Raw genomic sequence first — 144,179 nt, 5'->3', positions numbered from 1 at the left:
ATTAATATAAATATTGACATCATTTAAATTTCTGAACATTTTCTGGAGATTCCAACCACCTGCACTATCCCCAAATAAGACCATTAGACACCACCCAGCTGAGAATATGGCCACAGAAGGTAGACGCTTTGCAGAAGGTTAGGAGTCAGGCAGCCATCTTGTCATCTGTCCATTTCTCGGTGCACTTTATCAAGATTTCCTTTCAGCTACAGTAATATGTTAGCTTCCTCTGGTGAGCATGATGGGTCTAATATTAGCTATAGTTTTTACCTCCATTAGCTCCGAAGTACCTGTGAGGAACCACCCTAGCCGTACAAAAGGAAGTCTGTTAAAGCTAACTTCATAATGACCTCTTCAGGAAATCCACTATTTTATTAGCCTTATATTTATATACCCGGGTTTTAATTGCAGCTGTACTGATCTTAGTGGAAATTGTTTGCCATTGAGAGCTAGGGATTGTCTTAGTAAGATGCCAATGAGCCTGCTTTTAAATGGGGTCTTTGGTTGACAGTCAGGTTACCCCCTGTCCAAGCAAGGACCCTCACTCTATTCAGGGTAAAGGAAAACACACCTGGTTACTCCCGCTCACCCCCTTGGTAGCTCAGCATGAGCAGAAAGGCTTAACTCAGAAGCAATGTGTAAAGATTTTTTACCAACACACACAGTAATACAGTGAAAATACTACAAAATAGACGCAACACCAGTTTAGAAAAATAGGTAATATTTATCTAAATCAAACAAGACCAAAATGACAAAAATCCAACATACACAAGTCAAGATATGAGTTTTAAAAAGAATAAGAGTCTGGTTTGCGTCAAAAATAAAGCTGCACGGGTGAGCGTGTGTCCGAAAAGGCAGCGTTTCGCCGATTCCTTTCTCACAAGTGAGGCCGTGCCTAATTTCTTCTCTGGTTTGGTCGGCAATGTGTCATTTCTCTCCCTCACAAGAGAGTGAAACGTCGATGTCTGGACAGGGCACCTCGGATCCGCACAAGTTCATGATGATTTTGATGCCCAGAGACAATGCATGAGAAATCTGGTCGCACTGTATTAGAAAACCGTACTGCTTAGGGTTTGCGTTGTTATCAGCAGCCACAAGCGGGTGTTGCACTGTTTCTCCAACTGCGATGCAGGTGGAGCATTGATTTCAACCGGGTGGTGCGTCGTTTATCAGCTGCGTTGGAGATGGTGTGTCGAACGTTTCCCCACACAGTGTTCTGTGCGTAGATTTCAGCTCTTGTTCAGCCAACTTCACCTTTCAAGGGCCCAGGAACTGGATAGGGCACCACTTGGCAAGGCAGGAGTCTCAGCAGAGAACTCAGGTGCTGGCAGAGGAAGTCTTTGATGGCCCTGAGACTTCAAAATAGGAGGCGAGCTCAGTTCAAGCCCTTGGAGATTCTTCTCAAGCTGGAATGCACAACAAAGTCCAGTCTTTGTCCGCTTTCACAGGCAGAAACAGCAACTGCAGATTAGCCCAACAAAGCACAGTCACAGGCAGGGGCAACACTTCTCCTCAGCTTTTCTCCTTGGCAGAGGCTCCTCTTGATTCCAGAAGTGATCTAAAGTCTGGGGTTTTGGGTCCACTACATATAGCCCTTTCTGCCTTTGAAGTAGGCAAACTTCAAAGGAAAATCTCTGTTGTTCACAAGATTCTGCCTTGCCCAGGCCAGGCTACAGACACACACCAGATGGTTGGAGACTGCATTGTGTGAGGGCAGGCACAGCCCATTCAGGTGTAAGTGACCACTCCTCCTTCCACTCTAGCCCAGATGGCTCATTGGGATATGCTGGCTACGCCCCAGCTCCCTTTGTGTTACTGTCTAGAGGAAATTCAAAATAGCCCAACTGTCAGTCTGACCCAGACGTGGAATACACAAGCAGGCCGAGGCACAGAATGGTTTAAGCAATAGACTGCTCACTTTCTCCAGGGTCTCTACTGGGGCCCACAACCCCTTCTCAACCCTCTGCCTGGACTTCTGCATCCCCAGGAGTGACCTTGGTGATACCGTTTCTAGGCTCAGGGGATTTAGGCTCTGCCAGGTGGGCAGAGGTCAGTGGACCGGGGGCCAGCCAGACTTTCATGTAGCCCTTAGGAAAGGTGTTTCCCTTATGGGGGGTAAGGGTGCTCCCCAGGAAGTCCTGGATTGCCAGGCAGTGGTCCAGCCTGAGGGGACAGACCCTAGGCTAGAGGGTCAGGTGAAGGGGTAAACTCTGACATGATGGGGGTGGTTTGCCCAATCACCCTCCCCGGGTTGACTTCTAGGTGTAATCTCCATGGGGGTGCAGAACCCTGGGAGTAGGAGCAGGGGAGGGAGAGACTCACCCCTGACCCCAGTTCAATCCAAGGGTACTGACCCTGGATTGAAGGGCCAGGTTCAGGGTGTCCCCCTTAACCTGGAGGAAGGGGTTACAGCAACAGTGCCCTTACCATGTTGGATCTCGGGGGGCACTCCTAGTGGGGTGTGCAGGACCCCAGAAGGAAGGGGGAGGGTAGCCTTACCCCTGGCACTAATCCAACTTGAAGGTACAGACCCCCGGACAGGGGGAGAATGTGCATGACTGCTTCCACAAGCAGCCTGACAATTCTGGACTCTGGGGGTGCCGTTCTTAGAGGGAGGGTACAGAGCCCCAGACAGGAGAACCAGTGTAAGGCTGTCATCCCTGATCTGGTGAAAGGGAGAGTGGTCAAAGGGTGCCAGGCACTTGGAGCTAACGCCACTCACTCTCCCCAGTCACAGTGGTTGGAGAGCCTTGAAAGGCCTGTGACCTGGCTCTCATACCTAACAGCTGTGAGTGGCCACTGTGGGTTGCTGTCCTGGTGGAAAGATTTGCCCTGGGGGGGAGTGAGGCAGGAGTCACAACCCGGGGGCAGAGTGGGCCATACCACTGTGTTCGCCATGATGGTACTGTCTGCCCCTGGGATACATCTGCGAGAAAGATGGTATCTGCAGATGTGGTCCCTCATGGGTTAGCTTACTGGGCCCTGAGAATATGGACAGAGGAATCCAACTGCAGTCAGGAAGGCGTAGAACTGGAACATGATCCTGCTGTTGCAGGCCAAGGTCCATGCTCTATCGCCCCAATCGGGGAAGTCCATCAAGGTATTGATTGGTCTCCCCTGGATTTAAGCTTGTGGGGGGTTGTGTTGGACCTGGCCCTTTTTACAGGGTCATCCCCAATCTTTTTGCCTCCTTCCTCCTACTTTTTCTGACCTGTATTTGTTGGCTTTAGGACTCTGGGCACTTTAGCACTGCTAATCAGTGCTAAAGTGCATATGCTCTCTGTGTAAATTGTATTGGTGATTGGTTTATCCGTGATTGGCATATTTGATTTACTAGTAAGTCCCTAGTAAAGTACACTAGAGGTGCACAGGGCCTATAAGTCAAATGCTACTAGTGGGCCTGCAGCACTGGTTGTGCCACCCACATTAGTAGACCTGTAAACATGGCTCAGACCTGTCACTGCAGTGTCTGTGCGTGCAGTCTTGTACTTCCAATTCAATTTGGCAAGTGTACCCACTTGCCAGGCCCAAACCTTACCTTTTTATACATGTAAGGCACCACTAAGGTAAGCCTCAGGTAGCCCCGTGGGCAGGGTGCAGTGCATGTTAAAGGTGGGACATGTGCTGATGTGTTTTACATGTCGCAACAGTGAAATACTGCCAAATTCAGTTTTCACTGTGCAAAGCCTATCCCTCTCATAGGTTAACATGGGTGTTGCCTTTATATTTCTCTTTGGGAGCAGATCGAAATGTGGATTTTAGGGACTCTGAACTCACAATTTAAATATACATCTTTTGGTAAAGTTGTTTTTTAGATTGTCTGTTTGAAAATGCCACTTATAGAAAGTAGGCATTTTCTTGCTTAAACCATTCTGTGACTCTGCTGGTTTGTGTATTGCCTGTCTGGGTCAGACTGACAGTTGGGCTGTTTGTGAATCTCCTCTAGACAGCGACACAAAGGGAGCTGGGGGTGTAGACTGCATTTCCTGTTGAGCCATCTGGGCTAGAGTAGAGGGAGGAGTGGTCACTTAAACCTGAGTGGGCTTTACCTGCTTCAAAGGGAGAAAGGGGTATAAGTGTTGGACCAAAAACCCCAGACTTGTGATTTCTTAAAGATTACTTCCGGAACCAAGAGAAACCTCTGTCAAGGAGAAGAGCTGAAGAGCTGGAAGAGGAGTACTGCCTCTTTGCCTGTGACTTTGCCTTGCTGGGTTGGCTTTCAGTAGCTGCTTCTGCCTGAGAGAGGACAAAGACTGACTTTTGTGGGACTTCCCACAGATGAAGAATCTCCAAGGACTTGAACTGAGCTTGCCTCCTGTTATTGAAGTCTCAGGACCATCACAGACTTCTCACTGCCAGCACCTGGACTCTCTGCTGAGACTCCAGTCCTGCCAAGTAGTGCCCTAACCTTTCTCTGAGACCTTGAAAGGTGAAGTTGGAGGAAAAGAACAGAAATCCATGCACATAACGCTGTGCGGGGAAAGTTATGACACACAATCTGCAATGCGGCTGATAATTGATGCACCACTTGCTTCGTGGCTGAAATCCACGGTCCCCCCAGCATCACGGCTGGGAGATTGACACATCGTGGCTGAAGAAATTATGCAATACCCGTTTGCGGCTGCTGATACTGACGCAAGTCCCACACAGCGCGGACTCCTGATACCGTGCGACCGGATTTTGAACACAACATCACTGGGCATGAAAAAGCAGTGCAAAGCCTGCCCGGACCCAAGGTGCCCATCTGGAAATCGACGCATTGCTCTCTTGCGAGGGAGAAGAATGACGCATCGCCAACCCGGCCAGAGAGGGAAACGACGCACATCCTCACTTGAGAGTAAGAAATTGATGCATCACTGACTTTTCGGACGCACGCTCGCCTGTGCGGCTTTATTTTTAACACAGTCCTGGTACTTTGTGTAAGAACGATGTTTCCATTGATTTCTATGGAATAAGACTCTCATTTTGAAAATTCATATTTTAACTTGTGTATGTTGGATTTTTGTCATTTAAGTCTTGTTTGATTTGGATAATTATTATCTGTTTTTCTAATCTGGTGTGGTGTATATTTTGTAGTGTTTTGTAGAGTGAGGGTCCTTACTTGGACAGGGGGTAACCAAACAAAAGCCCCAATTTCTAACACTATGTACATACCTGTGTCTCCTCTCCTTATATCACCCTCATTAACCGTTCTTCCACGGATGAGTGAACATTGATGTGTGTATTGTACTGCCTGGTGACTGACATTGCAAAGAACTGTTTTATTATCAATGACAATGAATATATGCATAAAAACAATGCGGTGAAGGAGACCCTAAAGGTTGCAGTTCTAGCTATGCAACAGTTTTCTCACCCAAAGGCCTTCCCTAGCACACAGTGAAGAGCCTGATAGAGCTTAAGGAGCACTCACCTTGCTCAAAGAGCCCTAACGTTCCCCACATACATCACTGACCAGGTCTGGCTGTGGCAAAAGTCACAAGGTTCAATAGGCAACCCTGTTAGACAGCGATAACTTATAACTCTTGCAACAGAACCTTTACCAAGGTGGCCAGATATTATCTGTGGAAAGGGAAACATAGTCTGGATCAGGTTAACAGATACTCCACGTCATTGTGGAAAATTAATTTTCATGTGTTTTAGGCAAAGAAGGTTCAGTTGAAATGAACTGACTACAATTACCAGAGTGCATTAGGTTATTAAAGAGAGTCATGGTCTTACAAACGGTGATCCTGATGACATTGAGCCAACTTGTAACTTTAAAATTAGACCTGTCCAGATAAAAGGGTGTCGGTTGTATGGCCACTTCTGTTTCCCTGAAAATTCAATTGATTCTGTTTTATTCATTGTACAATTTTCGAAACAAAAGTGCAACATTTGCAAACTAAATCCAAAACTGCAGTAATTGTTGTTATAGCAAATTGATTCCAAATATCATACAGCTTTGCACATGTGTTATACCAGTGGGGCATGCTTGGTAGGACCAGATGAAGGGGGTTATTTTCAGTATTGCAAAATGACAATAACATAAGTCACTTTAAATGATGTCATGTTTTTTTTTACAAAGTTACCCTTTCTATAAGACAAGAATTGCAAAGTAGTCAATGTTTTCAATCGGCAACCGTTTGCTTTATTTTATAGCATACCAAATACATATGGTATCTTTTGATGAATAGTATTGCATCATGGGCACTGCACAAACGTGCTTCTTCTAGAGCCTGTGAACAGGAAAATAGTAATGGACTACTGTCAGACTCTTTCTAAATAACAGCATGAGGATACTTTTACCCAAAACCGTGTAGTAGTTACATGGTTGGACGATCCTATGCCATCTAACGCCCATTCCCTTTTAAATCGGAATTTCTTTTCCAATCGCCCACTAACTTGAGCATACCAGCACAATTGGTGTTTGGCTTACCATCTTACACTGGTAAGATTTATCCTTGACAACAGACAAATGGCCTTGTTCAGGGACATCTGGTGGCTCCCAGTGCAAGGATGTTTTTGGGTGTCCCCAACAACGCCCAATGACGACCTTCTCTACAGGTTCCTTCAATGCCACACGGCAATAGTGTCCCTCATCTCTCCATAGCCCCTCTTTCACATGCATTTCATTTGTTTTATAACGCTTCTCATACCAGTGTAGCGTCAGAGCACTTCACATCAGGCACACATTATTATACATACACAATGAATCATACGTGTATAAATCAGCCCACAGGAATTGTTACATAAGACGATGTGGTTACAAGGTGCAGGAGTCACATGTCATCCATACTAGCAGGCAGTATAATTTAAGAGTGCTTGGTCTGGCGAAGCAACAAACTCAGGATTCAAAACATATCACAGTGGCTAGGATTGGCGTTAGTAATAATAATGTATTTCTATCCCAAATTGCGTTTTTTATCAACATTAGGATCATGAAAGACTGGAAAAAAACTTTTGTGTTCTGACCTCTACCACGCAGTTGACATGCAGCTCTTTGATGGAAGCCCTTAGGTCACTGTGCTATATCAGAATTGTAACTTATGAACTGAAAATGACAAAAGGATGGGTTAACAGTAACAAAATACAGTTGTTTGAGCTGCAAGTTACACGTTGCTAGAAACAGGCATATCAACCCTCTGGCTATCTTATGATAATGCAAAATTGCCACTAGACTAAACTCCGATCTCTCCAACAGGAACACCAATTATCAGAGTTATTTTGACATTTACTGTTGACTCAAAACTGCTGGACAAACAAGGAACTCTGCAGCAAGTGCTTTTAAATGCATCAATTATTTATACACACACAGCGCCTCTCGCCTCTAACCTTTCGCACCACACTAAAGCCAGCCCTGGCCTTGCTTAGAGTTTGGAATGGTCAGTCCAAACATGGAGGACATCCCATCCTCCATGCCTTAAGTGCTATAGCGTATAACACTCTTACAACACAACAGGCTGGAAATCTACTAAGTTTGTTACAGAGTGTCCCGTCCTCAAAAATCTAAGTCCCTAAATCTGAAACGAAAATCAATGCGGAATTATAAAAGTGCACACTTTTAACTAAGGCTTTTGTGGAGTTCCACTTTTACATTCCTAAATAAGCTATACATTCCTTTGTCTAAAATCTCTACTCTCTCAGATCAAGGCACTGAGGGACTTCCCTAATTCCAGACCTCCTGTCCTCAAAGCGGTCCCTACATACAGAAGCTCAGTTTGCGTCAGGGCCAAAAACTGTGACCATATCACAACACTTCGATGGCTTTTTGTAGAAGCCGGAGCCCTGTGTAAATCTGCCTGCATTACACACGAGAACCTTGACACATCCCACCCCAATATCGTACCTCTAAATTATACCGCACTGTAAAGCTGTACCTGGATACCATTGAAACGTAAACAGGAACATAAGCAAACATCAGTGAAAGTGTAATCAACATAATTAGTGTATGGTACGCATCCATAGATACAATGCGCACAGGTGAAATGACAATAAAAAGCAGACATTTCACTTATTTAAAATAAAAGGTGTGCAAGAGGTTGAGTTAAAAAAAAAACAATATCTCTCAGTTGTGCCCATTAAGTGAATGCAGGTCTAAGTGCTACATGCCCAGCGGCCATAAAATACAGAACCAAAAGTAATTTGCTGATTCAGTTTGCCTACGTATGTAAAGCGCGACAGGCAACTAAGTCTCCTGGACGCACGCGGGATATGAGGCACACACCACCGGAAACGCATTTCCTGTCCTGGGCGGGTCAAGTCTCACTGTCAACATCGGGCTTGGCTCGGCTCTCCATGTTGGGTTCTTGGCCTACCCACCCCTGCCTCACGCTATTCTCTGGCGTTTTCCCGGTTGTCATCACTGCCAGAGAGAAGTACTACCTCACCAACAGATCTTTTTCCGAATGCTCCTCTCACTCTCTACCATCTGTCCTAACATGCAGTAAAAAAACATATTTTGGCCCGACTGCCTGGGAAGGGCTGTACCTGTGTGGGTGGACAGCGGCTCTGGATTAATCTTGTACATCATGTTCTAGTGAAGACAGTAGCCTAATATATAGTAAAAATGACCCTTTGGGATTTACTCCCTTTGTGCCACTCACATCAGTTTCTCTAAGATTACTAATGAGGTAGTTTACAAAGTACAGAATAACCACTTATCTAAACTGATCAATGCAAAATACATTTTGCATTTCGAAACCCATGCGGTCTTAACCTTGAGTGGCAATGACAGGGTCCATGAATTATCACCAGAAATCTTGTCTTCAGAGGTAGCTACATTAAGCCCTGGGTACAGTATCACTTTGTTCCGGGTTTGCATTACTTTTGTAACACAAACCTGCTGTAAAGTGTTACGCTGGGATTCACTAGCCATTGCATCAGGATTTGCGTTGGAAAGTTTCCCAAAGTTACACTGTGTGCACTTTCACATTATTTTTCATCAAGCTGAGTTCCGTGGGTGGCACATGGGCGTTCCCATGCAGCCACCTATGGCTTTTTAAGCACTTCCCTAACTACAAACATTCATATACATCACACACCTCTCATGAACTTAAAAATTATAGAAGCCAAACTTGTTTCCTCCTCAGTACAAATTACATTAAGGATAGCCCCATATCTGCTCTAAGTGCTGGTCCTTGCATTCACAAAATCACAGTGTTAGATCTGTTTCTGTGCGATGTAATCTCATCAGCAGGTGTGTATTTTCCACATAGTTCAATAAGATTGGAAGACTTGTCCCAAAAACATAGATGGTCTGGCACAGCATTATTCCCCTGATCCCAATTTCATTTGCAATCTACGTAGATGTTTCCACTCTTAATGAATGTATATATGTATGTCCTTTTGTATATTTGTATGCATGTAGTGAAACCAAATTAGGAGGCACTCAAATTGTAGTCATTTACGTTAATTCTCAAATAGATGAAAATAATGCATTGATTTTCTGAATCTTCTTTATTGAACACATCTTAAACTAAATATAGTCAACGTGTTAGAAATGGGGTCTTTCATTGGCAGTCAGGTTACCCACTGTACAAGCAAGGACCCTCTCTCTAGTCAGGGTATGTCACACACAATCCAAACTATCCTGTGCCCACACTCTGGTAGCTTGGCACTGACCAGTCAGGCTTAACTTAGAAGTCAATGTGTAATGTAGTTGTGCAATAAATCATGCAAGACCACAGTTTAACACCACAAAAATACACCATACAGTGTTTAGAAAAATATTTAATATGTATCTGGTTAAATGCAGGTCAAAACAATCAAGATTTGATTGTACACGTTGAAATATCACTTTAGAAAATTATAAAAAGAGTCTTTAGTCTTTAAAAAGCAACAAGTGTCTCTTGCAAGCACAAAGTACCTGGTTTGCAGTCAAATTCCCCGCAAGGGACCGCAGAGGAGGAGATGCGTGGAAAACTGGGAGGTGTGCGTCAGTTTCTCCGGGCGCACACAGACAATGCGTCAATAATTTTCCACGCGGGAAGGCTTTGCGTTGATTTCCGGCGTGCTGACTTGGATCTTCTTTGGGTTGCGGGGTATTCGGACGCCCGAGGATGATGCAGAGAAATCCTGGACATGCAGGACGAAGTCACAGGAGCTGCGTAGATCGGGTGGGCGATGCAGGGAAATTTCTGTTGCACAGCAAGCGCTGTGTTGATTCTTCTTGCAGGAAGTCGGGCTGCGTCGTTCAGGCTCAGCTATGCATCGATCCAGTGGGCCGTGCATCAAAGTTCCGGTCCCAACACTGGTGCTGCGTCGATCTCCTCTCAGGCAGCCAGGCTGCGTTGTTCCAGTTCAGTGTGTGATTATTTTCTCACCGCGATTCAGGCTGTGCATCGTTTCTGGCAGGCTGTGCGTCGAATTTTCGTCACACAAGGAGTTCTTTGTAGGAGGAAGTCTGTTTGGCCCTAAGACTTCAAGGAACAGGAGGCAAGCTCTATCCAAGCCCTTGGAGAGCATTTCTCAGCAAAGCCAGAGGACAGCAAGGCAGCAGGGCAACAGCAGGGCAGCAGTCCTTTGCAAAAAAGCAGTCATGGGAGTCCTTTGGGCAGCCAGGCAGTTCCTCTTGGCAGGTTGCAGGTTCTTGTTCAGAGTTCCTTCACCAGTGGTATCTTGTCCAGAAGTGGCAGAGTTGGTAGGGTCAGAGTCCCTGTTTAAATGCCCACATGTGCCTTTGAAGTGGGGGAGACTTCAAAGAGTGGCTTAGTAGTGCACAAGGTCCCCTGGCTACAAGTCCCAGACTCCTTGGAGGCAGTAGAGCCGCAGGATGCCATTTCGCGCTCAGAGGCGCTGTGATAAGGACTCTACAAATCCGCCCCGCGGGACGAACTTCCTCATGACTGGGGGGGGAGCCTGAACTACAAGCCCCAGACTCCATAGTGGCATTAGAGCCACCGGTTGCCATTTCGCACCCGGAGGCTCTGCGATAAGGACACTGCAAACCTGCTCCATGGGACAAACTTCCTCATGACTGAGGGGGAGCCTGAACTACAAGCCCCAGACTTCTTAGCGGCACTAGAGCCGCCAGTTGCCATTTCGCGCCTGGAGGCGCTGTGATAAGGACGCTGAAAACCCGCTCCGCGGGACACGGTCAGGATGCGCCCAGGCGAAGACCTGGCCAAGAGCGGGCCTGTCTACGCCCATCAGAGCCCAGAGGAGGCTGGGCTGGGCATACTCTGTTAAGTTTTTGCTTAGAGACCTGTATTAACCTTGTTCAGATTAGTAAAGAGTATCTAATATAGTAACCCTATATTTACAATGGGGAAAATAAAGCAAAACAAAATGGGGAATGGTATTAACGCAAAAACTCCAAGAACCACTAATATGATAACTAATTATCTTACAGATGCAATGGGGAAAATTAATGAAGAAATTATTAATGTTGAAGCACGTTTAGTGGCAACAAAAAATGTTATACCTGAGGACATTATTGAAGTGAGTACTGAGGCTGTAGGTTCAATTATTGAACTAGAATATCCAAAAGAAAGTCTCATTGGGGTGGACCCTAGGTTTTCCCTAGGCCCACCATTACCCATAGACACAATGCAAGAAACTGAACCATTGAACAGTATAGATGACCCAATTCCTCCACCACCAAAGAAAAAAAGAAGTAGACAGATAACCAAACCTAACTTTGTGTCACCACCATCCCAGTCCCGTAAGGGCAGCAAAATAACTACTGAAATGCATGGAGGCCACCCAGTAGCTTTCTCACCGGGCCATGATGTTGCCCTACTAAAAAGCATGGAAACTCTTTTTAAGAAACTTCACAGTAAACTAGATCTTATAGGGTCAAAAGTACTGATAGAAATTAAGGATAGTAAAGAACGCATAAGTAAGATAGAAGCAAGTGTGAATTTAGTGACCAATGCGAAAAACCTGCCCCTTGGCTGTAATATCACACTAAATGAGAACCAAGTGGTTATAGATACAAGGAATAGCATAATGATAGGGAAGGAAGATCTTAACAAAAGAAGTATGGAATACCGGCACCCCATACAGAAAGAAACATCCCAGCCAAAGGCACCTATTATCAATCAAGAGAGACAACCAGATGGTACTTAAAAATGGCAGCGTTTGAATAGAGATAGATCTGTGAAAGAAGTTTTACAACTACCACCGGATGCTAACCATACACAATCATTCTAAACATTTTTCCCAAATTGGGACCAAACATCGTTGAGACCTGGCCAGATCTACGTAATAAAGTAGTACACTGGATGTCGAAGAATATATGCGCATCAGACATATTATTTTGTGAAATCCTTTATGCAAGGCGAGTTGACTGGGTGGGATATTTGGAGGAAGAAGAGGGAGACTGTATTGTCAATTTCCGTGATCCCTGTTTTGTGGGCAATTTATTATTGGATTTAGATAAAAAACATTGAACCTGTAAAAACATGAGAAGGGAGATCATGGCTGTCCCCCTCGGATATTTTTATAGAATGTTGAACGCTCCAGGCACAAGATACACAGGGGCCATAAAGAGAACATCTAGCAATTTGGATAGGCATGACAAATTAGAGTGTTCTAATCAATTTACTCCCCTGAGTAATATGGAGGACCTGGATTGACTACAGGAGGACATGACTAGAATATGGACTCTGTTACCCGATAAAACACAAATTACTACTATAGTGTCTAAACCGAATATTTTAAGCTGTAACAGTGACGTTGAGCCTGATAAGATCAGGAGACTCAATCACACTAATGTCGTGGAACATAGCTGGAGTAAGAACTAAAATGGCTGATAAAGAATGCAATACCATAATAAGTTTGTCACATAAAATATGTCTACAAAAGACATGGCATACAGGATCTTTCTATATTGAAGGATATGCTATATTCTTTACACCAGCTTCCGCTTCAGCCAGCGGTAGGGCCAATGAGAGGGCTAGCAATATTGATCTCAACACTGATACCGTTTACATTGGTGAAATCCTTCCTTGACTCCCCTTATTATCAGTTTCTACATTTTCGGATAGATGGTATCATAGGTTTTGTATTAATAAATTATTACAACAATAAATTTGACGATACCAATAAAGTAGTGGCATCAAACCTCCAGGATGATTTACAGATCTTTAGAAACAATATAACATCTAGTTAAACATTAGTATGGGCTGGAGACTTTAACATCGGGATGTGCCAGAACACTTTAGAAAAGATATGTGGATTTACAGATGATGGGGGAAATGCACAATCGCACTTTATACATGACAATTATGGAGCCGTACTGAATGAAATAATATTCAGACATGACTTAGAATTGGTGGAACAAGATGGGGATAAGGGAACGAAGCTCCCAACGTTTATAGGAAGAGGGCATTTCTCAACAATTGACCATATACTAATTTTCAAGAGTAATACAGACATGATTGAATCTCTGAAGATTGAGCCAACTATCTATTGTGACCACTACCCTTTGTCACTTACTATGAGATAAGCTAAATCCTTTAACATAGGAGAAAGATTAGCAATGAATATAGGGATAAAAAGGGAGAATGGAATTGCCATTAAATGGACTGGGGTAAATGAAGCAGATTTGATGACAAAAATCGTGACATGATATAGACAAGATATTTTAACATGTACAGAATATAATCAAAGTCCATTCGAGATTTCAGTATCCTTTAACCAGCTTAGTAATGCCATTGCAGAGAGCTTAGTGGCAACATCAGGGAACAAAAGGAGAGTAAAGGTGGGGTGGTTTGATCCTAGTTGTTCACTAGCAAGACATAAACTTAAACGAGCCCTGCAGACTCGACCAAGAAATAGGGAAGAAGTAATCATTAGATGCTCTAGCTACAAACATGCATTGAAGATTAGGAAGGCATAATTGAGAGCTAGGGCATGGGATAATCTTGAGCAAGTAGCGGCACTGAGAGATAGTACCCCGTTTTGGAAAACAATTAATCAACCATTCCTAAAAAATAGCGATGCCTATCTGACATATATTGATCTACTGTCCTCTTTTTTACCCAAGTTTTTTTGAGTGCGTCAAAGGGATACATCTTAACATCATGGACTGAAAGCATAATTGTTCCTGTTTTTAAAAAGGGGGACAGAGGTGACCCTAAATGTTACCAACCTATTTCCCGTTTAGATACTTCTGGCAAATGATTAGGGAGCGTACTCCTAGAAAGATTAGAGGTATGGGCAACTGACGATCATATACTTACAGAGGCCCAACTGGGATTTAGACCTGGGGTTGGCACCTTGGAACAATGTATAAATCTTAACTTAATAATAAGTAAATATACAATAGCAAAAAAGGGTCATGTGTTCCTCTGTTTTGCCTATCTTAGCAGCGCTTTTCATTTGGTGAACCATGCAAAGCTTTGGAAAGTCTTAGTAGACCTGGGTGCGCCCCTAGATATAATTAACTTCTTGGTACAATTGTATAACCATTTAGTAGCACGGGTGAGATATGGAAGAAATGGTGAGTGTACTCCAGGTTTTAGGATAGGGAGAGGGATAGGTCAAGGCTGTGTCTTGACGCCCCTTCTATTTTCCCTTTATATAAACGGAGTAGATGCCCACCTAAAAAATATGGAAATCGATACCCCTAAAATAGGGGACTGTCCTATCCCAGTCCTTTTTTTATGCAGACGACGCTGTATTGCTGTCACGAACTGCCAATGGACTGCTGCGGTTGATGGAGGGCTTTGTAGATTTTATGGAGGCAAGAGATATGTCGCTGAATATAAACAAAACTGTTGTAATGACTGGTGGACAGGGAAAGGCCAGAAAGAAAACTTATTTTGTCAAGGGCCATAAATGTGAAGAGGTGAATAGATTTACATATCTGTGGGTCCAGTTTTCTAATATGGGCCATTGGAAACAACATTTAGAAATTATTAAGATGAAGTATATTAGGACAATGGAAGCTGTCTTTAGATTTTCAAATAAAAATGGTAATAAACCCCATAGGGAAATGCTGCAAATTTACAAAAGCAAATCAATTAGCAGTATTACATATGGTTCGGCACTTTGGGGTTTAACGCCCAAGATCCATTCAGTATTAGAGAACAAATTCCTCTGTAGACTACTTACAGTTCCAAATACTACTTCCACACTAATGGTACATAGGGAACTGGGCTGCTCTTATGTGGAAGACCTAATATATATAAATGCCTTATTGGCTTGGCACGGCATCTGGTCTAAAGAAGGGACTCGATTTACCCAAAAGATTATCAAAGACTGCCTCACATTAGAATACTGGGATAGAATCCCATGGTTCACACACCTAAAAGTTTTGCTGACAGCCATAATTTAGCACCAAATTTAGATGATCCAGGTATTATACTCCAATTTAGTAAAAAACAATTGAAAAATCAATTAACAGCATGGAGGGATAGTGACAGAATAAACAGAGAATGTAGGAAACCTATCAAACCTGTGCATTTTTAAAAACTAGAAACCTAGCGGAATCCGAGATGGGGTGACTTGTGGGGCTCTGACCAGGTTCTGTTACCCAGAATCCTTTGCAAACCTCAAAATGTGGCTTAAAAAACAAGTTTTCCTCACATTTTGGTGACAGAAAGTTCTGGAATCTGAGAGGAGCCACAAATTTCCTTCCACCTAGCATTCCCCCAAGTCTCCCGATAAAAACGATACCTCACTTGTGTGGGTAGGCCTAGCGCCCGTGACAGGAAATGCCCCAAAACACAACGTGGACACATCACATTTTTTGAAAGAAAACAGAGGTGTTTTTTGCAAAGTGCCTACCTGTAGATTTTGGCCTCTAGCTCAGCCGGCTCCTAGGGAAACCTACCAAACCTGTGCATTTTTGAAAACTAGAGACCTAGGGGAATCTAAGATGGGGTGACTTATGGGGCTCTGACCAGGTTCTGTTACCCAGAATCCTTTGCAAACCTCAGAATTTGGCTAAAAAAACACATTTTCCTCACATTTCGGTGACAGAAAGTTCTGGAATCTGAGAGGAGCCACAAATTTCCTTCCACCCAGCGTTCCCATAAGTCTCCCGATAAAAATGATACCTCACTTGTGTGGGTAGGCCTAGCGCCCGCGACAGGAAATGGCCCAAAACACAACGTGGACACATCACATTTTCTCATAGACAACAGTGCCTACCTGTGGATTTTGGCCTCTAGCTCAGCCGGCACCTGGGGAAACCTAGCAAACCAGCGCATTTTTAAAAAACTAGAAACCCAGGGGAATCTAAGATGGGGTGACTTGTGGGGCTCTGACCAGGTCCTGCTACCCAGAATCCTTTGCAAACCTCAAAATTTGGCTAAAAAAACACGTGTTCCTCAAATTTCGGTGACAGAAAGTTCTGGAATCTGAGAGGAGACACAAATTTCCTTCGACCCAGCGTTCCCCCAAGTCTCCCGATAAAAATGATACCTCACTTGTGTGGGTAGGCCTAGCGCCCGCGACAGGAAATGGCCCAAAACACAACGTGGACACATCACATTTTTTCATAGAAAACAGTGCCTACCTGTGGATTTTGGCCTCTAGCTCAGCCGGCCCCAGGGGGGGCAGAAATGGCTTAAAATAAATTTGCCCCCCAACCCCCCTCCAGGAGCGACCCTTGCGTACGGGGTCGCTCTCCCTGCGTGACATTGGTGCCAAAAAAAAAATCCCCGGTGCCTAGTGGTTTCTGCCCCCTTTGGGGCAGATTGACCTAAAATCGGCCAGTCTGCCCCAAGGGGGGCAGAAATGGTCTAAATACAATTTGCCCCCCAGGGGAGCATCCCTTGCCTAATGGGTCGCTCCCCATCTCTAAAAAAACAAACAAAAAAAAAAAAACACAAAAAACAATTTGCCTTGGCTCCTAGAGGTTTCTGCCCCCCCTGGGGGCAGATCGGCATAATAACAATAGGCCGATCTTCCCCCGGGGGGGGCAGAAATGGCCTAAAATTAATTTGCCCCTCCAACCCCCCCCGGGAGCGACCCTTGCCTACGGGGTCGCTCACCCTGCGTGACATTGGCGCCAAAAAACAAAATCCCCTGTGCCTAGTGGTTTCTGCCCCCTTGGGGGAAGATTGACCTAAAATCGGCCAATCTGCCCCCAAGGGGGCCAGAAATGGTCTAAATACAATTTGCCCCGCAGGGGAGCGACCCTTGCCTAATGGGTCGCTCCCCATCTCTACAAAAACAAACAAACAAACAAAAAAAACACAAAAAAATAATTTGTCCTGGCGCCTAAAGTTTTCTGCCCCCCCTGGGGGTAGGTCGGCCTAATAACAATAGGCCGATCTTCCCCCGGGGGGGCAGAAATGGCCTAAAATAAATTTGACCCCCCCCAACCCCCGAAATCCCCCCTGGGAGCGACCCTTGCCTACGGGGTCGCTCCCCCTGCGTGACATTGGCGCCCAAAAAAAAATCCACAGTGCCTAGTGGGGCAGATTGACATAAAATCGGCCAATCTGCCCCCAAAGGGGGCAGAAATGGTCTAAATACAATTTGCCCCCCAGGGGAGCGACCCTTGCCTAATGGGTCGCTCCCCATCGCTAAAAAACCAAACAAACAAACAAAAAAAAACACAAAAAATAAAATTGCCCTGGCACCTACAGGTTTCTGCCCCCCCTGGGGGCAGATCGGCCTAATAACAATAGGCCGATCTGCTCCCGGGGGTGCAGAAATGGGCTAAAATAAATTTGCCCCCCCACCCCTCAAACCCCCCGGGAGCGACCCTTGCCCACAGGGTCGCTCCCCCTGCGTGACATTGGTGCCAAAAAAAAAATCCCCGGTGACTAGTGGTTTCTGCCACCTTGGGGGCAGATTGACCTAAAATCGGCCAATCTGCCCCCAAGGGGGGCAGAAATGGTCTAAATACAATTTGCCCCCCAGGGGAGCGACCCTTGCCTAATGGGTCGCTCCCCATCTCCAAAAAACAAAGCAAAAAAACACAAAAAAAAATTGACCTGGCGCCTAGAGGTTTCTGCCCCCCCTGGGGGCAGATCGGCTAATACCAATAGGCCGATCTGCCCCCAGGGGTGGCAGAAATGCCATAAAATAAATTTAAACCCCCCCCAGGGAGCGACCCTTGCCTACGGGGTCGCTCCCCCTGCGTGACATTGGCGCCAACAAAAAAAATCCCCAGTGCCTAGTGGTTTCTTCCCCCCTTGGGGGCAGATTGGCGTACCAAAATCGGCCGATCTGTCCCCAAATGGGGCAGAAATGGCCTAAATACAATTTTCCCCTCCAGGGGAGCAACCTTGTCTAAGGGGTCGCTCTCCATCTGTAAAACAAAAAACAAAATCCCCTGTGCCTAGTGGTTTCTGCCCCCTTGGGGGCAGATTGACCTAAAATCGGCCAATCTGCCCCCAACGGGGGCAGAAATGGTCTAAATACAATTTGCTCCGCAGGGGAGCGACCCTTGCCTAATGGGTCGCTCCCCATCTCTACAAAAACAAACAAACAAACAAAAAAAACACAAAAAAATAATTTGTCCTGGCGCCTAAAGGTTTCTGCCCCCCCTGGGGGAAGATTGGCCTAATAACAATAGGCCGATCTTCCCCCGGGGGGGGGCAGAAATGGCCTAAAATAAATTTGACCCCCCCAACCCCCGAAACCCCCCCTGGGAGCGACCCTTGCCTACGGGGTCGCTCCCCCTGCGTGACATTGGCGCCCAAAAAAAAATCCACGGTGCCTAATGGTTTCTGCCCCCTTGGGGGCAGATTGACCTAAAATCGGCCAATCTGCCCCCAAGGGGGGCAGAAATGGTCTAAATACAATTTGCCCCCCAGGGGAGCGACCCTTGCCTAATGGGTCGCTCCCCATCGCTAAAAAAACAAACAGACAAAAAAAACAAAACACAAAAAATCAAATTGCCCTGGCACCTACAGGTTTCTGCCCCCCCTGGGGGCAGATCGGCCTAATAACAATAAGCCGATCTGCTCCCGGGGGTGCAGAAATGGGCTAAATACAATTTTCCCCCCAGGGGAGCGACCCTTGCCTAATGGGTCGCTCCCCATCTCCAAAAAACAAAGCAAAAAAACACAAAAAAAAAATTGACCTGGCGCCTACAGGTTTCTGCCCCCCCTGGGGGCAGATCGGACTAATAACAATAGGCCGATCTGCTCCCGGGGGTGCGGAAATGGGCTAAAATAAATTTGCCCCCCCACCCCCCAAACCCCCCGGGAGCGACCCTTGCCCACGGGGTCGCTCCCCCTGCGTGACATTGGCGCCCAAAAAAAAATCCACAGTGCCTAGTGGTTTCTGCCCCCTTGGGGGCAGATTGACCTAAAATCGGCCAATCTGCCCCCAAGGGGGGCAGAAATGGTCTAAATACAATGTGCCCCCCAGGGGAGCGACCCTTGCCTAATGGGTCGCTCCCCATCGCTAAAAAACCAAACAAACAAAAAAAAAAAAAACACAAAAAAAAAATTGCCCTGGCACCTACAGGTTTCTGCCCCCCCTGGGGGCAGATCGGCTAATACCAATAGGCCGATCTGCCCCCAGGGGTGGCAGAAATGCCATAAAATAAATTTAAACCCCCCCAGGGAGCGACCCTTGCCTACAGGGTCGCTCCCCCTGCGTGACATTGGCGGCAACAAAAAAAATCCCCAGTGCCTAGTGGTTTCTGCCCCCCTTGGGGGCAGATTGGCGTACCAAAATCGGCCGATCTGTCCCCAAAGGGGGCAGAAATGGCCAAAATACAATTTTCCCCTCCAGGGGAGCAACCTTGTCTAAGGGGTCGCTCCCCATCTGTAAAACAAAAAAAAATCCCTGGTGCCTAGTGGTTTCTGCCCCCCTTGGGGGCAAATCAGCCTAATCAAAATTGGCTGATCTACCCCCCAGGGGGGCAGAAATGGCCTAAAATAATTCCCCCCCCCCCCAGGGGAGCGACCCTTGCCTAAGGGGTCACTCCCTTTGCATGAAATTCACGTTAAAAAAAAAACTCCCTGGTGTCTAGTGGTTTCTGTCCCCCTTGGGGGCAGATTGGCCTCATCAAAATAGGCCAATCTGCCCCCAAGGTGGGCAGAAGTGGCCTAAATATAATTTGCCCCCTAGGGGAGTGACCCTTGCCTAAGGGGTCGCTCCCCACACCTAAAACAAAAACATAAACAAAAACAAAAGAAAAAAAAAATATCCCTGGTGCCCCCCTTTCTGCGCCCCCTTGGGGCAGATCGGCCTAATAGTAGGCCGATCTGCCCCCGGGGGGGGGCAGAAAAGGCCTTCCTAAAAAATGCCCCCTCCCCCGGTCGCTCCCTTATGTCCATTTGCACAAAAAAAAGACATCCCTGATGTCTAGTGGGCGTTTCAAAAGCCGGATTGCAAGCAATCCGGCTTTTGAAACGCTTGGAGAGACTTCAAAGGGAAGGAAATACATTTCTTTTTCAATCGCATGGGGGAGGCTCTGTGACAAACAGCTCGCGTGCTGATGTCACAGGTGGGGTGGGGGGTCGGGGTGGAAGGGCTTTCCCTTCCATCCCTGCCTTTGGGGTGGTGAGGGGAAGCACACAGAGGGAGCAAGAGCGCTCCCTCTGGGCTGTGTGCCGAGGACGTAATGGTTACGTCCTCAGCACAGCAGCACTGTGCCGAAGGACGTAACCACTACGTCCTCGGCACAGAACAGGTTAAGATGCCACCTTAGAATAAACTCTGCAGTAAGAAGACTCCCTCGCTTTATCTATTCAGGTAAGAGAAGAACTATGAAATGAAAGGAACTTGCTTAGCTAGTAATTAACTCCTACTGAATGAAGATGTTGTCTATGTGCGTCTATGTTTTTGTAGACAAAATAGGCAATGACAATCATCCCCTAGTGGTCAATATAGTTGCAAAGGACAATGGAGCAAGGGTATAAGTAAATGATATTCACTTTTTTAGCAGGTTTAAAACAAAGGCTACACTCAAAGACAGCAGTGCAAACTAAAACACGAAATAACACATTTGTGACATAAATCAAGTAACAAAAGTTATCTCCTTTTTATTTTTACAAAATACAAAAACCCACTCTTTCCACCCAGAACAGGCCCTCTTTTCTCCCCAAACAAATAGCCCTGTCCCATAAAAGTCCAGCAAAAAGTCCAATATGAATTTTAAAACACCCCCAACTCCCTCCCCACCCCAAAGCCTAAAGGGAAAAATCGGAACAGGCATAAAATAAATCTGTTATGGGAAACCATGAAATATATTTTGGAAATACTTCACATAGCCGTAAACATATGGCACATGCCAAGAATGGATTTTTCAGTTTGTTTGGTAGGCTGTGATGGAAGAACTTAGGAAAGAATAAAGAAGTGAAGTACTATGAGATGTAACCATAAAACATAAAGTAAGCGAAGTAGGTGAGCAAAATGCCTCTCAACAGAAGAGCTCCCTTGTTTATTCATCCAAGCAATTATTCAAACATCTTTTCATTTTTCCTACTATATTCACCCGTAGCCACCATGATTTAAGCTTTACTTTCTCTCATCCAGTCTTTCACCAAAATTCACAATCCATTATCCATCCATTCAGTATCCACTATCCACCCTTTCTTTCAATCATCCTTTCACCCATCCATCCACTTACCAAGTACTCACCCATGCATCCTTTCACCCACCCATGCATCCTTTCCTGTCACTCATTTAATCCACCTTTTCTTTTAACCTTCTTTTCTTCCCAGTTTCCATCAAGCCATCATTTTTAGTGTACACTATGGGGGGTCATTACGACTTCGGACGACGGAAAAGGCCGTCTGCCGAACTCCCGAGGGTCAGCTTGCTGCCAGTGGGGCCGTCTTCCCACGGGCCCCATTGAGAGTTTGCCACTGGGTCTCCACCAGCAGTTCCATAGCAGCGCTGCCTTGGCGGATTAGGACCACCAGCACCGCCAGACCGACATAAAGCGGTAATCTGGTGCTGGCGGACCGACTGTGGCGCGACCGCCTCAGTCGTAATGTGGCTGTCAGACTGCCACTTTGGCAGTGGTCCAACCACCACCCTGACCCTAGCGACCTCTAAACAGCCAGAGTCAAAATGAGGTCCTATGTTTGCTTTTGCTGGGTTGCACATTATAAGAGGCCATAAGTAACTTAGCCATCCCTGTAGGTGTAATACGGGGTTCACTATCACCCCGCTGCCCTTGTAGCTAGTGAGTAATAGTAATTGTCAATAAGCAAGCATTGTGACTTACCACTGCATGTCCCTGCCATTGCTTATCCCCCTGCTCCATCTGCTCCTGCAGCAGAACTTGAGCCGTCTCCACTGGTGGTCAGCGTGGCTATAAGAAAACATTATACTGTTTTTAGATGCCAGGTATAACTCGCCTTAATTTTTTTAATTAAAAAAAAATGCAACCACAATATATTGTTACGGTTCAGTTAGCACTGCAGTATCTTCTATCAAAAATATCACTCTGGGCATTTTGTTGGTTCACAATGTTAAAAAAGCCAAGTAGTTGAGCCAATCAAAAACTTTGAGTAATGAAGAGGCAGAGCTATATCCTACAATGATGATGACTCAGAATCATTGAAATAAAATGAAGAGGTGGAATAAAAATGGTCAATAAAAGTCAGACAAAAAACTTAATGCAGGGATAACAGTATTTAAACAAAAATTACGTAAGGAGACAGTATGAAAAAGTAAACAAGGCAAAATTAAAAGTAGTATAGGAGTGGGAAGAGGTAAAAGTTAGGGAAATATTAATAATATTAAATAATAGGACTTACTAGGATGAGCAGAGAGCACAGCATTGGTGCTAGTGGTCAGCGCCTCCCCAACTCCTGCTGGACCCAACTCTGTGGTGCCCCTCTTCTTGCCCTTGGGTGCTAATGTAAGAATAAAGAAGATAAAAAAATAGATTAGAGGTACAGTTAATCGCCACAAAATATTTATATAACAATCAAAAGCAGTAACATTGTACTTAAATCAGATGGCCTATGGTATTAGTGTGATCGACTGTTGTTGAGCAGGTCTAAACCTTCCCTTTTTATACATGTAAGGCACCACTAAGGGAGGCCCTAGGTAGCCCCATGGGCAGGGTGCAGTGTATGTTAAAGGTAGGACATGTATTGATGTGTTTTACATGTCCTAACAGTGAAATATGCCAAATGTGGTTTTTCACTGTGGAAGGCCTATCTCTCTCAAAGGTTAACATGAGGGATGCCATTAATTATTTTTAAAGTTCAGATTCCTTCCCTTTGAGAGCAGATTGAAGCTGGAGTTTGGTGTCTCTGAACTCACAATTTAAAAATACATCTTTTGGTAAAGTTGGTTTTTAAATTGTTTGTTTGAAAATGGCACTTTTAGGAAGTGGGCATTTTCTTACTTTAATCATTCTGTGACTCTGCCTGTTTGTAGATTCCCTATCTGTGTCAGACTGACAGTTGTTCTGTTTGTGAATCTCTTCTAGATAGTGACACAAAGGAAGCTGGGGTGTAGCCTGCATATCCTAATTAGCCATCCAAGTTAGAATGGAGGGAGGAGTGGTCACTTACACCTGAATGGGCTGTGCCTGCCCTCTCACAATGCAGCCTGAACCCCCTGGTGTGTGTCTGTGGCCTGGCCTTGTCAAGGCAGGATCTTGTGAAAAACAGAGACTTTCCTTTGAAGTTTGCCTATTTGAAAGGTAGAAAGGGGTATAAGTAATGGACCCAAAACCCTAGACTAGAGATCACTTCTGGCACCAAGAGTAACCTCTGCCAAGAAGAGCTGAGGAGAAGTGCTGCCCCTGCCTCTAACTGTGCTTTGTTGGGCTATCCTGCAGTTGCTGCTTCTGTCTATGAAAGGGGACAAAGACTGGACTTTGCTGTGCATTCCTGCTTGTGAAGAATCTCCAAGGGCTTGAACTGAGCTTGTCTTCTGTTTTGAAGTCTCAGGGTCATCAAAGACTTCTTCTGCCAGCATCTGTACCTCTGCTGAGACTCTGGTCCTGCCAAGTGGTGTGCTATCCAGTCTCTGGGCCCTTGAAAGGTGAAGTTGGCCAATCAAGAGCTGAAATCCACGCACAGCATGTTCGAAGCACCATCTACAATGCAGCTGATAAACAATGCGCCACCCACTTCGCACCAAGAATCGACGCTCCACCTGCATTGCGGCTGGGAGATTGAGACATTGTGGCTAGAGAATTGATGCCACCCCCGTTTGAGGCTGCTGATAACAACGCAAACCCCACGCAGCATGGTTTTCTAACACCGTGCAACCGGATTTCTCATGCATCATCCCTGGGTGTCAAAGCCATTGTGTAGCGGCATGGATCCGAGGTGTGCCGTCCCAAAATCGACTCATCCCTCAATCGATGCATCGCTGACCTGTCCGGAGAAGAAACGATGCACGACCTCACTTGTGGGCAAGAAATTCATGCATGGCTGACTATTCCGATGCATGCTCACCCGTGCAGCTTCATTTTCGAAGAAAACCCTATTCTTTGTTTCCATTTTTTTCTATTGAGTAAGAATCCTATTCTTTTTAAAATTCATATTGTGACTTGTTTACGTTGGATTTTTGTTGTTTTGGTCTTGTTTGATTCAGATAAATATTACTTATTTCTCTGAACTGGTGTGGTGTTCATTTTGCAGTTTTTCACTGCATTATTGTGTGTTTTGGTACAAATACTTTACACATTGCTTCTGGGATAAGCCTTTCTGCTCATGCCAAGCTACCAAGGGGTGAGCAGGGGTTAACCAGGTGGAATTCTTTTTTGCCCTGACTACAGCAAGGGTCCTTTCTTGGGCAGGAGATAACCTGACTGCCAACCAAAGACCCCATTTCTAACATCTGTCCTATTGGTCTTGTTTTATTTATTAAGTTCAGTTTTTCAGACCTGGTCTGGCATCCTTTTTGTGTGGTGTTTTCATTGTTCTACTGGTTGAAGTGTTGCACAAATACTTTACATATTGCCTTCAGGTTAAGCCTGACCGCTCTGTACCAAGCTACCAGAGGTTCATAACAAGTTAATTTGGGGCTTGCTTGTGCCTAAGCCTGCCAAGAATGGTGGTGGCTGCTTGACCAGGGCTTACACCCCAGTCAACCAACAACCCAATTTCTCACATTTACTTTTATGTAAAGTTGTACCTTAGTTAAATGTAGAAAACTAGCACTAGTGGAAAGGAAAGGTAGAATAGAATGCAGTTCTTTGTTGTACAAGTGGGACAACAAGAGGAAAGATTTTTTTGTAGCATGGATGGCACTGATGTACTCTTTGGACGAGATAATGTAATTTTGCAGCCTTGTATTACAAGTCAAGCCATAGCTTAGGGTCTCAGCCAAGGCATGTGCCTTTAGGTTTTCGTTCACACCTCTGAGTTCGAACCTTTCAGACACCTTCTTTAGCTGCTCCTTTAGCGCATGTAACAACAGGATAGCTTGGCCCATCGTACTGTCCTCCTTGCTAACTTCCCATGTAAAAACCTCAAAAGGGAGCAGCATTTGTGCCAGGCATTTGACTAGGCCCCATTTGTCCGCATCCATGGTCATAGCTTTCCCAAGTGCTTCCTCTCCTCTTTGAATGACATAGTCATTGATTTGTCTTTACTGCTCAAATTGATATTGCAACATAAATTAGGTTGAGTTCCGACTTATTGGCACCTCCTGTATCAGGGCTTTAACTGGTACTCTGTTACCACACTGAACAATCCACAACTGTGTCCGGGCTTGAAAAGAATGGCTGGAATGAGTGCAGATTTGTCTGCAGGTGGTCAGTATTTTGCTGACTATGGCCCACATTAGGACCCTGGCGGTGGGTGATAAAGTGGTGGTAATACCGCCAACAGGCTGGCGGTAACTACTGCCAAATTATGACCATGGCGGTGATAACTCCCATAGACAGCCAATGTACCAAACCAACCGCCACGGTGGAAACAACAGCCACTACGGTGGTAGCCAACAACAGCCAGGTGGGAGACAAAGTACCGCCCACCAAATTAAGACACCGGAACCCGCCAACGGTTCCGGGGCAGTACCAACGCCATCAAAAGCCTGGTGGAAACAGAGCTCAGAAGTGAAAGGACTCACCATTGGAGACACAGGGAAGAACCACGCCGCCATGGAACCCAAACTGCAACTCTTCCCGATGATCTTCTATGTTATGCTCCACCGGGAACACCAACAACGACGGTGAGTATAGCTAAAAAGCACACAACGGAGGGAGGGAAGAAAACGAGAGTGACACACAAACGCATCACACACACCCAACATACACACATCCAGCTGCACACGAAAAACAATTTGTCCCTGAAGAATGGCAGAATAATGCAAGGACAACAGGAATTGACTAAAGTGATTGTAATCAGATCAACATCAAAATGAATAAATTGATTTGGCAATGAAACAGAAATGTACACAGGTACAAAAAAGGGACACTGCCCAGTTTAAAGTTCAAAGGGCCCACATGGCCACAGGGCACAGTCTAAGGCCCAACTCTAATCCTGAGCACATCCGGATAGAACACTGCAGGGGCATCAGTTTGCAAATAGGCAGGCACCTCGGGGGGGGCACCTCAGACGGATGCGGGGGCAACATGTCCATTCCTTTGTCCTGGGGAGTGCAAGGCCACATTCTCTCAGGTGGGTGACTTGCCCACTGCTTCAGGAGGGGGCAGCCCGCACAGTACCTGCTGGAAGGTGGACTACATGGCATCTGCCGGCGGTAACGGCTGCATGGTGGTGGTGGTTGAGGGAGGCTCCTGGGCAGCTCCTGCACTCACCGATGGCTGCACATCCACAGCTGGTGGTGGTGGCCTGGTAACAGCTGGTGCTGGTGGCGGTGTTATCCTGATAGATTCCACTGGCGTAGAGTGCCTCATCTCCTCCTGTTCATGGGTGGGGGAATCCCTTACCCTTTCTGGAAGGGGTGGATGGTCTCTTCAGCACAGCTGGTGTAGGCTCCTTCCTCTTCCTCACAGCTGGTGCAGGCCCCTTCCCCTTCCTCACAGCTGGTGCAGGACTTTTTCCTTTCATCCCTGGAGGTGCTGGCTCCTTCCCCTTCAGTGTCGTAGCTCTTGTATCCTTACCACCACAAGTAGGTGGTGCTACCACTGTCCCGGTGGACTGTTTGGCTGAGGTGCTGGGCTGTGTCCTTGGTACCCTGCCCATATGTGCAGGACGGGGGTGGAGGGGTAAGGAAGAGGTTAAGTTGGGTGAGGAAAAGCCTTTTAAGGATGTTGGGGCAGGTGAGGGAGGAGTAATGGGAGTGGAGGATAACGGAGTGGTTGTTGGAGGTGTATGTTTGCTGGATTTGGGAGCATAGGCTGTATGCTGATGTGAAGTGGATGGCTGTTGGGTGTCTGAGTGCTTGCGTTTGTGTCCTTGAGGAGTGGCGGGACAGACACAGTTGGAGAGGACACAGGGGACGCGTGCCTGGATGTTGTGGAGGTGTCTGCCAGTGAGGTGTCTGTTCTGCTTGGTGTGGTGATGCCGGTGGTGGATGTAGATGTAGTGCATGCAGGTGTGAGTGTGGACGAGACTGGAAGGAAGGTGGAGGAGGAGAAGGGGAGGCAGTGGAGGCTCTGGATGTTGTTGTGTCTGCAACTGTATGGTGTTTGTGTGAGTGCCTGTTTGATGGAGTGTGGTGCTTGTGTTTGCCTTTACCACTCTGGGGTGTTGCCTTGTGTGCATGCTCATCTGTTTGTGTGCTTGGGCTGGGTAATTGTTGAGGAGAATGGGACTGGGAAGTGGTAGTTGGAGGGGGGACGTAGAAACAGGGACAATGGCTGCCATCAGAGAGGAGGCCAGAGCCTGAATCGATCTCTGTTGGGCAGCCAATCCACTGTGTATGCCATCCAGGAATGCATTGCATGCATTGCATTGCTGCATCTGGGATGCCAGCCCCTGGATGGCAGTCACAGTGGTTGACTGCCCTACAGAGATGGATCTCAGGAGATCAATAGCCTCCTCACTCAGGGCAGCAGAGCTCACTGGGGCAGGGCCTGAGGTGCATGGGGAGAAGGAGATGCCCACCCTCCTGGGTTTGCGGGCACAGGCAACTCCTTGAGGGGCTGCTGGGAGGGCGGTGCTGGTATGGGGGTGGCGGCTGTACCTGTAGCTGGCGTGGTCACAGAAGTGTCCACCACCACCAGGGGGGTCCCATCAGAGGAGGTATCAGAGTCTGTGTTGTCCCCTCCAGTCTTTGCCGTGGTGCTCCCTGTGCCCTTCATCCCACTGGTTCCCTCGGCGTCAGTGGACTATGCCTCCAGGGTCCTGTGGGATGCAGCTCCCTCTGTCGCCGGTGCCTCTGCTCCTCTGCCAGATGATGCTAATGCACACAAGGACAGGATGACAAAAACAAGAAAGAGGGGAGAGAGACAAAGGATACACTGGGTCAATGATGGCACCAACACCACCGTTGGCGTATACAGCACCCTCACACACGGGGAACAGGCCTACGCACTATGCATTGCACTACAGTGATATGGCTAGTCACCAAGGCATGAGGAGGGGCACACACCGCCACCTGCAGCACACCTGGGACCCACACAGCCCTGCCTAGTAGTGAATACTAACAAGCTGGGTTACCTGTATTTGCCATGCAACCCTTACCCTTCAGAGGACCTACGCTGCTATGTCTGACCTGGCCTTAGGGGCACCCACTAACACACAACCACCAACAGGAAACCACAACATCAGCCATAATTTGTAACTATACCCACTGTACTCACCCCCTGGTGGCTGCTGCGATGCCCTCAAGCACCCATCCAGCTCTGGGTAGGCCACCACCAGTATGCAGGCCATCAGGGGGGTCAGGGTTCGATGGGCACCCCTTCCTTGTTGGGAGGCCATCCCCAACTGGGCCTCCGCGGTCTTCCGTGCCCAGCTTCTCAGGTCCTCCCAACGTTTGTGACAGTGGGTGCTCCGCCTGCCATAGACCCCCAGGGTCTACATGTCCTTGCCAATGGCACACCATAATAGCTTCTTTTGATGGGTGCTGGCCTGCAGAGGTAATACAGACAGGAGAACTCCATTAGACGAACAGTCCAGCCTATCACACACATGGCCCACCATACCTGATTCCCTCAACATTGCAAAACACATAGGCCAGCTCACAACATGTACACTGCCAAGAGTGAATCACCCCACCTACCCTCACATGATGTCTACACACACATCTCCATGCATTCAGGCCACATACATTGTGCCCACAGTGTACTCACCTGTTGGTCTGGAGGCCCATACAGCAGTCCATACTAGGGTAGGACCCCATCTACCAGTCACTCCAATGCCTCTGAAGTGAAGACTGGGGCCCTTTCCCCGGTCACACGGGCCATGGTAGGTTCCAGACACAGGTCACAGCAGCACATGAAGCTTATCCTGTGGAAGCTCAGGAAATAAGTGAAGACTGAGTAATAAAATTACAGTCACGTCCATGGAGGTGTATACCGTCACTGCCGGCGCACATCCCAATTGTACATCCCCGTAGCCGTTGTACCCCATAGGGCCCAATATTATCCAATGAAGATTTACACAGCGGTTCATGACCGCCTACTTCTACAGAATAGTGTGTGGCTAAATGTTGTCCCTCAATATTTGCAGGTGACCCTGGTTACCCCAACCTATTGTGGCTGTTGACCCCTGTGAGGAATGCCAGAACAAGGGCAGAAGAGCAATATAATGAGGCACCTGGGCGAATCAGAAGGATCATAGAAAGGACCTTTGGCCTCCTGAAGACCATTTTCAGGTGCCTCCATCTGACAGGTGGATCCCTGTGCTACTCATCTGAGAAGGTCTGCCAGATAGTAGTGGCATGCTGCATTTTGCACAACCTGGCCCTCAGACGCCATGTACCTTTTCTGCAGGGGGAGGAGACTGGAGATGCCCCTATGGCAGCAGTGGAACCTGAGGACAGTGAGGATGAGGAGGCATAGGATGAGGATGTGGACAACAGAACATTAGTGATCCGTCAGTACTTCCAATGACACACAGGTGAGACAGTGCAACTTCACATTTCTATAACTGTTGTATTCTGTGTGGCATTGGCATGCTGGCAATACCCACTTGTTTCCTCTACTTACTGTCACCTATGGATTATCATTTTACAGATGTTGGTGATATGACAACAATGTTGTGATGTGATCACAACAGCCTGCAACAGGTCATTCATTCTGTGCAGTTCACTTGCAATGGATGTAGCTGTTTCAATCATTACAAATATTCAAAACATGAAATATTAGTAGTCCAGTTTTACCCAAAGGTGTTTATTGTGGTGCTAATAAATTGAGAAGAAAGTGCAATGGAATGGGGTGATGATGGAGGAAAGTCCAGGGTATTGTTCCAGTTTGTTTGTAGCAAAGGTGCATTGTCCAAGGGGCCATAGGAAGGGGAGCAAAGGCAGTTCAAGTGTATGACATCTGTACTTCCGTAGCTTCCCTTCTATGGTTGGTGTTGGCCTGTGGTGCCTTGCTGCTATGGAACGTACCTTCCCCCGTCGTTCCACCTCTTCCTGATGTCGTCCCTTGTTCGTGGGTGCTGTCCAACGTCATTGACCCTGTCCACGATTGTTCACTATAGATCCATCTCCTTGAAATGTAAATCTACTGCACCTGTGCTCCGAAGAGCTGTGGCTCTACCCTGACAATTTCCTCCACCATGACCTTTAACTCCTTCTCAGTGAAACAGGTGTGTCTTTGAGGTGCCATGGGTGTTGTGTGATGGGTGTTGGTGAGGGTGTGTAGGGTAATGTGGTGGGGTGTGTGATGTGGAGTGCATGAGGGGAGTATGGGTGTATGTGGTGTGTGTGTCTAGTTGTCTCTGTGCTTTTCTTCTCAGTCTCCTGGCAGTAACTGGTATCCTTAAGGGGTTGTGGGTAATGTGGGTGTGTGTTTTATAGAGCTATGGGTGTGTGAGTGTGGTGTGTGTAGAGGTGCCAGGTGTTTTGGTATTGTGAATGTAGTGTTGTTTTGCATGTGGGTGTCCATTCTGAGCGCAGCGGTATGTACCGCCAATGGTTTACCACCATTGAGTGTCCGCTGTGGTGATTCGTGGGTCATAATGTGGTGGGCGTTGTTTTGTTGGCATAACTTTATGGGTTTTGGTACCACCACTTTAGCACTGACCTTTGGACTTGCGGATTTGTGTATGTGGCTGTATTCTGTCAGATTGGTGTATGTGTGTGTCATAATATGGGGAACGGATATCTGCCACCGCGGCAGTGAGTTGGCGGCCGTCAGCATGGCGGTAAGCGGGATTTACCACTAATGTCATAATGAGGGCCTATGTCTTCTATTTTGAGAAAGTCTTGCACAACCAGATTGATTCAGCGCACTAAACACAGAACCCTGAAATAGCCACTGTCTGCCACGGCCATTGTCCCTCACAACAAATCTAATCTATTGAGACACCTTTCTACAAATTCATCAAAGATGATTGCAGCTTTGTGTGATTTCTCCATGGTGAACATGGCTACTGGTGCATGCCACCGAATGCTCTTTCAGAGACACGACCAGTAGGTAGCTTTGATTTATCCCCACAAAAGAGATCCAGTGTGTAGTGATGCACATGTAATCAGTCACCTAACAACTGGTCCACATGTCTGTTGTCAGGTTTGTAGTGTGGACAACGCTTTGGTGCAAAGCTTGTCCAACCAATTGCAGCACAACATGATGCAGCACTGGAACAGCAACACTGGCAAAATAAGTCTAACTTTCAACCTTCCATTTCGGGCAGATGGCTGCCACAAACTCTTAGAATCCCACTCCTTCGACAAAAGAAAAAGAGTGGATGTCCATTGCTAACAATTTTTCCAGCTTCCCATTGTACTTTTGGGTGGTTGTGGCTATAGGTTTCCTCCTGCCTAAACATTCCCGTAATTGTAGCTTGGAATTTCTTCTTTTGTGGGGCCACTGACGCAGGTGACTTTTGAGATGTAGGTGGATGTAGGTGGTGGTCGACTCAATGTGCTTTGTGGTGCAGTCACCATATGCCATGATGTCTACATCTGACTCTGAGTCTTCCTGTGCCATTGTGAGGTCACTGAGGCAGGTGATTCTGGCTTACTGCTGTGGACAGGGTTACTTTGTGTGTGAATGTCACCCTCTTCTTCCTAACCTTCCACTGTGATTTGACCACTTGTAGTTGATGTTTCCCAGCTCTCCTCACCTTTGCCACTGCAAGCACGTTCAGCCATTGTTTAAAGGTGATCCTGCGTGATGTTTTTTTCATATGGTCTGGCCTCCAGTACCACAATGTGAGCCAGGCTTATCACTACGAACTCTTGTGTGACAAATGGAGCATATCGCAATGTCCTCATCATGCTTGCTAATTATAAAAAGAAATTACAAACTGGGAAGAACTAGCACTAGAGGAGGTGCCCCCACAAACTCCAGCTCCATTTTCCAGAACTTCATGAGTGCGGGGATGCCATTTTATGCGTGTACTGGACATAGATCACTACCTATGTCCAGCTACATAATAGTAACTCCGAACCTAAGCATGTTTGGTATAAACATGTCAGAATACTACCACAATACTTTTTCAAGTATTGGTTGTATGATTCCATGCACTCTGGGGGCTCCTTAGAGGACCCCCAGCATTGCTACCACCAGTCTTCCAGGGTTTTTTCAGACAGCCCCAGCTGCTGCCCCCTCTCAGACAGGTTTCTGCCCTCCTGCTGCTTGATCTGATCAAGCCAAGGAAAGCAGAACAAAGGATTTCTTTTGGGAGAGGTGTGTTACACCCTCTCCCTTTGGAAATAGGAGTGACTGGCTTGGGAGGGGTAGCCTCCCCAAGCCACTGGTTTTGCTTTGAAGGGCACATTTGGTGCCTTCCATGCATAAACCAGTCCACACTGGTTCAGGGACCCCCAGTCTCTGCTCTGGCATGAAACTGGACAATGAAAAGGAGAATGACCACTCCCCTGTCCATCACCACCCCATGGGTGGTGCCCAGAACTCCTCCAGAGGGTCCCTTGGTTCTGCCATCTTGATTCTAAGATGGGCCGGGAACTCTGGGAGCATCTGAGTGGCCAGTGCCAGCAGGTGATGTCAGAGCCCTCCCATGATAGGTGCTTACCTTGTTAGATAACCAGTCACCCTTTCAGGGCTTTTTAGGGTCTTCCTCTGGGGTGGGTCAACAGATTCGGCTGGCAAGATTCCAGCAGGACTCGTCTGCAATCTTTGCTTCGACTTCTGGTCTCCCTTCACGCTGCAGATCCATGAGGAAAACTCTTCCGCAACATTTTATCTTGAGTGCCTGCCAGCTTTGCAACAATTCCCGAACTGTGCATCCTCAGAAGACTGCAACTCTTCAGCCTGCACAAGAAGAAGAAGGAATCTCCCTCAGGGTGAAGGCATCACTCCCCTGTAACTACAGGTACCTGGCTGCATCCACGACCCGCTGAGTGGATCTCCCCTCTCCAGATGGCATGGGTCATGCATCACGAGTGGTAGTCCGGAGAGTCTCCCTTGGTCCTCTCTACCAGCTGTCGCACTTTGGTAGTGGTAAGTCCTTTCCACCCCATGCAAGACAGTACCACTGTGCACTGCATCCTTTGCAACTGCCAAGGCCTGTTTGCTTCACCTCTAAGGGGGACTTCAGGCAATGTCTAGCTCCATCTCCCAGCACACCCTCCTTCAGCTCCTGGGCCTCTACGTGGTCCTATGGCGACGTGGAAGCAACTTCTGTGGTGCTGCATGGGCTGGTTCTGTGACCTCTGTGTCCCTGTGCTCTGTGATACCTGTGGGTGCTGCCTCTGATCCTGTGGGTCTTCTGTGATGTGGAGGGTCCCCTGTGACTCCCCCTCCTGGGTAGAGCCCTCCTGGACCTCGCTGGTACCCGGCAGCACCTCCAACCAGGAATTTACCTTTGCCAAGGCTGGTTGGTGGAATTCTTGCACCAATACCCATCTGCAATCTTCATTACAGTGTGGGACATCATCTGCATCCAACAGAAACTCCTCTCTGGATTCTGGGGTGCAGTGCTGTCCTGTTCTTCCTGACCATCGACCAACTCCGGCATCTTCAGTGTGGTAGGTCGAGGCTCCTACCCCCACTGGACTCTGTTGTGCCTTCTGGACTTGGTCCACTCTCTTTACAGGTTTTCTTTCTTCAGGAATCCACTGATGGTTTTCTTGAAGGCTCTTTTGGGTGTCTTCTTTTTCTTCTTTTCCTCCTTTTGGGTGGTTTGGGAAAAATCCAGTGATTTACTCCTGTTTTCCGTCTGGGGGGGTGCTTTTCTACTTACCTCTGTGGTGTCCTAATACCCCCCTCTCCCCTCTACCCAGTTTACTTACCTAGGTGGGGGTACCTTGTTCGCATTCCATTTTTTTAGTACATGGTTTGTGCTCCCCCTATAGTCACTATTGCTTATTACTGTTTGCACTGTTTGCTAACCTTTTCCATGCCTGTTTCTGATTACTAGTGTATATATTTAGTGTATTACTTACCTCCTATGGGTGGGTTACCTGTCTAGTATTTTGTGGGAATTTGTGCCAAATATAAAGTACCTTTATTTTTGTATAACTGAGTGTTTTCTTTCATGTGTGTAAGTGCTGTGTGACTACAGTGGTATTGCATGAGCTTTGCATGTCTACTAGACTAAGCCTTGGCTGCTCATCCAGAGCTACCTCTAGAGAGCCTGGCTTCTATAGACTGGCTACACTTCACTAAGAGGGGACCCTGGACCTGGTATAAGGTGTAAGTACCTTGGGTACCCTCCACACACCAGGCCAGCTTCCTACAGGTTGCAGTTGGCAGACACTGGTAGAAAGCTGCTTTTTCTCCCTAACTGCTTTCTTGTGAGCAACTTTCTTTGGGGCCACCTTAAGCTCTAAGTTGGCAGTGGCACTAAGATGCACAAGTGGAAGAGTTTGGAGGACCGAAGTAACTGTGAGGCCTTCTCTTTGACAGTTCTGCAGGTGAGGTCTCTTCTCTTGTGCATATAAAAGCAACCACCAAGCAAGAAAAACATGTAGTTAGTGAAACATTGCTTTATTGCAGGTTGAAATAGTTCAGACAAATGTGATCTTAGTGTGGTTGGCTACTTATGTAATAAATATCATTTTAATCAAACACTGTAAAGTCAAACCACACCACCACACCATAACATTTATTTTCAAACCAGGCAGCACAGCATGCAAATATAGCTCTCTGCATTACCTCCATCTGTTGTAAAGGAGACACCTGGAGTAGTCTGGAGCGGTGCATGGGTAAATGGAATAATCCTTAAAAAAAAAAACACGACAAGGCGCTCCAGAGGAGATTGAATAATTGTTAAAAAAAAATAATTATGCTGATGATTTGTCTGCAATACTCTGCAGCCTGGGTGTCCAGGAAGAAATGGAATAATTATACATCTAAGGAAACCAAATGCTGTAGTACAGAAGTGCACCTTTGTTGGATGGATGGATGAATGGAAGAATGGATATGAATGGATGGCTGGATCAAGACCAAATGCAGACTTTAAAAAAATGAAATAAAAAACTCTAAAACTAAAAAAATCTAACAAAATGTATAAAAAATTAAAATTAAAATAAATTAAAACAAAAAAGTAAAATAAAAAAACAAAAATAGAAAAGATAAATATTAAAATACAAACGAAATAAAGAATTGAACTAAGAATAATAGAATAAAAAAGTAACTTACAAAATTAAAATAAAAAAAATCAATAAAATAGAAACTTAAAATAAACAAATAACTCTTAATTAACAATGTTTGTATGTAAAGCCTATGGCAAAGACAGACTGGCTTGATGCTCAAAATGGCTGCCAGCCACATGGTAAAAACATCAAGAAGCAAGGAGGCATGAAAAGAAAAGATCACATGCCAGCCTTTGGCAAAAGGACACTGGCTGGATAGACTAAATAGTCACCAACCACATGGTCAAACAACAACAAGGAACAAGGAGTCATGGCAAACAAAGAACACATGCAAGCCTATGTCAAAGAGCCACTGGGTCCATGCACAAAATGGCCACCAGCCACATGGTCAAACAACAACAACAAGGAGCAAGGAGGCATGAGGAACAAAGAAAAAAATACATGCAAGCCTTTGGCAAAGAAACACTGACTGCAAGTACAAAATGACTGCAGCGACATTGTAAAAACAACAAGGAGCAAAGGGGCATGGCAAACAAAGAACAAATGCAATCCTATGGCAAAGGGACACTGGCTGGATGGACAAAATGGTTGCCAGCCACATGGTCAAACAAAAACTGCGAACAAGGAGGCATGAGGAAAAAAGAAGACATTCAAGCCTCTGGACAGAAACTACACAAAAAGGCCCCTGGCCACACAACAAAAGAATAAAAAAAATGGTGGATAATGACAAGCACACGAACACACACACACACTGGCCATAAGGAGGCATGGTAATACAACTGAAGAAATAAACCAACATTGCAAAACATGAAAATTAACTGAGCTAGAAAATTTCAGAACAGTACACACATTCTCCTATGCCATCAAATATTACCACACAACATATATACAATTTGCGAGAAAAAAATAGCCAACATTTGTAATTGAATCCAATGCCATTCCTGCCCTAAATGAAGTTTTAAAAACATATACCACTGAAATATTTGTTTCTTGTATTGATGACTACTAGTACTGGGCCTGCTGGCTAGATGGCCATTTGGAAAATCTAGGCCTCATAGTAAAATAATATTGCAAATTTTACAAACATGTAGAAAAGGACAGGCTGTGCAACAATTTTCCTTTACAAAAGATGAAAAATCAATGAAATGCAAAATAAATAATGAGGCCCATACTTAAACTCCTGGCCATCCACAACTATGTATTTTCTAAATCAAGTTAATCAGACTGACCACGATGGAGAGTAGACCAGCTGCAGGGACCCAGTTAGGCCTGCTGAACCAAAGTACCTTAAATCCTAGCTGCAGAAGTTGCATGGATCCAAAACAAAGATGTGTTGTGCAGCCAAAGTGATGTCTTACTTCCAAGATGCAGTACATCAAAGAAGATATCCAGAAGGAAAAAATGAAAACCCAACTATCCAAGCGAAAACATCAATTTCTCACTGAAAATTAATTTCTTTTAATATAGTCAAAATAATTAAATCATAGTGTCAACGAATTACCTGTGCACCTAGAAAGACTAAAACACTGAATGAAATCTAAATATATACAAATCCTATACATAAAGCACCACACCCAACAAATTCATTCAGGCACTGTAATATATAAAGCAAAGGCTGCTTAAACCATCCAGTGGCAAGCAGTAAGAGTAACAGGTAGTGACCGTAGTCCAAAGAAAGTATCTGGCCTCAGTGAGAGAAACCAATCACTGGAAAGAAGTCCGATACAATCCGCAAGTTATAAGTCCGATAATTCAGGAATTCCATTGGTCACTCCTTTGAAATAACAGTTGACGTGTTTCGGCTTTAAAGAATCTGGCCTCTTCAGGACAATGGAAAAGGTGCCTGTATATACAACAACAGCAAATTACTTGAAGCCATTGCGACATACAACCACTAGATACGATGCCAGATGCAGTGAATACCACATCTGTTCACCATAAAACCCCCAAGTGCACGAAAGATAAATAAAAACAAATATTAGTAGGCCAATTCAAAGATCTGAATGGCCAATAGAACCCTATGAGTTAAAAGATGTGGTGGAAATGAACTTAGAACAGGCCCAGCGATGGAACACTAAAAATAATACAAACAAAATAAATAAAAAGCACCCTTAGGGGGCAATACTGACAAGAATATTATTTAAGTGATGCAAGGGTCCAAAGCAAAGAGCTTCCTGTATAGAATGCCGTAGATAGAGCTGTGGGAGTTTATCACCGGAGGGTCTGGACCCAATCCCTCCTTGAGTAAAAATACTGAGCTAAAAAATGGTGAAAGGACCCACACAAAAATGTCAATTAGTCAAGTTCAAAGTTGTGTTTATTTTAAGGAAGAACTGAATATTTAGACTTTCTTTTTCAACACGTAGATAGTTCAATCGGGATACTTGGAAGTAACAGCCAATCGGGATACTTGGAAGTAACAGCCAACACGTGTTTCGCCCCCTAATGGCTGTTGAGCCAGGGCTTTCTCAAGGCTGTGAAAAATGTACAAAGACATATATAATACAAAGTATAATAAAATATAATGAAATGCTAAAGAAAAAAGGGTGCTCCCCGAGAGTGATGATTGATTGCTAACAAGCAAATAGGTCAAGCAACCAAGTCTAAATGTGCTCCCCAGGTGGTGAGAAAAAAGGAAAATGTACTTTGAAGGAACAAAATTCCAGTTAAGACCAAAACATTAACTAATGAGAAAGACAATCAAAAGTGAGATATGAGTTAACCGTTGTAAGAATACAATAAGATTGAATTAAGGGTATACTCAAAAGAATAACTCCATTGGTAAATGGTTTAAAGCAAACAGTGAGTGAAAGCAAGCTGGCACTCTCCTAGTTATTATGTTAGTACATAGAACTGATGATAAAGTGAAGAGGAAAAGTATCCGATATATATATCTCAGAATAAACAGAAAAGATGGAAAAAAAGTGGAAAAAAATGCATACCAGTAGTCAGATGCATAGGAGTACTTCAATGGTATATATAACAATTCATCTAAGCACAGAGAAATTCATTGCTGTCAGAAGGACTAGTACAGTAAATTGAAACAATGGTTAAAAAAGCAAGAAATTAATTGAAAGTTAACAATAGTTTAGCTACCAGAAGAAAAATTATTAAGTATAAATCTATCCATATCATACTCAAAATTAATATATATGTACATGCCAAGAAAATCTATAAGGCAAAAACATATATTTGACACATTAAACAGTACAAACATAGCAAAAGACATTAAAGCGTCATGACAATTCAAAAGGAAAGTAATAATGCACATCGCGAGCCCGTAGGCGTATACTCAAGAAAGGAAAGAAAATAAATCAAGATAATTTGAAAAGGCATCTGAAGGGCAACTCGCCGAAAAACCCCATTAGAACGATGTCACCAATCCATATACGAAATAGTTTACATACTGTCAAAGGAGGGACTCGTGAAGGAGCAAGGTAAGGTAACCTATACCAATGACCGCTAGAAGCGGAGAGGAGGAAACAGAGCAAAACAAAGACTAGAATAGCCAATACGTCTCCGGTGGAAACTCTTACCGATCGTAGATAAGGTAAAGTCTTGTTACGTGTCCCGCGGTGAATCGCGGATGCGCGGTGAAAGTCCCCGCGTTATAAGGCTCCAAAAAGGAGCACCCGCATGTAGTCCTTCCTCTGATCTGAGTCGTGAAAACAGAGGAAGGACTACCGGGATGGGAAATATCGAGATTTAAGTCGCCATCTTTAAACGGGCATACTTAATGAGATAGCATAAACATCAACAGATTAAGATCCAAATGAAAAGAGGGGAAAAGGAACCCAGAAAATTGCTATGGAAGATGTTAAATAATGTTGCTAAAAGAGTAAGAGAATAAGGAGATGGCGACTTAAATCTCGATATTTCCCATCCCGGTAGTCCTTCCTCTGTTTTCACGACTGATTTATTTTCTTTCCTTTCTTGAGTATACGCCTACGGGCTCGCGATGTGCATTATTACTTTCCTTTTGAATTGTCATGACGCTTTAATGTCTTTTGCTATGTTTGTACTGTTTAATGTGTCAAATATATGTTTTTGCCTTATAGATTTTCTTGGCATGTACATATATATTAATTTTGAGTATGATATGGATAGATTTATACTTAATAATTTTTCTTCTGGTAGCTAAACTATTGTTAACTTTCAATTAATTTCTTGCTTTTTTAACCATTGTTTCAATTTACTGTACTAGTCCTTCTGACAGCAATGAATTTCTCTGTGCTTAGATGAATTGTTATATATACCATTGAAGTACTCCTATGCATCTGACTACTGGTATGCATTTTTTTCCACTTTTTTTCCATCTTTTCTGTTTATTCTGAGATATATATATCGGATACTTTTCCTCTTCACTTTATCATCAGTTCTATGTACTAACATAATAACTAGGAGAGTGCCAGCTTGCTTTCACTCACTGTTTGCTTTAAACCATTTACCAATGGAGTTATTCTTTTGAGTATACCCTTAATTCAATCTTATTGTATTCTTACAACGGTTAACTCATATCTCACTTTTGATTGTCTTTCTCATTAGTTAATGTTTTGGTCTTAACTGGAATTTTGTTCCTTCAAAGTACATTTTCCTTTTTTCTCACCACCTGGGGAGCACATTTAGACTTGGTTGCTTGACCTATTTGCTTGTTAGCAATCAATCATCACTCTCGGGGAGCACCCTTTTTTCTTTAGCATTTCATTATATTTTATTATACTTTGTATTATATATGTCTTTGTACATTTTTCACAGCCTTGAGAAAGCCCTGGCTCAACAGCCATTAGGGGGCGAAACACGTGTTGGCTGTTACTTCCAAGTATCCCGATTGGCTGTTACTTCCAAGTATCCCGATTGAACTATCTACGTGTTGAAAAAGAAAGTCTAAATATTCAGTTCTTCCTTAAAATAAACACAACTTTGAACTTGACTAATTGACATTTTTGTGTGGGTCCTTTCACCATTTTTTGACAAGAATATTAGTTCACCATTGTAATTTGATATATCCGAAAATATGCGTAGAACGTAGAGAGAGGAAGACTGACCTTGCGGCAGAAGATGCATGAATGCATCAACTATATACGCGGTAGAAAACAAATATAAACTTGTGTGCTGCTGGAGAAAGCACAGAAATTAAAAAGCTAAGTATTGAGCTGTAACAGTTCCTCCAAGCGTCCCAAGCTAAGAAGCGCTAGCGAACACGAGCGCATTACTTGAATAAACACATACGTCTTAATAGGCGGCAGCCCGGTTCACTAAATTTCCGAGGACCTGCTTATAGGCAAGACGCGCTGACCAAGAGCGCATGTAAATAAAGCAACATGCTGATGTCAGGAACCTCTCGCTACGTGTGCCCGTCATGGAAATAGACAAGGTGACTCAAAAGAATGGCTCCCTGCACAACACGAGTGAGGCGGACATTTTGTAATGTTATAACAGGGTGAGACTATACTTATAAACCAAGAGCAGATGACAATATTTAGTATTAGAAAAATCAATATCACATATTATGGAGCCCCCCAAAGGATAACTTTTTGAGTCAGGCAACCACAACAATATTAATCCATAAGAAGCCATATACACCAATACAAATTACAACAATTAACAAAAATTACATAAAAAGAAAAATACATTGAAACACTAAATACAAATACAAAAACTAAGCAAACCCCACATATATAAATAAAAGATAAAAACAGACTAATCCACCCAATATTGTTCAGATATGGAATCTATATTTTTACAATATAAACAGCTATAATGTATGCCATCAGTCTGGACAGACAGCTGCACATGTAATAAACCCACTACTATACATATGACATAAACAGTGTGAGTCTCAAATATAGCACATGCATTTGTAATGAAAAACTAAACAAATTACTCAACAAAAATAATAATAACACAATAGTAAATGCCATATCTGGGGCTGAAAACCACCCACAACTTCTCCTGGAAAGAAAACAAAGAGAAGGAAGAAGAAAAAGGAAAAAGAAAAAGGATAAAGGAAAAAGGAGCTATACAGGGCGGATCAAGCTAGGCCAATTGCAATTAAATTAAGGCCCACATTTCTGAAACATCTTTTAAACCTCTACGGGCCGTCCCGAATCTTTCTATGAGGCGTGCTTCCATTCTGTCCAGAGTAGAGGATGTCAGACTTCCCGTTTTGGTTTTATCCACTACATACGGGATAGACCTTCTGATGTCTTCCGTGCAATGACCCTGTTCAATGTAGTGATCCACCATAGGGGCACCGTGCACCGCACATCTAATCCTGGACATGTGTTGCAAAATCCGTGTTTTCACAGGTTGTGTCGTCTGACCAATGTAGGTCAGTGAACAAGGGCAAGTGATACAGTATATCACGTAACGGGTGTTACAGTTAGAAAAACAACGTAGGTGATGGGTTTTACCATTCAAGTACACCTGTCTACTCTTCTCGGTATACGGACAGGCCAGACAATTCATACATTGGAAGTGTTCGACAACTGGCGGAAGTGATAACATACTTCTTAGGTCTGCCTTTTGTTTATTCTTAGAAGTAAACGGAGCATGTACTAAAGAGTCATAGATATTTCAACCTCTTTTAAAGGCAAACAAAGGTTTATCTAGCCCTACAAGGAGAAGTAACTTCCAATTTTTTTCAATAATGGAACTAATGCGATTGGCTTTGGGATTATAAGTCAGTACGTATGTAAGAGGACAGGGGCTCTTTTTAGGCTTAGGGACCATCAGGTGTTCACGTGGACTATACCATGCTCGTTTACAGGCCCCTTTTACGGTTTTCTTAGGGTACGCCCTATTGATCAGTCTAGATGTCAAAGATTCTGCATTTTGAAAATAGTCTTCTTTAGTAGTACAATTTCGGCGAATCCGAAGAAATTGGCCATAGGGTAAATTCTCCTTCAGGGACCGAGGATGGTTACTTGAAAAATGTAAAAGAGTGTTTCTATCAGTAGGTTTTTTGTAAAGATTCACCGAAATTTACCCTTCAGTTGATTGGATCCATATATCTAAAAAAATTGATCCGTTTACAGTCAGAAGACAACGTAAGCTTAAGGTCAGGAGTTAAATGATTGATCCAATGATGGAAAGCAGTGAGCATCTCCGAGTCACCTTCCCAAATCATGAAAATGACGTCAATATATTGTAACCACATTTTAATATGGTTATGAAAGGGATTACTTGTGTCAAAAATCCATTTGTCTTCAAAAAATGCCATTACGAGATTAGCTATTTTGGGGGAGACGTTGCACCCCATTGCTACACACTTAACTTGCAAGTACAGTTCATTATCAAATGAGAAAACATTATTTTTCAGACACAACGTTGCCAGAGAAAGCAAAAAGTGAGAGGGAACCTTTTTAGGGTCAGACCTCTGATCTAAATAGATATTCATTATTTGTAATGCCTCATTTTGAGGAATGTTGGTATAGAGTGCCTCTATTTCTAAGGTCACTAACATCTGTGTTTTCTCATTGAAAACATTACCTTCAAGTTTGTTGATCATATGCATGGAATCCCGCACGTACGCTTTAGTATTAAATACTAATGGTTTGAGAAAGAAATCCACATATTGAGCCAAAGGTTCTAGTAAAGAACCACTGGCTGCAATGATAGGTCTTCCCGGGGGGTTAGTGGCGTTTTTATGGATCTTAGGAAGAATATAGATAAATTTAAAAAGTCATATTCTTTCTTACATATCCAACCCTCTCTAAGTGCTTCATCAGTAATGGTCCTAATAGTAGCTTTCAATCTAGGAGTCGGATCTTCTGTTATCAGACGATAATGGTCCCTGTTATTTAGTTGGCAACGTATTTTCATACTGTATTTATCCTTGTCAAGTATCACTATGCCGCCACCTTTATCAGCTGGCTTAATGATGATGTTATCATTAGATGACAAGGAGAGAATAGCATTATTCTCTTCCGTAGAGTAATTGGATTTAAATGACACTTTGATCTTATTAAGCGAATCAATTTCACGGAGAACCACATCCTCAAAAATCTGTACTTCACGTGGCATATGAATAGTATTGGGGCAAAATGTAGATTTGTTGTGTAATCCAGTGGCATTAACTTCATTAGAAGTAATCTCCCTTGTGGTGTCTTGAAAAAAGACCCATAACCTTACTTTGCGTAGAAAACGTAATACTTCGGTTTTGGTATTAACTGGGTCTTGAAGTTTAGTAGGGACAAAACAAAGGCCTTTATTTAGTACCTCTAGTTTTGTAGCGGAAAGAGCGTAATTAGATAGGTTATACAACTGTAACGTGTCTAGACCGTCATTCGTCATCTTCTGTATGTTCTTTTCCTTGTGCGAAATTCTCCTTGTTGGGAATATAGTTCTCTGTTCTGGTCTTGATAATGTGATCTGCTTCGAGGGCCTCCCCCTCTCCCTCTGCATCCACCTCTGCCCAAAATAAGGTTGGGTAGTAGGGTAAGAGGGGCCCGAGAAAGTATCTGCTAGATGGTCAGACTCTGAATCAGAAGAAGTATCAGAAAAAGTAATAAATCTCCTACGTGAGCGAGATTGAAACTGTAAATTCAGATTACTCTGATTATTATATTTATAGAAATCTTCTTTCAAAAACGGGTAGACTTCCTCAAGTTTGAAATTCTTAATATCCCTCACCACCTTCGATGTTTTTTTATTAACAGTGCGGATTTTGAACTCTGCAATGGTTTTATTAGCTGACTCTAGAAGTTGTTTTACATCTTGTATTGTCTGGTCTTGTGTAAGTTCAAGTTCCAGCAGTTCGATTTCTTTCAATTCTGTTTCACTTATCCTTAGCGCAGTCTCAATAGAAAGAGCCATCCAATCATGAGAACACTTCGTACCAACCCCGCTAAATTGCAATAAGTATGGTTTATCTAACACAAAAATAACTGGAATATTCCTCACCTGCAGTCCTGCAGGGATGGTATTATATTTCAGATGTTCAAGCAATACTTGTGCATGCAATTGTGTTCTAATGTTTTTCTTCCTAAGCTGTTTTAGGCGTTCAATTTTGTCAACATTAGTAGGGGTAGGAATTAGTTGGTCCCCGCTTAATAAGGAAGGGTTTCCTAACAATGTGTTGATTTGGGCCTCCGTATAGCTCACTGTGTAGGGTTCAGTCATCCTAAAAAATACTAAGTGGAAAAGAAAAAGAAAATCACCACATAAAAGAAACAGTAATAAGAAGACACTAGAAAATCATTTACAATATATCTGGCAAACAAAGCCAAGGCATAACTAAATATTCCTAAAAAAGGCTAACCCCTGCATCAAAGATGCAAAAGAGAATAACAAACAAAGGGAGGGGACGTCCCAAAACCCCACTGGAACAGGGACAAAAACAGTACCTCAAAGAAGATATCCAGAAGGAAAAAATTAAAACCCAACTTCCCAAGCGAAAACATCAATTTCTCACTGAAAATTAATTTCTTTTAATATAGTCAAAATAATTAAATCATAGTGTCAACGAATTACCTGTGCACCTAGAAAGACTAAAACACTGAATAAAATTGAAATATATACAAATCCTATACATAAAGCACCACACCTAACAAATTCATTCGGGCACCGTAATATGTAAAGCAAAGGCTGCTTAAACCATCCAGTGGCAAGCAGTAACAGTAACAGGTAGTGACCGTAGTCCAAAGAAAGTATCTGGCCTCAGTGAGAGAAACCAATCACTGGAAAGAAGTCTGATACAATCCGCAAGTTATAAGTCCGATAATTCCAAGATGCAACATTTAATTCAAAGGCCTTATGCACACATAGCTAACTTTACTAGGGACTTGTAGGCAAATTAAATACACCAGTTGGAGATTGGCCAATGTTACAAGGTTTTGGGAAAATGGCGCACACATTTTAGCACTAGCCAGCAGTGGTAAAGTGTACAAAATCCTACGACCAGCAAAAATATGTCAGCAAAAACAGGAGGTCTGATGGCAAAAAAGTTATGGGAAACCATGCCAAGGATGCAAGGTCTAACCCGTGTTCCCCCCAGCTGGAATTGGGGAGAACTACCCAACCCCTTGGAAGTTCTCTTCACTAAGGCAGAAGAACCAGGAGAGAAAATTTGCATTGGTGTGGTCTGTTCCAAGACAGTGTTTCACCATAGAGTACATTCCCCGTAAGGAGAAGGACCATCACAACAGTATGGACACTCACCCCTTGTTAAACCTGACGACCTTAAGGTGGTCATCCCCCAACTTTTTGCCTACCTTCCTTCAAATTTCTGACACTGTTTTTGCTGGTTTTAGGACTCTGCACACTTTACCACAGCTATCTTGTCCTAAAGTACATATGCTTTCTCCCTTAAACATGGTAACATTGGTTCATTCCCAATTGGCATATTTGATTTACTTGTAGGTCCCAAGTAAAGTGCACTACATGTGCCCACGACCTGTAAATCAAATGTTACTATTGAGCCTGCAGCACTAATTGTGTCACCCATAAAAGTAGCCCCTTAACAATGTCTCAGGCCTGCCTGCAAGGCCTGTGGGAGCAGTTTCACTTCCACTTCGACTTGGCATTCAGAAGTACTTTCCAAGCCTTAAACTCCCCTTTTTCTACATATAAGTCACCCCTAAGGTAGGCCCTAGGTAACCCATTGGACAGAGTGCTATGTAGGTAAAAGGTAAGATATGTACATGTGAGCTTTATATGTCCTGATAGTAGAAAACTCCTAAACTAATTTTCCACTACTGTGAGGCCTGCTCCTTTCATAGGCTAACATTAGGGCTATCCTCATATACTGTTTGAGTGGTAGATTCTGATCAGAAAGGGGTAAACAGGTCATATTTAGGATGGCCAGAATGGTAATAGAAAATCCTGCGTATTGATGAAGTTGGATTTTATTTTACCATTTTAGAAATGCCACTTTTAGAAAGTGAGCATTTCTCTGCACTTAAAATTCATCTATGCCTTAAAGCCTGTTTCTAATCAACATCTTGGGGTGGTTGACAGCTTCCTTGTGCATTCCACCCAGACAAACACAGGACACTCTGACACATTGCATTCATCCACATACAGAATGGGTCTTCATGGGCTGAGCCTGACACTTACATTTCAAATGCTATTGGCCTGCCCTCACACAATGGACTGCCAAACTTCCTACTGGGACCCTGGCAGGCAGACCTGCACTGAAAGGGGACCTTGTGCACTTCAAAACAACTCTTTGAAGTTTCCCCCACTTCAAAGGCATTTTTGGGTATACAAACTGGGTCCCTGACCCCACCAACTCAGACACTTCTGGACCTGAACCTGCAACCTTTCAAGGGTAGGTGCCGGGATGCCCAAAGGACTCATCTGGACTGCTTTGCTGTGAAGGACTGCTGCCTTATTGTTGCTCTGTCGACTTCCTGGCCTCTTACCTTGCTGAGAAGTGCTCTCCAAGGGCTTGGATTGAGCTTGTCTCCTGTTTCTGAAGTCTCAGGGCCAAAATAAGTTCATCTTTAAGGAAACTCTTGTACGCTGAAAATCGATGCACAACCTGCCAAAATCGACACACAGCCTGCCTTGCGACGAGAAAATCGCCACACAGCTGATCCAAAATGACACAGCCCGACTTCCCTAGTGAAGATCGACGAGGCACCTGCTTTGCGACCCAGAATTCGATGCACGGCCGAGCCGGAATGACGCAGCCCAACTTCCTGAGTGAAGAATTGATGCAGTGCCTGCTGTGCGAAAGAACATTTGATGCATCGCATACAGGATTGACGCGACACCTGTGACTTCTTCCAGCACGGCCAGGATTTTCCTGGCATCATACCTGGGCGTCAAAAGATCCCCACATCACAGTGAGGAACCAAGACTGTGCACTGGAAATCAACCCAAAGCCCCTTGCAGCATGGAAAGAAATACCGCATTGTCTGGGCCGCGTCAGAAAATCCAGCGCACAACTTATTTTTCCACACATTTCCTCCTTGGAGGTCTCAAACCAGGTACTTTGTAAAAACTGTTGATTTCTAAGATTTAAGACTCTTTTTAATCTTGCAAAAGTGATATTTCATCTTGTGCTTATTGAATCTTTATCGTTTTCTAAACTTGTGTGGTGTATTTGTTTTTGTTGTCACTGTGTTATTGCATGATTTATTGCACAAATACTTTACACATTGCCTTCTATGTTAAGCCTGGCTGCTCAGTGCCAATCTACCAGAGGGTAGGCACAGGATAATTTAGATTGTGTGTGACTTACCCTGACTAGGATTGTGGTCCCCACTTGGACAAGGGTGTATACCTCCACACATTTCTAACACCCCTCATTTGCATTAACCATCTGAGAAGCTTGTGATGTATCTGAACCCAGAAGTAAGTACCAAACAGGTATGGTCTCAGGTTTGTCAGTGCCCAGACAACAGCAAAGACTTCCCTCTCTATTGCACTTCACCTTGTCCCTGGAAAGTAACTTCGTACTGATGAAGGCTACAGGTTGATCCAATCCCTTTCCATTTAGCTGTGAGAGCATGGCTCCTCTGAAATGCTCTGAGACACCTGTCTACAGAATTAATTCTTGGCAGACATCTGAGGCCTTAAGCACGGGTGCTGTGCACATGACCTCCATCAGGAGTTCAAAAGCTTTCTGCCACACCTCTGTCTAGATCACCTGAGGTGACTGCTTCCTGGAAGTCTGCTCTGTCAAGGGTGCAACAATGGTGCCATACCCCTTGACAAATCTCCTGTAATACCCAGTGAGGCATAAGCAGGCCCTCTCCTCTGTCTGTGTCTTGAAGGGTTCCCAAGCCAGTATAGTTTCAGTCTTGACCTGGTGGGCTGCACCTCACTTCTTCCCTTTAGGAGATCCAAGTAGACCACTGACTCCTGCCTTATCTGGCACTTACTGGCCTTGATAGTTAGACGTGCCCTCTGCGGAGCCTGAAGCTCTTCCTTGAGGTGGCACAGGTGGTTCTCCCAGCTAAAACTGGAGACTGTAATGTCATCCAAATAGGCAGCACTGAAGTTCTACAACCCAGCCAAGACCTGTTTTTCCAACCTCTGGAAGGTGGCAGAGGTGTTCTTCAAACCACCAATCATTACCAAAAACTGGAAGTGCCCTTCTGTGGTAGAGAACGCTGACCTCTCTTTGGCCCCAATGGTCAAGGCAATCTGCTGGTACCCAGACATTAAGTCAAACATGTTGAGGAACTTGGGAGCTCCTAGAGCAATGTGTGATCTCATCATCTCAGCTGATGGGGTGTGCATCAGTCTTGGTGACCGCATCGAGGCCACAGTAGTCCACACAGAACCTAATTTCAGTTTTGACACCTAGAGGTGCAGCCTTGGGTACCAGCACCATCAGGCTGGACCAAGGGCTGCTGGAGGCCTCAATAAGCCTAAACACCTGCATCTTGGAGACCTCCTTCTTAATGCTGGCTCTCACCTTGTCAGGCAACCAGTAAATTGTATTCTTCACAGGCCGGCTGTCTCCAGTATCATGGGTACACCATGTACTGAGCCCTGGGTTAAGGGAGAATAAAGAGGCAAACTGCCCCAGAAACCTGAGGTAATCTCTCTGTTGATCTAGGGTCAGGGTAGGAGAGAGGCTGATGCCCTCCACCGAAGCATCCTGCTCTACAGAAGAAAGGTCGGGGAGAGGTTCACTCTCCTTTCCATCTCATTATCAGTAGCCAGGAGCATGGTTAACTCAAACCTCTCAAAGTGGGGCTTGAGACAATTGACATGCAGGGCCCTCGGGCTCCATCACCCACACTTTTTGACCAAGCTGAAACTCAGCTAGGGTGGCATTCTGGTCATACTTCTGCTTCATGTTCACCTGATGGCTTCCAGATTCTCCTGGGTGAGTGTCGAGAAGAACACACTGCCTTGTTGTGGAGTTTCAGCATGCAGCTGACCACATCTTGGGGCCTCTCCTGGTAGTTTGCTCCAAGCCTCCCTTCACCATACTGAGTGGTCCTCACACAGGGTGTCCATACAGAACTTCAAAGTGGCTAAAGCGAACCCACTTCTATGGTACCTCCCTGTAGGCAAACAAAAGGCATGACAGGAGGGTGTCTCACTTCTACCTCATGGGTTCAGACAGACCGATTATTATGCTATTAAGGGTCCTCTTGAACCTTTCAAGAAGCCCATGATTTGAGGGTGGTATGGAGTGGAAAAGTTGTAAATTACCCCACACACCTTTCACATGGCCTTTTTGTACCCTGAAATTAAGTCGTAGTCCCTGTCTAAAACAACCTCATGGTGGAACCCCACATGGGTGAAGATTCCCATCAAGGTTGCAGGGGAGTGTTGCACTCCCTTCCTGACTTGCCACTGGCCTGGCAGGTAGGACAGGACCTGCAGAACGCATCTCAGGTCTTCCTCGTTTGAGGCCAGTAAAAGTGGGTAAGAAGACTGTTAAAGTTCTTGTTCTGTTAAAAATGACCTGCCGGGGTAAAACATGAGCCAGTAGGAAGGCCCTGTGGTGCTGGGCGACCACCAACACATCGGTTGTACCAGACTTAGGAACCATAGGCTCACTGTACAGGAGACCATTCTCCTGGTAAATCAGGTGATCACCAGAGGTTTCACCAGCTGCCTGGGCCATGGCCTGATGCCATAGGCTCACAAAAGTAGGACACTCCTTCTGTGTTCTGCAGATCTCCTGTAGGCTCTGAGGCATGCCCCTCATGGTCAGCCTCCTCCCAGACTGTGACAGTTTGAAGAGCAGGTTTCCTGCACCCCTTGCCTTTTCTCTTCTTGGTAGGCTCCTATGCCATTCTTCCAAGCCCTAGGCCCTCCTGACTACCCTTTCGTGGTGCCATGGACTGTGTGGTCAGGCACACCCACTCAGGCAAATTTAACAACTCCAAATGGGACCTGATATCCTTCTCCTGCTAGGCGATATGCTCCAGGTCATTGTGAAGCAGACAATCCAGAGGCAGGGAGAGACTCACAACTACCTTTAAGGAACCTGAGACCCCCTCACGCCCATTCAAAGGCAACCAGAGCCACTGGATAGTGACTCACACAGCTGTCAGCTACAACAACTTGGTGGAATGCATTAAGGAATACCTTCTCTGAGGACTACAGATGGCACCTGATGATTGTCATACTGGCTTCTGTATATCTCAGAGCCTCCACCTTTAGCCCATTGATAGTGGCCCATTACCTATATTTCTTAGTGTTGCTTGCAATGAGAGTCCTCTGCGCCATTTCTCTGTCACTCAGGGGCACTAGGGTACCCTCTACTTTGTCCTCAACACTGGGCCAATCTCTCCTTTTCAAGTGCTACACTAGCCAGCCCCAGTAACCAAGCTTTACACTAGCCAGTCCTAGTGACTGCCCACTTGTTGGGGGCTGTGCCCGCTTGGGACATTTGGCATCCCCCTTGAAGTGCCCTTTCTGCTAACATTCATAACACTCATAAAACATGAGGGGTGCCTTCCTTGAAGACTTACCATTAGGGAACCATCTTTTTTTCTTCTTGGTTGGGGATGGGAGTCCTGATCCAAGGAACTAGTTTGTGGACCTTTAGAGAATAACTTGTTTTTGTTTATCTCCCCCTCCTTTTTCTGATGAGGACCCTGCCCACACGTGTGGTGGTGATCCCCCCAGATACCTTCTTATGGACCCTAGTGATAACCCAGCAGCCCGCCTCCTTAGCAAGCTCCCGGGGGTCAGATACTTAATTACGTTTTGGCTCAGATCTACTAAAGAAAGACTGAACATGTGCTTTTTTGCACTCACATTATATCACCCCTGGCAATCCTTTACTGTCCTTCACCCAACCATCCAGTGCCTACCACAGAGAATCAACACAATCCACCCATGTCTATGGGCCCAGCTTCTGACTGTCCCTAAACATCTGCCCACACTTTTCTGAGGTCAGATCATACTTTCTGACAAGGGCTTCCTTCACGGAGAGATACTTCATTCTGTCTTCCTTTTCTAGGGCTAATAGGGTGTCCCTCCACTCACTGGAGATTTGCCTCCACAGACTAGCCTCCCAATCCTGCTCAGGGATCTTGTGCATCTGTAAAGCAAACTCACAGGCTTTAAACTGCTTGTCAATTTTGTCACCAAAAACAAAGTCAGGCACCAGACCTTTAGGAATATGGACCCTCTTGTCTCCAGACACCCAGCTGATCCTCTCCCTCACCAAGGACCCCACCACCGACAAAACCAACCTCCACGAAGGAATGAAGGCCATCAGCGAATGAAGAACAGCTGCCTGAAACTAGGTCCTCTTCCTCGGCTCCACCCCTCCGTCTGGGGCGACTCCTGGTGGCCTGCCACACTGGAAAACGCACCAACACCCACCGACCACGCACGCAACTGGGGTTCTTCCTGGACTCATCACTATCAGTGACCCAGCAAGTCAACGCCGTCTCTTCCTCCTGCTTCAACACCCTCTGCATGTTTCAGAAGATCTACAAATAGATCCCCACCGGATCCAGAAGTACGGTCACCCAAGCCCTCGTAAGCAGCAGACTGGACTACGGCAATGCCCTCTATGCAGGAACCATGGCTAGGCCCCAGAAAAGACTGCAATGCATACAGTACGCCTCCGCACGCTTCATCCTGGACATCCCCAATTCACAGCCCACCTGAGAGACCTGCACTGGCTCCCTGTCAACAAGAGAATCACGTTCAAGCTCCTCACCCACGCTCACAAAGCACTGCGCAACACCGGACCATAATACCTAAACCGACGACTCTCCTTCTACACCCTGACCCGCCAGCTTCGCTCTGCTGACCTTGCCCTCGCCACCATTCCACGTATCCACAGAACAACTGCTGGTGGCAGATCGTTCTCCCACCTCAGCGCCAAGACATGGAACACTCTTTCTATCCACCTGAGACAGACACAGGACCTGCTAACCTTCAGGAGACACCACAAGACCTGTCTGTTCGAGTAGTTAGCAGCACCCCAACCAAACCCTTAGCGCCTTCAAACCCTCATGGGTGAGTAGTGTGCTTTACAAATGCTATGACTGATTGATTGAGAGGGCATTGAGGAAATGCTGCCACCATCACTGATGGACTCTACCTGACTGGCTTTGAGGCCCAGCTCCTTATGACTCAGCTTGTAAGCCAACATCAATTTCCTCTCCTCTATTGTCAATTTATTTTCCTCCAATGCTCTCAGTCTTATCCTTTGCTGCCTTTACGGCAAGCCTCTTTTCTACTATTTTAAGCTTCCATTTTTAATGTGTAAGCCATCTCCAGCCGTATCCACTACCTCTCCACCAGCTCCTATGGGGACAGGTTGTGGAAGGACACACATGCTCCTTGCAAGTGAAGTGACCTACAATCCTGGGAGGATGTTGCCTCAACAGGTCATAGTTCCAGACCCTCCTGTGGGTCCTGCAGTGATCCTTCTTCACTCACCTCATATTCCTGGTCATCTGTAGTGGCTCACAATTGACTGGTCTCTGCCCACACTCCTAAGACTTTTTGGAGCTCCCCCTTCTTGGTGCTCCTTTAGGAGGGCAGCCCCCTCTTCTGACAAAACTACTTGAGCTGGGCAACAGTATAGCTCTCCAGGTTGTCCAGCTCGAGCTCCATCTTTCGAGGTGAGGTCACAGACACAGTCAGGTTGATGAGTTTGGAAAAACAAAAAGCCAATTAGGGAGAATTTAAAATTTGAATTGGTCCTACAGCGGGTTGGTTGTGTACATCAAATCACAGTATGGCATTGAACAAACACAAGTCCTATTCTAACTGCTGATCACCAATGTGAGAAATTTGGTTGTTGGTTTACTGGGGCGGGAGCCCTGTTCAAGCAGCAACCACACTTCTTCTGAGGGTAAGGTGGTGCAAGCAAACCCCAAATTAACCTGTGCTCACCCTTTTGTAGCTTGCCACAGAACTGTCAGGCTTAACTTGAAGGCAATGTGTAAAGTAGTTTGTGCAACACTTCAAACAGTAAAACAGTGAAAACGCGACACAGAAAGGATCCCACACTAGGTTAGAAAAATATAACTTAATTTAATAAATAAAACATGACCAAAAATGACAAAAATTCAATAAGTAGAACTTGAGGTATGAATTTTTCAAGAATAAACTGTAAAATAACACTTAGAAGTCAGACTGGGACAATGTCAAAAGTTCAGGCCAACCATGATGGAGCATGGACTAGCTACAGAGACCCAGTTAAGCTTGCTGAATCAAAACACCCTAACTCCTGGTTGTGGACCATTTCGTGGATCTGAAGGAAAGATGTGTTGCACAGCCAATTTGATGTGTTGGTTCTGAGATGTGGTGAGACTGCAGTGCAAGGTCCTATTGCATCGCCGTTGAGGATTCCGTCGATGGGGCTTGCGATGTGAAGGCCAGTGCCAGGGATGTGTTATGCAGTTGAGACGATGTGTCGTTACGGAAGAGCACTGAGGCTTTGATGTGAGGTGTAGCATTGTTTTCGAGGCTGCCGTCAGTGAGGGATGCAAGGAGTGTGTGCCTGGAAAAGCATCGCCCAGCGGCAGTTCTGAAGACAATTCATCCGTCCCAAGATGCAGTGATGCACGACGGTTGCGTTGGTTCTGACTCACTCAGTAGCTGTGATGCATTGGTTCTGCTCCAAGCAGCGAGGCGATTGTTCAGTTCTGTTCCAGTTCTGCTCCACCAGCAGAGGCTGCAACTGCACTGACCTCCTGGTCAGTGTCTGCCACCCTTCCTAGCCCCTCTGGCTGCTGCTGCTATTGCCTCTGCCTTTGTTGGGACGAACTGAGAGTCTCCTGACTTAGGACTCATCCTCGACTCCTCCCTATCCATGACACACCAGGTAAACTCTGTTGCCTCTTCCTGCTGGCACACACTTCACAAACTTCAGAAGATCCTCAGATGGATCCCAGCAGACTGTCTCAGGACAGTCACCCACGCCTTAGTCACTAGCAAGCTCGACTATGGCAATGCTCTCTAAGCCGTCACCTCAGCTAGGAACATCAAACGGCCCTCGCGTCCACAAAACCACCACTGGAGGACGATCTTTCACCTACACTGCAGCAAAGAGCTGGCACCTCTGGTGCCATGAGATGGTCACGGGTAAGTAGTTAAGTAGCCGCGCATTACAAAAATTGATTGATTGTTTGGAGCAAACAACTTAGCCCCACTTCCAAGGGTCCAGAACTGGGGAGGTACCACTTGGCAGGGTGGTTAGAAGCCTTTTGTGTCCCTGAGAATTCAGATCAGGAGGCCAGCCAGTTAGCCCTTGCAGACATTTTGGTTCCTCAGTTGGAGCGATGCAGGTCGAGTCCTTCTCACTCCCAGGCAAGAGGGCAGCAGGTCAGCACAGCAAGGAGGAGTACAGTAAAGTAGAAGTCCAGTGGAGTGGCAGTCCTTCTGCAGCACAGCAGTCCTCCGTCCTGGCAAAGCAGAAAAAGGTCCAGAAGTGTACTGACATGGTGGTGCCAGAGGTATAGTCATACCCAGTTGTGCCTTTGAAATGGAGGAGTCTTCAAAAACATGCCTTTGAAGTGCACAGCGTTTCTGCCCTTTCTTCTCTGGATCCAGACTCACTACAGGGGGGTTATCCAGCCCTTTGTGTGTGGAAAGGACACAGCCTATTGAGGTGTGAGACAGTGCCCAGCTCCTACCTCCCACCCTGCCCAGGATGGCCTATCAAGGCCCATTAGGTCACACCTAAAGGAATATACAAAGCCCAGCTATTATCGCACCCCAGACATGTGAGCAGAGACAGGCAGCAGGCACAAAGTGGCTAAAGTAAGGAAATGCCAACTTTATAAAAGTGGCATTTTCAGAATTGCAGTTTAAAATCCAACTTCACCATAAATTGTGATTTCAAATTGTGATTACATAGACACCAAACTTGGAAAATCTATCTCTTCCCAAGTGGAAGTTATTATTATTCAAGTTTATAAGCCAACTCCAATGTTATCCTATTGGAGAGATACTCCTTGCAGTAGTCAATACAAAAAAACCTAACTCACTAAAGACAGGAGAACTGAAAAGTTAGGGATAACCACTCCAAGGATGCCAGGTCTAAAAGTAATATATTATTTTAGATAGAAATAATTGCCATGGGAGACTGAGGGAAGCTTTACATGTAAAATGCACGTTTTGCAGATACTGACAAAAAGGTTTAATTCAAGGCTCTACCTGTCCCAGGATTTGGTGTGGCAGAAGATTGAAGGGGTGGTAGATAGAGGACGGTCCAAGTGACCTGCAAACCCCGGAGCCCCAGGTCCCCAGTGACATGAAAGCTCTAGAAAGCTCATTTCAACTACAGCTGCATTGAACGCAATTTCATTCAAGGGACTACCTGTCCCAGAATTTTGCCTGGCAAAAGGAGGGGGCAGAGTAAGGATGAGGGGGGCACAGCAACGTACAAGCGCCATCCCACTCAGCCCTGCAATTTCATGACTTTTGCATCCGACAAACAGCTAGAAAATTCCTTCTTTACTTCCTATTCACAGGAGTCATTTGAACATTTTCTCAAAGTATTAGAGGAAACCAATTGCTTGGCTTTCAATGGTTAACCTTTGGATCCTTGTGTATTTTTATGTAGCTCATGCCAAATAATGGCCTCTGACCTACTTGGTTTGTATTGGACTTAAATGGGTTAGTCCTCGTATATGATTTTACTTTGTAACATTTAGGCGGTCATTCCAACCCTGGCGGTCGGTGTTAAAGCGGCGGCTAACCCGCCAACAGGCGGGCGGTAAAAAAAATGGAATTCTGACCCTGGCGGAAACCGCCAACAGAGACCGCCACTTTAACACTCCGACCGCAACGGCGGGACAAACAAACAGCACGGCGGTCACTGCCAACAGACAGGCGAGAGTCAATGTACCGCCCACCCTATCACAACCCACCAATCCGCCACCTTTTCCGGGGCGGTAGCCCCGCCGATGAAAACACGGCGGAAACAGACATTTCAAATGGAAAACGCTCACCTCCATACACCCCACGAGGAATCTGGACAGCATGGAACCCGAACTACACATACTGCCAGCTATTGTATTCCTGCTCCTCTACCAGGAGCACGAACGCCGGCGCAGAAGACAACGGTGAGTACTGCACCTATGACACAGGGGAGGGGGGAGGAAAAAAATTATGGGGACACACATACGCCACACACCCACCCCCACCCTCACCCACTACAACACACACATCAATGCATAGCAACAACTCAGAGTGACACCCCCAAACCCCCCGGAAGAATGTAAATACAAAAGAAAATGATTATGAAATTTGGATTATATTGTAAGGCTGAGTAAAAAATATATCAAACATCTATAACTATATATATATATAAAATGTCCTGTCCGAATTGTGTATCAGCCATTGTTCGTGGGCCACTGGGCCAAAACACATGGGCAAAGCCCACACAGGATACCTGACTCCAATGGAGAGAACACTGCAAGGGCATCAGATAGCAAAACTACAGGCACCTCAGGGGGAAGGGAAGGGGGGGCACCTCAGCCACATGAGTACACAACGCCAGATCCACGAGGGGCCTCCATGGCCACTGTTCAATCCTGGGGAGTGCAAAGCCACAGTCTCTCAAGTCTCTACAGTGGGTGGGTGCCCACTGTGCCATCCTGGGGAGTGCAAAGCCACAGTCTCTCAAGTGGATGACAGACTCCACTGGTTCTGGAGGAGGCATGGTGCCCAGAGTGCTTCGTGCAGCCCTGCCCGACACAGATGCGGGCCTGCCCCTTCTGCCAATGGGCCAGCGGTGCTTGAGACGGCGGTGCCCAGCGGGGCGGTGCTTGAGACGGCGGTGCCCAGCGGAGCGGTGCTTGAGATGGCGGTGCCCAGCGGAGCGGTGCTTGAGACGGCGGTGCCCAGCGGGGCGGTGCTTGAGATGAAGGGCCCAGCGGAGCGGTGCTTGAGACGGCGGTGCCCAGCGGAGCGGTGCTTGAGATGAAGGGCCCAGCGGAGCGGTGCTTGAGATGAAGGGCCTAGCGGAGCAGTGCTTGAGATGAAGGGCCCAGCGGAGCGGTGCTTGAGATGAAGGGCCCAGCGGAGAGGTGCTTGAGACGGCGGTGCCCTGTTCAGCGATGCTTGAGACGGCGGTGCCCTGTTCAGCGGTGCTTGAGATGAAGGGCCCAGTTCAGCGGTTCTTGAGATGAAGGGCCCAGTTCAGCGGTGCTTGAGACGGCGGTGCCCTGTTCAGCGGTGCTTGAGACGGCGGAGCACTGTTCAGCGGTGCTTGAGATGAAGGGCCCTGTTCAGCGGTTCTTGACTTGAAGGGCCCTGTTCAGCGGTTCATGACTTGAAGGGCCCTGTTCAGCGGTTCTTGACTTGAAGGGCCCTGTTCAGCGGTTCTTGACTTGAAGGGCCCTGTTCAGCGGTTCTTGATTTGAAGGGCCCTGTTCAGCGGTTCTTGACTTGAAGGGCCCTGTTCAGCGGTTCTTGACTTGAAGGGCCCTGTTCAGCGGTTCTTGACTTGAAGGGCCCTGTTCAGTGGTTCTTGACTTGTTCAGCGGTGCTTGAGACAGCGGTGCCCTGTTCAGCGGTTCATACCTTGAAGGGCCCTGTTCAGCGGTTCTTGACTTGAAGGGCCCTGTTCAGCGGTTCTTGACTTGAAGGGCCCTGTTCAGCGGTGCTTGAGATGGCGGTGCCCTGTTCAGCGGTTCTTGACTTGAAGGGCCCTGTTCAGCGGTTCTTGAGACGGCGGTGCCCTGTTCAGCGGTTCTTAACTTGAAGGGCCCTGTTCAGCGGTGCTTGACTTGAAGGGCCCTGTTCAGCGGTGCTTGAGATGAGTGTCCAGGTCAGCAGATCCGGCCATGCCATGGATGTCACTCGCCACCTGACATGTGGCTGGCGGGGCCTTCCTGCCCATCTGTCTTTTCACTTGCGGGGCCCTCCTGTGCTGCAGTACCGGGCCTGTGGGTGTCCTCCTGCACACCTGGAATGGGGCTGGTGGGGCCCTCCTGGGCAGCTGGCCTGCTGCCGGACTTGTCGGGCGTGCTGCCCTTGCCACCCTTCCCTGCTCGTCTGTGGCCCTTTCCTCCCTTTGGCGGTGTGCCAGGTGGCACCCCACTTCCTGACGGAGCCAGGGTAGGGATTTTGGAGCCTGCTGTCTTTGGCCTCTCGCGCCAGGCACTGGCAATCTTTGCTTGCTTTTCCGGGGGTGGGCTGGCCGTGTCTTGGCTCCTAGCCGAACTAGCTGGCCTTGAGGGTGGGGGACTCCAAAGTCCTTGGACTATTGTCTTTGGAGGTCCGGGTTTTGTGGTGGCTGAGGTGCTGATTGTAGTCTTATGAGATGGACGGGGTGGGGGAGTTGTTGGAAAGAGGTCAAGCTTGGAAAGGAAAAGCATGTTTGAAAGAGAGGGATGGGTAGGTGTAGTGGGTATGGGAGTGGAGGAAGAGGATGTGGTTGTAGGAGAGTGAAGTCTGGTGTCTTTGGGTGCAGGTGCTGGTGCTGGAGGCTGTCGTGAGGTGGATGGCTGTTGGATGGGTGGCTGCCTGCGTTTGTGTGGTTTGGAAGAGGGGGTGACAGACACACTGGGAGAGGACACAGGGGACGTGTAAATGGTAGTGGGGGTGGTGACTGCACGTGTGCGGAGTGTTCTGGTGTGTGTGCTGGTGATGGACGTAGTGGCTGAAGATGTTGTGCATGCAAGTGTGAGTGGAGACGTGACAGGGAGGGAGGAGGTAGACGAGGAGGAAGGGGACACAGAGGAGGCAGTGGCTGTTGGTATGTCTGCATGTGGATGTTGCTTGTGTGAATGCTTGTGTGATGTGTGGTGCTTATGTCTGGATGAGCTTCCCTTGGGTGTTGAGGTGTGTGCAGGCTGGTCTGATGGTGTGTCTGGGATAGGCAGAGGTACAGGGCTTTGGGTCTGGGTGGAGGAAGTTGGAGGGGGGAGGCTAGAGACAGGGACAATGGCTGCCGTCAGTGCTGAGGCCAGAGTGTTGAACGATCGCTCATGGGCAGCCTGACCAGAATGAATGCCCTCCAGGTATGCATTACTCCGGTGCACCTCCCTTTCTACACCCTGGATGGCATTCAAAAGGGTAGACTGCCCAACAATGATGGTCCTCAGGAGGTCAATGACCTCCTCACTGAGGGCAGCAGGGGTGACTGGGGCAGGGCCTGAGGTGCCTGGGGCGAAGGAGATGCCCACCTTCCTGGGTGAGCGGGCACGGGGCGAACGCTGAGGGGCTGCTGGGAGGGCGGTGCTGGTGCGCTGGGTGGCGGCTGTACCTGTTGTTGCGGGGGGCACGGATGTTGCCGCCACCACAAGGGAGCTCCCTTCCGAGTGTCACTGATGTCAGCACGTGTCCCCACTGTGGAGCTCCCCTCGCCCTCCGTCCCACTGGTGTACTCAGAGTCCGTTGCATGGCCCTCCAGGGCCATGTGGGATGCAGCTCCCTCGTGCTCCCATGCCACTTCTCCTCCGCCTGCTGATGCTAATGCACACATTAACAGGAAGAGCACAAAAAAAAGGGTGGGGGGAGAAATAAAGACATGTTGAGTGCATGCATGGGCGACACTGTTGGCGGAGAGGACAGACACATAAGCCCCCTGCACTACGCTGCGCACTTGGGTTACACTACTAAATCAGTGGGACATGGCCTACAAGCCTATGGACGACAACTGCACACATAGGTGACACAGGGCCATGAATAGCTGTACTAGGCACCCGACAGAGGTGGGGGGGCGGGGCCACAGGGCCATGCCTTACGGAGGGGCCTAGCCTACAGAAATCACCCTGGCCTAGGGATACCCACAGCCCTCCTCCCCCACCCAGACACCTCCACTGCGCGCACAGATAGCAGAATGTGCTTGTACTCACCCCCTTGTGTCTGCTGTGATGTCCTCACATGCCCATCCAAATCGGGGTAGGCCACCGTCAGGATCTGGGACATCAGGGGGGTCAAAGTACGACTGGCACCCCTCCTACAATGGGAGGCCATCCCCAGCTGAGCCTCCGCCGTCTTCCTGCGTCAGCGTCGGGTTTCCTCCCACCTCTTCCGGCAGTGGGTGCCCCGTCTGTTGTGGACCCCCAGGGTCCGGACGTCCTTGGCGATGGCACGCCAAATAGCGACTTTCTGGTGGGCGCTGACCTATGTGACATGTACAGGGGGAGAAAAAAAATCATCACCTTCTGCATGCTCGATGTGAGTGGCCCCCCATCCCCACCCTTGCCATGAGGCACATGCTCACATCTGTCGTTTGATGCATGCCTCAATCGCTCCCCTCCCCACCATCTTTCATTCACCCCACTCAACACAGGCATTGGCCACAAAGCATGGTCCCAGTGTACTTACCTGTTGGTCTGGAGGACCGTAGAGTAGCGCATACTGGGGGAGGACCCATCCACGAGTTTCTCCAATTCTTCAGAAGTGAAGGCAGGGGCCCTTTCCCCAGTCGCAGCAGCCATTGTCCCTTCCAGACCGAGGTCACAGCAGCACTTGCAGTATAGGTCCTCTCCTGTGGAAGATCAGGTATCGAGTGATTAAGCAGATAGAAAATGGCGGTCACGCCCGCGGCGGTGCGTACCGCGACCGCCGGCGCACATCGTCATTGGCTCCTGAAACCCATAGGGCTCAATGTTAACCAATGCGGCTTTGCGCCGCGGTCTTCGACCGCCTACCGCCACGGTGTGCCACGCCAGCGCATTGACCTCACATCCCATTGTCGCACTTCACAGGTCAGGCAGCCGCCATTTCAAGGGCCCACATGCCTTAATTTGTACTGCGTCACACATACCTAGGCCTTGCATCAACACTCATACAAGCCATTTAATGCATTGAGAATCGTGTTCTGTGCAAGCTGTGGGAACGTACCTGTGGGTTGATTGACTCTGTGCTCCATGTTGTCCTTCATAGGCACCATCCACTGGGACATGCGAGGAGATGGAGGAATCTTCCCGTGTACAGACCGCTGGTGGACCTGTCGACAATGGAGGAACGACATGTCATGCTGACATACAGGCTTGACCGAGCCACTATACAGGAACTGTGTGCCCAGCTTGAGCCAGACCTGATGTCACCCATCTGCCAACCCAAAGGGATTCCCCCTCTAGTGCAGGTGCTGTCAGTGCTCCATTTCCTAGCAAGTGGGTCATTTCAAACAACAGTGGCCATATCATCAAGGATGTCCCAGCCCATGTTTTCCAAGGTGTTGTCCAGAGTGTTGTCTGCCCTGCTCAAACACATGCGGAGCTACATAGTTTTCCCTGAGGTGGGGGATTTGCCTACCGTGAAGGGTGATTTCTATGCCCTTGGACATATCCCCAACATCATAGGTGCCATTGATGGGACACATGTTGCTTTGGTCCCCCCAGCAGGAGTGAACAGGTGTACAGGAACAGGAAGAGTTATTATTCCATGAATATCCAGGTGGTCTGTTTGGCAGACCAGTACATCCCCCATGTTAATGCCAAGTTCCCTGGGTCAGTGCATGATGCCTACATCCTGCGGAATAGCAGCATCCCGTATGTGATGGGTCAACTCCAGAGGCACCGGGTGTGGCTATTAGGGGACTCTGGTTACCCCAACCTTTCGTGGCTATTGACCCCAGTGAGAAATCCCAGGACCAGGGCAGAGGAATGGTACAATGATGCCCATGGGAGAACTAGGAGGGTGATTGAGCGAACCTTTGGCCTCCTGAAGGCCAGGTTTAGGTGCCTCCATATGACTGGTAGATCCCTAATGTACTCACCAAAGAAGGTGTGCCAGATCATCGTGGCCTGTTGTATGCTTCACAACCTGGCTTTGCGACGCCAGGTGCCTTTTCTGCAGGAGGATGGTCCAGATGGTGGTGTTGTAGCAGTTGTGGAGCCTGTGGAGAGTGAAGAGGAGGAAGGCGAAGAGGACGACATAGAGAACAGGAACACAGTAATAGAGCAGTATTTTCAATGACACACAGGTAAGAGTACACACCGGCATATTACATTTACTTAAAGACTCCTACCTCTGTACTGTCTGACTTTTTCCCCCAGTGTATGGTAACTGTGTTGTGACTTTCCCTTCCGTTTTCAGATATGTGGGCCCCACTGCGTGACATCTTCTTTGTTTCCCCATGGACTACAGCTGTGTGACAGCGGTTTGTTGGCATCACAATGAATTTTGGCACGGTCATGTCTAATACATTTGTTCAAAATCACAGCCAGACTCCAGATTGTTTTGTGCAACAAGTGTGTTTATTAAAGTGCTCTAAATTGGATGGGTGGTTGCAAATCGGTGAGGGGTGATGGTGGAGGATTGTCCATGGCAGAGTCCAGACTATCAGTATCACAGGTGCTTTGTCCAAATGCCTGTGGGAAGTGGAGCAGGGGCAGTTTAAAGTTGGACAGGGTGACAATGTGAGACAGTGGGATGACAATCAGGGCGGTATCCTTTGCTGGCGGGGGTCTTGGCATCTTACTCTGTCTTCTTCCTGGATCTCAGGGCCCGCTTGCGGGGTGGTTCTCCTTCTGCAGGGGGTGGGGTTCTGGTGGCCTGTTGGTCTTGTGTCAGGGCCTCCTGTCCACTAGCACCGGCGAAGGTGGTAGGCAGTTCTTGGTCCATGCTTGTGTCAGGGACCCTTTGTGGTACCACAGTGTCCCGCAATGTGGTGACTACCTGATTCAGGGCCACTACGATGGTACCCATTGCGGAACTGATGTTTCTTAGTTCCTCCTTGAACCCCATATACTGTTGCTCCTGCAGAAGCTGGATCTCCTGAAACCTTGTCAGGACCGTCGCCATCGTCTCCTGGGAGTGGTGGTATGCTCCCATGATGGAGGAGAGGGCCTCGTGGAGAGTGGGTTCCCTGGACCTGTCCCCCCCTGGCACACAGCAGCCCTCCCAGTTCTCCTGTTTCCCTGGGCCTCTGTCCCCTGGACTGTGTGCCCACTACCACTGCCCCCAGGTCCCTGTTGTTGCTGGGGTGGTGGGTTATCCTGGGTTCCCTGTTGTGGTGGACACACAGCTGATTGACGTGTCCTGGGGGCAGAGGTATGGGCCCGCTGGGTGGGTGCTGTGCTGGTGTTCCCAGAGGGGGGAAGGTCTGCTGTGGCCTGTGACTGCCTGAGGGGAACCGACTGTCCCGACGTCCCCGATGGACCGGGCTGGTCATCTAGGTCCAGGGAGACAGAGCTGCTGTCCTCACTGTGGGCCTCTTCTGGGGGTGGAGTGGACATTTGTGGACCCTCCTGCGCGATGACGTGGCGTCCGGGTCCTGCAGGGGTACAAAAGTATGATTATTGCATCTGTGTGTGTCATAGTGTGCAATGGGTGGGTGCCCGTGTACCCCAGGGCTGGCATTCCTTTGTGGGGGCTGTTGTGACGGTGCTTTGGGGGGGGAGGGATGGGTATGTGCAGTGGGCATGCTTTGGTGATGGGTGTCCATGCTTTGTGGTCGGATACAGGGCCAGGTTTTGTGATGGGTGGGTTGTGATGGTGAGACATTTGCAAGGAGTAGGTGGGATGGGGGTGGGGGTGAGGGTGGGGGTATGAGTTGGCATGCTGGTGGGGTGGGGGGGATGAAGTAGTGAAGATTTGACTTACCAGAGTCCATTCCTCCAGATACTCCATCGAGGCCCTCAGGATGCAGGATGTTCAAGACTTGCTCCTCCCATGCTGTAAATTCTGGGGGAGTAGGTGGGGGTCCGCCGCCAGTCTTCTGCACCGCGATGTTGTGCCTGGATACCATGGAACGCACCTTCCCCCGTAGGTCGTTCCACCTCTTCCTGATGTCGTCCCTATTTCTTGGATGCTGTCCGACAGCGTTGACCCTGTCGACTATTCTGCTCCATAGCTCCATCTTCCTGGCAATGGTGGTGTGCTGCACCTGTGTCCCGAACAGCTGTGGCTCTACTCGTACAATTTCCTCCACCATGACCCTGAGTTCATCATCTGAGAACCTGGGGTGTCTCTGAGGTGCCATGGGGTGGTGTGGGTGATGTGTGGGGTGGAGTGTGTGGTGATAAGTGTGGTGATATGTAGTGGTGTGTGGTGTATTGTGCGTGGAAGTTGTGTGGGTGATGGTGTTGTGTGCCTGTGGCTGCTAGTTTGTAGATGGTGGTGTCTCTCTCTGGCCTTCTGTCGCAATTGTGGTTGTAAGGGTTTGTGGGTGATGTGGGTGTGTGTTTTATATTGTATTGGGTGTGTGGGAGTGGTGTGTGTATGTGTATCAGGTGTGTGTATTTCGAATCGTCCAATGTGGCTGTGTTTTGTAAATGTGTGTGTATTTCGAGCGCGGCGGTGTGTACCGCCAATGGAATACCGCGGTTGAAAGACTGCCGCGTGGATTCGTGTGTCGTGATAGTGTGGGCGTATTTCTGTTGGCGTGACGGTGGAGGTTTGGTCATCGCCAGTTTATCGCTGGCCTTTGGTGTGGCGGACTTTTGTAGATGTCGGGATTTTGGCGGTTTGCCTCTTGTGGGTCAGAATGACCGTGGCGGTTTACCGCGACTGCAGCGGTGTTATGGCGGCCTTCTGTCTGGCGGTAAGCGCCTTTTACCGCCGAGGTTGGAATGACCACCTTAGTTCTTTATTTATTTATGTGTCCTAGTTGTAAAAGGGTTCCCAACTGTGATACTTAGATACTTGGTGATGTTTAGTTTTCGTACCTGTGAGTTTTTTTTCTAACCGTCTATCATGGGAAAAAGAAAGAGAGAGGAATGCTCTATGGCTTTCATAAGACAAAATCACCCCTGCAGCACACAGCAGAGAATTTTACTTTTTAAAGACATTGACACCCACGTTGAGGAGGTAGAATCAATTCAGTTTCAAAAAGGGGCCCTGTGGCTGCCTCTAAGATGTTTTCTAGTAAAGCTGATAAACCACCATTAATTGCAGCTAATTTCCCTCCTTCTTCCTCTCTTGACACCAGTTACCTTTGTAACTCACAGGACAGGTCTATCCTTGAATGAGCCACAGGATGTGGATTATTCTTCACCATGCAGTAATCAATTTACACCTTTAGCAAATTCTGATTCTACCCAGAGTGTTAATGTCTCCCTCATTTCTCCCCTTAAGTCCAATATTCATTGCAATGATTCAAGGCTTATGGGTAATGTCTCTCTTACGCTCGAACTGACTAAGGAAGAGATTGGACATCTGAAGCGAATGGTCCCTAAATTCATCCATGTGTCTGAAGAGTTATTGACATTGGGCACATTATGCTATGATCCTAATCCAGCTAGCCTTTTATATAACCAACAAACTGATAGAAGCTCTAGATCACCAATCCACAAGAAAAAAATCTTACCACCACTGGGAACCCAACTATTCATTGCCTATCCCCCAGGATTATTCATGGTAGGACCTGCTTCTAAATTACAGGAGCTCATGGCCAAAAATGCAACCCCTATAAAGCCCTAGAGTGATGAATTTAAGAGTAGTTGGCAAGATTCCAACACCTGTATTAGGGCCCCAAGGCCTACAAATCTGCATGGATCCTTTGGACCACATAGGACTTTCCTTGGGGTAGGGGCTACTCCTCCTGACAAGGCTTCTCTCCAAATGTACCTTCCAGTAGATTCATATGTATACCTTCCTCTCAAAATGATAAAAGAAGAATTGTAACCATGACCAATGTCCTGAAATGTAAGGGAATGGAATGGGTGGACAATGAGTCTTTAAAAACCAAAGTGATTCATTGGATTAGAAATCATAGACATTGTCTCTCTCTCTTATCTTTTCTGATATTCTTTTTGTACTGCATATGTGAATGACTTTAAGGCCATTAGATTGCATTCAACTAGAGCTAAGAGATCAGAATCTCACTGAGAGGCTTGTTGTTTTGGATCCAAAACATCCCCTATCAATGCTTTAAATAATAATTTTCAACATCATTCTAGCATATGGATCTGGAATCTCTAAGCCATCACCGTTATGCTGTACTAATAACGGGCTGGAAAAGACCACCAGGGGCTGCATTTTCACCTTCAGTCTGGTACAAGCTTAAGTGAAGTTGATTTACCATCAATACTGAGGGTCCCCCTTGATGAAAAACATAGCCAATAGAGAGGGTTCATGTTGTGATAATACAGTACCAGTCAATGATTGTGAACATAAAAAATAGGACTTACTATATTATCTCTAATGTCTCAAAGGTAGCTACAATCTACTCTAATTGCTCTACTGGTGGAGTAATTGATGAATGTTCGTTTTATATCCACTTGTCATCATGGAATGAAATGAGTATATGGCAAAAACTGATTGATAATGCTTAGAGTGTAATCACTGCATTAGGAATATACTCTCTGCTCCCGGCGATTTCGCCCCAAGTGCGGACTTAAAGATACTAATTGTAACTTACCTTTGTGAATACTGAAAATTCAGAAACTTTGACTTTTGGTCTAAACTTAGTCCAAAAGTCTAAGTTTACCTTTGTGAGTCAGGCCTCACATCATTTTGGGCCTACGGTTCCCAGCTGCTATCTGAAAAGTTTGTGGGAAAGGGAGAGGCAAACATTTCTGCCACTCTGAGATTTTGGAGCATTGCTAAGAACTCATCAAAGTTTGCCCAAAATTTGGGAATGGATTGGGAAGGTTGGATGTTATGGTGAACCCTGCTCCCCCCTCTTCTGGCTTGGTGTCATGCCGTGATTCACACTCTGTTGAAACTCATGCGTGTGCTGTGAAGATTATATGGTCTTCTCTATCCTAAGCTACGGGAAGCCTGGCTCCCGACACTAAAACGCAGCTTTCTTTGGTACTAAAAGGGGCCCCCATTTGGCGGGGGTTGCTGGGGGCAATATTGCTGCTGGGACTATGCAACAAAGGCGTTTTGGTCCCGGCTGGGTGCCCGAGAATGGGGATCTTTTGATTGGGTCAATGGAACTTGTTCCATTTGACTTACCTGGGTGTTAATCACTGGTCGGTGATTTGCCCTGCCCCCCACTTGTCAGAGTGCCCTCCCCCTGGGGTGTGGCCAACTAACCCCACCCTGGAGGATCAGCAGCAGAGTAGGGCCTAGGCTCCAGCTAGCACCCTCAATGGCAAACTCTGGTAAGGATACCCAGTCAACAGTCGCACAGCAAACCCGAGCTTCCTCAATGCAAGTAAAGGTTTAAATCTCTAATGTTGTCTCAGTTTCCTTTTTTTGAGTTTAACCACAGTGAATTTTAAGGTGTGTGCAAAATGAATGCTTTACTTTTGTGATATTAAGTTTTACTGGGCATTTGGGTTCTGCATCTGTGCAAATGCATTGCTTCCCCAAAATGTTACCCCCCCTTGTAAAAGAAGACGACTTGAGGGCCCCTATCAGTCCATGGCTGTCATGTGTCCTGTCCACACCATTCACTCATTCTGTCTAGAAATTCTTGTATGGTGTCCCCAGGTTTCATGGTTTCTGCCTTCAACCCTCCTAAGATTAGAAGAAAATGAGGCAAACCCAGTAACCCCTGGACTTGGGTACATAAATATGTAACAGAAAACGTTTTGTCCCCAAAGGGGGAGTGTAACTAATAGTGTAACTAATATGAAACTGCTAACTGAATAAAAGGTACAAATAATATAATAACCTCATTGAGACACAAAGGTTTCTAAAATTATTAAATTGTTGCAGTGGAGGTCAAGGGCTACACTTCCTAGTGGGGACAAAACATTTTCTGTTATATATTCAACCCTCCTACATCTGTTCAGTCAAGGAACAGTTCCCTCAGGGCCATCCATATTTGGTGCCTGTATGAAATTAATGTGGAGCCATCATGCTCCGTGTTTGTCAGCGTGATTGCTGGGATGTGGGCTCATGCAAACCCCCTTGTTAGTCTGCTCTCCAATATTGCTACTTAGTAGACTTTTAACATCGCCTATCGCTAGGGTTATTCCCATAATATTCATCTCAAAGCATGAGATCCATTTCCCAGCCCCATTTAACAACAGCAGCAGTTTGGCTTTTAGCCCTTCCCTTATCCATCTGAGCCCATGTCTCATAGATGGCCCCTGACGTGCCCTTCTGCAGTAGCGGACATATTCTCGTTTTGTGCAGCTCCACTGGTTTCTCCTCAACATAGCAATCCCATCTTCTTAGACAATCCTGCAAGTAAGTGAAGTTCCATGTGGGATTTCCCCCTCCCTGTGAGATGCAGACTTCCGCAACAGCTATGTCCTCTAGTTCAAAGGATCCCTCCTCCGGCCAGGGTCTATCAAACTGATCATTTTTTTCAATCGAGCGAGCAAGCAGGTGACAAAATGGCTATGTGAAGATCTCGCCTTCCTTCTGAGCTACTATATCCCTTGGGGGTAATTAATTTGTCCTGCGCATTCAGGGGGAGTAGCAGATGTCTTCATTGTTGCTCCCCTCATGCACACACAAAGGTGCCATCTTCTTCCTCCTGTGTCTAAACTGAGTTTGCACCAGGCTGCCTTAGTCTCTGATCTCCTGGTCAACCTCTCTCCTTTGTCGGTGCTCTGTTGATGCTCAATCCCAGTCAAAAGCCTCCCTTCTGATTTTATCTCAGATTCTTCTACAACTGGGGCCTGTATCTACCCCCACTCTCCTCAGGTGGAGGGCGTGCTGTTCTACTCTCTCGCTAGGCTTCCAGCGCATGAGCTCTCTTGCCCTCCTCAGTTCACACCTGGCAGATTGGTGTAGCCTAATGTGGGGTTAGCAGGCATCAGGGAGAGCGCATCCATACCTACATATGGCAGGGGAGTTGTGAACACCTTGCTTGTTGATGGGGGTCAACCTGGGCTTCCACAAAGATGGTCCATAATTCTTGTACTGCTTCTTTTTGTGACCTTCTTTTGCACTGTGTATTTTGTTTGTATGTCTGTTCAATTATGTTGGCGTTGAAGGCTCCTTCTTTTGTTCAGGGGGACATGTGCCTTTGTGTTGATGTGTGTAACTCATGGCAGAACTTGCTAAGCTTTTTAGTCTGTGTGGGGAACCTGCATTGCATATGCTTTAAAGGTGAGTCCATGATGGGTTTGGCTAGTCTTTTAGGGTATAGTTATTCTTTTTGGCTTCTATGTTTTTAAGGGGATCTTGAATTATACACGTTCTATCGTTTCTGGTGGTAGAGGAATATGTACATGGGGATAATTAGATCTAATCTGGTAGTGGGGAGGATATACACAAGGGGATTACTAGATCTAATTACTTCACCTTTATTCAAAGATACACCAAAAAAACATTTAACAAACTCAAACATCAATGCATTTGAAGAATCACAACCTAAGATAAAGTGTAATTGTTAACTCAAAACAGCATGAAATTTGGCAACAAAATAGCTAGCCTTACTTTGGCATCAAATAACAATTCAAAAGAATCCTCAATGTCTTCATAGCATGTTAAATCATCAACAAAACACACCTCTCAACACTTAAGGCAAACACAGTCACATTAATCTACCAGCATCACAATATCAAAAGAACATGATTTCCACTGACAAGAAAAAATAAAGGGGACAGCCTGTCAGAAATACCTTAGCCCACTCTTAGCGCACATTATTCTGTGACCAAGGGAAGTTCTCTGCACAGCTCAGGACTCTGGACTATGTGAGTTTGATAATCTTGTTGTATCAGCTCTGGGGTGAGGATTACAACAATTTATATGGAGAAAAAAGGAATGACTTAAAGAACAATATGCCTTTCTCAGTCATTCACAAGCTATGCCTAATCTCCTTGATGCCAGTTGTTCTAGCTCCCTAATGTCTGAATTACACCCAATGTCACAACCAGGGGTCCTGCGTACCATCTGTTTCACGCACAGCAGCCCAAGCATACATGCTTTTCACTTCATTCAGATACCAACAGTGTTAAGAAACCAGTGGAACTGAGATAATCGGGTTAGCCTAGTAAGATTGAGGTATGGGTCCCATATCACAACCAGAGTCTATGCATACCATCTGTGTCACACGCAGCCATCCAAATGAAAGACACCTCTTAAAACTGAGATGTCAGCCCTATATCATACTCAGGGCCTATGTGTACCATCTGTCTCATGCCCAGTGGTCCAAGCAATCAGCAACCCAAAACAAAAGAAAAATACTCAAACATTATTGACCTTTCCTAATGTTGACAATTAAAGAAGGTGACTCCAGCGGGTTATGATTTTTCCTGGTTTGCCACACGCCAAATGCCAGGACTAAGGCTCTGATGTAGTCTCTTACCCATCTGACGGCTGCTTCAGGATTGACTTCCACTCCGCAGCTTCAACAGAACTTCCAATCAAATGTGGCATGTGGTCACCATTCTTGTTGCACAAATGTGAATCTGTCTGGACGGAGTCCCCTTTCTTCTGTCACAGTCAGGTCTGAAGTTTGAAGTACCATAAAGCTATAAAGAATGCCTTTCTTGCTTAAAAATACGAACAGTTCTCAACACCATGCTTCAAGATTTGGGTACATTACTCCTGGGCTTGTCAGAGGGAAGATTGAACATTGGAGGGGACTTTAACCTGGCGTTATGCGAAACCTGTGACTGTCTGCCACCTAGACTAATAACAGTGACTACATGCCCTTTATAAGAATTCCTGAGTGCTATAGGGCAAACAGATATATGGTCGGTGCACCACCCACACAAACAGCAGTTCCTTTTCAGGGGGCACATGGAAGTATGTCCAGCGTAGATGACATTTTCACATTAACAGAAGTACAACACTTAGCATGAGGCATAACAGACCATTTCCCTGTAGTAGCGATGATGGGAGCAGGAAGGGACCTACTGCACAGACCTACCTCACTTAATCCCTGGTATCTCAACTTGCCCAAGGTCAGGAAAGAACTGCATGCAATTACATACTATTACTTTTCTGAAAACGACCAGTTGCCCAAACAAAATGGGAGACCTTTAGGGCAGTCATTAGAAGACACGCAATTGCCAGCATAACGGGACACAAAAAGGAAGAAAGAGCATGTCTAGAAAAACTGGTAGAGGAACTTCAAAGAGGACGTGACAGGAGATGCAACTGCAGACTCAACACATAGGGGGTCATTACAACATTGGCGGTATAAGGCGCTTACCGGCCTGCAGAAGACCACCAATACACCGCCGCGGCCGCGGTAGACCGCCACAGCTATTATGACACACATCACGGAATTCGTCAAAATTCAGACATCCTCACAATACCGCCACACCAAAGGTCAGTGATAAACATGCGGAAACAAATCCTCCACCTCCACGCCAACAGAAACACGCCCATGCTATTACGACCCACGAATCCACGCGGCGGTCTTTCAACCGCGGTATACCATTGGCGGTACACACCGCCGCGCTCAAAATACACACACATCTACAAAACACAGCCACATTGGACAATTCCAAATACATACACCTGATACACATACACACACCACTCCCACATACCCAACACAATATAAAACACACACCCACAAACCCCTACAACCAAAAATTCTGAGAGAAGGCCAGAGAGCCAGCACAGAATAGACAACCCCATCACACAGAGGCACACAACACCATCACCCACACAACATCCAAGCACAAAACACCACATACCACTACACTCACCACACTCATCAACACATACACCACCCCACACATCACCTACACCACCCCATGGCATGCCAAAGACACCCCCGCTTCTCCGAGGAGGAGCTCAGGGTCATGGTGGAGGAAATCATCTGGGTAGAGCCACAGCTATTTGGCTCACAGGTACAGCACATATCCATAGCCAGGAAGATGGAGCTATGGCAAAGAATAGTGGACAGGGTCAACGCAGTGGGACAGCACCCAAGAAATAGGCAGGACATCAGGAAGAGGTGGAACGACCTACGGGGGAAGGTGCGTTCAACGGTATCCAGGCACCACATCGCGGTACAGCGGACTGGCGGCGGACCCCCACCTCCTCCCCCTCAACTAACAACATGGGAGGAGCAAGTCTTGACCATCTTGCATCCTGAGGGCCTCGGAGCAGTCGTTGGAGGAACAGACACTGGTAAGTCAAATCTTAACTATCATATCCCCCACCCTACCTGCATGCAATCACACACCCCCACCCTCACACCCTCCCCTATCACCCCAAATCCTCACCAATCTACCCATGACACCAACCACCCATCCCAACCCCAAGACCTGCATGACACAACTAAGCATGGACACCCATCACTAAAGCATGCCCACTGCACAGACCCAGAACACCCCCCAACCATCAGCACACAAGCCCTGACACAGGAATGCCTGCACTGGGGTTCACGCACACCCACTCATTGCACACCATGAAACACACACATGCAATAATCATGTACTTATACCCCCGCAGGAACCCGAAGGAACGTCACCACACCAGAGGATCCAGACAACACCACTCCACCCCCAGAAGAGGCCCACAGTGACGAGAGCAGCTCTGCCCTACTGGATCTTGATGACCAGCCTGGACCATCGTGGGCCTCAGGACAGTCGGTTCCCCTTGCCCAGCCACAGCCCAACACCGAGCTGCCACCCTCTGGTAGCACAGCACCCACCCAGCGGGCCCAAACCTCCCTAACCAGGACAGGTCAATCAGCAGTGTGTCCACCACTACAGGGCACCCAGGGTAGCCCACCACCCCAACAACAGGGACCTGGGGGCAGTGGTAGTGGGCACACGGTCCAGGGGACGGAGGCACAGGAACACAGGGGAACTTGGAGGTCTCTTGTGTGACAGAGGGAGGACAGGCCAAGGGAACCAACTCTCCACGAGGCCCTCTCCTCCATCATGGGAGCATTCCACCACTCCCAGGAGACGATGGCCACGGTCCTGGACAAGTTGCAGGAGACCCTGCGTCTGCAGGAGGAACAATATTTGGGTTTCAGAGAGGAGCTCAGGACCATCGGCTCCGCCCTAGGCACCATCGTAGGGGTGCTGACGGACATTCAAAAGACCTTGAGGGACACCGTGGCACTCCAAGGGGCCCCTGACACTAGCCACGATGATGAACTGCCCACCACCTCCGCCGGCGCTACTGGACAGGACGCCCTGCCACAGGACCAACACACCAGAACCCCATCCCCTGCAGACGGACAAGCACCACGCAAGTGGGCCCTGAGATCCAGGAACAGGACAGAGCAAGATGACAAGACCCCCGCCAGGAAATAAGACCACCCTGATTGTCCCCCCACTGTGCCACTTTGTTACCCTGTCCAAATCGGAACTGCCCCAGCTCCACTTCCAATGGGCAGATGTGCAATGTACCTGTGAGACTAATAGACTGGACTCTGCCATGGACATTCCTCCACTATCACCCATCACCATTTTACAACCCCCCTTCATTTTGTAGCACTTAAATAAACACCCTTGAAACACTAAAAGAAACTGGAGTCAGTCTATGATTTGTAATTCTGTATTATCAATTACAGTTTCATAATTGGTTACCCATTGGAAGGCTAACATACCTATGTCACACATCACAAGCCCATCAAGGATGCAAACAGTTGACACGTAGGTTACCACATTTGTGAAACTGAAATGGAAGGGGACAACTCAGTTAACAAATAGTGAGTGAAATGTCGGTACAGGATAGAGGTAGATGTGTGAAAGTTAATGTAATGGTAAAAATGAAAATGCTCTCACCTGTGTCTCACTGGAAATATTGCTGTATGACTGACTCCCTGTTGTCGTTTTCTTCTTCCTCAGCTTCCTCCTCATCACTGTCCACAGGCTCCATAGGCTCCACAGCTGCCACAACACCGTCATCTGGATCATCCTCCTGCAGAAAAGGCACCTGGCGTCGCAATGCCAAATTATGGAGCATGGAGCAGGCGATGATGATGTCGCACACCTTCTTCGGTGAGTAGAATAGGGACCCACCTGTCATATGTAGGCACCTGAACCTGGCCTTAAGGAGGCCGAAGGTGCGCTCGATAACCCTCCTAGTCCGCCCATGGGCCTCATTATAGCGTTCCTCTGCCCTGGTCCTGGGATTCCTCACTGGGGTCAATAGCCAGGAAAGTTTGGGGTAACCAGAGTCCCCCAATAGCCATACACGGTGCCTCTGGAGTTGACCCATCATATCAGGGATGCTGCTATTCTGCAGGATGTAGGCGTCATGCACTGAGCCAGGGAACACAGCATTTACCTGAGAGATGTACTGGTCTGAGAAACAGACCATCTGGACATTCATGGAATGATAACTCTTCCTGTTCCTGTACACCTGTTCACTCCTGCGGGGGGGACCAGAGCTACATGGGTCCCATCAATGGGACCTACGACGTTGGGGATATGTCCAAGGGCATAGAAGTCACCTTTCACTGTAGGCAAATCCTCCACTTCAAGGAAAATGATGTATCTCCTTACGTGTTTCAGCAGGGCAGACAACACTCTGGACAACACGTTGGAAAACATAGGCTGGGACATCCCTGATGCCATGGCCACTGTTGTCTGAAAAGACCCACTTGCAAGGAAATGGAGCACTGACAGCACCTGCACGTCAGGGGGGATTCCAGGCGGATGGTGGATTTGTGACATCAGGTCTGGCTCCAACTAGGTACATAGTTCCTGGATTGTGGCACGGTCAAACCGGTAGGTGACGATTAAATGTCTCTCTTCCATTGTCAACAGGTCCACCAGCGGTCGGTACACCGGAGGATTCCGCCATCTTCTCATATGTCCCAGCTGACGGTGCCTAAGAAGGACAACGGCGAAGAAACAGTCACTATTCCTCCAGGCATGTACCCACAGTCACACACAAGACTACACCAGACAATAAACCCTTCCTGTATGTGTGTTGAGTGTAGGCCTCAGTATGTGTGACGCAGTTGAAAATGAATCCATGTGGGTCCCTGAAATGGCGGCTGCCTGACCTATAAAATGGGACAATGTGATTGTGGGGTAACAGCGCTGGCGTTGCACAGCGTCGCGGTAGGCGGTCGTAGAGCGCGGCACAATGCTGCATTGGTTAACATTGGACCCTATGGGTCCCAGGGGCCAATGAACAGGTGCGCCGGCGGTGATGATGCGCCCCGCCGCGGACATCACCGCCGCAGAGGTCACCACCATTTTCTATCTCTTGAATCACTAGATACCTGACCTTCGACAGGAGAGGACCTACACTGCTAGTGCTGCTGTGACCCGGTCTGGAAGCGACGATGGCTGCTGCGTCTGGGGAAAGGGCCCCTGCCTTCACTGCACAGGAGTTGGAGAAACTTGTGGATGGGGTCCTCCCCAGTACATGCTACCCTACGGTCCTCCAGACCAACAGGTTAGTACACAGGGAGCACGTTGTAGGGGCTAGGCCTGGGTGGACAGGGCTGGGTAGAAGAGGGAAGGGGGCAGAAGTCATACTACAGTAAAGCATGGGGATAAATGGGCCACATGGTCAGAGTATGGAGGGGGCCACACACATTGATGTTGCAGTTGGTAATGACTGTTCCTCTTCCCTTGTGCATGTCATGTAGGTTAGCGCCCACCAGAAGAGGGACATTTGGCGTGCCATCGCCAAGGAGGTCCGGACCCTGGTGGCCCACCAGAGATGGGGCACCCACTGCCGGAAGAGATGGGAGGACATTCGCCGCCTCAGCAAGAAGACGGCAGAGGCTCAGCTGGGGATGGCCTCTCAATGTGGGAGGGGTGCCCGTCGCACCATGACCCCCCTGATGTTCCGGATCCTGGCGGTGGCCTACCCGGTGGCCTACCCGGAGTTGGATGGGCGCTTAAGGACATCACAGCAGACACAAGGGGGTGAGTACAACCTCATTCTGCTGACTTTGCGTGCAGTGGAGGGGTCTGGGTGTGGGAGGTGCGCTGTGGGTCTCACTAGGCCAGGGCGAGTTAGGTAGGCAAGGCCCCTCCGTAATGTAGGCCATGTGGCACTCTACCCCACCTCAGAAGAGTGGCAAGTTGAGGTATAGTTTCCCCTGTGGCATCCATGTGCGCAGATTTCCACCATTGCCATGTAGGCCATATCCCAGAATTTGCATGTGCAGAGGGCAGGAGCACGGCTTTATGCATGGGGCTGCTGCGTCTGTCTTGTCCGCCAACGGTAGCTGTATGCCATGCACTAAAACTCTCTTTCTTCTGTCTCCCCCCCCTTTTCCTGCTCTCACTGTCCTTTTGTACATCAGCATCATCAGGCGGAGGTACAGTGGCACCGGAGCACGAGGGAGCTGCATCCCACATGGCCATGGAGGGCCACACCACAGACTCTGAATGCACCAGTGGGACGGAGGGCGAGGGGAGCTTCACGTCGGCCACCGGATCACCAACCAGCGACACGGACTCGTCCGCAGATGGGAACTCCCCTGTGGTGGCGGCACCATCTGTGCGCCCCACTTCTACAGGTACAGCCGCCACCCCCCCTACCAGCACCGCCCTCCCAGCAGCCCCTCAGCCTTCGCCCCGTGCCCGCTCACCCAGGAGGGTGGGCATCACCTTCACCCCAGGCACCTCAGGCCCTGCCCCAGTCACCCCTGCTGCCCTCAGTGAGGAGGCCATTGACCTCCTCAGGTAACTCACTGTTGGGCAGTCTACCATTGTGAAAGCCATCCAGGGTGTAGGACGAGAGTTGCAACACGGTAATGCATTCCTGGAGGGCATTCATTCTGGTCAGGCTGCCCTTCAGCGAACCCTGCAATCTCTGGCCTCAGCACTGATGGCAGCCATTGTCCCTGTGTCCAGCCTCCCCTCCAACTTCCTCCACCCAGACCCAATCCCCTGTACCCCAGCCCATCCCAAGCACACCTACAGACCAGCATGCACACAGGTCAACACACCCAAGTAGCTCAATCAAACATAGGCACCACACACACCACAGGCACTCAAACAAGCATCACACCCATACAGATACAGCAACATCCACTGCCTCCACTGTGTCCCCCTCCTCCTCTTCTCCCTCCTCCCTCCCAGTCTCGTCTACACACACACCTGCATGCACCACATCTACAGGCACTAGGACTCGCACCAGGACACCCAGCACCACAAGCCGCTCACCTGCACTCACCACCTCCACTGCCATTTACACGTCCCCTCGTCCCCTGTGTCCTCTCCCAGTGTGTCAGTGACTCCCCCTCCCAAAGTACCCAAACGCCGACAATCACTCACCCAACATCCATCCACCTCACGGCAGCCTCCAGTACCTGCACCCAAAACAGCTAAAGTGACACCTCCTACAACCCCCTCCTCTTCCTCCACTCCCAGACCCCCTCCAGCTACCCATCCCAGTGTCCGTCAGAAACTGTCCCTATGTCAAATTGACCTTTTTGCCACCACCCCCCCCCCTCCAATTCATCAGTCCCGTCGTAGCGCCTCAGCCAAAAAGCCTCCAGTACCAGTGGTGCATGTTTTTGGAGTGCACCGTCCACCAGGGCAGGCAGCAGGACCCAGAGCCAAGGCACTGGCAGCACACCCCCTGTAAAGGCTCCGAAATTGGAGAGTGGACAACGGGACCGTGTCAAGACTCATGGTGGGTCAACAAGTGAAATGGGATTGAAGGCGATTGGTGAGTCAGCTGTAACTCCAACAAAGGTGGGGAAGGTCCAGAGGAAGTCTCCCCAGCCTGTTGTGAGTGTCACGGCGGAGAAGTGTGCCATCATTTCCGGCAGTCCAGACTCAACCGCCAGCACCGTCGTCACTGGTCCATAGACCACCGCCAGAGTCACAGCCCAGGAGGGCCCAAGTATCGTTACTGGAGACCACCGCCAGAGTCACAGCCCAGGAGGGCCAAAGTATCGTTACTGGTCCGGAGACCACCGCCAGAGTCACAGCCCAGGAGGGCCCAAGTATCGTTACTGGTCCGGAGACCACCGCCAGAGTCACAGCCCAGGAGGGCCCAAGTATTGTTACTGGTCCGGAGACCACCGCCGGAGTCACAGCCCAGGAGGGCCCAAGTATCGTTACTGGTCAGGAGATCACCGCCGGAGTCACAGCCCAGGAGGGCACAAGTATCGTTACTGGTCCAGAAACCACTGCCGGAGTCACAGCCCAGGAGGGCACAAGTATCGTTACTGGTCAGGAGACCACCGCCGGAGTCACAGCCCAGGAGGGCCCAAGTATTGTTACTGGTCAGGAGACCACCGCCGGAGTCACAGCCCAGGAGGGCACAAGTATTGTTACTGGTCCAGAAACCACTGCCGGAGTCACACCCCAGGAGGGCACAAGTATCGTTACTGTCCAGGAGACCACCGCCGGAGTCACAGCCCAGGAGGGCCCAAGTATTGTTACTGGTCAGGAGACCACCGCCGGAGTCACAGCCCAGGAGGGCACAAGTATTGTTACTGGTCCAGAAACCACTGCTGGAGTCACAGCCCAGGAGTGCCCAAGTATCGTTACTGGTCCAGAGAACAACGCCGGAGTCACAGCCCAGGAGGGGCCAGGATGCCACAGCCCCGCTGGCCAATGATGGAACGTCATGCCACACACCAATGTCCAGTATGGAGATCGTCATGCCACACACCAATGTCCAGTGTGGAAATCGTCATGCCACACACCAATGTCCAGTGTGGAAATCGTCATGCCACGCACCAATGTCCAGTATGGAGATCGTTATGCCACACACCAAAGTCCAGTGTGGAAATCGTCATGCCACACACCAATGTCCAGTGTGGAAATCGTCATGCCACACACCAATGTCCAGTATCGAGATCGTTATGCCACACACCAATGTCCAGTGTGGAAATCGTCATGCCACACACCAATGTCAGTGTGGAAATCGTCATGCCACACACCAATGTCCAGTGTGGAAATCGTCATGCCACACACCAATGTCCAGTATGGAGATCGTTATGCCACACACCAATGTCCAGTGTGGAAATCGTCATGCCACACACCAATGTCCAGTGTGGAAATCGTCATGCCGCACACCAATGTCCAGTGTGGAAATCGTCATGCCACACACCAATGTCCAGTATGGAGATCGTTATGCCACACACCAATGTCAGTATCAGAACCGCCATGTCAAAGCACCGCTGAACAGGGCAAAGACCGCCATGTCAAAGCACTGCTGAACAGGGCAAAGACCGCCATGTCAAAGCACTGCTGAACAGTCCTGAACCACCATGGCAAAGCACCGCTGAACAGGGCAAAAACCGCCATGTCAAAGCACCGCTGAACAGGGCATGCACCGTGTAGGAATGAATGTACCGCCACATCAGGCTTCCTTATCCCATGTGCAGCTGGGACAGTGACAGGACAGGAACTTTCACGGGGAGACTCATCCAGTCTGGGCACCAGTCCCCCTCCAGAACCAGTGTAGACCTGCATCTACTTGAGAGACTGTGGCTTTGCACTCCCCAGGATTGTTCAGTGGGCAAGCCACCCACTGTAGAGACTTGAGAGACTATGGCTTTGCACTCCCCAGGATGGCACAGTGGGCAAGCCACCCACTGTAGAGACTTGAGAGACTGTGGCTTTGCACTCCCCAGGATACATCAATGGGCATGGAGCCCCGTCGTGGATCTGGCTTTGCATTCATGTGGCTGAGGTGCCCCCCCTTCCCTTCCCCCTGAGGTGCCTGTAGTGTTTCTATCTGATGCCCCGGCAGTGTTCTCTCCGATTTTGGTCAGGTATCTATTTTGGACTGTTTGTGCATGGACATTATTGTGTACATATCTGCACTACTTCTTGTATTTTATATATAATTATGAGTGATTTTGAGATATATATCTGTATATTTTTGTATGACATGTATATTGGCACATTACAATGTTTGACTGAAATTCCCATTGTCTTTGCATTCTTCCGGGGGGATTGTGGGTTGTTAATGTGATATTTTTTACTGCATTGATGTGTATGTTGTACTATGCGAGGGCGGGTGTGGGGGTGTTTGGTGGGTGTCCCCCTAACTTTTGCCTCCCCCGTGTCGTAGATGCAGTACTCACTGGTATCTTCTGTGCCTACGTCGCTGTTGGTCGTGAAGGAGCAAAAAGACAAGGGCAGGTAGTATTTGGAGTTCCGGGTCCATGGAGTCGTCATTCCTCGTGGGATGTGTAGAAGGTGAGCGTTTTCCCATAGCTAAAGCAGTTTCCGCTGTGTTTTTATCCAGGGTGAATCCGCCCCAGAAAAGGTGGCGGATTGGCGGGTTGTAATGGTGTGGGCGGTACATTGTCTTCCGCCTGTCTGTTTGCAGTAACCGCCGCGCTGCTTGTCTGTACCGCCGTGGCGGGCGGTGTGTTAAAGTGTCTGTCTTTGTTGGCGGTTTCCGCCAGGGTCATAATTCCCTTTTTTTGTCCGTCGGACTGTTTGCGGTATTACCGCACCTTTAACACCGTCCGCCAGGGTTGTAATGACCACCATAGTCTCAAACTTAAGCAGTGTGAATATAGAGATGTGGCAAAAGACACAGCATGACTGAGCCAGAGGGCAATGAAAACCACGTCTATGAGGTTGGGGACAAGGCCAGTAAACTATTGGCCTGTTTGGACAAAAGAGATCAAATAAGTAACTGGGTATTAGAGGTGTGTGCACAGACCAGAGACTTAGGCCCTGATTTAGGAGGGCCTAGCACCACTTAAGAGCCCCCTTAGCATCATTTTTTTCAGGCTAAGTTGTGCTAAGGTGGCCTTTTCCCTGTGCCAGATTTACAAAGTGGTGCAATGCATGTATTGCCCCACTTTGTAACCCTTTGCGCTACATTATGCCTGTGCCCATTTGGTGGGGGGGGCAAAAAATAAGTGAAAAGATATTTATTTCTCTCATTTTTTTCTGCACTTTTAACGCCTGCTCAGAGTAAGCTTTAAAAGTGGGCACACCATTGTTTACAATGGGCCCTTAAGTACTGTTAAGGGTTAGAGCCAAAATTTTGGCAGTAACCCTGAACACTACATCAATAGTGTAAAAAATAATGACACTATTGGTCCCTACCCTGCTTCTTTGTGCCCCATATCTTAGATACGGTGCACACATGGTGGCGGTCTGGGGGCGTTATGGGGCACAAAGAAAGTGGTGCTGCATTGGGTGCAGTGCCACTTCCTTAAATCTGCCTCCTAGTGTGTGACCTTCGGCAGATTGCTGACACATTCTCAGCTTACTATGCCAAAATATACACTGCCACTGTGACATCTATGGCGGAGGAAACAAGGGAATTCCTAACTGATATCAAACTGCCACCTCTATCAGAAGGGGAATGATAGCTCCTCGATGAACAGATTACAGAAGCTGAAATTGGGACTGCAGCACAGGACCTATCCTCGGGCAAAGCAATTGGTACTACCAGACTACTAACTGATTTACATAAACTTCTATGTCAAAAACTATCCCAACAACTCTTAAAGATATTTCTAGAAAGTAGTCGCCTGGGGAACCTACCTGAGGACCAGAGATAGGCAACAATTGTTGTTATACCGAAGGCTGGAAAACCATATGAGGACTGTGATCTTTTCCTAATGTGGAGGCCTAGGTACCTGCCAAAGTCCTGGCTACTCATTCCCTGTAAGTCATTCCCACAGTGGTCCATCAGGATCAGTCGGGTTTTATGCTCAGCTGAAGCACCACTCTAAATCTGAGGCGATTACATAATGTTCTGAACAGGGCCGAGCAGATCCGAGAGGCGGAAGTGGTGTACGCCCTAGATGCACGTGTGTCCTTCAGTTCTATTGAAAGGACCTACATATTTGAAGTATTGCTCAAGCTGGGCTACACTGCACCCCTGGCATGTGTAAGGGTCAATGGCAGTCTATCAGAGAGGGGCACAAGGCAGGACTGCCCCTTGTCTCTATTAATATTTGCCCTAACATTGGAACCCCTGGCAGCCTGCATAAGACAGGATACCTTGGTTCAGGTTCTTCATTGGATCAATCAGTGGAACGACAGAATTTCTTTATATGCAGATGACATTCTACTGTACATTTCAGACCCAGAGCTGACGCAGAGTAGACTAATGCAAATATTTTGAATTCACAAAAAGTCACTCTGGATACACAATCAACTGGAGTATATCCTACAGACTGCCCATCGGAGCTGGTGGCTGAGGGCTGAGGGCTTCCGATATCTGGGGATATATGTCATGGGGAACCCAATGCTCTTTTACGATAAAAATCAACTACTGCTCCTGGAGAGCTTGAAACACAACGTCCATCACTGGAGGGCACTTCCCCTGACACTGCTTGGCAGAGCTGCTCTATTTAAAATGATGGCCCTAGCTAGGTTTCTCTACATACTGAAAAATATACCCTATTCTGTGCTCCACACCTACTTCAAGGCTATTGACAGCGAGGTGGCAAAACTTGTGGAATGGAGTTCCAGCCATAATAGTGCGAGCAAAACGTAGATGGGGATGGTACAAGTGGGGGAATACTGAGCGGCTCAATTAACCATTATCAATGGTTGAGTCTTCAGTTCCAGAAGACCCGGCCTATTACATGGACAGGCTGCACTTACAGCAGAGAGGTCACCTTAGAGTGCCTATGGCCCCTCAAGATGAGGCCATCATCAAGGGCTGACAGACATAGTAGTACATCTATGGTACAAGACCAACAGGTTCCTGGTGTGGATAGACAAGCTGATGCAATTCAAACCCCTATGGGACATGGCAGTGCTAGTACTAGAGGGAGTCCAACCCGGGTACGCAAAATTGGACTTCATAGGTATTTCCAGGGTAGGGGACCTATGGAACCAAGGAAAGGTTCTGTCTTTTACAGAGCTACAAAAGGAATACCAACTGGTTCCCAATGAATAATACAGATATCTACAGATCAGACACACCCTCAACACGGCGATACCCAAAAACACACAAACTCTGGATTTGGTGCCCTTAGAAGACTGTCTACTGGACAAAACCATCCCACACAAATCCAACTGACTAACATATAGGAAAATAATACACAACTCATCAGACACGTTGGCACAGCTGAATGACAAATTGACATACTATCTAGGAGGCAAAGCTGTTGACGAATGGATATAAGCCATGGCCTCCCCTAGATCAGGATTCCTCTTTGTACAAATAAAAATATTACACCCCTCCTACTACCAACAACTGTTTAAAACGGGTAGCGTGACAATGACCAACTGCATACGAGGATGTAACCATGTGGGTTCTTTTTACAATGTGATTTGGGATTGTCCAAAAATGCAATTCTTTTGGGTGAGGTAGTTGAATGCCAAAATGAAGTGTTGGGAACACAAAAGGATGATGGACGGAGTGCTGAAATGTTTCAAACACTCACCCCCAGTCACAGATCTGGGTTGAATCCACTCAAATTTGGACCCAGCCTTATGCAAAACAGTCTTGACCCTGTCATGAGAACAGTCCAGCCTGAGATGGCAGGTCAGGTCCTCCCTGGACCAGAATCAAGCATCCTGGGACTGGTTTCGGGGTATCACCCCTCATCAGCCAGGCTAGTTTGAATACAGTGGCACAGTGAGCAAAATGAAGTGTTGGGGGCCTCCCTCACCCTGGACCTGAAGTGGTGAGCGTACGGGGGGAATCAGAACTGTCTCAAAAGCAACGGGTGTGGGCAACACATGGCCTAGCGGTCACAAAGTGCAACATTGTCAAATTGTGGGGGTCGGAACTCATGCCACTACTAGCCAAGTGGGGTAAGGATTTGGACTGGTGCATGCTGGCGGAAAAATATTGTTTATAAAAGCCGAGTATGTCTGAGGAAATGTGACAAAAACTGGGAGGCCCTGGAACGTCTACAGAGCTGATGTGTGTGATGCCTCAGAGAAGACAACTCTCCAACACCTCTGTTCTAGAGGACCAACACAGAACTTTGATTGATACAGCTGATCAAGGAAAGGGACAAAGGGGGGTCCACTAATACAATACACTCGAAAAATGTGATGATTGTGATTTTTGCTCTATGTTTTTTTTTCTTTAAAATGTTAATAAAAAGGATTCTTTAAAAAATGCAAACAGATGTCATGGAGTCATAAATATAGTTCCAGATAGCGAATGCAGGTGGGCCTTGACTTAGTGTGGACACAATATAGGCCAGCGAGTAGGGGTCCAGATGTCCAACCTGAGGGGTGCTTGGTTGCAGCGTGTGACTTGTGTGCTGTGTTATGATTGGCTAAGATTTCCTAACTATTTATGACATGTAACTTTTTGGTGTTTTTGGGAATGCGTCCATCCCTCTTGCCATGTGTGTTTTATTTGGGCCAAACTCCGGGGATCATTGTGGTGTAACTGCACCTGTGTGTGTAATCTCATCTAAGTTTTCCTGTTTGCGCATTTGCCTACTGGCTAGGTGTTACCCCACCTGTGACCTGTCCGCCAGTAACCTCAGGCCTAGGTTTAAGAGCCTACCTGACCATGTACCTATGTGCTGGAGTTGAGGAAGAGTTCACAACGGGGTTATCTAATAATTGTGGTGAGACTTTGCTTGTGAATATGAATGTATTGCTGTGTGCATCAACATCGAATAAACCAATATTAACACTAGGGCCTGCAAAGCTTATAATAGGAGATCCACTTCAGATATGTCTTGATTCCACACTTTCACAAGAGACAACAATTAAAGTATAATTGCTTATTTTATAAGTGATATCAGGCTCTGGTTGAACTTTGTTGGCTTAAAAAATTTTCCTAGGCTGGACAGTGACTACATTGTTCTAGACTTAACATTTTATGCAGATATACTTTAATACATGGCCCTATTTCTCTAATTGCCCAGAGCCCAAAATTTACAACAATAGAAGAGAAGGTAATGGCCAAGTATAAAATGTAGATCTTATATATTAGCAAATATCTTTGATAGTTTCAATATTATTTTTGCTCCCACCTAATATTTAGCTACGATTGATACACCAACAATCGAGATTCACACTAAACTCTTTACTTCTCTCATTTAGCTCCTGTGGGCAAAACAAAATCTCCTCCATAGTTTTGCAATTTTGCAGTGAGTGCCATAGAGCCACAATATAACTCATTTTAGCTATTAAATCCCAAAATATAACGTCATAAGAGATGCCAGACTATTGTACAAGCACAATTTAAAGGCAAGAAATTAGATAGAATCTATTGTGGCAATAATAATGTATCATTGTAGCACATAATATTCTATGGCAGTTTAGTTGTAGGCATGTTCAAGGACCATTATTGGCAACCTAATCTTTGGGTCAGATATTTTTCTGATCTGTATTCTGACCATGAGTCTAGGGAGACTGACTCATAGGATTTGGAAACAGACTCGGTATTGCAAGTCATTCCTGATGAAGAACATATTGGCCCTCATTATGACATTGGCGGTAAATCCCGCTTACCACCATGCTGACTTCCGCCAACATACCACTGGTGCGGCAGATTACCGCCAACCATATTATGACACACACCTAGCAATCCGTCAACATACAGCCACACACACAAGTCCGCCAGCCCAAAGGTCAGTGATAAACTGGCGGTACCAAAACCCACACCGTTACGCCAATAGAACTACTCCCATAGCATTATGACCCACGAATCACTGCGGTGGACATTCAACTTTGGTAAATCATTGGCGGTACATACCGCTGTGCTCAAAATACACACACACAAACAAAACTACACCACATTGGACAATTCAAACTACACACGTCTGACAACCATACACACACCACACCCACATACCCACACCACTATAAAACACACACACGTACTTCCCACATCCCTTTATGACTACAAACAAATGACAACTGAGAGAGAGAGAGAGACACCAAGAGCACCCACAGAACCAGAGCCACATTACACCATCACCCATGCACATCCACACACCTTACAGCACATACCCCAACACATCACCCCACACACCCTCACACACACCACTCACACTACACCCATGGCACCACAACACCCCAGGTTCTCAGAGGAGGAGCTAAAGGTCAAGGTGGAGGAAATCATCCAGATAGGGCCATAGCTATTTGGAGCACAGGTGCAGCAGACATCCATTGCTAGGAAGATCGAGCTGTGGTGGAATTTCGCTGGCAGGGTCAACGCCGTGGGATAGCACCCAAGAACAAGGGATGACATCAGGAAGAGGTGTAATGACCTACGGGGGACGGTACATTCCGTGGTAGCAAGACACCAGATAGCAGTACAGAAGACTGGCGGTGGACCCCCACCTCCTCCCCCACAACTAACAACATAGGAGGAGCAAGTCTTGGCAATACTGTATCCTGAGGGCCTAGCAGGAGTAGGAGGAGGACTGGGCTCTGGTAAGTCAAATCTCTATTACTATCACCCCCCCACCTGCATGCCATCACAAACCCCCACCCCTGCCTTCACCCCTATAACTCCACCACCTCACATACACCCCACCATCACAACCCACCCATCCCAGTACCAAGCCATGCATGTAACACCAGTGCACAGACTCCCATCACAGACCTGCATGGACATCCATCACTTAACCATGCACATTATAGAGAATCACCTAGCCCACAAAATCACTACTCACACAAGGCAAAGCTGACAGGGCAATCACAACCATAGAGGGCAACACACCCATGCACAAGATGTCACACGCAGAAACAATAAAACTGCATTTAGATCCCCACAGGTCCCCCACCCAACATCACTGGAGAGGAGGTGTCAGCAACATCCATTCCCCCCACAGAAGAGGCCCACAGTGATGACAGCAGCTCTGGACACCTGGATCTGGATGACCAACATGCCCCATCAGGAATCTCTGGACAGTCGGTTGACCAGGCACAGTCCCATACCACCACGGAGCCTCCCCCCTCAGGAAACACCACCACAGTACCCACCCAGCGGGCCCATACCTCTGTCCCCAGGACACATCAGTCAGCAGTGTTTCCACCAATACAGGGACCCCAGGCCACCCCCACAAACACAGGACGATCATGGACCTGGGGTCAGTGGCAGTGGGCACACGGTTCAGGGGACAGAGGCACAGGACAACAGGGACGCTGGGAGGACTGCTTTGTGATGGGGGAGGACAGGCCCAGGGAACCAACTATCCAGGAGGCACTCACCAACATCCTGGGAGCCTACCACCATTCCCAGGAGATGATAGGCCAGATACTGGACAAGTTGCAGGAGACCCAGCGGCTGCAGGAGGGACAGTACCTGTGGATAAGGGAGGACCTGAAGGACATCCACACCACCCTGGTCACCATTGCCAACACCATGAGGGAGGCAGTGGCACACCACCAGGCCCCTGACACTAGCCACACCGATGAATAGCCCTCTGCTGCTTCTAGTGGACAGGAGGCCCCGCCACAGGACAACATCCCACCACCACTTCCCCCCACTGCAGAAGGAGAACCACCCTGCAAACGGTCCGTGCGATCCAGACAGAAGCCAGAGAACATTGCTAAGACCCCCACCAGGAAATAGGACTCCCCTGATTGTCACCATGTGTCCCACTTTGTCACCATGTCCAACTTGAACTGCCATTGTTCCTCTTCCTATACCCCCTTGGACAATGAACCTGTGATACAAATAGACTGGACTCTATCCTGGACTATCCTCCACCATCACCATAGCCCATTGCACATCCCCCTTTACTTACTGGCACTTAAATAAACAGCATTAAAAAAATTAAAGTATGGAGTCTGTCAAATGATTGAACTATGTATTCGTTTAACAAGCTTTATACACTGCAGTACAACTGTACAAGAATGTATACATAAGAATTACCTGTAGTAGGCTGCAGTCAACACACCAAGTGCCAGAATGGGGCACAGATATCTGAAAATAGAGATGCCAAAGGGTACAGTAAGTGGCCATAGAATTGGGAGAATCTGCCTGCCATGTACAATGTCCAACACAAAACTGTCAATGTAAAGTGAAGTTACAGTGTCTTACCAGTGTGTCACTTGAAGTACTGTCGTATTATTGCTGTTCAGTTGTCCTCATCCTCTGCCTCCTCATCTTCACTGTGAACAGGGTTCACTGCTGCCACACGTCCATCTCCAGACTCATCCTCCTGCAGAAAAGGCACCTGGTGTCTCAGGGCAAAGTTATTCAACATGCAGCATGCCACGATTATCTGGCAGACCTTCCTGGGTGAATAGTACAGGGATCCACCTGTTACATGGAGGCAACGAAACCTGGCCTTCAGGAGGCCAAAGGTCCTCTCAATCATCCTTCTTGTCCGCCCATGTGCCTCATTGTAACGTTCCTTTGCCCTTGTCCTGGCATTCCTCACTGGGGTCAGTAGCCATGAGAGGTTGGGGTAACCAGAGTCACCTGCAAATATCAAGAGATACCTGTTAAACACACACTAACCCTTAGGGCCCACACCATACCCTTACACCAACATCCACTGGGTGGGAACCAGGGCTCATTTATTAGCCAAACCCGGTGCCTCTGGAGTTGAGCCATCACATATTGGATGGTGCTATTCCTCAGGATAAAGGCATCATGCACAGACCCTGGATACTTTACATTGATGTGGGAGATGTACTGGTCTGCCAGGCACACTATCTGCACATTCATGGAGTGAAAACTCTTACGATTTCTGAACACCTGTTCATTTCTTCAGGGGGAAAACAAATGCAATATGTGTGCTATCAATAGCCCCAATTATGTTGAGGATATGTCCCATTGCATAGAAGTCAGCTTTCACTGTGGCCAAATCCTCCACCTGGGGGAAAACGATGTAGCTGTGCATGTATTTAATCAGGGCAGACAACAGTCTGGTCAGCACTATTGAGAACATTGGCTGGGACATTCCTACTGCCAAGCCCACTGTCACTTGGAAGGAGCCAGTTGCCAAGAAATGGAACACAGATAGGACTTGCATAAGAGGGGGATTCCAGTGGCCTGTTGGATAGCAGATATTAGGTAAGGCTCCAATTGGGCACACAGCTCTGTGTTTGTGGCCCTGTCCAGTCTATAGGTGAGGATAATGTGCCTGTCCTCCATTGTTGCCAAGTCCACTGGGTCTGTACATGGGGGGATGTCTCTATCTCCTATTCTAGGGGGCAAAATGGAGAGCAGCTGGTCAGTATTCCACATTTCCAAACACTACACTGCATTGCATGTTGTAACTGTAGCAATATATTGTTGTACAGTTCCAAATGGCACCTAGGTGTACTGTGATGCAGTTAGGTGCCATGGCCTGCCCTCCGCCGAAATGGCAACCACCTGTCCTGTGTAGATGGACATTTGGAATTGAGGTGATGCCGCTGACGGTGTGCGCCGTTGAGCGAGGTGGTCGGGTACTGCCATGCAACTCCTCATTGGTTGTCATTGGGCCCTATGGGTTACAGTGGCCAATGGTGATGTACGTCAGCGGAGACAGTACGCATCGCCACAGACGTGACTGCCAATTTCCATCTGTTCACTCACTTGCTACCTGACCTTCAACAGGAGAGGACCTACACTGCAAGTGCTGTTGTGACCTGTGTCTGGAACCGACCATGGCTCGTGTCACTGGGGAAAGGGCCCCTGCCTTCACCGCTGCGGAGTTGGAGAAACTGGTGGATGGGGTCCTACCCCAGTACCGAATGCTGTATGGGCCTCCAGACCAATAGGTGAGTACACTGTGAGCACGATGCATGGGGCATGAATGCATGGAGTGCTGTGTGTGAGGGCCTCGTGTAGGGGGGGATTGGTGGATGGGCCCTGGGCAGAGTGTTGCATGTATGGTGGGCAATGTCTGTGCGTAAGGGGATGTGAGGGCTATGGTGGGACATGAGTGTAACAGGCCGGACGGTCTGACTGATACCTTTTCCTATGTGTATTTATCTGCAGGTCAGTGCCCATCAAAAAGAGGGTATTTGGATTGCCATCGCCAAGGACTTGTGGACCCTGGGGGTTTACAGCAGGTGGAGCACCCACTGTCGCAAACGGTGGGAGGACCTGAGATGCTTGGCAAGGAACACAGTGGAGGCCCAGCTGGGGATGGCCTCCCAACGAGGAAGGGGTGCCCGTCGAACCCTGAACCCCCTGATGGCCTGCATACTGGCGGTGACCTATCCGGAGCTGGAGGGGCACTTGAGGTTATCAGAGCAGCCACAAAGGGGTGAGTACAGTTTCCCAAATATACTACTTGGGTGGTAAGGTGGTCTCCGGGTGGGCGATGTTGGCCTGTCGGTGCCCCTAGGCCAGACCGGACATTGCAGGGTAGGTCACATGTTGGGCAGGGTCTGCTGTACACCACCTCCTACCAAGCTAGTAGGCATCCACTACTGGACAGGGGTCTATGGGTCTCAGGTATGCTGCTATTGGCGTTAGGTATTCCTTTCCATGGCCTGGTGACTAGCATTGTGACTGGTTGTGCATTGCCTAGTGTGTATGGCTGTTCCCTGTGTGTATGTGTGTGTCGTGTATGCCAACAGTGGTGTTGGAGCAGCCATTGACCAAGTGTATCCTTTGTCTCTTTCCCCCTTTTTGTTTTGTCACCCTGTCCTTATGTGCATTAGCATCACCTTGCGGAGGAGCGGAGGCACCAGTGACAGAGGGAGCTGCATCCCACAGGGCCCATGAGGCCAAATCCACCGACTGTGAGGGCACCAGTGGGATGGAGGGCGAGGGGAGCACCACGGCGGAGACAGGAGGGGAAAGTTCTGACAGTGATACCTCCTCCGATGGAAGCTCCCTGGTTGTGGCGGAGAGCTCAGTGCCCACCCCAACTACAGGTACAGCCTCCACCCCCATACCAGCACCACTCTCCTAGCAGCCTCTCGAGCATGTTTCCCATGCCCGCTCACCCAGGAGGGTGGGCATCTCCTTCACCCCAGGCACCTCAGGCCCTGCCCCAGTTAGCCTTGCTGCCCTGAGTGATGAGGCTATTGACCTCCTGCGATCCATCTTTGTTGGGCAGTCAATCATTGTGAATGCCATTCAGGGGCTGGCAGCCCATTTGCAACAAACTAATGCATTCCTGGAGGGCATTCACTCTGGCATGGCTGCCCAACAGTGATCAATCCAGGCTCTGGCCTCCTCTCAGATGGCAGCCATTGTCCCTGTTTCTAGCCTCCCCCCTCCAACTTCCTATACCCAGTCCTATTCCCCTCAACCCCAACCTATCCCAAGCACACAGGCAGACCAGCATGCACACAAGACAACACACTGGAATGGCTCAAGCAAACCCAAGCACCACACATCATCCCACAGGCACTCACACAAACACCATCCAGAGGCAGACATACCAACATCTACTGCCTCCACTGTGGCCCCCCCCTCCTCCATCTCCACCTCCCTTCCAGTAGCGTCTCCACTCACACCTGCATGCACTACATCCTCATCCACTACCTCCATCACCATCACGCCTATCACTTACACACAGTCACCACCCCATCCATGCACATGTCCCCTGTGTCATCTCCCACTGTGCCTGTGCCCCCTCCTCCCAAAGTACACAAACACAAGCACTCAGAAACCCACCAGCCATCCACCTCACAACAGCATCCAGCCCATGCACCTGCACCCAAACTCAGCAGACACCTCCTACAACCACTCCCTCTTCCTCAACTCCCAAACCTTCACCCTCTTCCCGCCCCAATGTCCCTAAGAAGCTTTTACTCCCCACCATCGACCTCTTCCCTACCCCTCCTTCACATCAGGCCAGGGTGGTCAGAACCCAGGCGAGCACCTCAGCTAACCAGTCCATGGCCACAGTAGTGTCAACAGCTACTGCAGGTGGGAGAGGATCCAGGGAACCAGACAGCAGCACTGAAGGGTGCCAGCACCAGCTGCCAAAGGGAAGGGCAAGGAGGCACCACCAGCTGCCAAAGGGAAGGGCAAGGAGGACCACCAGCTGCAAAAGGGAAGGGCAAAGAGGCACCACCAGCTGCCAAAGGGAAGGGCAAGGGGCTTGCACCAGCAGGCAGGATGGACAGGTGGCCTGGTGCTGGGACTGATTCTGAGCTCCCACCACCAACCATGGCGGTTCAGCCATCCAAGGCTGCAGGGGATGGGCTGGAGCCTCGCCCCACCACTGCCAGCATCGCCAACAGCAGCAGCAGCCCCAATGGGCAGCCATCCAAGGCTGCAGGGTATGGGCTGGAGCCTCCCCCCACCACTGCCAGCACTGCCCGCCACCAGCAGCATGAACCCCAGTGGGAAGCTGTCCGAGGCTGCAGGGGATGGGCTAGAGCCTCCCCCCACCACTGCCAGCACCGTCACCAGCACCACTGCTAGCACCGCCATCAGCACCGCCACCACCAGCAGCAGCGCCAGTGGGCAGCCGTCCGAGGCTGCAGGGGTTGGGCTGGAGCCCCGAAACCAGCACCGCTACTGCCACCACTGAGCAGCTATCACCGCCGGCCAGCAGTGTGTAGTCCTGCCTCCATGGGCTGTAGTGTGCCCTGGACCTTGCAAGTCCTGTCAGCGTGACACCCAGGTAAGAGACTGTGACCTAGCACTCCCCAAGTGCTGCATCAAAGGGCACAATGCCCCCTCCAGAACCAGTGGAAGAAGCCCACCACTCACCCCATCCTTGCCCGGATGAAGCACACTCGGCACTATGCTCCCTCCAGAACCAGTGGAGAAGCCATCCCCTCACCCCATCCTTGCCAGGATGAAGCACACTGGGCACTATGCCCCCTCCAGAACCAGTGGAGAAGCCATCCACTCACCCCATCCTTGCCAGGATGAAGCACACTCAGCACTATGCCCCTCCAGAACCAGTGGAGAAGCCATCCCCTCACCCTATCCTTGCCAGGATGAAGCACACTGGGCACTATGCCCCCTCCAGAACCAGTGGAGAAGCCATCCACTAGTGAGACCGTGGCCTTGTACTCCCCAGGACCAAGCAGTGGGCAAACCACCCACTAGAGAGACTGTGGCCTTGCACTTCCCAGGACCAAGCAGTGGGCAAACCACCCAATTGAGAGACTGTGGCCTTGCACTTTCCAGGACCAAGCAGTGGGAAAATCACCCAATTGAGAGACTGTGGCCTTGCACTCCCCAGGACCAAGCAGTGGGCAAACTACCCACTTGAGAGACTGTGGCCTTGCACTCCCCAGGACCAAACAGTGGGCAAATCACACACTTGAGAGACTGTGGCCTTGCACTCCCCAGGACATTGCACAGGGCATGTAGCCCCCTCCAGGACCAGTGGCATTGTACCACCTTCCGGCTGAAGTGCCTCCCCATTCCCCGTCCCCCTGAGGTGCCTGTGTATTTTCGACCTGATGCCCCTGCAGTGTTCTTTCTGTGTTGTTGCAGGAGTGAGGTAGGGCCTTGGCCTATGTCTTGTGGCCCTGTGGCCCACGGACATTGAGGACTGGACAGTGTCCCTCCATTTGTAAATATATATATACATTTTGAATTTGAAGCACATATTTATACTATTTTGTCTTATTACACTCACTTTAAACGATTCCTTTTGTCCTTGCATTATTATGAGTGGAACAGGGTAGATATGTAATGTTAGTGCATCTGGTCGTGTTTATGGTGTTGGGGTGGGGGTGTTGCGTGTGTGTGTGACTCTCTTTTTCCTCCCCCCTTCCTTGTCTGCTAGGCGGCAGTACTCACTGTGGTCGTCTTTCTGGCGTTGCTGCTCGTAATGCAGGAAAAGGAATACAAGCATGGGGAAGATGTGCAACTCGGGCTCCATGCCGTTGTGGTTGTTCTCTGTGTCTCTAGAGGTGAGTCCTTTGACTTCTGTGTTCTGTTTCTGCCGTGCTTTTGATGTTGTTGGTACCGACCCAGAAAAGGTGGCAGATAGGTGTGTCATAATAGTGTGGGCGGTACATTGTCTTTCACCTGGCTGCTGATGGTTACCGCCGTGGTGCTTGTTGCTACCGCCATGGCTGTTGGTGTGTTAAAGTGGCTGTCTGTGTGAGCGGTTTCCACCGTAGTCATAATTCCATTTTTGTTACCACCGGCCTGTTGGCTGTATTATCACTGCTTTATCACCGACCACCAGGGTCGTAATGAGGGCCATTGTTTTTTTAGTGCCAAATACATTGAAGCCATTCAGTCTCCTTGTTTAGTCTATGCTCCAGTCCAGATATGATTCCAGGGGATTTATATAGATCAGAGATTGTAGTGAAGGCACCTTATAGTAATTTATTATTAAGTGTGATTCTTGATGGTGCCGATTTACAAGAAATCTGTGCCAGTGCTCAGTTTCTTCTGACCATCTGTATGTCCCTTTTGCTGATCTAAGTCCCCCCTTTAATCTGATTCCGAAAAATAAATTGTGGGAGATCCTTGAGTCAATGGGTCTGCCATCTCACATATCAATGATCTAATTAGGCTCCATCAATTAAATTATGCTCAGGTCAGAGGGGTCAGGGTGGGTGAGGTTATTAGTCTTATTCCTATCAATAGAGGGTTTGCCCAGGGCTTTGTCCTGTCATCCTCCCTGTCTTCTTTGTATATTAATGGGGTATAGGTTACTTGAATGATTGTGTTAATAATTCTCCCAAATAGAATGGTAAAAGAGTCCCAGCACTTCCTTTTGAAGATGATACTGTTTTATTGTCCAGATCTTTCACAAGTTTGCAAAAGCTTTTGAATAAGTTTGATGAATTCTACAACCTTAGGGGGTTGGAGTCAACCCTCATACATCCCACATAACCATTAGAGGGGGAAATTGCAACTGTGACAGAAAGAGTACAGTTCTTGTACTATTTAAGACTAAGGGTTGGCATTTCATTAACATGGGGTCCACAAATTTCAAAAGGCAGCTTTTTAGTCCTGCATAGAGCAGCTTTGTGAGAAATTGTGTTGTTGGTTGAATGAGGTGTGAGCCCTAGTCAAGCAACAGCTCCAATCCCTTGTTCGGTGAACAACAAAAGGTCACTAAATTAAGCTGTGCTGAACTCTGGGTAGATTGAGTCTGGCCCAACATAGAGACAATGTGTAAAGCATGTATGCAGCCCACAAACAGCAATAAAGTGAAAACACAACATCAATTTACAAACATGAATAACATTTTAATAAATTATTTGACACCAAAATGACTAAAATCTAATCATTATGAATTTAAATTGTTTTTAGGAACATTTAGCATCTAAATGATCAAAGTGCCAACCGCAGACATCTAGTCGCTTGACACTGAGTCAAAGTCAATACATATGGCACACCACGATGGGGCACTCTCCGGACATAAGTGGTGGGTTGGTCTCGGTCAACGCTTACCTTTGGGCTTAGAAGAAATTTTGAGAAAAAATGTTCTGAGAAGATAAAGTTCAGCAGAGCAAGGCTGCAGCTGGTCTCTGAGCAGGGAGCATCATCATCAGGGAGCCTTAGGTCAAAGCCATGGTGAAGATTTATACGTTTACATATAGGGCCTAATTTAGATCTCCGCAGAGGGGTTACTCCATTGCAACAGTGTCGGATATCCCATCCAACAAAATCTAAATACCATTAGATTTCGGAAGGTGGGATATCGGTTACTATTGTGACCGGGTATCCCCTCCCCGAGATCTAAATCTGGCCCTTAGACTCTTTTTTTCTGAACGTCGAAAATCTCAGGCAGGACGAAGCAGGATACTATAGCCGAAGACAATTCCAGGGGCCCAGATACCCCTTTGTTGAGGGTGGCTGAACAGGACTTGGACAGATAGGCAAGCTGGCACGTCCCGGTATCCATTCGGTTCTCAGAGCACTATTTAGTGAAGGAATTTAGAATTTTGGCCATCTGGGCACCTTTAGCACCACAACCAAAGGTCAAGCACCGGAGGGGCACCACTTGGGGACTGTAGGCTCACTTAGGTTGGGTGCAGGTTTGGCTTAAAGAGGGTGGGAGCCTTTTGTGTCCATGTGGCTCTGAACATAAGGCTCACATAGTCCTGGGTGCAGGTAAAGATGCAGGTCTGAAACAGGAGGGCTGGTCTCTTTTTTGCTCTCAACCAATAGTGTGTTATGTTGATGGTGTTTGAAAATGGAAGGATTGAAATTCTTTTCTTGAAAAGGATTTCTTAGTGTGTGGTAAATGAGTATATTTGTTAGATTTGAGATACTATAGGCCAGGTGTAGCAAAGGATTTTACCCATTCTGTGTCTATGGGAAAATGCTTTAGTACATATGGCCCTATGATCCTTGATGAAGTTCTTTTTGTTAGATGAAATACATTGGCTATGCTGAGAAGTCTTTTTTGAAGAATAAAACATGTTACAACATGCATTTGCTCCTGTGATTTAAATTAACTGGATGAAAAAGGAAGTACATTTGGATATTTAATGGAATAATTAGAGGAAATATACTTTTGAAATTATCTTCATGAGTGATTGAGTGCTCCCCTTGTAGTGTACTGGCCTTTAAGGGTTCAAGGCAGGATCCAGGCAGCAAAGCAGTCCTTCCAGGTACAGTGAAGCAGTCTTGCAGCGTTCCAGCAGGTTCCATCAGCAGGCAATCCTCTAAGAGTACTTCTGTATCTCCAGAAGTTAAAATGAAGAGTGGGTCTGAGGGTTCCATATTTATACCTGGTATCCTTCCTCTGGATGGTGGGTGAATCTTTTAGAAAGTCTCTTTGAATTACATGGAATTTTCTGATTCCCCTGCCCTGGCTCCAAGCTGGCTGTGATGACAACATGGATGTGATAAGTCCTTTGGGTGAAGGCAGAGCACAGCCTATTCAGTTGCAAGTAGGGTTGTGCTGACCTCCCCATTCCCATTCTGCCAGGAGATGGCCCATTCAGGCACATCTAGTCCCTCCATTATGTGACTGTCTGGGAGGCATTCACAAGATCTAACTGTCAGTTATACTCAGTTATGTGACCCAAGATAGGATGCAGACACAAAAGGCTAAGGACTTTCTAAAAGTGTCATTTTCCAAATTGTTGTGAGTTGCAATCATGCAGAACGGAAGTGTTAGAAATGATCAACCTAACAATAAGAAGGTTATATCATGTGAAAACTTGTTTCTATAGATTAGGATGACAGTCAACATGGACAGATCCCTCGTACATTAGGAAATCAATGAAAGTGCCATATCTAAGATCTATTAGGACTAAGATCTATTAGGACTATGTTATGTTAGGGGACCTCACTGACCAGTTCTTTTAGCAATAATCTCACCCCCAAAAATGAATGATATGTTGACAAGGTATACCCCAAATTTGCAAAAAGCCAGTAAGTCAATTAGAGGTTTGGTATTTCACCCATGAAAATATTTCCTTTCAAATAGCACTTCTATTTGGGTGATACTTCCACCTATAAGCATTGTGTTAGCATCATTGACAGTAGGATCTTGTCCTTTTCTTTTGTTCTCTTTAATGTAGACCTAGGCACAAATGGATTCACCCACTATGTCTAAATCTTGGCATAAGAAATTATTCTTTGGCGCTTCAAACCTATAAATCTGATACATGTTGTATTTGGAGTGAGCACATTTTTAAACACTGTTTAGATTCTGAGAAAGCAAGCAGGTTTTATGTGAGACCTTTTAAGAGCTATCGCTGAAAAAAATAACCCTATAAGCAACAGTGTATTCAAACTTTTAAAATAGCAGCAATGATTTTATGTTCAATTAAGGTATTTTAACTGTGTGCATAAAACATTGGATTAATTGGATTGACTCTATACTTTCTATGGACTTTGGGCAAGTGTGTATGCTGTGTGAGCCTCAAAGAGAAGGGTTATGAGATTATGGGCCTCATTACGAGTGTGTCGGCCTGAGGATTCCAGGTGGTCCCACAGCCACATTACAACCCTGCCAGGCGCCGCCATGCTGATTACAACTCAGCTTCCTGCCAGCCACTTCATGGTGGGGAACCCTCCCATGAAGAGGCTGGCAGAAGGCCAGTGCTCTAGAACCAGAACACAAGCAACCCAGTTCATCTTATTTTTGCCCACTGGGCCACTCAGATTAGACCCCTCCATATGTAAATTAATCTTCATCCAGCTCCAGAAGAAAAAGTCCTGCCTGAACTGCCAAGTCAGGTCCTTTCTTAATAGGAGCACAAACAACCCAAGACTGGTTTCACACTAGTTCTGTGTCTTCAGCCAGGTGCAGCTTGGTTTCAGTAAGCACAGTAAGCACATGTCTCACATATTGGCATACTTATTGCCCTTAGGGTGTTGCACTGAAGTGATGAGCAGAATCCTTGAAATAATCTCAGCTTCTGGTAGTTCCTTGGGTCAGCATCCTAATCTATCACATTTTTCATCAACTGTGCCACCTCAGATTATAACTAGCCATATGAAAATCAGCCCTGATCCTTCTCCAGTTGAAACAGTCCAGCCCAAACTGCCAAGCCAGGTCTTTTCCGAATAGTACCCCAAGCAACCAGTGACTGGTTTCACACTAATTGGACCTCCTGAGTTGGATGCAGCTGTGTTTCAGTGGCACAGTGAGTGCAGGAGCAACATCTGGGCATACCCATCCCACTTAGGTCATCACAGTGAAGTAAAGACAAAAGTTCTGGGTTTCTAAAAAACTATAGACTATAATGTGGCCAGAGTCCATTTTTCAATCATGGTTTTATGTACGTAAAGTAGAGAATAGTTTGCAGATACAGAACTGGTTGGCGGTGCCATTGCTCTCCTGTAATTGGTAGATCTAGATGTGGATCACGTAAATAGGCAGTATAGTATGAAATTACTGTGCACAAAGGGACCAGGATGGGATATCTGTACAGTACCACTTGGCTTCTATGTCACCCTGGCCATGTAACATGCACACCCTAGGTAAGGATCAGCCAAGGGGATAAATAAAAGGGATGTGGCTTCTCTGGGCTACTCCCATCAATGGGAACCAAGTGTGATTGTTGTGTGTTCCCTCTGCCTCCCTGCCAGCATGGTGGTCTCAAGGCCAAGCAACAACACTGGAGACAATGCCAGAATGTAATGCCACCAACACACTAACAGCTGTGCTGCTGTACAGATCAGCAGTGCAGTCTGTCACACTCGCTGGGAGACAGGTAACAGTGGTACTCATGGAGTGCAAGGTCTGTCTCCCTGATATGGTACTGAGGTACTGTCCATAGCAGCACCTGCTCTTCCACCGCTCTGCACTGGGAAGAAACGGGAGCACCACACTGGCAGTGCTGCAGGCCAAACTCTCCAAGCTGTTGAGCACATCAGAGACTGACATATCTTCAGAGCCATCTGCTGGCAGCTGTTTAATAGCTAGCCCCAGAATTCACCTTAACAGGTTGTTCACCTGCCAGTGAGCCCAGGACTGCTCATGAGGAGTTCTGCACAAGAGGATCACTCCAAGACCACCTCAGCATCATCTGGATAAAAAGTGACTAAAGGAGTAGCACCTTGAGTCTGTAGTCGGGCATGGGAAACAACTCACCACAACCATCAGCAGCAAAGGTCAGAAATCAGGGCAGTGTAAGAGTGAATAAGCACCTAGAAAGTGGCAGGCCATCCTCACCAAGCATTAGCAGGTGCCCATTCATGCATGGTAGCATTGCCACTATTCAGTGAGCTCATTGATCTCACCACAGCAGCCCCACAAGGAAAAGCTTGGATAAGAAGGCTAAAAAACTATGGGGGTTATTCTAACTTTGGAGGAGTGTTAATCCGTCCCAAAAGTGACGGTAAAGTGACGGATATACCACCAGCCGTATTACGAGTTCCATAGGATATAATGGACTCGTAATACGGCTGGTGGTAAATCCGTCACTTTTCCGTCACTTTTGGGACGGATTAACACCTCCTCCAAAGTTAGAATAACCCCCTATGTTTCCACCATGAGTGAAAATTACAGTATAGTTGATGTTGCTTTAATTATGGGTGAGGAATTCTGCAAATTATGTGAGAACCTTCCAAACAAAGGTAAAGACTTCAACTGTGAACCGGCAGTGGCAGTCTTGAGTTCATGCATTGTCCCACAGCTTAATCCTGACTATGAAAGGTTCAAGGTATGCCAGGCCTGTCAATGAGACAGCAAAACCATCAACAGATTTCACATGCGACTAAGAGCGCTAGCTAGCCATGATTGTGAATGATGACCAAATTAAGAAAATCCTAGTCCAAATCATGCAGATTTGTCACTTGTCCACTCTATTATGGTTAATCCTACGACACCCAGGCATCATGCTCAAGGATATCCCCATTTTAGCAATGTCACATGAGCCCTTGAACACCAGACCAGAAGACATGGGGATGACCTTGTCAAAAGGAAGCAAGAACCATTAAACCAATGAAAATCAATAAGGAATGAGTCGAGACGGTATACAGATGATTAGGAAGGCCACAACTGCTGAGGGTAACAAACACCATCCAAAACACATGCCAAGGTTGTGGCCTACACCCCCTCACATCCAATAGCTTCCAGACCCTTGGAAAACCATACTCATGGCATGTAAAGAACAAACATTTAATCAGAAAGGAAATGAAGCTGGTAAAACACAAGTGGGGTCTCTAGTTGGCTGAGGTATACACCCCTGTCCATCCCTGTCCAAGTAAGGACCACAATTCTAGTCAGGGTAAGTCACACACAATCCAAATTATCTTGTGCCCACCCTCTGGTAGCTTGGCACTGAACAGTCAGGCTTAACTTAGAAGGCAATGTGTAAAGTGTTTGTGCAATAAATCATACAGTAACTGTAAGGAAATGCCTCCTTGGCATGGTTACCCCCTACCTTTTTGCCTTTGCTGATGCTAAGTTATGATTTGAAAGTGTGCTGGGACCCTGCTAACCAGGCCCCAGCACCAGTGTTCTTTCCCTAAACTGTACCCTTGTCTCCACAATTGGCACAACCCTGGCCCTCAGGTAAGTCCCTTGTAACTGGTACCCATGGTACCAAGGGCCCTGATGCCAGGGAAGGTCTCGAAGGGCTGCAGCATGTCTTATGCCACCCTGGAGACCCCTCACACAGCACATGCACACTGCCTCACAGCCTGTGTGTGCTGGTGGGGAGAAAATGACTAAGTCGACATGGCACTCCCCTCAGAGTGCCATGCCAACCTCACACTGCCTGTGGCATAGGTAAGTCATCCCTCTGGCAGGCCTTACAACCCTAAGGCTGGGTGCATTATACCACAGGCGAGAGCATATGTGCATGAGCACTATGCCCCTACAGTGTCTAAGCAAAACCTTAGACATTGTAAGTGCAGGGTAGCCATAAGAGCATATGATCTGGGAGTTTGTCAAACACGAACTCCACAGTTCCATAAAGGCTACACTGAAAACTGTGAAGTTTGGTATCAAACTTCTCAGCACAATAAATACGCACTGATGCCAGTGTGCAATTTATTGTAACATACACCTTGAGGGCATCTTAGAGATGCCCCCTAAATACCTACCAGACTTCTAGTGTAGGCTGACCAGTTTCTGCCAGCCTGCCACACACCAGACATGTTACTGGCCACATGGGGAGAGTGCCTTTGTCACTCTGTGGCCAGGAACAAAGCCTGTACTGGGTGGAGGTGCTTCTCACCTCCCCCTGCAGGAACTGTAACATCTGGCGGTGAGCCACAAAGGCTCCCCCCTTTTGTTACAGCGCCCCATGGCATCCCAGCTAGTGAAGATGCCCACCCCTCCGGCCACTGCCCCCACTTTTGGCAGCAAGGCTGGAGAAGATAATGAGAAAAACAAAGAGGAGTCACCCACCAGTCAGGACAGTCCCTAAGGTGTCCTGAGCTGAGGTGACCCCTGCCTTGAGAAGTCCTCCATCTTGAGTTTGGAGGATTCCCCCAATAGGATTAGGGATGTGCCCCCCTCGCCACAGGGTGGAGGCACAAAGAGGGTGTAGCCACCCTCAAGGACAGTAGCCATTGGCTACTGCCTTCCCAGACCTAAACACACCCCTTAATTCAGTATTTAGGGGCTCCCCACATCCCAGGAAATCAGATTCCTGCAATCTGAAGAAATAAGAAGGACTGCTGACGTACAAGTCTGCAGAGAAGGAGGAAGACAACAACTGCTTTGGCCCCAGCCCTACCGGCCTGTCTCCAACTTCGAAAACCTGCAACCAGTGACACATCCAACAGGGACCAGCGACCTCTGAAGCCTCAGAGGACTGCCCTGGACTAAAGGACCAAGAAACTCCAGTGAACAGCGGCCCTGTTCAAAACCAGCTACTTCTTTGCAACAAAGAAGCAACTTCCAAAGACTGCACATTTCCCGTCGGAAGTGTGAGACTTCTCACTCTGCACCTGACGCCCCCGGCTCGAGATCCAGAGAACAAACACCTCTGGGAGGACTCCCCAGCGACTGCGAGCCAGTGAGTAACCAGAGACAACCCCCCTGAGCCCCCACAGCGACGCCTGCAGAGAGAATCCAGAGGCTCCCCCTGACCGCGACTGCCTGTAACAAGGGACCCGACGCCTGGAACCAACACTGCACCCGCAGCCCCCAGGACCTGAAGGAACGGAACTTCAACGCAGGAGTGACCCCCAGGCGACCCTCTGCCTAGCCCAGGTGGTGGCTGTCCCGAGAAGCCCCCCCTGCGTGTGCCTGCACCCCTGGGTCCCTCCATTGTTTCCTGCCTGAAACCCGATGCCTGCTTTGCACACTGCATCCGGCCGCCCCTGTGCCGCTGAGGGTGTGTTTTGTGAGCCTACTTGTGTCCCCCCCAGTGTTCTACAAAACCCCCCTGGTCTGCCTCCTGAGGATGCAGGTACTTACCTACTGGCAGACTGGAACCAGAGCACCCCTGTTCTCCATAGGCGCCTATGTGTTTTGGGCACCTCTTTGACCTCTGCACCTGACCGGCCCTGAGCTGCTGGTGTGGTTACTTTGGGGTTGCCTTGAACCCCCAACGGTGGGCTATCTATGCCCCAGGACTGGGACTTGTAAGTGTTTTACTTACCTCCTAATCTAACCTTTACTTACCTCCCCCAGGAACTGTTGATTTTTGCAGTGTCCAGTTTGAAAATAGCTTATTGCCATTTTTACAAAGACTGTATATGATATTGCTTTAATTCAAAGTTCCTAAAGTATCTAAGTGAAGTACCTTACATTTAAAGTGGTTAATGTAAATCTTGAACCTGTGGTTCTTAAAAAAACTAAGATTTTTTTTTTTTAAATATTAAAACCTATTGGCCTGGAGTAAGTCTTTCAGTGTGTGTTCCTCATTTATTGCCTGTGTGTGTACAACAAATGCTTAACACTACCCTCTGATAAGCCTACTCCTCGACCACACTCCCACAGATAGAGCATTAGAATGATCTAATTTTGCCACTATCTTACCTCTAAGGGGAACCCTTGGACTCTGTGCACACTATTTCTTACTTTAAAATAGCATATACAGAGCCAACTTCCTACAGAAACACAGTCTTAAACCTTAGAAATCAATAGTTGTCTCTTGGTTTCACAAAGTACCTGGTTTGCGTCAAAATGTACAGGCACGGCGACTGCAGAGGAGGAGATGCGTGGAAAAATAAGGTGTGCGTTGGATTTTCTGAAACAGCACTTATGATCAATCATTTCTTTCCACGCTGCAAGGGGTGTTGCGTTGATTTCCTGTGTGCAGTCTTGGTTTCTCACTGGGATGCGGGGATCATTTAACACCCAGGGACGATGGTGGGAAATCCTGGGCGTGTGGGACGAAGTCACAGGCATTGCGCTATTCCGGTAGGTGATGCGTTTAATTTTTTGTCACACAGCAGACGCTGCGTCGATTCTTCACTCAGGAAGTCGGGCTGTGTCATTCCAGTTCGGCTGTGCGTCGATCTGGTAGGCTGGGTGTCGAATTTCTGGCGGCAAGGCAGGTGCTACATCAATTCTCACTTGGGAAGTCGGGCTGCGTTGTTCTGGTTTGGCTGTGTGGCAATTTCTCGTTGCAAAATGGCTGTGCGTTGTTCCCTCGGAGCATAAGGGGTTTTCTTTGAAGAGATTAAGGGCCTGATTACAACTTTGGAGGAGGTGTTAATCCGTCCCAAAAGTGACGGTAAAGTGACGGATATACCTCCAGCCGTATTACGAGTCCATTATATCCTATGGAACTCGTAATACGGCTGGTGGTATATCCATCACATTTGGGACAGATTAACACCTCCTCCAAAGTTGTAATCAGGCCCTAAGTTTTTGGGGCCCTGAGACTTCAGAAAACAGAAGGCAAGCTCAATCTAAGCCCTTGGAGAGCACTTCTCAGCAAAGTCAGAGGGAAGCAGGGCAGCAGGGCAGCAGGGCAACAGCAGGACAACAGTCCTTCTCAGCAAAGTAGTCCAGATGAGTCCTTTGGGAAGCCAAGCATTTCCTCTATGCAGGTTCAGGTCCAGAAGTGTCTGAGCTGATGGGGTCAGAGACCCAGTTTATATACCCAAAAATGCCTTCGAAGTGGGGGAGACTTCAGAGAGTCGTTTTGAAGTGTGCAAGTTCCCTTTTCAGTACAGGTCTGTTTGCCAGGGTCTCAGTAGGGAGTTTGGCAGTCCATTGTGTTAGGGCAGGCCCCTAGCCTTTGAAATGTAAGTGTCAGGTCCTCCACTCTTTCAGCCAAAAAGACCAATTCAGTATGCAGATGAGTGCAGGTGAGTATCCTGTGTTTGTGGTTGTCTGAGGGAAATGCACAAGGAAGCTGCCAACCAGCCCAGCCCGGACATTGAATGGAGACAGGCTGTTAGGCACAGATGGTTTTTAAGTGCAGAGAAATGCTCACTTTCTAAAAGTGGTATTTCTAAAATAGTAATATAAAATCCAACCCCACCAATGAGGAGACTTTTCTATTAACATTCTGGTCATACTAAATATCACCTGGTTACCCCTTTCTGATCTGAATCTACCACTCAAACAGTATATGAGGTTAAGCCTAATGCTAGCCTATGAAAGGAGCAGGCCTCAAAGTAGTGGAAAACAAAATTAGGAGTTTTCCACTACCAGGACATGAAAAAAAACACGTACATGTCCTGCCTTTTACCTAAATAGCACCATGCCCTATGTGTTACACGGGCCTACCTTAGGTGTGATTTATATGTAGGAAAATGGGAGTTTAGTGCTTTGCAAGTACTTTTACATGCTAAGTCAATGTGGCAGTGAAACTACACACACAGGCCTTGTAATGGCAGGCACGAGACATGGTTAAGGGGCTAGTTATGTGGGTTGCACACTCAGTGCTGCAGGCCCACTAATAGCATTTCATTTACAGGGCCATGTAGTGAACTTTACTAGCGACTTACAAGTAAATTAAATATGCCAATTGAGTATGAGCCAATGTTATCATGTTTTTTAGGGAGAGAGCACATGCACTTTAGCACTGGTTAGCAGTGGTAAAGAGTCCATAGTCCTAAAGCCAGCAAAAATGAGGTCAGAAAAAGAAGAGGAGGAAGGCAAAATGTTTCGGGTGACCCTGCAGAGTGGCCATTTCCAACAACAAGCCAAAACACATTACAAGTGCAAGATAATGGAACAGATAGGTGAAGAGCAGAAGCAGACACATGGGACAGTGATGGTGATGGCATTTTCATGATCTCTGGAGCTAGAGTACAAGCTCTGATTGATATAAGAGTGTCAATCAACGTCATAGACCTGCAGCAGTTCTAGGCACTGAGGCCTAGAATGGCCCTGAGACCCACCCCAAGGAAAAGATATGTATATTGCAGACTCTCCCAATGGCTTCTAGAGGGAGTGATTGAAGTGAATGTAGACAATGGAAGCACTGTTATGCATACAAAGTGTCACTTCATTAAGGAAAGAACATGCATGCTGCCAAAGTGTCACAAAGCAGAAGATTTGGGGTGTGTATGATTTGCCAAAGCATATCCATGAGTCACAGGCAGAAGAAGCACTGAAAGATCTTACACAACTCTTTGAAGGCATAAAATGCCTCTAGGACACACAGGTCACGTTACACATCCACCCTTTAGTAAGACCCATCATTTTACATCACTGAAGAGTACCTTTCCACCTATGACCACTGGTGAAAGAGGAGCTCCACAATCTGGACTAGCAAGGAGTAATCGAAAAGGTACCTGGACCAACACCTTGGCTGTCCCTGCTGGTGGAAGCTCCAAAATCAAAACAGTCATGAGGCTGCCTAACAAACCATTCCCCAGAGAATGCTACCTCATTCAGACAATGGACGGCATCATCACAGACCTGAATGACACCCAGTGGTTTTTAATGTTAGATCTAAATGCAGGGTACCACAAACTGGAACTAGACCCATCAAGCTTGTACATCCCAACTTTCTTCACCCAATTTGGCTTGAGAAGGTACTGGCGCCTAAACTTTGGCATATTGTTAGCTGCAGAAGTGTTTGAAAATGTAATCAGAGAGATGCTTTCAGAACTCATAGGTTTGTTGAACATAAGTGATGACCTCCTAATTTATTCAGCATCACCAGAGAAGCACCACCATTTGCAATGCTAGCCTGCCTAGCAAAACACAGTTTGACACTATGCATACAGAAACGCTCTTTCTTTGAGTCATCAATATAATTTTTTGCATATATCTTCTCTAAAGCCAACCTGCAGTGGATCCCAAGACGTTTGATGCCATATAGTGCCAGGTCTAAGAAACATCATCAAGTTCAGGAACTTAATGGGGATAGCCAGATATAGTGGACATTTTGCGCCGAAACTGGGAAACCTTGAGGACCGTCACAAAAGCCAATGCAGATTGGAAATGGGATGTCAAGGCCAGCGAGGCATTTCAAAGAGTAAAGAGGGCCCTCATCACAGCAAATTAATTGTGGATGACAGTCCAGTCGGCTTGGGGCAGTGCTACTGCAAGAAAAGAGCCATGGGATGTGGGTCTCTGTATGTCAGATGGGTATTAATCGATACTCAGCCCAACTATGCAAAGATTGAGAGAAAGGCCACCATTTCCATTTGCCAGGATGCTCAGGTTAATTAAAGACCATAAACCTATGGTCCTACTCATCACTGGCATGTCAAGACATCCCGCTCTGATAATTGAATGAAGGGTGGTCCAGCTCCAGTTGTGCATGTTTAATGTCATATCCTTGCTTGAAGCTCAGGACACAGCCAATTACTTGTGAAGACACGCACCAGGAAGCGAAAATAAGGGGAAGGTGGAGGATGGTGTTGGTAAGAGCCTGCCCAATGGCCATTGAATTGGAAGAGTTTTAAAGTGTGACAACAGAGGGCCAAAGCCTGCAAAAAGCATTGGACATACTACATCATAAAATGTGGAAACACTTTGTTGATGATGCCACAGCATGGGAACCCACAGGTTAGCAATTGATAACACATCTATGGAGAGTGAGTGATGAGCTCAGGAACATTGAAGATGGACCTCTGGTTCAAAGCAGGAGCATAGTAATGCCACAGGCCTCATGGAACTGAGTACTCAACTCAGCCCTTGATGTCAACCAGGGAGTTTGGGAAACAAAGGCAAGTCTCCAAAGCAAAATCTGGTTCCTACGGAACCCGCTGTGACAGAGGAACATTGACCACACCCATAGACTTATCTCACCACAGATTTCTGAAGTTTTTTTCTGAAGGGCAAACAACAGTGGTAATTATGAGCAGCCACTCCAAATACCTAGTGGTTGTGCTGACAACATCAACAGCATTCCCGAAGGTGAAACCCATTCTGGAGAATACATTCTCTGTGTTTAGCCTTCCTGTGAAGGTAAAGATGGATAGTAGTCTGCCATCCCAAGGGCAATAGCTCAAAGAATACTTGAACTCCAAAGAAGTTCATTATCAAAAGATATCGCAGGAGTGGCCCCAAGCCAATGGAGAAGTGGAGTGATTCATGTGTATTCTAAACAAGATGTTTTGGGTCGGCACAGGCCAACAAGAGGACCCGGAGTGTTGATTACACTAGTTCTGTAGGGCATATCGTGAGCACCATGGCATGCGGCTCTCATGACCTCATATTTCGGAGGACCACCTAAGGCAACATTCCAGCTAGCCATGCCTGACAAACAGACTCCCTGGGCGCAGTGGCCAAACAAGTCAAGAGGAGAACAATGAATGACTGCACTAGCCAGATTGGAGAGCAGAAGTTCCCACTCCAGAGGTAGGACTGGGTGCTGAAAAAAGACAGGCACATGTTTCAAAACTCTATTTGATAGAGTCCCAGTGAGACTACATACTTCGAAGGGACTGGGTTCACCGCACCCTGAAAGGTGAACAGGTGACCCGGAATGTGTCCTGGCTCAAGAAAGGAAGTCTTGCGAACACCTCAGCTTTGGCAAGGGATGATCTACCCAAGGGCAACTGGGACTATGTGGTATGCACTCCAGACACATTCAACCAGAGCAACCACAGGAGTGCTCAGCTGTTACGGGAAGCATCGCCTCAGTGAACCAGATCACGTGCTAGTTACGCCAATGAAAATGAAGACACAGCTGTGGACATTCCTGGCGATCTCATAGGGGGCCACGAAGAAGTTAGTGATACTACCTCTGACCTAATCCTGCCCTCAATCAATCACTAAAGGACTATTGCACTGATTTAGAGTTTGGTCGACAGGTTACTCTGTCACAAAGCTGATGGAAATCCCGGCCACTGTTTTACAGGTTGTATAGCATATTATGAAATCGTAATACGGCAGACGAGATATCGGTCACGTTTGTGACGGAGTAACCCCGTCCATCAAACTCTAAATCAGGCCCCAGGGGTGAGCTCGAACCCCAAATCGAGTGAAGGGTGCAGATTGGTTTTATTTGCAAACCAAATTGGGGAGGAATGTAGAGAGTCACTAGGCCTCTATGTCACCGTGGACACGTCACACGCACCTCCTGGGCCAGGTTCGGTCACAGGGATAAATAAAATGGATATAGACTGCTTGAGGCCACTCCCATCCCTGGTAAACGAATGTGTTGTTTGGTCCCTGTGCGTCCCAGCCCGCATTGTCTCCAGGACAACCCACTACAATGTCCAAGGGTGTAAATCAACCCCCAAAAAGTGTATGCGTCTGTATGAACGTGTTACCTGAGTTTCTATTTACATTTTACTGCCTGTTCCTCCGTTGTTGTCTCTGTAATGACAATGGAGCAGCCAGCCCCGTTAGCTATGCCAAGGATTGTTTTTTAAAGAACCCCACTTCCTGTGGTAGTTCCCTCAGTTCTCAAAAATATATGCAGCCCTCCCCTACTTTGGCGAGCCCTCCCCTGAAAGTCTTGCCAGTTCCAATATGTGGTGCACCTATCCCCCTCACCCGTCCACAAATCATGAGCTGTCATTTAAAAAAGTTCATCGAGTTTGAATTTATTGACACTTCAAAGCTAATCCAAAGTAATTCGCCCAGGCATTTCTGTAGCATTCCAGGAAGCTGGACAGTGTTCGCTGTTAAAAGTTTCTTTATTTTTGATTTTTAGTAGCGCCACCCAAGTCAACCAGGCATGAGAGCTTCACATTATACGTTAAGCAACATTGTGGGTGACACATCGATGGGCACTTGGTTTTGGGTTGCGGGGTCAGAGGGCCGCAAAGATTTTGCATTACGCAACCGCCCGCGCTGGTGCTGTAGTCGCGCGTTGCATTGTGGGTTAAAACTGGGCACTGCGATCCCCTTGGTCTAATTGTAAATGCATGTGTACAAAACACAGTAATTGTTGTGGTATAATTGACTCTTCTGTTTACACCAATCTCATAAAGATTCATTATAAACTTTGTGCTACAGAACACTTAAGCTAGGCCCATTGGAAACACGTCAGGGACTCAGACTGTCTAACAAGTCTCTCGGGCCCCATTAAATGAGAAAAAGCAATTATACATAATTGCACGTGGCGAAATTAGGAAAAGTTCTCGGTGAAAGCCCAAGGCTCAATTAGTACACTTACTGGAAATTGTAGAAATTAAAATTGGCAGAATAGTTAAGTCTGTAGAGAGACGAGATAGACTGGGGCATTCACTGGGAAGATGGGGCCTCACAGAGGGACCAGCAGTGATCCGCAGAATTACACTGCAATTACTAGCATTTCATTAATAATTGTTGACACTTGAATTGTGCTTCCTCAGAGTACAAGGAGTAAAAAAAACCAGTAAAGGTGTTTCTCAAGGTCACAGCTTCACCACATGTGGATAGTTCACACTTCAATGGACAGAGAAGAGGGGAAGTATCCTTATCTTCCAGAAAGATGACCCTTGGGGTCACAAGGCAGAGAGGCCAGCGCTATCTATCCCTGTGCCCCAACCCATAATGTTCCCTCTAGCTTCAGAAGGCAGAGATCGCCTTCACGCTAAATCAGTCGAACACGTGGGCATCTGAAAACGCGGATGGACGTATATTTAGGATATGATCGTAGACAGCAGAAAAAACACCACATGCTACACACTTTTTAGACAGAAACTCTAAATATGCAATTACTTTAACTGATAAACATGTAGTAGGGCAGCCAGGGTAAGCACAGAAATGCAGAGAGCAGGATTGCTGTATGTGGTTGTAGACGACTGTCTGTCCTATTGTTTAGATTTCTCTTGTTTGACCTGGCAGTCATGACAGCGATTACGTACATTACTAACCTATGGTTAACCCATTGACGTACTTAAACCTATTTACTAATAGTTTTCGCAGTGCAGCCAAAGCTGCTGGACTGCATTGCGTGCAAGGGAGAGAGAGCTGAGCGGCATCATATCTAGTACAATTTGGCACAGTTTCTCTCTCCCGGGTTAACACACTTTAGGCAGCCTTACACCACACACACCCTTGTAACACAAATATTAGCACCATAGTGCAAGGGTGTATACGTGATGTTAACCCTAAGTTGTGTTCTGTATGGGTACCCATCAAGTACAACATTCTAATCCTTGAATTACTATGAAACATTTCTAAGTTTATTTGTGTGTTGTACAGTGCAGCACACATGAAATTTGAAAACGTTTTATGAAAAACTTCTAAAACGTTGCACCTGCCGCAAGGTAGGTTACGTTTTTGGTCAAAGCCCTGTCTTCTGGTAGATGAGGTTTTGAGTCAAAGTCCATGGATAGTTGCATTAGAATGCTCAAGGTCCACCACTTCATTCGAGGTGGTGCAAAGTAGCACATAGCACTACGGTGCATTTCTTTAGGGCAACTTTCCAGTGCAAAAGTAAATCCCAATTCTACACTTTGTGGTGCCACACAAACCTGGCACAAATTGTAAATAATCTGCCCCTCTAGTGACAAAAAGCACAAAGAACCTATCGGTCCAGTCGCACTAGACTGGGTCAAAAGTTAAGACAAACTTCAATGGAGAACAGGTCGGGTACAGGGACCATGTTCATCCTGGTGGAAAGCTTACCTTTGTTATTTTTCTGAAGAAAAAAGTAGTCGTTCAAGAGGTAGTCGACCGGTCAGTGCTGCAGGCTAGATCTGAAGAGGGGCTTGTTGAGGACGGCTGGCTAAATTGTGGGTCCTTGGCAGGAGCCTCAGCTCTGGTGGGAACTTCGAGGTTCTCAACAGTGAGGGTGGAAAGTTCCAAGAGGACAAAGTTTCATAACTGGGGACCACGAAGGAGTCGTTGGCCCCCGGGTTCCTGCTCACTGTTGAGCCTAGTGAAATCCTCCATGCTAAGAGACAAACATTTATTTTTAAGTTAAGATCCTTTCAGCAGGGCAAACTGGCAGGTTGACTCTGACTGGCAGTAGGTAGTTGCAGCTCAGTGGCTGTCCGGTGGTAGCCTCTGTTCTTTTGAAGAAAAGTTCAGAACAAGTTTGTGTGTCCAATATTGCAACTGTGGAGGGTGGAAAGTGTACACTCTACTACCACTGAAGGGTCCAGGAAATTTTGGGCACCACTTCGAGGGTTATGACTCAACCTCCTAGAAGCTGCCAGCAGGGTCCTGGGCAAATTCACTTGGAATTGGTCAGCTTGGTTCAACAGAGGCTTGAGCTCCTTGCAGCTTTTTTGTTTCTTGAGCTAAACTGGAGGCCTTTCCTCCCTTGAGCAGAGCTTCCTGTGCTCACGTAGGGGTAATTGTAGTATAATGGGCAAACTCTCCCTTGTGGTCACTCAAAACCGGTTCTTACGGCACCTCCTCTCCCACTAAGATTGGTGCCTGGTTGGCTAGCAGGACAATGAAGGGTGTGGCCTAGGGGCAATTTACATATGCTAGTGACAGGTTAGGCACATTTTGAATTAAATTAAGTTACTGGGCACAGACTAGATGGTGAACTTGTCGGGAAAAAGCACCTCCCCACACCCAAGCTTTTTGTCCATTGTCTGAGAGCAATACACATCTCAAACCTGTGGAGCCAAGAGTCAGGTGACACTGAACCCTTACAAAAAGGCACATTTGGCTTAGGCAGAAAAAGATAAACTTTCCAAAAGTGGCAGTTCTAAATTAGTAATATTAAAATCTGACTTGGCCATTTGATTACATTTTAAATTACTATTAATTTGAGTCCTTAAACCATGGTTCTAGGTATTCCGAAACTGATGTTATGAATTCTAAGGCATTATAAGGTGACCTTATGCCACAGTGAAAAACAACTCTGTCAGGACGTGTAAAACCTAAGCTTCATACTTTTTTAATACAATGCAACATGCCTTATGGGCATTTAGGCCCTATCTTAGGGATGCCTTATAAGTATTAAAAAGGTTGTCAAAAGGTTGATTTTGTCTCGAATTATGCAGTTCAAAACATTACACTCATGCTGCAGGAGCAGGCCTGAAGACATGCTTCACAATGTCCTTTTAGTGGTGGCACCATAGATTACTCTGGCATAATTAGGTAACCCAATGTTCTCCTCTGGAAGAGGTAGGACTTGCAGTAGTGAAAAACAAATTTAGGAGTTTGTCACTACCAGGACATGTAAAACTGAAAAATATATGTCCAACCTTTTAAATATACTGCATCTTGCCTTCAGGGCTAACTAGGGCCTACCCAGGGGTTGAATTATATGTAGTAAAAAGGAAGGATTTGCACTGGCATTTTGGTGTACTTGCCATGTCGAAATGGTAGTTTAAAACCTCACACACAGGCTCAACAGCCTGCACCTCCCTTTACTTCTTCCCAGTCCTAGAACCTGGAATCTCCTTACCTTTACCAACTGAATCCTTGCTCATCACATTACCCTTACATTCCCCTTTTTTCAATGACATAATAATTATATTTTCAAATCAAATCAAATCAAATCATTAATATTTATAAAGCGCGCTACTCACCTGTGCGGGTCTCAAGGCGCTAGGGGGAAGGGGTTACTGCTGCTCGAAGAGCCAGGTCTTGAGGAGTCTCCGGAATACGGAGTGGTCCTGGGTGGTCCTGAGGGTGGTGGGGAGGGTGTTCCAAGTCTTGGCCGCCAGGTAGGAGAAGGACCTCCCACCGGCTGTGGAGCGGCGGATGCGAGGGACAGCGGCGAGAGCGAGGCTGGTGGAGCGGACAAGACGGGTGGGGGCATAGAAGCTGAGGCGTCGGTTGAGGTATTCTGGTCCCTTGTTGTGGAGGGCTTTGTGAGCGTGGGTGAGAAGTCGGAAGGTGATCCTTTTTGCTGACGGGGAGCCAATGCAGGTGTCTCAGGTGGGCAGAGATGTGGCTGTTGCGGGGTATGTCGAGGATGAGGCGGGCGGAGGCGTTTTGAATACGTTGCAGACGTTTCTGGAGTTTTGCGGTGGTCCCAGCATAAAGGGTGTTGCCGTAGTCCAGGCGGCTAGTGACGAGGGCGTGGGTCACGGTCTTTCTGGTGTCGGCAGGGATCCAGCGGAAGATCTTACGGAGCATGCAGAGGGTGAGGGAGCAGGACGAGGACACGGCGTTGACTTGTTTGGTCATGGTGAGAAGAGTGTCCAAGATGAAGCCGAGGTTGCGAGCGTGGTCTGAGTGGGTCGGTGCGGTGCCAAGGGCCGTGGGCCACCAGGAGTCGTCCCATGCGGTCAGGGTGTTGCCGAGGATGAGGACTTCCGTTTTGTCTGAGTTCAGTTTCAGACGGCTGAGCCTCATCCAATCTGCGACGTCCTTCATACCATCTTGCAGGTTGGTCTTTGCGCTGGCGGGGTCCTTGGTGAGGGAGAGTATAAGTTGAGTGTCATCGGCGTAGGAGGTGATGATGATGCTGTGCTTGCGTACAATGTCGGCGAGGGGGCTCATGTAGACATTGAAGAGTGTCGGGCTGAGCGAGGAGCCTTGAGGGACGCCGCAGATGATCTCGGTGGGGTCTGAGCAAAAAGGTGGGAGGTAGACTCTTTGAGAGCGGTTGGAGAGGAAGGAGGCGATCCAGTCCAGGGCCTGTCCTTGGATCCCGGTGGAGCGGAGGCGGGTTATTAGGGTGCGGTGACAGACGGTGTCGAAAGCAGCCGAGAGGTCGAGGAGGATGAGTGCGACTGTTTCACCGTTGTCCATCAGGGTTCTGATGTCGTCTGTGACTGAGATGAGGGCGGTTTCAGTGCTGTGGTTGGCCCGGAATCCGGATTGTGAGGGGTCGAGAAGGTTGTTGTCTTCAAGGAAGTTGGTAAGCTGCTTGTTGACAGTCTTCTCTATGACTTTGTCAGGGAAGGGGAGGAGCGAGATGGGGCGGAAGTTCTTCAGGTCGCTTGGGTCAGCCGTAGGTTTCTTTAGTAGGGTGTTGACTTCGGCGTGTTTGCAGCTTTCGGGGAAGGTAGCAGACGAAAAAGAGGAGTTGATGATGGTCTGGAGGTGCGGGCGATGATGTCGTCGGCTTTATTGAAGATGAAGTGTGGGCACGGGTCCGAGGGGGCGCCGGAGTGGATTGAGTTCATTGTGGTTTTGGTTTCTTCTGTGTTGATGTGGGTCCAGGCGTTGAGGGTGATGGCTGGGGGTGTGGGTTCAGTGTTGGTCGGCTGGGTCTGGTGTCCAAAGCTGTCGTGAAGGTCGGTAATCTTACGATGGAAGAAGGTGGCGAGGGAGTTGCACAGGTCTTGAGAGGGCGTGATGGCGTTGGCGTTGGGGTTGGAGAACTCTTCTACGATGCTGAAGAGCTCTCTGCTGTTGTGGCTGTTTTTGTCCAGTCTATCAGTGAAGAAATTCCTTTTGGCTGTGCGGATCAGGTGGTGGTGTTCACGGGTAGCGTTCTTGAGGGCGGTCATGTTGTCAGCGGTGTGGTCCTTACGCCAGGCTTTCTCGAGGGCGCGACAGGTTTTCTTTGATTCCTTAAGGGTGTCAGAGAACCAGAGAGGTTTTTTGGTGTTGGCCTGTCTTGGAAGGCGTCTGAGGGGAGCAAGGTTGTCTGCGCAGTTGGTGATCCAGTTCGTGAGGCTGAGGGCTGCGTCGTTAGGGTCGGCGGTGAAGGTAGGTTGGTTGTCGATGAGCGTGGAGAAAAGCTGTTCTTCGGGGATTTTGTTCCACTGTCGACGAGGGATGGGTTGAGTGCGGAGGTGGCGGGTCTCGCGTCGGAAGGTGAAGTGGACACAGCTGTGGTCGGTCCAGTGTAGAGCGGAGGCGTGGCTGAAGGAAACGTGTTTGCTGGCGGAGAAGATGGGGTCAAGCGTGTGTCCGGCGATGTGGGTGGGTGTGTTACCAGTTGCTTGAGGCCGAGGTTGGCGAGGTTGTCGAGCAGGGCGGTGGTGTTGGGGTCGTTGTTCTGTTCTAGATGGAAGTTGAGGTCGCCGAGGAGGATGTAGTCTGGCGAGGCGAGGGCGTGCGGGGAGATGAAGTTGGTGATGGAGTCGCTGAATAGGGCGCGCGGTCCAGGGGGGTGGTAGATGAGTGAACCTCTGAGGGTGGTCCTGGGGTCAGTGAGGATCTGGAAGTGCAGGTGCTCGGCGGCGAAGGGGGTGTCTTCGGTGGAGGTGGTGACGCTGATGGAGTCTTTGAAGACAATGGCGATTCCTCCTCCTACTTGGTTGGTGCGGTCTTTCCTGGAAATCTTGTAGCCTTCTGGGATGGCTATGGCGATGTCGGGGGCCGAAGAGGCGTTCATCCAGGTCTCCGTGATGAAGGGGACGTCTGGTGCTGTGGAGTCCAGGAGGTCCCAGAGTTCAACGGCGTGCTTGTGGACGGATCGAGCGTTGACCAGGATGCATTTGAGGTGGTTGATGGCGCGTGGGCTGGTGGTCGTAGTAGTTTCGTGGTGGAAGATACGTTTGCAGGTGTGGCATGCGAAAGGTCCATGGGTACGTTTCGGGTTAGCTTAGAAGCAGGTGCTGGAGCGCCCTGGGTTGAGGGCGTGGAGGGTGGTGGGGTCGTAGCGGTGCAGCGGGGTTTGGGAGTGCTGAGGACCAGGGGTCGTGGCGCTGGGCGCGGGCCAGGCGCGGACGGGCGCAGACGGGCTTGCCTTTGGTGCGCCAGTGGCGCGGTCGCGCAGCGGCCGCCATAGGAGGGAGGAGGGGTCAGCGGGGGACGGGAGTGGGGCGACAAATGGGAGCTGGGGGGGGCGGGGGCGTGCAGGAGGTGGCGGCGGGAAAGCGGAGGGAGGGGGGACAGGTAGAGGGTAGAAGAGATGGGGTAGGTGGGGTTGAGGGTGATGGGGGGTGAGTTTAGGAAGAATTTAGGAAGAGAGTTAGGAGGAAGGATGGGAAGATAGGGGGGGTTGTAGAGGTGGAGGTGGGTGAGGGTGAGAGGTAGAGTGAAAGGATAGGAAGATAGGGGTGGTTACAGAGGGGGTGGCGAGTGAGGGGGAAAGATAGAGAGATAGGTAGATAGGTAGATAGGAGGAGGTGGCGAGTGAGGGGGACAGATAGAGAGATAGGTAGATAGGGGTGATACAGAGGGGAAGGCGAGTGAGGGAGAGAGACGAGACAGGAGCAGGAGGACAGGCGCGGGAAGAACCAGGGAGCAGGTAAAAGAAGAAGAGGAGCCAAAGAACAGAAGACAGAAGACCACAGAAGAAGGTAAAGAAGAAGAGGAGCCGAATAACAGAAGACAGAGACCACAGAAGAAGGTAAAGAAGAAGAGGAGCCGAAGAACAGAAAACAGAAGACCACAGAAGAAGGTAAAGAAGAAGAGGAGCGCAGAAGACAGAAAAATACAGAAGAAGGTGAAGAAGAGGAGTGCAGAAGACAGAAGAATACAGAGGAAGGTGAAGAAGAAGAGGAGCGACGAGCAGCAGAGGGAAGAGCCAAGAAGAGGGACAGAGAAGAAGAGGCACACACAGGTCGCGGTGCAAAGGAGAGAGAGAGAAGCACACAGATGAAGACAGAAGACGGGGAGCAGGAGGGAAAGAAGACTACAGAAGAAGACTACAGAAGAAGAGCGCAGAGGAAGAACAGAGAAGAAGAAAAGAAGCAGGAGATGAGGTGAGTAGCACGGGGCAGGGCGAGGGGCTGGGCGGTGGGGGGTACTTACTGCGAGATAGCTGGGCTTGCTAGGAGGTCTCAGGAACCTGGGCTGGAGGAGCTGGAGGAGCTGGAGGAGCTGCAGCGGCAGGGGGAGCGACCTACCCTTTTGAGAAAACACTTACCTGTGTGGTAAAGTATTACATGGTAAAGTACTAGGAAAGGACTATATGGAACTTACCTGTGTGGTAACGACCTGTGTTGTGATGTAATGTGGGGTAAAGGTTAAATCAAGAGATTTTGCATTCATAGTTGAAACATGGTATGTGCTGATATTCTTTTTCTTTGAGGATATTTAACCCCTTCGCTGCAGGCCTTTTCCCCCTCCTGTGCCGAGCCTTTTTTTGGCTATTTGGGGCAGTTCGCGCTTAGGCCCTCATAACTTTTTGTCCACATAAGCTAGCCAAGCCAAATTTGCGTCCTTTTTTTCCAACATCCTAGGGATTCTAGAGGTACCCAGACTTTGTGGGTTCCCTTGAAGGAGGCCAAAAAATTAGCCAAAATACAGTGAAAATGTCGTTTTAAAAAAAAAAAATGGGAAAAAGTGGCTGCAGAAGAAGGCTTGTGGTTTTTTCCCTGAAAATGGCACCAACAAAGGGTTTGTGGTGCTAAAATCACCAGCTTCCCAGCTTTCAGGAACAGGCAGACTTGAATCAGAAAACCCAATTTTTCAACACAAATTTGGCATTTTACTGGGACATATCCCAATGTTAAAATTTTTTGTGCGTTCAGCCTCCTTCCAGTCAGTGACAGAAATGGGCGTAAAACCAATGCTGGATCCCAGAAACCTAAATATTTCTGAAAAGTAGACAAAATTCTGAATTCAGCAAGCGGTCATTTGTGTAGATCCTACAAGGGTTTCCTACAGAAAATAACAACTGCAAAAGAAATATTGGTGAGAAAAACATCACTTTTTCTCTACGTTTTACTCTGCAACTTTTTCCGGCAATGTCAGATTTTCGAAAGCAATATACCGTTACATCAAGAACCCTAGGTACCCAGAGCCAATAAATGAGCTGCACCCTGCACTGCGTTTTCACTCTATACCGGGTATACAGCAATTCATTTGCTGAAATATAAAGAGTGAAAAATAGCTATCAAGAAAACCTTTGTATTTCCAAAAAGGGCACAAAATAAGGTGTTGAGGAGCAGTGGTTATTTGCACATCTCTGAATTCCGGGGTGACCATGTGAATTACAGGGCATTTCTCAAATAAATGTCTTTTTTACACACTCTCTTATATTTGGAAGGAAACATTTTTGAGAAAGACAAGGGACAATAACGCTTTTTTTGAAAACTAGAGACCTAGCGGAATCCAAGATGGGGTTCTGTTACCCAGAATCCTTTACAAATCTCAAAAGTTGGCTAAAAAAACACGTTTTCCTCACATTTTGGTGACAGAAAGTTCTGGAATCAGAGAGGAGCCACACATTTCCTTCCACCCAGCATTCCCCCAAGTCTCCCGATAAAAATGATACCTCACTTGTGTGGGTAGGCATAGCGCCCGCGACAAGAAATGCCCCAAAACGCAATGTGGACACATCAAATTTTTTTAAAGAAAACAGAGGTGTTTTTTGCAAAGTGCCTACCTGTAGATTTTGGCCTCTAGCTCAGCCGGCACCTAGGGAAACCTACCAAACCTGTGCATTTTTGAAAACTAGAAACCCAGGGGAATTTAAGATGGGGTGACTTGTGGGGCTCTGACCAGGTTCTGTTACCCAGAATCCTTTGCAAACCTCAAAATGTGGCTAAAAAAAACACATTTTCCTCACATTTTGATGACAGAAAGTTCTGGAATCTGAGAGGAGCCACAAATTCCCTTCCACCCAGCATTCCCCCAAGTCTCCCGATAGAAATGATACCTCACTTGTGTGGGTAGGCCTAGCGCCCGCAACAGGAAATGGCCCAAAACACAACGTGGACACATCACATTTTTTCATAGAAAACATTGCCTACCTGTGGATTTTGGCCTCTAGCTCAGCCGCCCCCATGGGGGGCAGAAATGGCCTAAAATAAATTTGTCCCCCACCCCCCGAGCCCCCCCGGGAGCGACCCTTGCCTACGGGGTCGCTCCCCCTGTCTGACATTGGCGCCAAAAAAAAAAAATCCTCGGTGCCTAGTGGTTTCTGCCCCTTGGGGACAGATTGACCTAAAATCGTCCAATCTGTCCCCAAGGGGGCAGAAATTGTCTAAATACAATTTGCCCCCCAGGGGAGTGACCCTTGCCTAATGGGTCGCTCCCCATCTCTGAAAAAAAAAAAAAAAAAAAAAAAACACAAACAAAAAAATGTGCCCTGGCGCCTAGAGGTTTCTGCCCCTCCTGGGGGCAGATCGGCCTAATAACAATAGGCCGATCTGGGGGCAGAGATGGCCTAAAATAAATTTGCCCTCCACCCCACCACCCCCCAACCCCCCCCTCCGGGAGCGACCCTTGCCTACAGGGCAAGGGTCGCTCCTAGGTCGGCCTGGGTGAGGCATCGCTTACATAGTGCTCAAATACACATTAATTTGACCGAGTAGTGCTTGAGAGTCCATGGGGGAGAGGGGAATAAACCCTGTTCTTATGAAGGACAGGCTAGCCAGGCTCACCTAGGGAGCTCCCATGGTTGAGTCTGTTCAACAGTAAGTCTGTCAGGTGAGTGCTCTGTTTTGAGTTGGCAGTTCTTTCAGGCAGTTATACGCATAGATGGTGAAAGCCACTGCCCCCACCCTAAGTGCTGTAGGTGAGGGTCAGAGGTCCTAAGAGGGGCCTGTATCTGCATATTTACGGTAGTGACCTAGATGAGAAAGGGTACTTGGGTTTCATAATCTCCAGAGTGAAAGTTTCATGTTTATAGGGCTTTCCGAAATGAGGTTTCTTGAGATCTTGATCTGAGATTATATGGCAGACTGTTCCATAGTTTAGCTCCTAGAAAGGTCAACGACCTACCTCCCCATCTTGTCTTTTTCCCCTCTGGGACTATAACTAACATAGCTAAGGAGGATCTAAGTGATCTGCTCGGTATATATAACAAAGCTAATGTTCTCAACATATCAGGACCTTGATTATGTTGTACTTTGTGTTAAGTGTGAGGAAGGTGGGTTAATTTATGGTATGTGTTAGACTTGCCATCCGTGGTGTGGTCTCCCTAAACTTTTTGCTTCTGCATCCCAGGTTGTTTCTGTGTGCTGGACTCGGTTTTTGCTGTTTTGTTTGCTCTGGACACTTTACCACTGCTGACCAGTGCTAAAGAGTAAGTGTTCCCTGTGTAAATTATATGTGTAATTGGCTTTCCATGATTGGGGTATTTTATTCACTAGGTAGTCCCTAGTAAAGTGCACTAGAGGTGCCTAGGGCCTGTACATCGAATGTTACTAGTAGGCTTGCAGCCCACTTGAGTAGCCCTGTAAACATGGCCCAGACCTGCCACTGCAGTGTCTGCGTGTGCATTTCTAAACTGCCAATTCGATCTGGCAAGTGTGCCCACTTGCCAGGCCTAAACCTACCCTTTTTTCTACATGTAAGGCACCCCTAAGGTAGGTCCTAAGTAATCCCATGGACAGGGTGCAGTGTATGTTAAAGGTGGGACATGTACTGATGTGTTTTACATGTCCTAACAGTGAAATACTGCCAAATTCGGTTTCCACTGTTGCAAGGCCTATCTCTCGCATAGGTTAACATAGGGCTGCCTTTAATTATCATTACAGTGCAGATTCCCTTTGGGAGCAGATAGAAATGTGGAGTTTAGGGTCTCTGAAATCACAATTTAAAAATACGTCTTTTAGTGAAGTTGGTTTTTAGATTGTCTTTTTGAAAATTACATTTTTAGAAAGTAGGCATTTTCTTGCTTAAACCATTCTATGACTCTGCTTGTTTGTGTATTGCCTGTCTGGGTCAGACTGACTGTTAGGCTGTTTGTGAATCACCTCTAAACAGTGACACAAAGGGAGCTGGGGTGTAGCCTGCATATCCTGATGAGTCGTCTGGGCTGGAAGGAAGGGGAGGAGTGGTCACTTATACCTGAATGGGATGTGCCTGCCCTCACACAATGCAGTCTCCAACCCCCTGGTGTGAGTCTGGAGCCTGGGCTGGGCAAGGCAGATCTTGCATAAAAGAGAGACTTCCCTTTGAAGTTTGCTAACTTCAAAGGCAGGAAGGGGTATAAGTATTGGACCCAAAACCCCTGAAAATCAGATAACTTCTGCAACTAAGAGGAACCTCTGCCAAGGAGAAGAGCTGGAAGTTGAAGTACTGCCCCTTTGCTTGTGACTGTGCTTTGCTGGGTTGGCCTGCAGTAGCTGCTTCTACCTGAGAGAGGACAAAGACTGACTTCTGTGTGACTTCCCACTGGTGAAGAATCTCCAAGGGCTTGAACTGAGCTTGCCTCCTGTTGGCGAAGTCAGGAACATCAAAGACTTCTCTCTGCCAGCACCTGGACTCTCTCCTGAGACTCTCCTCCCCTGCCAAGGGGTGCCCTAACCTGTCTCTGGGCCCTTGAAATGTGAAGCTGGTGGAAAACTACTGAAATCCACGCAAAGACCGCCGCATGGGGACATTTTCGATGTAACATCTGCAACGTGGCTGATAAACGATGCACCACTGGCCTCGCAGCTGAAATCGATGATCCACGCATCGCGGCAGGGAGATCAATGCATCCTGGCTGGAGAAACGACGAGCATGATCCGCTAGCGGCTGCCGTTAAGGACGCAAATCCCGCAGCTCGGTTTCCTGACACTGTGCGACCGGATTTCGAATGCAACATTGCTGGGTGTGAAAAATCAACGCAAAGCATGCACAGACCTGAGGTGCCCATCTGGGAATTGACACATTGCTCTCTTTCCGGAGAAAGAAAACAACACACGCAGACCCGACCAGATAAGGAACGGCGCACGGTCTCGTTTGCGAGTAAGAAATCGACGCATCATTGGCTTTTTTTCACACAAGCTCGTCCGTGCGGATGTATTTTTTTACGCAAACCAGGTACTTTTGTGTAACAACAGTGTTCTAACTGTTTTCTAAGGATTAAGACTCTTCAGCCCAGGTTTATACTTTTTGCTGCAAAACTGCATTTGCTCAGTTATGTGATGTAGGAGGCTGCCCTGGTTTGTAGTGGGTACCAAAGGTACTTACACCTTACACCAGGTCCAGTTATCCCTTATCAGTGCCTAGAAGCCAGGCTCTCTAGTGGTAATGTGGATGAGCAGCCAAGGCCTAACTAGGAGACATGCAAAGCTCATGCAGTATCACTACAGTCATATAGTACTTACACACATGAATGAAAATACTCAGTGGTACAAAAATGAAGGTATTTTATTTTGGTGACACACTTGCCAAAAATACCATAGACACTAAACTCCCTTAGGAGGTAAGTCAAATACACAAAATATACACTAGTATCCATAAACATGTAAGTAAACAGTTAGAAACAGTGCAAATAGTGAAAATCACAATAGATAGAAATGGGCCTAGGGGAACACAAACCATGTACTGAAAAATGGAATGTGAAAGTCGGTTTCCCACCTAGGCAAGTGTAGTGCGTAGAGGGGCGCTGGGAGTATTAGAAAACACCAAAGGTAAGTAATAGAACCCACCCCAGAGCCCAGGAAAGTAGGAGTAAATCACAGGAACTTTCCTAGAACACACAAGAAAATGAAAAAGAAGATATTGCAAGAACCAGAAGAGGACTAATTTGAAAAAGGGTGCAAAATGGGGGAAAAATGGCACTCAAGGATAGTGTATATTATGTTACGTAAAAATGGTGCCCTCACAGGGAAACACCCCAACCCCACAACTGGTTTACAAAGTAAACACATACAAAAGCAAAAACAATTGTGATACACTCATTAATAATCACCTATAAATAAATCACATATAGCGTCTAAATGTAATCTCATAGGTAACACTACCGTAGATCCCAAATCATCACAAATACAGTCCATTAATAATGTCCAGTCCTTTCAAGTTTATTCATGGATACCCCCGATTCCACTGGGCCATTAAATGTTCTCTGTAGTGTGTATATAAATGAACAACCGTCAATATGATTAATTAGAAACACAGCCAACACGTGTTTGGTCTTCGGGTATTGACCCAAACAAGGGGTGAAATTTCATCAGAACAGAGCACTTGAAACAAATATGAGGATTTGTTGTAAACAGAATATATACCACCATGCCTCCTTAAAATTGAACCCATGAAATAGAAAGAAAGTGAAGTGCCAGAAAAAAATCAACAGAGTGAAAAAAGGACAGCATGCCACAAGTAAATGTGAATGGGGACCTAGACACCCAACTGTGAATAATCCCAATGAAATGAGCCATCTCTACGGAACTCCACAATAACATGAGCAATCATAATTGTATCATGACAAATCCAGTGAAAAAAACCCATGCAATCATGTGCAAAAGTTCTAATGACAAATCACCTTGTCCTACATACTATAATACCATAACAAGAAACTTGATAACATGTCATCGTGTTGATATGACTTCAAACAACAAATGGTAGGAATCAAAATATAACCTTGAATTGAGTGGCGAACAACATGTAAATAATGATCCTCCGACAGCAAACGCAATATCAAACAATGTCTGAATCCAAGAGGAGTCCAAAACTGTGGGCATGAACAAAATACAACATCAAGTTTGGTAATCTAGTAACGTACATGACTTTATACGACTGAATAGTCAATCGTCTGGTAACTAAAACCCAGTGACACACTTACCTAGTTATGAAGAAATATCTTGATTTCAAACAGACTGGAAGTACGCCAATGTCACAATAATGTGGGAGTGCCCAAGCGAGCTTTGCGCTACAGTCACATAAAGACGGAGGTACCTAAATAGAATAACTGACATGAATAACGGACTACAACGGGTTCGAAGTAAAGAAACAAAGAGCAGACAATATTCCACCCTTTGCACGCAAATGACAGGTACCTAAGTAACAAAACTGTGCGCTGCCCTTACATGGAGACGAAAGTGCCTAAATAAGTAGCACAACAATAATAACCGAATACTACGTTTATAATTTAAAAAACAAATAACGACCTACAACCTATAATTCACCGAAATCCAACAGGCACCTTAGTACCCCAAATCATACTGAATACACCAAACAAAATACAAAACTCGAGCTATCTGTAACCCAACGATCATCCCATTCTACCAACATGTTGAAGAGGGTACCAATTACTAACCCTCAAGTATTAAAGCAAATAACAATAAATCTAACTGCAACTTTGACAAAAAACACTATTATCTCAATATTCTGAACCACAATCAATATAGGAAAAGTAAAAATTGTGTCATCAATAACAATAAATGAATTGCAGCCGCAAAGAAAGTTAAGAAAAATAAAATAAAATAAATATAACCCCAAAGGAAAGGGTATTATTGTATATCTAAATACCAAACAAATTCCCAATATTAACTATTTCAAGTGCACTGTGATGAGAAATTCTCACATATTGGTTATAAACAGACACCCAAATTTGCAGTCCCCACCAAAAAACAATTATTTATACAACAGAATACCACATTTAAGTCTATATGAAACAATTGCAGTTGACGTGATGATGAAACAATAGTGAAATTAAGTTTCTACATTGACATTGAATTAGAATTAGTAAAAACAATAGCAATAGTAAAACCAATGCATTACAGACATTGGTGGTCATTATGACCCTGGCGGTATTATAACCGCAGGGCCAAAACGACGGGAGCACCGCCAACAGGCTGGCTGTGCCTCCCGGCATATTTTGACCGCGGCGCTAGCACCGCGGTCGCACTGCCGGGGCTGGCGGTTTACCGCCACAATGGCCCTGGGGATTATGACCCCCCCCCTACCGCCAGCCTGTTTCTGGCAGTTTGCACCGCCAGGAAGAGGCTGGTGGTAAGGGGTGACCTGGGGCCCCTGGGGGCCCCCTAACACGGCCCCGGCCAGCTTTTCACTGTCTGCATAGCAGACAGTGAAAAGGGCGACGGGTGCAACTGCACCCGTCGCACGGCCGCAACACCGCCGGCTCCATTAGGAGCCGGCTCCTATGTTGCGGCCTCATTCCCGCTGGGCCGGTGGGCGCAAACATGGTTTGCGCCCGCCGGCCCAGCGGGAATGTCTTAATGGGGGCCGCAGGAGTGCTGAATGTCGTGATAACCCCCATTATGAATGATGCACATATTAAATAACGTCCAAACTTTCATTCCCCCCAAAAATATTCCATCTCTCTATCAGTATTAAGGCCTAATTCAACCGCTTTTAGTCTCATTATCCATGTTGCTTCCTTCTTGCGCAGAGTAAGTTCCCTATTGCCCCCTCGGGGGTCTCTCGAAACATGTTCAAACCCCAAACAATTAAAATTCTTATGATTGTCCTGCAAATCACAGGCCATGATGTGTGCCTCTATAGGGCATCTAGTATCACCATTTTTCAGTGCCCTTGCATGCTCACTAATTCTCATTTTGAGAGGACGAATCGTACTCCGAATATATATACGAGTACATTTGCATCGTATCATATAGATGACAAAGGAAGTATTGTAATTAATGGCTGTCTTAATCTTATATATATGATTTATTGTAGCGGAGAACTCAATAATACCATGGCACGCCCAACGGCATACCCCCCAACCCCTACATCTAAAAAAACCTACCCTGCGAGTGGATAACCAGGTGTTGGGGGGATATTCGTCATGAAACTAGGACTAAGAATACTTTTCAGGGACCTACCCCTACGAAATCTAAACGCTTCCTTATCAGATATACAATTCCTCAAGACCACATCTTGATACAAAATATCCCAATGCCTATTGACAATTCTTCTGAGAGCCAGGGATGTACTAGTGTAATCAGTGACAAATCTAACTTTGTCCATCTCTTTCTTGGGTTTACCCTGATTTTTGGATTTCACTGTGTCACTTCTAGAAATATGTTTAATTCTTTGGTGTGCTTTTTTGATTAGACGTTTTGAATAGCCTGTGCCTCAAATCTCATACTCATCTTATTCATACGATCAATGAAATCATCCTATTTACTACAATTGAGTCTTTCTCTTACCAGTTCTTCATCTGGTATTGACCCAATCTGATGTTTAGGATGTGCACTCGCAGCATGTAGAATAGAATTGCATGCCGTGACTTTCCGATACAGTCTACTATGTATCTTGTTATCATCGAAAAAAAGTTCTACATCCAAAAACTCAATCATCTTAGGGCTCATGTGGTAAGTAAATCTAATAAGAACCAGAAGAGGCTGCAAGACACCAGCAGTGAATTCCTGGACCTGAAGATCTGCGGAAGAAGGGACCAAGTTCAAGAAGCACAGAAGAGTCCAGGAAGAACAGGAGCCTCTGCCAGCCCGGATGAAGGTGCAAAAGAAGAAACAAAGGTAAAGAACAAAAGTCAGTACTGCAGACGAGTAAAGAACACAGATGCGGGTTCCTGGTTGGTGCAGATGGTGTCCCACGTTGGATGGATGATTACAGTCTGGTTTGCGCCGCTGGATTCTTCCATAAAGCGTTGGTAAACACAAAGCCCGCGATTAGCGGTAAATGGCGCTGCCCAGGCCCAGGAAGGACCAGGTCGACTCTACCCAGGATGGAGAGACAGAAGGGGCTCTCAGCGGTCCAAAGAGCCCATGGAAAACCAGGCAGCATGCACAGGAGTTCCACAGCAGGGGGACAAAGAAGGTGCAAATGGAGGTCCATGCAGCACAACACAAAGGGACCCAACGCCACCGGAGAACCACTCAGGGAGCTGTGCATCGCAGGAAGGAGTGCTGGGGGTCGGAGCTGTGCTGTGCACAAATAACTTTGTGGAAGGTCACACACAAGCCTTGGCAACTGCAAATCACGCTGTGCATGGGGGTACTGTCTTGTATGGGGAGGCAAGCCCTTACCTCCACCAAAAGTTGAACAGCTGGACTTCAGGACCATCAAGACCACTTCAGTCCACCTCCTGTGTTGCTGGATCCACGTACTTCTTCATGAGAGGGGACCCAAGCAACCAGTCGTCGTTGCAGAGGGGTGCCTGCTGAAGCAGGAAAGTGACTCTTTCACTTCAAGGTAGATTCCTTCACTTTTCTGGTGCAGGCTGAAGACAGGCTGTCCTCTGAGGATGCACGGCCGGGAAACAGTTGCAGTTGCCGGCAGGAGCTGAAGATACAATGTTGCATAAGTCATCTTAGCTTCTTTGTTGCAGTTTGTAGAGTTCCTGGAGGGTCCAGATGCAGTTCCTTTGGTGAAAAGGTGAAGTAAAGGATGCAGAGGATTCCTGCTGGAGTCTTGCAATCCATATTTGAAGAACTACCCAAAGGAGAGACCCTAAATTACCCCGAAAGGGGAACTGGTCACCTAACTTGGTAAGCACTTATCAGGGGAAGGCTTTGATGTCACCTGCTGGCACTGGCCACTCAGATGCTCCCTAAGTTTTATGCCCATCTTGAAAACAAGATAACAGAACCCAGGGACCCTCTGGAGGTGCTCTGAGTACCACCTGTCCATCACTGGTGTGGTGATGGACAGGAGAGTGGTCACTCCCCATTCCTTTGTCCAGTTTCGTGCCAGAGCAGGGAACGGGGGATCCCTGAACCGATGTAGAACAGATCATGCAAGGAGGGCACCATTGGTGCCCTTCAAAGCATTTCCAGAGGCTCTGAGAGGCGACCCCTCCTCTGCCTGTAACATCTATTTCCAAAGGGAGACAAAGGAAATCCATGGGTTCTGCCTTCCTGAGCTCGAGCTGCTTGAGCAACAGGAGGGCAGAAACCTGTCTGTGGTGTGGCAGCAGCTGGGGCTGCTGGAAAACCTCAGAAAGCTGGTATGGCAGAACTGGGGTTCCACTGTGGAGCCCCCGGAGTGCATGGAATTATACAACCAATGCTAGAATCAGCATTGAGGTATAATTCCAAGATGTTAGACACCTTACATGACTATATTCGGAGTTACCATTGTGAAGCTGGACATAGGTATTGACCTATGTCCAGTGCACACGTAAAATGGGGTCCCTACACTCCTGCAGTCTGGAGAAATGGTCCTGGATGATGTGGGGGCACCTCTGCTAGTGCCCGGGTGCCCTCACACACAAGCACTTTGCACCTAGCCTTAAGGGCTGGAAGGCCTGACATATAGGTGACTTATAAGTGACCTGGAGCAGTGTAAATGGCTGTGAAAGGGTGCATGCACCATTTCACACAGGCTGCAATGGCATTCCTGTAGAAGCCTTTGCCTGGGCTCCCTATGGGTGGCAAAAGAAATGCTGCAGCCCATAGGGATCCCCTGGTACCCCAATGCCCTGGGTACCTAGGTACCATATACTAGGGACTTATAAGGGGTGTCCAGTGTGCCACTTTGAGATGAAATACTGGGTTACCAGTATGCAGTGACAAAATTTAGAAGAGAGAGAGAGCATAAGCACTGGGGTCCTGGTTAGCACATTGATAAACAGGCCACAAATGGGGGTAACATGCCAAAAAGAGGGTACTTTCCTACATATGTCAAAAAGTATAGGGCCGGCTTGCGCCATTCCAGGACGCCAGCTGGTCGGCCAAATTTATGAAATGACGCAATGCGGTGCAAATGGTGGGGTAACGTCATGGAAAATGACGTTAGCCGGGTGGGTGTGACGGTATGGGAGAATGGTGTTTTGCACCAAACAATTACGTTAGGCTGGTTAGAGTAAAAGATTATGACTCTAACCAGCCTAGCCTCATTCCTGACGCAAAACCAGCCATACCACATGACTCCTGTCTTATATAAGACAGGAGTCATGCCCACCACCCCAATGGCAAGCACAGGGGACTAGGGTCCCCTGGGCATGGCCATTGCACCCAGTGCCTTGTAGGGAGACCCATTTCACGGCCTCCAATGGCTCTTTAAAAAAATACTAAAATACTTACCACTACTTACATACTTACTTGGGATGGGGGTCCCCATCCCCTGGTGTCCCTCTGGTGTGGGTGGGGGTGTCCCTGGGGCTAGGGAAGGGCACCTGTGGGCCATGGAAATAGGTCCACAGGTCCCCTAACGCCTGCCCTGACCCAGGCGTTAAATAATGGTGCAAAGCAAGCTTTGCACCATTATTTGGCCCCTCCTCCCACCCGTGCGTCATTTTAGCACTGGGGGATAAATATGGGGCAATAGGGTTTGCACCATTTTTTAGATGGGAACCCCTGCCTTGCATCTCATTGACTCAAGATCGGTACATGCATCTAAAAAATGGTGCAAACGCCAATATTTTGCTATTAGACACGTCTAGCATCAAAATATAAAGATGGAGTTAGTTTTGCGCCACATTTGTGTTAAAAAAAAATGACGCAAATTCAGTGCAAATGGAGTATATATCTGGGCCTAATTATTTTTTTAATTCATATCTTGACTTGTGTATTTTGGATTTTTGTCGTTTTGGTCTTCTTTGATTTAGATAAATATTACCTTTTTTTTCTAAACCGGTGTGTTGCCCATTTTGTAGTGTTTTCACTGTATTACTGTGTGTGTTGGTACAAATACGTTACACATTGCGTCTGGGGTTAAGCCTTTCTGCTTATGCCAAGCTACCAAGGGAGTGAGCGGGGGTTACCCAGGTGTGTTTCTTCTTTACCCTGACTAGAGTGAGGGTCCCTGTTTGGACAGAGTGCAAACTGACTGCCAACCAGAGACCCCATTTCTAACAGTATGGTTGTGCAACCTCACATTGTGTACCAGGTCCAATTAGGTGTGTTTGAAAAGCCTTAGCTCAGACCTGGGTAGATGTGGCTCAGCACAGTCAGGTTTTATCAAAGGTACAAGGGTAAAGCATTAGGAAGTACAAAAACAGTGAAATAAGAAAACAAAAATAAAATGTTCTGAAAAAGGATATAATTTTTATAAACTCTACTTTATTGGCAATTCATTTTTTTAAAGCTCCTTATAACACATTTCAAGTAATTTATGCCATACAATGAAAATTGCTAAGCAAATAGTTTTTATTGTTTATCATAAACCCATTTTAATTACAAATTTCTTATACTTGCTGTGTAATTTCTATACTCTGAATGTCAAAGGTATGAAGAATTTCAGCAACACAGCACAGCATTAAGAGTTACTGAGTGGCTTTGTGTGAAAGTGAGAAAGCAAAACAGTGCCCTATCTAATACACTACAGCATTATTTTTCCTCTCCCTGCGCTGGTGCACTATAGGCTGTCTTGCGCTAATTCACATACCCTTGCATCATAGTGCAAGAGTGTGTGTGAAGTCAAACATAGGATTCGTATTGGAATTTGTCAGTAAAAAAAAGTCTCTGCTAGAACCTATTTGAGTACTTTTATAACAGTGTATATGTTGTGCACAGTACAGAATTCCAGCAAATTTGGAAAAGTTTTGATAAATGTTACACTTGCTCAAGGAGGTATATATTTTTTCTGCAAATCTCTTGTCAATGTTCTTAGATAGGATTTTTCATCAAAACTCATGGGTGGTTGCAAGGAAATAAACAAGTGCCACGCACTGTATGCCCAAATGATGCAATGTAACTCTAAGTAGAGCTAAGTATTGCAGAGCACTACCTTGTATTACTTTGAACTGACTTTCCAGTGCAAAACATATTTTGTGCTGGAAAGTAAATTCCAAAACCAACATTTTGGCCCTCATTACGACTCTGCTGTGCCCAGTGAATTACATTTTCTCCAGCAGAAGGGACAAATGCCACCCTACACAAAAGGACCAATCAGCAATGCTTCTCCTAGCTCCTAAGGAGGAAAGTGGTGGGGCGGAATGATCGGCATCAATCACCCAGCTATCACACTGTACCAGGGATGGGCCTGCCCAAGCCCACTGAACAATGGAGAGAACTCTGGCTTTTTTGTTCTCTCAAATTTCCGGAACATGAATTGCACACATTGCAGATTTTTACATGAGTAGTAAATACCATAGAATGATTGTGCACCATGAATAACACAGATAAGACTCGAGAAATAAATCATGCGACTTGCCAACTCGAAAGCCACCAAGTTAATACCTTAAAATGGTAGCGCATAATGAACACCGTGATTTTAAACACAGAAAAGGAATCGCGCGGCTTGCCGATTCAAATGTCACCAAATAAATGTCAGGAAATGGTAGCATACAATGAGTAACACGAATTATACACAGGAAATGAATTGCGCGTCTTGCAGATTCGAGTACCACCATGTAACTGCCAAGGAATGTTAGCGCACAATGAATTTCAAAGGTTAAAGCACACAAAAACAAATCGCACGTCTTCCCGATTCGAAGGCCACCATGAAACTGCCAAGGAATGGTAGCGCACAATGAATAACATGAATTAAGCACGAGAAAAGAATTGCGCGTCTTGTCCATTTGAATGCCACCATGTAACTGCCAAGGAATGGTAGCGCACACTGAATATCAAGGGTTAAAACACAAGAAAACGTATTGCGCGTCTTGCTGATTCGAATGCCATCATGTAACTGCCAAGCAATGGTAGCGCACAATGAATAACTTGAATTAAGCATGAGAAAAGAATTGCACGTCTTGCTGATTCGAATGCCACCATGTAACTGCCAAGGAATGGTAGCGCACACTGAATATCAATGGTTAAAACACAAGAAAACGAATCGCGCGTCTTGCCAATTCGAATGCTACCATGTAACTGCCAAGGAATGGTAGCGCACAATGAATAACATGAATTAAGCACAAGAAAATAAGTACGCGTCTTGCCGATTCGAATGCTACCTTGTAAATGCCATAAAATGGTAGCGCACAATGAATATCAAGAGTTAACACACAAGCAAAGAATCGCGCGTCTTGCTGATTCGAGTATCAGCATGCAAATGCTACAAACGACCAAGCGCACATTCACATGCACAAGAGTAAAATTGTTTATCAGGCAAAGATTAGGCCCAAAAACTCGAGAGTCTTCGATAACGGGGTCGGGGGCCCAGCTCGACCTCTGTCTTACCACCCTGATCTAGGATCACCAATTAAAGTGAAAAGGGCAAGGCCTGGCGGATCAAAGTAGGCCACCGGAACAGGAGATCAGGAAGTTGCTGCTGCTCTGCACTGGGACCTCTGAATAGTGGGCACATGGAGCTGGGCTGGCTCCCTTATATAGAGTCTTGGCCCAGCCCACAAACCACACCCAGGCATGCTGCAGGGAAAGCTTCTAGAAGGCCCTGGAAGGGGACCACACACTGACACAGTCTGAAAACCTGCAGCAGTACATAGCATGTGAACAGTATTTAGATGCATGTTGAACATAAGTCTTTAAGATTAAACTCTGCAATGCAAAAGGTTAAACAACATCATATCAGCACAATGCATAAATTATGTTAGCTTGAAATTGTTGGGTTTTTGCATTCTAGTCGCCGGTAGACCGCACACTGCCCTGATGTTGACAGAGTCATGTTATTGTGACATTCTGAAAGGCCTAAAAGGGTTTGTTTGTAATGCTGGTGTTGTTACTGTAGGGTTGCAATGCAATGATATCTCAATGTGATGCCCTCTAAGGGCTGTTTGTTTTTACAATTGCAGTTTGTTATCAAGTACATGAAGAAAACACAAACACAGGGTGTATTCCTGATAAATACTTTACTGGTTCACTATAAGGATTGCACATACCTTACTGGTTCACTATAATGATTCATAATTCTTTGCTGATTCCTGCAATAACAGCAATGGTTCCAGATAAAGGTGTCTAAAGGTATTTGATTGCAAAATGAAATGTTTTAACTCACTTGATATGTTTTGGTGACCCCTCTAGGGGGTCAACAGTGATTACACAATGTCATCTATGGTGTGTTCCATCTGCCAATGTTCACATTTGTAAATTAATGCATAGTATATAGTACTGTGTGTGTGATAATTGCACTTCTCCTTTTTCTAAAGAAAAAGTACTGATTAGACAATCATTTATTGAGTGTTATTGCGTGCCGGTGATTGGTGATTACTAGACCACACTAGAACACACTACCTCCCTTCAGTAGCCCTTGGACTTCTCCGCTTCGCTACCCTGTGCAGTGTCACATAGGATTCATGCACTTCAGCCACTCAAGATGGAAAGTAGAAACTCAGTAGCACTATGTAGTAGTATGGTCTTACTGAAATATCCATTCATGTTCTAATGTAGAAGGCTTCTCATAGTAAAGATGATGTACCTAATAATGCCTTAAGTGTTTGTCTTCTTCCGGTGGGCAACATGCATCTAGTTGATATTGTGCAGTTTTCCTCAGCTTCAAAACAAAGTGTCACAGGTCAAAGCAGAATTGTCTGGTCCTGGTCGCTTCTGCATTGCAGATCGAACAAAATTCTAATTTTGCTGCCATTTCCTAGAAGACCAGCAAAAATACCAGTAGGGAGTGGGTGGGTTTCAGTCAGACAGTACAGTACCAGAATATTATAACCAAATATAGTCATGCAGGAATACTGAATCCTTAGTATAGTTTACCAAAAAATTGTCCCACTGATGTTAATAATAAAAAATGTATAACTAATGCCACAATATATTTGTATAGGGCATTTAACAAAACTATATCTCTGTCTAGTGATATTTTTGATAACAATATTATGACATACTACTTAAAACAAAGCAATGTGCTAGTGACCTACCACAATTCCGCTGGAGGAAGATGGCCTGTCAGGCTGGAAATACCCAAAGAAGAGTCACCACCTTATGCAAACAGGGTCAAAATAGAATCACAATGTACTCTTTCTTGTATAAACCACATACACATAAACACACAACTTCCACATATGTCCACACATAATAAAGACAAGCAAACCAATTTATGGAGACTTAATAGATATTTAAGTAGGGAATGCCAGTTGGCATCCTCCTCCTACAGACATAGAAACAAAGGCCAATGACCCTTTACTATAACAGGTGTTACTCTGTTACAAATGTGACAGATATCCTGTCCTCAATATTACGATCTCTTAGGTATATTATGGGATCATAATATGGCAGAAATTATATCTGCTGCATTTGTGATGGATTATTCCCCTCTGTAAAGATCTAAATCAGGCCCATAGTCTGGGTTGAAGAGGCAGTAGCAACTGGATGGATGTGTGCACATCGGGTGGCTCTGGCTGCTCAAGCACCACATGGATGGCAATCAGCAACAAAAACAATGGTACTTTTCCAGTCGATTTGCATGATTGAAAAAATAAACACAGCAGGAATTAAACTGTGCAACAGATTGAGAACCTTTAATACTAAAATTGACACAGTCTTTTGGGCGGGTGGGAAGAGATGCAGGATGCCAAGTATATGGGTATTTTGGGATGGCTTGTGGGCAACAGGATTCCTGAAATTGTGTTTTGGGAGGAGTCGCCCATTTAGCTATTCCAAAAATAATAAAAAATATTTAAAAACTTACATTTTAATCACTGTATTTGCCACAAAAATGTTGCAACAAATGCAACTATGTAGTACAAAATGTCTTTTTATATGCAGCAAATTTTTAGATTAAAGCCACAATATTTAATATTGTTTTAAAGAAGCAATAAATCACAGCTTTTTACTTAGTGCATTAAATCATTGAAACATACTACAGTTCATGGTTTAGGATTAGCCACAACATGTAAAGGGAAAACTGCAAAAAGGGCACTCTTGTGGTGACCAACTCTGGCAGGTAGACATTCACAGGGACCAATAATGTCCCGTTCAAAGGTTACCTCACAGTTAAAGCAGTTCCAGTCCTGTTCCAGGGTATATTTGGCAAACCGAAATATGAGCTAATGCAGTGGTCCAAATGCAAGGGATGCAGGATTCTCAATATATTCAAGGATGCTGAGGATGCTGCACTGGTGTTGGGAGTCTTCCTGTGCCCATGCCTCAGTTAATGAACCTCCTGGGGTGGCATTGACCTCAACAGGCCATGTCCTTCAAAATTCAGGTGAAGTAAAGCTAAAAACTAGTTACCACTGGTCTACTGATTTCCAGTTACAACAAAACCAGTGGTTCCTTTAAATGGTACTAACTTCTTTGCTGGGAAACTAAATTGCAGTCCGACACATCTCCTGGGTCCTGCAGACTCGGTGCAATGTTTGAGGATTGATACTCCCAGGCTGCACTTCGGTGGTCAGTGATGGACAGATGTTCTGGGCTATCAACTTATTAAAGCAAGATTCTTTGGCTTTCATGATCATGTGGCTATAACAGGGAGTCAGACTATTGGCTCTGGTCTATTGACTTATTAAGGTAGGATTCTTTGGCTTTCATTATCATATGGCTATAAGAGGGAGTTGGCCTATTGGCTCTTTCTCTGTCTGGGGCTGAATAACTTTCCTTGATTGGCACAGCACAGGCACAATCTTTTCTTTGCTAGTCCAAGGTGCAGCAGGTGAAAAACAGTCTGTGGTGCAGCTTCTCTTTGCTGGGACCAATTAACAGAAGGCCAGTCTGTAGTATCTTGTGATTCTGTTCCGCGCGCCGTGCGATGGTGTATTCCAGCGTGTGGGCGTGTGGAGCAGAATCAGGAGGGAGAGAGAGAAACTGAGCGTGGAGGAGGCAGCGGAGGTTGCGTTGTCTCCCTCCGGGTCAAGGCATGAAATAAACTATTTTCCTTCTCAACTCACCGCCTCAGCCCAGATCATTTCACTGGGGATGAGGGGTGTAGTGCAGTGCAGACCGGGAGGAGAGACAACGGCGATACAACGGCGATTGATCTTTGGAAGGCAGTGTCCCGGAAGGGCAATTTTCGACGACGTGATTCCGGGAAGCGCCTGGTTGACTTCGTGTTGCGGCTCCATATAGTAATTAACTCCATCCCAAGGCAAGGCAGCAACAAGGATCATTACGTTACAGTGTTGCTTAGCAACAATGGGATGCATTTTCAGACGTTTTTCTCAACTGCAAGAATTGTCGGATTGTAGTTGCCTAGCAACCGTTAGTAGCTTTCTCTGAAGGTTTGAGAGCCCAGGTTGTTGCTAAGCAACTGGAGACAATATCGATTTGACTGCTTTTCAACCCAAGACATCGTATATCCTGGCAACAATTTAATTTTTCAAGGGGTTGGAACTGGACTTTTGTATTAAAGCAACTGGAAATGCTATTTTGGAGTACTAAGGTCGGGAAAGGTTTTTTATAGTTAAAGTCTGATCCAGAAACAAATATTGGGACTCTATTGTTGTGTTAAATAATAATAATAAAAAAAAAAATAATTGAAGGATTTACTGCACCAAGTTTTTTTTTTAACACCCCTGGGGAACCCATCATAGCCTGGGAGGACTGGAAACATGGTTTTGAAGCATATGTCCTGGCTGTGGGTGGAGATATATTCATGGCATCCAGAAAATTGGCCATGTTGAAGCACTGTTTGGGTGCAGAAGGAAAGCGCATTTTGAAACATTTACCATATCCTTATGAGGATGGAGACCCGGATGAGGATGAATACGAGGTTGCCATGGAACAGTTAAACTCCAATTTTGGAAAGAAAAAAAATGTTGTTGTGGAGCGTTTTAAATTTTTAAAAAGGAGCCAATTGCCAGGAGAGTCTGTTGAAAGTTATGTAGCAAGTTTGAGGATTGGCAAGAATAACTTGCAATTACGGTCACTTTCAGGATGAAATGCTGAGAGACAAACTGGTTTTGAAAGTTAATGATAAAAAAATTCAAGAAAAATTGTTGAATACAGAAGATTTGACATTACAAAAAGCCATATACTTTATTAAAAGAGTTGCGATAATGAATGATGGCTTAAATGAACTATGTACTGTGCCAGGAGCTGTGAATGCAGTCAATGCAGAAGATTCTAAATTCAAAAGGAGAGATCAATTTAGAACTTCTGCGAAGATGGATGGAAGAAAGAATATTATTTGTTACAAATGTGGCTTCAAGGGGCACATAGCGACTGATGTTTGCTGTCTTGCGGCTGGGCAAGTGTGCAGGAAGTGCAAATCCAAGGGACATTTTGCAAGAGTGTGCAAAGGGAAGCAGATGTGCGCAAGGAGGGGTAGAGTAGCAATCAATTCAGTGGGAAGTCATAGTGAGGACATTGACACCCAACAATTTATTTTGCAGGTGGTGGATCTTGGGAGTGTGAGTTCCAGTGGTCCGCACTGCGTAATTAACATTGATGGGGTAGATATACTCGTGATGGCTGACTCTGGGGAAAGATATACTTTGATTGGTAAAGAAAACATATCTAGTTTTCCGGCGCATGAGATTAAACCACCCGATGTACGTTTGCTAGCTTATGGTAACAAACCCATTGAACTTGTGGGGTATATGGATGCTTCACTAGAGTTCCAAGGGACAGTTGTCAACTCTAAAGTATATGTTGTGGAGGAGGGTACCAATTTATTAGGTTTGCCGCAACAAAAAGACCTCAGCATAATTCTTGATCTGTATCACCCTGATCAAGTATTGGGGTCGAAGTCTAGTGTGCACATGGTGCAAAGGACTAACTTTGTAGAGGAATTCCCTCAGGTATTTAGTAATAAGTTAGGAAAGTTGAAGGGGTTTATGCATAAAATCGTTTTGCAGCGGGATGCTGTACCTAAGGTGCATAAACCGCGTCCCTTCCCATTGTGATGAAGGAACAATTACGACAAGAATTATCCAAGTTGTCCGAGCATGGTGTGATTGAAGAAATCGAGGCATCTGAGTGGTTGGCGTCAGTGGTGATTGCTAAGAAGGCCAATGGTGACATACGTTTGTGTGTGGATTTGCGTGATCTTAATGCTGCTATATGGGTGGATAGACATCCTCTGCCCAATATCGGTGAAATGTTCTCCACAGCGAAGGGGGCAAGTGTATTTTCTACTTATCATCTGCGTATCATCAGATTGAGTTACATCTTGAGTCACAAGCATTAACCTCTTTCATTACTCCAAAGGGGGCATACAGATTGAGGCGCATGCCTTTCGGCTTGGCATCAGCGTCGTCAGTATTCCAACGGGCAATGCAGCATTTACTTAAAGATATCACAGGTGTTACATATTTTCAAGATGATATCTTGGTGTTTGGTGGTGACCAGGAAGAACATGATAGAGCTATGAGAAAGGTGTTGGGTGTTTTAAGGGAGAGCGGGCTGACGATCAAGTTGGAGAAATGCAGATTGAGTGTGCCGGAGGTGGAGTATTTGGATCATTGCATTAACAAAGATGGGATTTCGCCTAAACTTAATTTAGTGGAGGCAATAGAAAGTGCGCCTTCTCCAGCCAACAAAGATCAATTAAGGTAGTTTTTAGGCCTAGCGGAATACTACTCAAAGTTTATTCCCAAGTTTGCCAACAAGACTGTACATATGAGAAAGTTGTTATGCGTGAGGGAGCAATTTGTATGGAGCGAGGATTGTGAGAGGGAATTTTGTTTGTTGAAGAAACAAATTGCCTCAGCTGCTGCTCTTAAGCCGTTTGACACCAGGGATGAGGTCATTATCAATACAGACGCCAGTTCCGTGGGGCTGGGTGCGGTATTAATGCAAAGAAGAGGGGGAAAAGAAGTGACAATTGCATATGCTTCCAGACTGTTGAGTTCATCAGAAATGAACTATTCCACCATCGAAAAGGAGGCATTGTCATGTTGGTGGGGTGTTGACCATTTCCACAAGTATGTCTGGGGTTTGGAATTTGTGATTCGTACTGATCATCGTCCATTAGTAGAAGTATTTTTGACTAAGGGGGCGGGTAGGGCCACACCTAGAATAGCTCGTTGGGTGGCCAGAATGGTGGAGTACAATTATGATTTGGTGTATTTTCCTGGAAAAAAGAATGTGTTGGCTGATTGTCTGTCTAGGCTTCCTGTGCGTTCAGTTGCGGGTGGAAAGGGTGAACCTGAACTTGATGAACTCATAGCCTCTGTAGGTGTGGATATAGGATGTGTGACAGGAGGCAGAATCTCACATGAAGAATGGGTGTCTGTGGTTCAAAAAGATGTTGTGTTGCAAGAAGTGATGGGTTATTGCCGACAAGGGTGGCCAAATAGAGGTGGTGCTTCTTGCGATGCAGAGTACTTCCGTCAAGTTGGTGTAGAGTTGTGTATGATGAATGGAGTGGTGTTCAGGGGCAAGCTGTTTGTGGTTCCTACTGTCTTGCGGGAAAGAGTATTGAAATTGGCTCATAGGGCCATCTCAGAATGAGCGCAACAAAAAGGCGTGTCAGATCGGAGTACTGGTGGCCAGGCCTTGATAGGGATGTGGAACATCATGTGAGGGAGTGCGAGTTGTGTGCATGGAGCGACAAGTCTCAAAAGGTTGTTTAAAGTGATCTTGTTGTGTCTGACAAATCAGATGGGCAGTGGAAAAAAATAGCCATTGATATTATGGGTCCGTTTAATATTTTGGGAAGTGTGCTGAAATATGCTTTGGTGGTCGTGGACTATTTTTCCAGGTGGCCAGTCGTGAAAATTGTAGAAAACATAAATTCTGTGTGTGTTGTGGAGTTCTTGGCAGATTTATTTGATTTAGAAGGAATCCCTGAGACGATAGTTTCAGACAATGGTGTGCAATTCGTATCAAATGTTATGAAAGAGTTTTTATGCAAATTTGACATAGAGCACATCAGAGAATCTGTTTATTATCCACAGAGTAATGGTTTGGTGGAGAGGTGGAACAGGACGCTGAAAGAGGGGCTGCAATTAGCGATCTATAATGGTATAAATTGGCGGAAGGCAGTGAAGGACCTAGTTTGGTCATACCGCACTACTCCCCATAGTTTGATGGGAAAGTCACCTTTCGAGGTCATGAGAGGTAGAAAACCAAGGGCATTGTTGTCAAAAGGTGTGGAAAGTAAGAGGTTTAATAGGATTGAAATACCTAGTGATGAAAAAGTTGGTGATTGGGTGTGAGTAGCAAAGGGCGCATGAACAGCTAAAGGGGATTCTAAATTTTCAGAGCCTTTGGAGGTGAGAAAAGTGTACAAGTATGCCGTGTTGCTGAGTGATGGTAATGTGTGGAATCGTGGGAAGGTTATAAAGGTACCTATATGGTTTAGTCAGGAGAAGTTGTTGAACAGGGGAAACAAATCGGAAAACAATGTAAATGATGATACCAGTACTAGTGAACCCCCATTGAATAAGAGTGAGCATGAAGGTGTGAAGGTGAGGGACAAGTCGGTGTTGAGAAGGCCTAAGAGGATTGATGACTATGTCGAACAGTAACATTGGCATGGTGCTTTTGCTTAGAGTATACTTTGTTGTGTTATCAATATTTTATTCAGCACAATTAGTTATTATGTATATATGTATTACATTTATTTATCATATACCTATTCATGTTATGTTAAAGTTTTCATGTATTATTATGTGGTTGTTATTTTATTTTGATGGAAGGGGGGGTTTAGTATCTTGTGATTCTGTTCAGCGCGCCGTGCGATGGTGTATTCCAGCGTGTGGGCGCGTGGAGCAGAATCAGTAGGGAGAGAGAGAAACGGAGCGTGGAGGAGGCAGCGGCGGTTGCGGTGTCTCCCTCCCGGTCAAGGCATGAAATAAACTATTTTCCTTCTCAACTCACCGCCTCGGCCCAGATCATTCCACAGTCCTTCTTCATCCCTCTGTCCAATTTTATGCCTGCTTCTTGCCCACAGGGAAAGGGATAACTACTACTCAATGGGCCACCAGGTCATCTCCCATCTAGTGAAGATTTCTTGTAAAGTGTGCCATCTAGCCAGCCCAGGATGCACAATTCTGGCCACTACCAACATGACAGGACCCTTGTCTTGCTGTGTGGAGCTCCCTAGCCTATCCCAGATAGACATGTGACTACCCGCAGACTACACACCCAGAAAAATACTGGTCTCTGTCTGAGATGTGAGCAGGTCTGATATAACAGTAGAGCAGGTCTTCTCATTTGTAAGCTACATTTGCCCTTCAAAAGCAGATTCCCCTTTGAAGCTCACCTTTTGGGCTTACACCCTGTTTGGCTATCCTGTCATAGGTAACAAAATTGGGCCCATACCTGCATATGATTCGTAGTAAAGTGTCTATTCTCCAGATCCCTCAGTACTTGCTCCTGCCTTGAAGGCCTCCCTGAGTAAGATCCAGGAATCGATGAGTCAGTGTTGGTAGTGAAATACTCAGCCATAGCAGCCCCAATCTTGGGCAAGAACAAAGAGTCCCTGAATGCATTTGGAGGTAGCCACCAAAAAAAGGTGTGAGCTCCTGCTCCTGGCAAATCGAGGTCTAGAGATATTGATGCATGGTTGAAGGTAAATTATCAACCACCGTGACCCAAGCCGCAGCATCTCTCTAAACAAGCCCATGGTCAATGCATGACCATGCATTGTGTGCACTACCGTACACTCAATCTGTTCCCCATATCTTTCACACCATACATCAAGTAGACCCCGCTCTGTCATAATGGCATACAGCTTAGTTGCCGCACACAGGTGTGGAATGCACCCTGTTGGGGATTTGTCCAGAGTCAGCTCAAGGACAACATTAAAGTACCCTCCCCACAGGATCACGGAGCAGCTCAAGCCCAGAATGTTCTGCCAGAATGAGAGGACAAAGTCAGGAGAGTCATGTTAGGGCCATAAATGCACACCATCGGCTGAACTACAGCGCCCGTTTTGAGTCAGTGATGAAATGCATTTTAACCTGCCCAGTGACCTGCAGTTTGGCCAGGTATATGAGGGCATAAAGTCCTGCTTTCAGCAGTAGGTTTTTCATTGATAGAAACTCTCCACAGACACTTTAGACCCCCAGAGAAAAATCACAATAGAAAGAGATGCTGCTGCCTTGATGTTTCAGACCACCCTTCTCCCTTGAGAGTTGTAGAATTTAATTACTGTCTCTGTAGTGAAGAAGATGATTTAGGTGACCTATGATCAAGCACGCTGGGGCTTTTGGGGCAGACATTGGCCCTGTGACCTGTGTGCCACCTTGAACAAAACAAATGTGGGTTGCCGGAGAGTGCTTTAGTAAATCTTTGATGTAAGTCTCCATTTTGCCCATGGAGGTGGACCCTGGCAGGCCCAGAAGCCTGAAGTTGTTCCCTCATTTTTGTCCTTGATCACCTCGAGCACCTTTGCTACTCGCAGAAGTCGTTCACTGCGAGTCACAGCATTATCTTCAGCATCAAAAATGCTTTGTACAATCCATGCCCATCTGCCCTTGTGTTTCCCCAATTTGTCACTCATTTTATCTAGCCTAGTAATGAGGGTGTTCATTTTGACATCTTTGGTGCATAGACTATTTTGCATCTCAATCAGTATTGCCCCCACATCAGTTTTGAAGACTGTTTCTGCGAGGTTCCCCAGAGGCAACATGACCTACACCTCTACATCCTCCAGTTATGAAGTCTTTCTCCTCTTAAAGGATAGTTTCACTTGGTTGCAATCGTGTATGCTCATAGTGGGAGTGGAGTTGATTTGGAGAAGCTGTTGGACTTAGATTCACCAGTGATGTCACTGGGAGTTAGTTGCCATGAAAGGGAACAAGAAAAGGTGTAGGGTATATACTCCAGTGGACATCATTGTGGGGCAGCCAGCTTCCGTAGGGTTAGACTACATTGATGTATCCCACAGGCTAGCTGCACCTCTAAGAAATGAAATGGTGCCTTCAGGTCTTTGCCATCCTCCTAATTGAGGTGGGCTTTCAGGCTGTTGCAATCAGAGGTAGGCAGGGAGATCTCAGAAATCTGTAGGGTACCCTCTCTGTGCGGTGGTCGGGTATTAGTGGCTCTCCAATCACTCCCGCCACACCACAGACTACTGGGGGGTTAAAAAAAGACAGCCATTTTTAATTCTGTAGGTAACCTTTCTACTTTTTAAAGGGCTTGCTCTACTGGGTAAGTGCAGTTTGCCTCCTCAATCACCCAAGATGCAGAGGCTGCTGAAGCAGGTCTCTCAAGGGCCACTGCAGTACAGGCCGTGGAGACCTGCCTAGGAAGGCACACTGGTCGGGGACTCAGGCCTCACCAGCTTGCACTCAGGATCGTGTGGCTCAGCTCACAGGCTGTAGTTCTAATCACTGCAATCCAGGGCAAGGTGTTTGGCACCCATTCAAGTGACCAATCATGCATCATTTCTAAGTTGGGGACAGAGCTCACAGCACCCTCCGGCACAACCAGGTACCCACAACAACCTTCCCCATTCACTGAGACACCATATTGCCTTTCATGCTGTTCTACCCTGTCTCCAGGGAGTAAGGGTGGTGGTAGGTGCTGAGGGGGACAGCTACACCTATTAGTTAGCCAGATGGCAGCAGACCCACCTCACACAGAGCTGCAGGTAGAGACAAGTGCCACAATGATCCTCACTATCCACCACCAGCCAGCTTTCCCTTGCAATCACATCCTCTGCGGGGTAGAGCATTAACCAACTCCGCTGGGCTGCTTCTCTCAATGCAGGTCTCCGCTAAGAGAAGTAGCAAATGTAATTTGATCTTGGTGATCGGCAGGGATATCTCAGATTTCTGTCATCTAGATATCCCCGGGACATCATATAATATAAAAGAAGGGGTTTCCGTGTGGCAATGATATTGGATTGATGGTGGATATTTGTTCCAACTGGCAGACCTGCCTTAAAAGTCGGCAGTGTTGCAGCCCAGTACACCAACACCCCATGTGCTCTTTAACTACCAAATTATAGAGCCCTTCACTTGTGTCTACCTTGTTACCCTTTTTCCAGCCATCCAGTGCCTTTAGTGAAGCATCTTCAAAGTCCACCCATGTATGTGTTGCCCTGCTGTGTGTGTTCCTGAATTTCAGTTGATACACTTCAGAGGTGAGACCAAACAATGCTATATGTGCTGCCTTCATGTGTGTGAAAGACTCTGCCACCTCATCCTCTTGGATCAAAAGCCTATCTCTCCCCACCACCTGTACCAACTCTCACAATAATGACCCACAGAGTTGGGCACCCACTCTCCACATCCTAAGAGCGCTCTCAAGGTATGCAGCCACTTATTTATGTTATCCCTCTTTCCATACATAGGCTCAATACCTTTGGGAAATCTTGGGCCATGGGCACCTGCTGCAGGTACCCCCAGTCTCCTTGTTGCTGCCAACATACTCTTTGGGTCTCAAGCCAAACTTGACCATCCTCTCCTCAACGGCCAGTCTCCTTTCCTCCAGGGCCATCCTCCTTTCCTCCAGGTCCAGGAGGCTTGTTGGACCTTAAGGTCTATGGCCCCCTCTTTGAAGTTGAGCTCCTCTCACTGCCAATTAGTGAGGGGAGCCTTTGGCAGATGGTGGGGGTCAGAGTGTCATCATCCCGTTCATCTACCCCATCGATGACTCACCTGTCATCATCATTTCCCCCTCTATCTGGAGTAATTTTACTTTCCAGAAGTTGTTGGGTTCTATACGCTTCCTCCCTGGTCCTGACTGAGGACTTTTTCAAGATCTTCCTTCTTTGCTGA

This window comes from Pleurodeles waltl, chromosome 4_1, assembly GCF_031143425.1.
Source record: "Pleurodeles waltl isolate 20211129_DDA chromosome 4_1, aPleWal1.hap1.20221129, whole genome shotgun sequence".
NCBI lineage: Eukaryota > Metazoa > Chordata > Amphibia > Caudata > Salamandridae > Pleurodeles > Pleurodeles waltl.
Note: the sequence above shows the minus strand (reverse complement) of the source record.